Source organism: Ostrea edulis, chromosome 6 (genome assembly GCF_947568905.1).
Source record: "Ostrea edulis chromosome 6, xbOstEdul1.1, whole genome shotgun sequence".
NCBI lineage: Eukaryota > Metazoa > Mollusca > Bivalvia > Ostreida > Ostreidae > Ostrea > Ostrea edulis.
Genome location: NC_079169.1, coordinates 72,683,559 through 72,793,491, shown reverse-complemented (window position 1 = coordinate 72,793,491; position 109,933 = coordinate 72,683,559). Strand labels below are relative to the sequence as shown.

General features: G+C 35.4%; 4 protein-coding genes and 1 long non-coding RNA gene across 51 annotated transcripts in view; 1 reads left to right on the top strand and 4 right to left on the bottom strand.

Annotated features, from left to right (window-relative positions):
- Nucleotides 1–3,042: 3,042 nt before the first annotated feature.
- Nucleotides 3,043–3,834, bottom strand: LOC130047319 (dynein heavy chain-like). The gene has a single exon (XM_056141994.1). It carries the CDS (start codon nucleotides 3,832–3,834, stop codon nucleotides 3,043–3,045), a length of 792 nt encoding a protein of 263 aa, XP_055997969.1.
- A 1,838-nt stretch (nucleotides 3,835–5,672) lies between these two features.
- Nucleotides 5,673–9,524, bottom strand: LOC125647861 (uncharacterized). The gene is made up of 2 exons (XR_007360126.2): nucleotides 9,446–9,524; nucleotides 5,673–6,390 (listed from the first exon to the last, which is right to left on the bottom strand). It is a non-coding gene; the product is annotated as an uncharacterized LOC125647861 (long non-coding RNA).
- A 12-nt stretch (nucleotides 9,525–9,536) lies between these two features.
- Nucleotides 9,537–16,931, top strand: LOC125647860 (protein Mpv17-like). Its single transcript, XM_048874681.2, has 7 exons — nucleotides 9,537–9,745; nucleotides 12,829–12,938; nucleotides 13,030–13,119; nucleotides 13,672–13,767; nucleotides 13,850–13,882; nucleotides 13,986–14,038; nucleotides 15,355–16,931. Exons 1-7 carry the CDS (start codon nucleotides 9,673–9,675, stop codon nucleotides 15,515–15,517), a joined length of 618 nt encoding a protein of 205 aa, XP_048730638.1. The 5' UTR covers nucleotides 9,537–9,672; the 3' UTR covers nucleotides 15,518–16,931.
- Nucleotides 16,932–20,412: 3,481 nt separating this feature from the next.
- On the bottom strand, nucleotides 20,413–78,385 carry LOC125683081 (protein scribble homolog). Of its 44 annotated transcripts, none has more exons than XM_048923816.2 (43): nucleotides 78,044–78,366; nucleotides 77,833–77,950; nucleotides 65,889–65,967; nucleotides 61,307–61,396; nucleotides 60,397–60,517; nucleotides 59,666–59,740; nucleotides 59,183–59,327; nucleotides 58,945–59,017; nucleotides 56,014–56,059; nucleotides 55,297–55,380; nucleotides 54,082–54,197; nucleotides 53,682–53,854; nucleotides 53,261–53,326; nucleotides 52,508–52,573; nucleotides 51,180–51,289; nucleotides 50,861–50,884; nucleotides 48,978–49,094; nucleotides 48,675–48,831; nucleotides 48,033–48,271; nucleotides 47,574–47,819; nucleotides 45,082–45,258; nucleotides 44,803–44,880; nucleotides 44,414–44,524; nucleotides 43,356–43,454; nucleotides 42,830–42,922; nucleotides 42,184–42,204; nucleotides 40,202–40,282; nucleotides 38,940–39,959; nucleotides 36,439–36,555; nucleotides 35,232–35,294; nucleotides 34,560–34,781; nucleotides 34,086–34,142; nucleotides 31,499–31,567; nucleotides 31,298–31,351; nucleotides 29,827–30,078; nucleotides 29,307–29,403; nucleotides 28,187–28,214; nucleotides 27,308–27,460; nucleotides 26,447–26,556; nucleotides 26,104–26,147; nucleotides 25,705–25,893; nucleotides 23,752–23,820; nucleotides 20,413–22,770 (listed from the first exon to the last, which is right to left on the bottom strand). In XM_048923816.2, exons 1-42 carry the CDS (start codon nucleotides 78,203–78,205, stop codon nucleotides 23,752–23,754), a joined length of 5,511 nt encoding a protein of 1,836 aa, XP_048779773.2. In that variant the 5' UTR covers nucleotides 78,206–78,366; the 3' UTR covers nucleotides 20,413–22,770. The 44 variants fall into 44 exon arrangements, with proteins under 44 accessions (XP_048779773.2, XP_048779774.2, XP_048779780.2 ...); XM_048923817.2 differs by having other exon boundaries at nucleotides 20,413–22,767; XM_048923823.2 differs by lacking the exon at nucleotides 23,752–23,820.
- A 16,842-nt stretch (nucleotides 78,386–95,227) lies between these two features.
- LOC125648499 (nucleoporin NUP42-like) overlaps nucleotides 95,228–109,933 on the bottom strand; it is a 15,820-nt gene continuing 1,114 nt past the window's right edge. For 2 of the 4 annotated variants that reach the window (XM_048875628.2, XM_048875627.2), the window contains exons 3-9: nucleotides 103,783–103,877; nucleotides 103,582–103,658; nucleotides 102,705–102,791; nucleotides 96,554–96,591; nucleotides 96,340–96,356; nucleotides 95,997–96,104; nucleotides 95,228–95,912 (exon numbers count right to left, since the gene is read on the bottom strand). In XM_048875628.2, the coding sequence (XP_048731585.2) occupies nucleotides 95,314–95,912; nucleotides 95,997–96,104; nucleotides 96,340–96,356; nucleotides 96,554–96,591; nucleotides 102,705–102,791; nucleotides 103,582–103,658; nucleotides 103,783–103,877 (1,021 nt within the window). In that variant the 3' untranslated portion in view covers nucleotides 95,228–95,313. Of the gene's footprint in view, nucleotides 96,105–96,339; nucleotides 96,357–96,539; nucleotides 96,592–102,704; nucleotides 102,792–103,581; nucleotides 103,659–103,782; nucleotides 103,878–109,933 lie in introns of all 4 variants that reach the window. The other 2 variants (XM_056140681.1, XM_056140680.1) reach the window with 2 other exon arrangements.

The window sequence follows — 109,933 nt, the reverse complement described above, 5'->3', positions numbered from 1 at the left end:
AACTCCTTTAGGGAATACAAAATAGAGAATTGTGCTAACACGGACCCCTGGACAGACCAGAGGTGGGATTAGGTACCTAGGAGGAGTAAGCACTCCTATAAGTAATGGAGAAATGGCTTTCAGACAAAGCTAGGTAACTCTAAATCATTTTGTAAAGGTCAACGTCACTCAACAAACCTTGTATATGAAAAAGAAACCATAATTTTAACAATAGGTCAACAGTAATTGACCATTGGGCGAATCGTTCGTCATATGAAGTAGTTCAGTTTAAACAGAGAGCGACCGACCGTAGATCTCCGACAATGATTGGTTAGATGCATTTTGGGAAGCATCCATCAGTTTTACTGATATTCTTGTTTTCGTTACGGACACAGATATTGTCCAGAAATTTAGCCACAAGCTTCCTCTCGGAGGAATACAATTTCAGTTTGCATTTCAACAAGATTGGTCTGTCCGCCCGAGCTCATGTTTTCCGGACTTTTTTTCTGTAACAGATGCATGCACGGCGTTGAAATTTGTTCACAATTTCTCCTTCAAGAAGTGTTAAAGTGAGTTTGCATTTCAGCTGGATTGGTGCACCGTGAATAGATATGTTCACCAGTTGGAAACGACTACAAGTGACAATATTTCAACTGGTAAAGCAGGCCACACATCTGGGATTATGACGGTGAACAGCCCGATAGCAGATCTAACACCGAAATGTCACATCCGAGTTGGGTGCTGGAATGTCGGAAGACTAGCACAATCAGTAATTGAAATGAAACGATACAATTTATCCCTCCTGGCCATGAGTGAAGTCATGTAGAGATAAACAGGAAAACAGATACTATACTCAGCGGAAGACGAAGTGATCAAAACGAGGGAGTAGCTCTTCTCGTCAGCCAAAGGTTTACCGTCCTTCAGTGGAAGCCTATCAACAAACGTTTACTCCGTGTCCGACTCAATTCCAGATGCACGAAGGTCGCTATTGTGATTGCTTATGCACCAAATGAGAAGAAGCTGCAAAAGACAACTTCTATGGCTCTCTACAGGCAGTACTTGATGACATTCCAAGGCATGATGTCAAATTACTGATGGGCGATTCAGTGCTAGAGTTGGGCAGAGTAACCACAACAGGAGAAGAGTGATCGGCGACCCCAAAGATAATGGCGAAAGGCTCAACATGTGTGAGGAAAATGACTTTGTCATAGGTGAAACTCTTTGCTCCTACATCACCAGCCGCAAGAGCTTGTTCTGCGTATGGTCAGTTTTTAAATCGAGGCAACCTACTGACAAACAAGTTGGTGGTACAGGGGGTTCAACAGTCTCGTTTAAAGTCAACATTTCGCAAATTCTATGGTCGTTATAACGATCTAGCTTGCCAATACAACCTATCATTGGGTCAAATGCTGTCTGACGTGTTTCATACCGATTGTTAGACCGTTCGTGGCACACTGATTTTGACTACGGATAAGTCCGTTTACCTGATCAAGATATAGGGCTCACGGCGGGTGTCACCGGTCGACAGGGGATGCTTACTGTTCCTAGGCACCTGATCCCACCTCTGATGTTTGCCCAACTATATATTTTGTATTGCTTATGGGATTTATGAGATTGGTCACTGTTCGTTATCTTCACCTTTCATGGAAATACCAATAGCCTGATAGATCACATTATGATTAATAGTAAGTGGAGGCACTCTCTACAGGACGTGGAAGCAATAAGTCATGCCGATGTCAGTTGTGATCACAACCTATTAGTAAAGATTAGTCTTAAGCTGAGAAAGGCCAAGATCGGAACTAGTAAGACCAAGTTTAAGGACCCAAATTAATGTCGGAGAAGAATTCAAGATCACGCTGATAGGAACCGATACAGCACACAGGACAGGACAGTCATAACTATTGACCAATTCAAGCGGGCCATGAATGATGCTGTTGCAGAAACCCTAGTCTACAAGAGATGAGCCAGAATGGTTATCTAAAGACACCTGGTGCATCATAGAAGAGAGGAAACAACTAAAGCATAACCTATATGTCAAGTTACTAAGACTGAAAGAGAAGGCAGCCACCTTATACAGAAAGTGAAGAAATTAGCGAGGACAGATCAAGGCTGCTACACAGTGCAACTTGCTGAAGAAGCACAGACAGCCGCTCAACGCCATCTAATTAAAATTAGATCCTATATGATCCGCTCATCTACTATCACTTCACATGTGTAGCGATAGATGAGCGGATCATAGGATCTAATTTTAATTAGATTGCCGCTGAACGGAAAGATATGAAAATTGCTTACCAGATCACGAAGAAACTCACAGGTGACCGCGGTCCCAACGAAAACATCCCTGTGAAAAGAGAAGGCGGTTCAGCAATTACAGAGGAAATGGCAAAGCAGGAGAGGTGGAGAGATTTTTCTATAGAAAATCCAAAACCGACCCGATCCATCTTTAACAGATTCAGATTCAGATTCTTTATTTCCGTGAGCCCCATGCTCTTTGGATATCATATACATAAATACAATTATACAAACAAACAAACATGGCATTGTGGAGAACGAGTAGACAACAATGTTACAACGATGTGCAATTTAGATTAAACAAATGATATCACACCATATGAGTTTCGTAGCTTAGCATACTGTAAAAAATTTCCAACTTTATTCAGTTCTTTAGTATTTTTAACACTGAGTAGTTTAATCAGTTTGTAAACACTGGGTTTTGTATAATAGAATTTCTTAACATATTTTTTTCTCAAATCATCATATAGAGGGCATTTTAAAATAAAGTGGAACTCATCCTCTACATCATTTAGCTCACAAACAGTACATAACCGTCGTTGTCAGACTATATTATGTCTTCCAACTTCAACATTCAGTTTATAAGATGAAGTTCTAAATCGAATAATAAAAGATTTGTGCACAGAGTCAATGGGTTTCGTCAATTAAAACTGTAAACAAAAGTTATCAATCAAATGCTGATATAAAAAAAAAACCTTTGGTGAATTTGTAATGTTTTCTAAAATGGTTTGTTTGTAAACATCAATCAAACGTTAAAACTTGTAAGTATTATTATTTACATTTGAGACATTCCAAAGATAAGATTAACCTAGATCCATCTTTAACAGCAATGTCCCAGTATTCTCCTGTATGGACCAGAGTGCATTCTCCTGTATGGACCAGAGTGCATTCTCCTGTATGGAGCAGAGTGTATTCTCCTGTATGGACCAGAATGTATTCTCCTATATGGACCTGAGTGTATTCTCCTGTATGGACCAGAGTGCATTCTCCTGTATGGACCAGAGTGCATTCTCCTGTATGGACCAGAGTGTATTCTCCTGTATGGACCAGAGTGTATTCTCCTGTATGGACCAGAGTATATTCTCCTGTATGGACCTGAGTGTATTCTCCTGTATGGACCAGAGTGTATTCTCCTGTATGGACCAGAGTGCATTCTCCTGTATGGACCAGAGTGCATTCTCCTGTATGGACCAGAGTGTATTCTCCTGTATGGACCAGAGTGTATTCTCCTGTATGGACCAGAGTGTATTCTCCTTTATGGACCAGAGTGCATTCTCCTGTATGGACCAGAGTGCATTCTCCTGTATGGACCAGAGTGTATTCTCCTTTATGGACCAGAGTGTATTCTCCTGTATGGACCTGAGTGTATTCTCCTGTATGGACCAGAGTGTATTCTCCTGTATGGACCAGAGTGTATTCTCCTGTATGGACCAGAGTGCATTCTCCTGTATGGACCAGAGTGTATTCTCCTGTATGGACCAGAGTGTATTCTCCTGTATGGACCAGGGTGCTGGGAGACCTCTTTGACCATTGAAGGAAAACTCGAAGTCTTCCAAACCACATCCTTTTAGGTGCATTCTTAAGACCTCCTGGCCTAATACCATCTCTAACGAAGAGCTAGTGAGTAGAACCGGGATGCCAACAATACCACAGATCATCCAAACAAAAAGCTGGCGATGGCTTGGTCACGTTCTACGCATGCCCCATAACTCGCTACGGCCAGGGTTGTTATTTGATGGAGGGGGGAAAACACAGAAGTCGGCCAAAGGAGACGTAGATGCGAACCGTCCTTAAATACCTAAAGGTTGGGGGTTTGACCACGGAGACAGCGGCTTGAGTATAGCTACCATGCGCGGATCTAAGGGGGGGGGGGGGGGGTCGGGGGTCCGGACCCCCCCCCCCCCCTGGAATTTGCCAAGATAAAAAAATTACAATATAACGATTTATAACAAAAATGAGTTGACTGTTATTATATTATAAATATTTCTGAATTAACTTTCTTAGTATGGTAATGTCATTATGAGGTTAGAATCGAATCACAAATGTTATTCGAGTTTTTAAACGAATCTAAACAGGAACGATTTATTTAATATCCTATTACGAGTGATTGACGTCATAATCTTGTCATTGTGCTACTGCATCGTCATAAAGTCATCGGCTTTGGTATACCTCTGCTTCAGACTCAATGTGACAGACTAGTATTCGTTTATCATTCTAAGTAAATATTAATAGAATTCTCTCACAGTAATCCGATTATCATTTCCTTCCAATTTTAACACTTGCTTAGTAATAGATGCAAAAGATATCATGGGTGAAAGGGATTTTGATCTTATACATGCCTCTTTACTGAAAGCAGCAGCAAAAGGCTGGCAAGCCTTGCAGCTCAATGTATCTTTAAGATACGCAAGTTGCAAGAAAGACTACACCCATGATCTGATTGTAATGAGGTACGATATATTGCCCAGAGATGGTAATCTGGACAAAATTGCCGAGGCGCTTTATATATTTAATTGCTGTTATAAATTTAGAAATTCATTTCAAAATTAAGGATTATCTCCCTCATGCATAGCTCTTATCCTTGGACGAATTTGGCTCCACTTGTTTGGCACGCTGTTTTTGGCTTTATTTAGATCCAAAACTTCATAGTTATTTCGGATTTCAAACATTTCGGTTGAGCATCACTGAAGAGACATTATTTGTCGAAATGCGCATCTGGTGCATCAAAATTGGTACCGTATAAGTTTTACATCCATAAGATGGCCCAGTAGATATTTGTCCTGTGAAAGTGTACGGGGATGGCAATTGCTTCTATAGGGCCTTCTCTAAAGCCATTTTTTGTCATGAAGAGAGACATGTCGAACCTCGTGTCATGACCGTATTAGAACTTGTAAAAAATTCGAGAAAGTATGCGTCACAGGCAACTTACGACAAGATGTGTTCTCATCCCACAAGTGTACAATATGTTGTGGAGACGTCAGTATCAGACAGATCACTTGTACCGGGGAATTTTCTCAAGTCGATTCAGAATGAAACTCTAAATTCGATCAAACCAGGGGAATATTGTTCTTCGATTCATTTTTTCGCAGCGGCAAATGCCCTGAATCATCCAATATATAGCATTTATCCAACAATACAAAATGTTGCTGTAAACAGACATTTTCTTCATCAAGAAATAAAGCCATTTTCAGATGAAAAGGTACGTCAGGGTTCCCCATCTACATCATGTGGTCACACACTGAAAATAGCAACCCAAACAATTGGTCACCAAATCATTTTGTGGTTTATTTCCCAGTTTTACCTACTGAATCCAATGAAATGAAGGAGCCTGCCCATAAAAAGTCAAAACTTGTATTGATTCAGATGATACCCCGGAAATCACCACAAAAATGAAAAGACGGATATTAAATCTGATGACAATGAATTTATTAAGACAACAGAACATCATAATGATAAAACATCTTTTGACGATTCGGATTTTTCTGATCTTGGTAAAATTGTAACAGGTGCAATAAAGTTGAACACAATGTCCTCAGCTGAAAAGATAAGTTATATTCAGAATCAACCCTTGCCAGACGATGTCGCCAAGTTAAAAACAGGTAGAGCTCAAACAACGAATGCGGGTGAACTCAAAAAGACTTTATCATTTCAATCTTCTTGGATGAATCAGTTTTCATGGTTGACCTTCAGCAAACTGTTAAATGGCGGTCTGTGTATTAAGTTTTGTGTCATGTTCCCTCAGTCAGATGTCCAACATCAAAGTACATTTGTTACGCAACCTTTTACTGCGTATAAGAAAGCCCTTGGAAAAACATCTCCCCTTTTAAAGCACCAAATTCAGAACACCACAAGAGTGCCAAATCTGTTTATCACACAACCAAGATGACATCCGAAGTGCCATCTTCGTCTCTTCCGTATAAACTCAATCAGCAAATTTAGGCACAGTATCAGCACAACATAAAGTTGCTTGAGAAAATAGTAGATGCGATATTTCTTTGTGGGAAACAAAATAGTCCTCTCCGAGGACACAGAGATGATACCACAAGTGATTCCTCAAATAAAGGTAATTTCCTGGCAATATTACAGCTGTTGGCAAAGCATGATGAGCAGCTCTGGTCTCATCTACAAAAAACAAAAAAGAGTGCCTTATATACCAGAAAAACCATTCAGAATGAAGTTATCCAACTCATTGGAAATCACATCACAGGTAAAATTTTGAAGGGTTTACAAGGGAGGGTTTTTTATTCCATCATAGCCGATGAGGTAACTGACAAGTACGCTAACAAAGAAGTTTTAGTCTTGTGTCTCAGATTTCTAGATACTAGAGAACACCCTGTCATCATTAAGGAGGAATTTCTTGACTTTGCAAATATAGGCAGAACTACTGGGGAAGCAATTGCTGATAAACTTATTGAAATCCTCCGCTTGCTTGCAATTCCGATTGAGAACATGCGAGGGCAAGCATACGATGGTGCAGCAGCAATGGCATCGGAAAAACGGGGGTGTCAGGGACGAATCAAGTAGTCTCTAAACTAATTAGCTTTGTACACACACTGTCGGAGTCATGTATTGAATCTGAGCATCGCTTCAGACTGCAAATTACCCCTTGTGAGGAATGTGATATATGTCCTTAATTCAGTGTTTATTTTCTTTGACAGTTCCTCTAAACGACAAGGGTTTCTTGAGACTATTATAGAAAATGATGGGTCTGTAGATTTTTCCAGAAAGAAACTAGTTGGACTCTGTAAGACTAGGTGGGTTGAGCGTCATATCTGCTTTGATGTGTTCTACACTATGTACAAGTTCTCAATCAAAACCTTGATGAAAGTACCAGTGAAGACTGGTCTTGGGATAGACAAACTAAAGTGACCGCACAGGAGCTTTTAGCTTCGATGACGTCCTTCTCTGTGTTGATAACATTTGTGTTTGTAAGGTATGTCCTAGATACAATAAAGCCTTTGACTCTCAAACTTCAGAAAAGAGATATTGAATTTTCACTGCAAGTAAGTTAGTTAATTGAGGAATACGTGGATAGGATCAAAGAAATTAGTAGAGCGGTAGATACCGAATTGGAGTCTTGCTTTGAAGATGCAAAACAAATTGCAGACGACCTTGATATAATGATTAAAACCCCAAGGGTTTGCTCCAAGCAGCAACACAGAGAAAATGTCTCCACAAGTAATTCAAGAGATTATTATAGATCTGTCGTGGCCATTCCATTTCTGGACTTTTTCCTCAGTGAATTAAATACGAGGTTTCAGAAAGAAGATCTGGCGGCATATTCGATATGCTCTTTGTTGCCTGTCAATGTGACAAATATTTCACACGAGGAATTGTCCAAACTTGCCTCAGAACTAATAATTTGGGGGAGCGACCTGCCTTGTCTTTCTGTAAAGGACTTGGAGAAAGAACTGAGATTGGAGACGTTATTGTGTTAACATGAGCAAAGAAACTTCAGACAAGTTCTGTAATCTGCTCAATCTTTTCAACTTTGTAGATGGGGACGTTTTCCCGAACGTGAAAATTCTTCTTCACATTGGATGTGTTTTACCTATCACAACATGTGAGGCCGAAAGATCCTTTTCTGGATTAAGACGCATCAAGAGTTACATGCGCAGTACTATGCAAGAGGACAGATTGACTGGGCTTGCACTAATACATCTTCACCATTCATTAGAAATTGACCAAAAGGAAATTGTACAATCAATTATCAGGCAAGGAAAACGAAGATTATTTCAGTCAAGTCTCTTTAGCTAAATAACACTTCCTATCAGAAAACATCAATACACGACAAAAAGGTCGCCCGCGTGGTGCAGTGGTTATATAGAGCGTTTCCTTCGAGAGTTGGAAAATAAAGGATTGAACATTATATCACGGGTTCGATTTTGTGAAAAGGTTCGACCCCCCCCCCCCCCCTGGAAAAAATTTCTGGATCCGCGCCTGGCTACAAACAGAACGAGAGGCGGAGATCCCCTGCAGTCGCCTTAAGTTGACTGTCAAAAGTAGCATGGATTTGTACATTTATGTACTGTACGTAGATACTAGTATATTATTGTCTTCCCGTACAAAAATTGTTTTGTATATAATGCTATACATGTATTTTCAATAGAACCGAAATCTTTATTTTGATAAAATCTTAAACTTCGTTTTAATTTATTTTGACTCTGGTTAAACGACATGTATCACAATAGCACATGTTCACAACAAAATTATCAGATTTAGAGCTGATATTACTTTAACAAGTCCAGTCATTATTGTTGTCAAACCTATACGACTCCAATTTCATCTTAAGAATATCGACATTCTCGGATAAACTTTGATATTGCACCAGTATCTTCGATACGAGGACATAAACAGAATTAAAAGACACATGAACAAAAACATGCAGTAGGTTAATTGTAACTGTGTAAACGTGGCGATTTCCGGCTCGCGTCCGTTACAAGTGAGAAAGTTTCACAGTTTACTTTTGGAAGGTTCATTGTATATCTGGGTTCTCTCTTCCGCCAATAAAAACTGGGCACCACCAGATTACCGCGTGTCCCACAAGTGGTGTCCTTGGATAAGGCGTCTGTTGCTTGTCGCAGCAGATCAGAAGTCTTCCCTGTGCTCTTATCTTTCTTTATTTCCTCCAGATTCATTACAAGTACAGTGGTAGTGCATTAATCAAGACATGTGCAAATAAGGAGTACAAGAAGAATACAAAAATACCTAAACAACAGGTTACAAGCATACAAGATTTAGTTACAGTGTAACTCGAAGTTTGTTGTAATACATTGCTGCTGCATCTCTTATAGAACGAAAGTTAACATACTTTTAGATTTTTTTTTTTTAAATTAAAAAATCGGAATAGGAACCAAGTTAAAAAGAAATGAAACAAAAATATAAACTAAAATTACAAACAGAGATAAAAATGTGGAAATTAAAATGCTATAACAGAAATACAAAAGTTATAAAATAAAATTGTTAAAACAACAACATAGATGTAAGATTGTAATCAGAATCAAAATCTAAATATTAATAACAAAAATATAGAATGTCAATGAACATAAGAATATGAAACAAACATTGTAAAAACGAATCGATTCAAAAATCTTAAAATAAAATTGTTAAAACAAAACTTTATGCTAAAATACAACCCATAGTACATTTGAATATTATATGAGTATGGCCTACTTACTAACTCTGGTTGATCGAGGGTTAGCCAAATGTAATGGTTGCCGGAATTTTTTTATCCACTTATATTTCAAGATTTAGTACGACTACATGCATATCCAGTCAAAATAAGTGTGGCCTTGCGCGTGAGGCTGAGGAATGTTTCGTAACGGTAACTGAGTTTTGTTATACAATAATCTTTCACCGTTTAAGACGGTCAGTAACATGGCGACTCTCCAGTCCTAACTTACCATGAGTTCCATAATCCGGGTACATTTAGTGTTGATGAAAAGGCATCCATGGAAAACTGTCGCGTTGTCAACTGGTGAGTGCACAGCCAGCCCGACCATCTGTACACTCTGGTGTCTGGTGGCATTGGACAGTTCTCTCTCTCTCTCTCTCTCTCTCTCTCTCTCTCTCTCTCTCTCCCCGCAACGTGTGTGTAGGGGGTATACATCAAAGTTGGGTTATGACAGACTAATGAAAAACCGTACTAACATGTTTTCACAAACATTGCAACATTCAGGGGGGAAAATGCATAGCCCATGCACAGGGGCTCGTCACGAATTGACCCTCTCTATTCTATATTTAAATGAATGTAGGATAGAGGATGTCAAATTTTAATAAGACAAAAATTTCGTGACAAGCCCCTGTGGCCAATGTTAGCAGATTATGCTAATTTTTCTGCAGTGTTTGCGACCTTTATATCCTGTTTAATGAACCAAAGAATTTTAGAGAGCATTTTATTATTTAGATAACATAGGTAAATTGGTCAGCTCAACAGTAGTATATGGACAAATAGTTCCTTTATCAAATTTTTTTTTATAAATTATTGTGCAAATATCTTTTTTTTTTAATTGCTGGTTGGTTCAATGAGGGAAAGGTTGACAGGTCGACAGTTGACACTTTTCATGGTATCACTTGAGGAGGGTAAGGTTAGGTTGACAGGTCAACAGTTGACACTTTTCATGGTATCACTTGAGGGTAAGGTTGACAGTTGACACTTTTCATTTTATCACTTGAGGAGGGTCAGGTTGACAGTTGACACTTTTCATGATATACTTGAGGAGGGTAAGGTTGACAGGTCGGCAGTTGATACTTTTCATTATATCACACGAGTAGGAAAAGGTTAAACTGTCGACCTGTCAACTGCTGATAAATGTTTGAACTGTTGACAAATATTTGAACTGTCAACTGTCGATAAATATTTGAACTGTCTGCTGTCAACCATAATAATGTGGGACAAATTACTGCTTAATACTACACTAGAATGAACTATTTGTCTGTATACTGGAGTTGATCCAATTTTGGTATGCTGGTACCCCCTGAGGAATAGATGAACACCACTGGTTTTCAAGTCACAAGTTCATGACTCAAATAATGGTTTATTTGGAAATGTCTGCTCAGTCTCTTTAGAACTCTAATTATTGTTTTGAATCTCACACTCTGGATAATATGTTGACGGTGCTACCGTTTGAGCGAGCTCAGCTACATGTATTTTGTAATGTTCATGCTTTGATCGGGTTCAATTTAAACAGTATCTATTTGCCAAATACTCAATACATGAATGAAATTAGGCAGCAGAAACAGCCCATTTTAATTTTCTCCCAGGGTTTTATATTTTAAAATCATTAAAACATGATGAATGTGATTGAAATATTTTTATACTATATACATTTTTTCTGCTGCCTTCACTGTGACGCGACTTATTTAAAACTGTATGCTCTCGACTGCATGCCTCTATTTTACTTATTTCTACCCTCAATCTTTCCAAGTCACTAATTTTGTGATAAAAAAGTTTGTAAAATTGTGTGAGCAGCACTGCCTTTGAACGTAAAATGCATTTCAATATAATGATAATTTTAAATAAATCGATAAATTTAACAATATTGCACATACATGCGCAAATCCCGCCCCACCTCATGCATACCTATCTAATTAAAAAAAAATTCATATAACAATACCCTTGTAGCAATGCCATGTTTCAGAAGAGAAAATTAGTTTAAACAATATTTATTCGTAAATAATTCGATAATGTTTACAAACAATGTCTTATACATGAAATAGATTGAGAAACAAGCCAAAAGGCTTATATTAATCTCGCTCTAAGAGAAAATTAGAACAATATTTATAATATTGTACATAATCTTAGTTGTAACACCGGTACCATGATGAAATATCTCAGCATTCGCATATTATTGAATAAGTTGCAACATATTTGAGCCCCTCTCCACTGTTGCTGTAAGGATACATTAAGATTTATTCACAAACTAGAATTATATAATGATTTTTCAGTCGTTTGGGGGGGGGGGGGGGGGGGGGGGTCCATCATGGTTTGTATTACCGAACGTGCCAAGGAAATAGATTTAAGCAGTTCTTATTTTTAGATGCTGAAAAAACTAAGATTTAAAAAATATATTTTAACAATTTAACAAGTTAGTCTTTTTTTTTTCTAGTTAGAATAATCAATTCCTTTTGAGACTATAGTATTTTAATCAGATTTGTAGTTTGCAGTCACAGGCACTTGTTTCTGTAAGTAACTTGGGACCTCTGTATATTAATAATAACACGTGTCATAGGTTATTTACAGAAACAAGTGCTTGTGTTTGCAGTCGATTAAACACAATTGGTATTCGATGCCATATTACGTATGCCTAATGTTTATGTATACATGTTTTGTCCCGGTAGCATGACTTTTACATATCGAAATAACAAGTATTTAGATCTGCCACTGTCAGTCTTATTATGACGTATGTCAAAACGTAGACATGACACCACACATCATCTTACCCTGCCTTTCATAAACAATGCACTTCGTTAAACATTACGCCTAATGGTGCACTGAATTTTCGAGCTGGGAGACCACAAGATTAGGATGATAATCCACGTAAGTTCACAATCATAGTCCAAGACGGGACTTTGCGAGATTTCAGCCATTTTTGACAAGGGACTTCTGTGATTGGCGTCAAAAATTTTTTCTTGTTAAAGGTTTAGATTTAGTTCGGATTATTTCCCACGCTGTAGTCATTAGAGATCGCAGTACGAGCCAGTGCTTTGCGCTGGCTCACTATAAAAATAAATGCTGCTTATTGTCTCAATAAAAATAAATGTTGCTTATTTGTCTCTGAATGTAAAAATAAATGTTGCTTATTGTCTATGGATATTAAAATAAATACTGCTTATTGTCTCTGGATATAAAAATGAATACTGTTTTTACTAGTTATCACAACAGATATTTTAAATATAAAGTTGACTCTTTTCAATATTGCTATTGGTGGGAGAAGGGGGTGTGTTATACCGGTATATGTTTCTAAAACAGTTCTTGCTATATTTGTGATTTCAGGTTTCGGGGGTGTGTTATACCGGTATATGTTTCTAAAACAGTTCTTGCTATATTTGTTATTTCAGGTTTCGTTATGTCCTCAGGAGATGCTATTTCCCAGAAGTTTGTGGAGAGAAAAGATAAACTAGATTATAAAAGATACCTTCGATACTGGGCTTTTGGATTTGCTATTGCTGTAAGTGAGCATCACATTGTGTTAACTGTCATGTTATTGAAATGAAAAAAGGCAAAAGAACCATTTTGAAATAAATGATTTTCAATTCTAGGGACCATTATTTCATGGATGGTACTTAAGGTTGCAAACAATATTTGGCAAGTCAAGATTTGCCCCATTTAAAATGGTGATCACAGATCAGGTAGGACAACTTTGATTTACAGTGTATGTACATTGTATATTTATTCCAAGGACGTCAGACCTAACTTGTTTCTGCTGAAGATAGTTTATTCTAATTTTGTTGTAAGGTAAAATATTTGCAAATGAGTTAAAATTAATGAAAAAAACATATGGTCATCAACTTCCTATTTTCCTCAAGGGGGGGGGGGGGGGGGGGGGGTACAAAAGTAGGCTATGAAAAATGGAAATAATGAGTTTTCCTGGTACAATATAAAAGTTAAAATTTAAATATATATATATATAATATGTATTTTTTTATCCAAATTAAAGTATGACATTATCGTAAGACTAGAGAGTGTAGACTTTCTGGAGTTTTTTTTAATTTATTTACATACATATGACAATTTGATTCGTGGCAAATGTTCAGCTTTATATGTAAAAGCATGAATTTTTGAATTGGGTCTGTCATCCTGAAATTCAGATTCGCTGTTGATTCACCATCTGCATATTTTATGTTTAGTGAAATTTTTGCATGTTCAGATAATACATTTGTATGTACTTGTGTTTATTACAGATGCTCTTTGCACCTGCCTTTCCTCCATTTTTCTTGGGTGTCATGGGAATAATGAAGGGAGACCCTTTATCAGAAATACAACAGAAAATAAAAAATGTGAGCGAGATGTGACAGAGAATTTTATTTCCAATATGCTCAATAACAGAAACATTTAAAATACATTATCACTTTGTTTCAGGATTATTTGGACATTCTCACTAGCTGTTGGTCAGTAAGTAGTTCTTTATCTGGATACAAGTGAAATTGTAAAAGTTGAAATCTGTCAAAAAGAACTTGGTTATGCCACAATGTATTAATATGCATCTTCATTTCAGCTTTGGACAGGGGTGCAGCTTTTGAACTTCCTCTATGTCCCTGTAAGTCACAGGTATGTTTGAAAACATGTCAGATAAATTTTCTTGAGATCATTTCTCGTGAAATATAAAAACAAGAAGGCAATGGACATCGGCACTTACCAGAACCTCCTACTTCCTACTTTGAACACTAGGCTAAGAATGGAATGAAGTAGGAAAAACACATGGTTATAATGGCTGACTTCCTTTCAAAACACATGAAAAATCGCTAACACGCATCAAAGATGCGTATGGCCGAGTTGCAGTTTGGAAAATTATGCACGCTTGCATTCACGAAGTAAAAACATGCATGTATTTAATATAGTTTTTAAGTATGAAACTTTGAATGGCCGCTATAGGTATTTAGTGTGATAATGACCTTGACCTTTGGATTTCAAAAGCAACGAGAATCTTGAATGTCATCAGGATTTGAAGTCTGATAAACATGCACCATCAAGTACATGTATAAAAGTTAGAGGCAAGCTCAATTCTACAGTATATAGTGAAAAAGAGACCTTGACCTTTGCCTTTTGACCTAAAAATAAATAGGAACCTTCCTCTTTTGGATGTGATCATGTTATGTAAGTTTCACAAAGATTCCCCTAGTAGTATGAAAGTTAGAGACTGGACAAGCTCAAATCTATGGCATTTAGTGACAAAGTGACCTTGACCTTTGACCTCAAAATAAATAGGAACCTTCCTCTTTTGGATTTGATCATGTTATGTAAGTCTCACAAAGATGCACCAAAAAGTATGCAAGTTAGAGACCGGACAAGCTAATTTGTGGACGCCGGACGCCCACCCGACTGGATGCCCATCCTTTTAGACTCACCACTCAGTGAAGATGTTTGTATAATTACTTGGCTAGTCATGACCTCTTAGCACTTAAAATATATTTTCTGATTTTTCTTAGACAAGAATGAATTTAAATCAAACACTACATATTGACAATATCATTTTGATTGATTTCGGCCTCATTATTGAGAATTTTTTTATATATATATATTTGTATGCATTTAAAATGTTTGACAGTCTAATAGTGTGCATGATTTAAACAGTTTTAAACTACATTGCATGTAACTTTGACAATGATAGTTTGAAGGAGTTATGGTTATTTAGTACTGGCATCTTCCTATGCAAGGTCTTTGAACTACCTTGGTCTAGGCCTTGATCTATGAATGAATGCTTGCAAAATTTGGTTATAGGTAGACAAATCTGTAAAAAGTTCCATCATCTGTGAAGGTCCTTCGAGCTAATAGCACAAGCAGGTCAAAAACAGAAATTGTCATGCTTCATTATGCTTGTATTTTGATAAACAAATGTGTTAAATGCAAAATCATTTTCCATACAGGGTTTTGTTCAACAATGTGGTAGCCCTTGGATGGGACACCTACTTGGCCTGGAAAGCTGATTCTAGCCATCAGAGAGCGCAGACGACAGCACCAGCCCTGTTACAGACGGTGACAGATAACCCTGTGAATCAGACGTCCATGCCAGTCATAGTATCCACATGATCTGACGTTCAGGTTATACTGCAGTTCTGTGGATCCTCAGCTTCAACCGAGCTCCATAATGATCAACCCCATGCAACACCGAGCTCCATAATGATCAACCCCATGCAACACCCAGTCTAGTCTGAATGCTTAGATATATGTCTGCCAAATTGTGATGCTTTAAAAGTGCAGATTTATCAAATAGGTTTGCCACTGCCAGGGATTAAACTTGACCTAAAAATCATAGTAGCCAGCTGGGCCCCTAAAAGTCAGATTGTGGTTGCCCAGTTTAAAAATTGGTTGCCCAGATGAAAATTGATGTAACAGAAAGTAAACAATGTCAAATGTTTATTCATATGTCAATAAAAGAATGTGATTACATACAATTTAAACATTCTCTATTTCTCTCTATATATTCAGAAGCCTTTCAAAAACACTCATAATTGAACTCAAAGTGGAAAAATGTATTTAAATCAAACCAGCAATAAACAGAAAATATGGATCGCCAACCTGGGCAACTGAAATACGAATTCTGCTTGCCCAGTCGAAGTTTCGGTCGCCATTGGCAACTTGGCATTTTAATCCCTGCACTGCCCAGTAAACTTGCAGTGTGTTGACAATGTCTGGCATTGCCGAAACGTCATGTGCATTCTGTGATTTATCATTTAATGTGTTAAAGCATTCCTCGCATTTTGTTACCTACAAGGACTAGTGGTGTGCAAGTTGAAACTGTGATTGTCAAACTTCCGTCTCTGTTTGAAATAGACTATGTACAGGATTCTTATTTATTTTAATGTCTTATTTTACATGATTGATGCCACAATTTTTTAGTATATATGCATCGAGGTATATGTAACTTAATTTTAGTTGTAACATGCATTTTGATTGGCTGACCACATCCATGAAAATAGTTTACATGTATCTCATATGAATTGTTTTACCATTAAGCTGCACCATAATAATGATTTGCTACACTTCACATTTTCATACTCAATATTAATGATGAATAATACAAAACAGTTTAAAATCATAAGGAATGAAGTTGTTGTACAATATAACCTGGTTTGGAACAGTTTCTGCCTTGTGTTTTATAAGGGTAACACTCCAGCAAATAAAGATGATATATGACTTGATCAAAAATTAATTCCTCACAGAATTAAATGCTCAATGCTTTTGCATATCAACTTATTCAAATTCATTCATGTGTAGTATATAAATATGTCTCGAAAATTAATGTTGCTCCTGCATGTAAGTGATTTTTATTTGCAATATTTGTTATACTTGTTCAAACCCCAGCATGTTCTTTGCATTTTTAAAACGGGTACAGGATTAACTACCAGTTATCATGTTTTTACTGCGCTTGAAAGCAGTTTTATAATTGATTGTGGAAAATACCTACTGTATGAAAAATGTGAAATAAATTAATATTTTTATATTATGGTGTTTTTTTTTATAACAATGAATTGTCACAAGAAAAGTTCCTGCTGACTACAAATGTTCTAAATCGCAAAAGTGGGACTAGATCTAGTCAAACTGAAAACAATTTACTAGTAAATTATTTGAAAATCCCTAGTCTTAAGCATGGAATGGTGGGGAGCATTCTGACTGGCATGAAAGATAATGTGTAGTTTTAGCAAGTCAAAGATGGTCAAAAACTTTGATCATGGAGAAGGAATAAATGGCATTGCTTTTAGGATAAACATCAAGAAAAGGAAGATTTAAAAGTAGGTCAAAGATCAGCAAGGTTTTAATTCTCGACACTTTTCAAGACAAGAGATAAATATTAGAATATCAACATTTTCTACACCCCCCCCCCCCCCCCCCCCCCCCCCCCCCCCCCCCCCCCCAGTCAGCTAATTTTTAATCAAGAAGTACAGGTAAGACCTGTACATTGAATCATGATTTTATATATTTTGAGGTTCCCAAAACTGTTGCAAGCTACTTTAAGCTCCTCTAGTATTTAGTGCCAATGGATCGTGGGTATCGACCTGGGTAGCTCAGTGGTTGGAGGACCTGGCATCCTGGATTCGATTTCTGGTCCAGCCCAAAATTTTCTCCTTCCCATTTGACACATAATGATTTATAATTGCACACAATATTGCTCAGTAAACAAGAGTACCGCAAACGGTACAACATGCACCCTTTGGACCTGTAAGCACATAAATTGAGTTGATAAAATCTGAACAAGGTTTTTCTACCAAGTGATACTACTGGGTACGACCTTTGACCTTCAAAATCCTCATCATGGTGATCTGTACCAAGTTGAAAGATCCCGGAGTGTGTGGTTCAATTTGCCTACAAGGCCAGGACAGACGGATGATTCTCTTCCATAATACATATACGCTCCTTCTTTGACGGGCGTATAAAAATGTACAAGAGGCCAAATTGGTTAGCAGAAGTCTAAATGCCTAGTAATTTTCCCATCCTGAATATCTTGGCTAAATTCTAATGTACAGCAACAGTATAAAACAAGATGTGTTCTTAACACACAAATGCCTCCATACTGATGGAAGACTTTACGTAATATGTTGCATTTTATTTTAAAACACTAACTAGTGTGTATATAATGCCATTTCAACTTAAATAGATTATCATCCAGGGTCACCTAAAAGTATGGGGCGGGTGGGAGGATTTTATTTTTTTAATTTTTATTTTCTGAGAAAAATATTAATGACAAACGAGTTTTTGTCAACAGACGTGCATCATTTAATGCTAGATGGATATTATGCTTATTTCACAGACGAATTCCAGATTTATAAGCTTCAATTTCAAACACAGAAAGATACCAAATTTCTTCAAGATTTACGCCCGTAATAACGCGAGAAATTAAGAAAACAGTTTCATAAAATAAAAAAATTTGGGGTGGGCAGGGATGATAATCTATCAATTAAGTTGAATTGGTCAATCGTTTTTAACCTGGCCCAGACTCAGAACCCAGGGGTTGCTTAATTCAAAATTTTGGTAACCCCCCCCCCCCCCTGCTTTTCCTTATTAAATACATATATGCATTTAGATTTTATACAATATTGGCAAAATTAAAGACAGTCTTTTACAATCACTATAATTTTGGCTCCACCCCTGGAGCCGAAACACCTACCCCTAGGATCATGAAAGGGCTCCTTCTAAATACCTATTCAGTTTCAATTTAATATCAATAGCAAAAGTTATTTAATGTTTTACATATAAACACTCTATGTTAAGTTCAGCCCCTCCCTGGAGTCAGAACCTCTACCCCTGGGATCAAGATATTTGCAATTTTGGTAGAGGCCTTCCTATTCATATCACCATGCATTTAACATACACATGTATAATCACTGACCATATTGGCTCCAACCCCTGATATGAAAACCCCTACCCCTGGGGTCATGAAATTTACAAGGCTACCTGCTCCTTCTAAATATCCATTTAATTTAATAGCTATTTAAATGTTTTTCACAAGTTTGGTCCTGCCTTTGCAGTCAGAAATTCTACTCTGGGGATCATAATTTACAATATTGGTATAGGTTGTCTTGCTCTACATTTGTCTTTTCTTACAGATATGTGGTTTTGAAGATTTTTGAAAATTGGTCAATTTTTGATAGTTTATGCCAAGGCCCTAGGGGTGTAAGAATCCCAAAATTTACAAATTTATGTCCCCCTTGTCCCAAAGATGCCTTATTCTAAATTTGAAAAAATTTCGAATGTTAGTCATCAAGAAGTTAAAAATTAACAATTGTGAACGCATGACAAATGAAGACCAATAGCAATAGGCCACCCGAGTGACTCAGGTGACCTAAAAATACATTGCAGCTTATCAATGAAGTACTTATAGTATATATGCATTCCCCAGAAGCAGTGTTGATGGCATTTGGTAACAAATTATAATCTCGAGCTGATGAAACTTCCCCCCACTTTTTAGGTCACCCAAGTCACTCGTCATCTGAATCCATCCATCCTTAACATCATCTCAAACTGAATGGACAGTTTTTTACCAAAATTGTTATGCATCAATTTTTGGCGGGAACAAGTTGTTATACCGAGCATGAAAGCCTCTACAAAAACTTTGGGATTCATGCTCTAGGGTAGGGCTATGAGGATTACATGACAGGGATGCAGTAAATCATTCCTTCTCGACATCAAACACAACTGGGCGTGTAGCAAAAATGATCAGAGACATCTGCTAAAATTGTGAAACTATTGGACTTGGGGAAGATTGTTACATATTTTCCCTAAATATGGATACCCAGCACACAAACTGGGTACATAGTTATGATGAGCAGTCATAACCCCTTAGTTAGTGGTTCTGGCCACATAGTGGGGGCACTTACAGCTCCTAAACAAAATACCTGCACTCTACTCCTTAACAAAATACCTGCAATCTACTCCTAAACAAAATACCTGCACTCTACTCCTCAACAAAATACCTCATACTTTGCACAAGGTTGCTCAAAACCATATAAAGTATCTCGACCCTGAACCAAGGTCATTTGATCTAGGTCACAATTCATGCAATTAAAGTCGTTTCAACTTGTTTCCAATCCTTTTCAAAATATATGATTTATTGTCTTTTGATATCAAGTTTAGACATAAAATGATTGTGGTTAATGGAAAAGAATTTTTTTTTTGTTCTGATCACAGCTTCGTAATTGAGCAACATTAGCAGTTCATACTAGGCACAAAGGTTGCTTCTCGCCGCAATTGAAAGAATAAAACATCCTTTCTGACCAAAAGGATATAACTCTGAACACATTCGATTCATATTCTGTGCAATACACAGACCATTGAGGCTAATGGACCTCTTGTTACATGTATCTGCAGTAACATCATGTTGACAAGTTGCCATGTCTGTAATTTATCATTTACATATCCAACCACAGAAGCCTGCAGCGCTGTTTCAATTTCCGAGAATAACAAAAAAAAAAAGCAAAACAAAAAAACCCAGCTTCAGCAATTTTAATACAAAGTTATAACCATGAATATTTATAAGTATCGTACATGGACATGTTAACATTAATCACTACTGGAACTGTACAGATTTCTTGTCAGTAATTTATCTTATCATTGTAGTGAAATCACTTTTCATTATCTCTAACATGATCAAACAATGCCCAACTATTGTTTTTAAAAAATTTGTTCATAAAAATCAGTACAAAAATTAATTAAAACTGGTCAGTAAAATCAGCACAAATGAAAGTAAAATTCCATCATCTTGACTTTTTTTAAAAACAAAAATCCCTTGAAAGTTATTAAATTTTACAGTATTTAAAACAAACCAGGGTCAAATATAAATTAAATAAAATTTAGATAATATAAAATTAAATCGTACATATACAACTGTACACAAATCGGCATTTTACAGAAATGTACAATACAGACAGATTGTACAATATACATAAATTGTGTCTGTAAAACATTAGTATAATACATAGGGAGACACATTCAAATACTGATAAAATCAGGAATTCTGATATAAACATGGGTCAACTAAAGTTTGTTTGCATTTGTTCGACAATTACTGTGAAACATACACAGTCCTATTGCAATTTCCTTTTCCTTGGGTACTACCACCTCTGTTAGTAAGCAGCTTAAATATTGTATAAGACAAGAATAAAATCACCAAAAGCATATCCAAGTCTCGACACACCTAACCTTGGTATCCTTGTAATATTGTTAAAGTTGTATTCTTGTCCATGCATTCTGATAAATTCTTTCTATATATTTAAATACACGTAAATAAATCCCCATTCCCCTATGTTCAGACTATATGGCTACTCATTGCACCTGTGTCCATTAACAAGGCCATGTAAAACACATGTATGCATACACAAGAATGAATTTCTCCACCATCTATGTAAACAGGTTAGATTATTACATATTCATGTGTATAATATGCACCATTCTATGCAAACCTATGACAGATCATCTACCTTAACTGAAATAGCCACACCTGATTACCTTGGGTATGAGAATGTTGACATGGATTTCCTTGTGATTCTATTAACTTTGTTTAAAGGAAGACTAGAAGTAGAAGTTGAATGAGAGAACAATATGCATAGACCAAAGAGGAAATATGAAACTTCAGAGAATGTTTAGCCTGTTCTGTAACTTGTAACATTTAATACAGTGGCAGTATTAGGTCAAGCTTTTCGACTACAGTCCATCTGAAGAAAACAAACTTACATTAGAACATCCATAAACCAACAGGATTCTCCACATTTCAATGAAAATGGAATCAAAGCAACAAAACTATTGATTCTCTAGTTCAAGAGGAGAAGCAAAATTGATGGTTCTAAAAATTTGACATTTTTTGTGTTAGAAATAAAATATACCAATGATTTGGAAATGAAACTTGCATGAGTCTTTCCAAAAGAGAAACATTTAATATAAAAACATTTTTAAAAGTCATTAAAAATCATCCGCATTCATCAATTTGCAACTGAAAATTACTTCTGAACCTTAAAATCTGACATACACTGGCAGGTATAAACACCTTATATATTTACAGGCACTTTCAATGTTTAAAATGAGGTATAGCAAGATAAAGTATATTTCTCTTTACTAAAAAAAAACTTGTCCAATAGCATGTACTGGACATACTTTTACATCACATTCTTTATCATGTAAACATTTTCATTCTTGAAAATTAAAACCTTGCTGATCATAACTGAATCAAAATTCTTTAATCTGTAATTGTGTGCAAATTTTTATCATAATCTAAGGTTATGCCACAATGTGCAAAGAATGGGGAAAAATCCACAAAGCAATAAAATGCATTGCTTGTACAACATAACAATACACTTCAAATCCAACACAAAATCAAATATCTACCTATGGGGCCATAGGGTTTTTGTCCTTAAGTCTGGGGATAATGAACTTGGTTCCACATGGGTTGGCATCAGAACTAAATGTTAGCATACAATTATATCCATTACAAGGAGAAATAAATAGAATATCATTAGTTGTTAAGAGGATGATTAGGTAAACACTTGTTTGCTGTAAATATCCAGGGAACTAAACACATTTAGTGCAGCATATCAGACACGTGTTCCACAAAAATAGTTTTTGACAGGATTTTGGGTCCTGCCAGTGTAGGGAGTACAAGGTGGAATGTCCTGTGCTAGCTTATCTCCCTCCATCAGGTAAGTTGACTAGTCCGGGTGTTTATTTCCCTCTTTGGTGTACTTGGACCTGATGGGGGTGGTAAGAGTGGCGTATTCTGTATTTGGCATCTCGTGCACCTTGTGTCTGAGCAACATGAAGGTATTGAATTCGGTCCTACTTTTCATTCATCACTGCTAAAACAGAAAACGAAATAATATCATACCACAAATACAAAGTCATGTTGTACACATGTATTGGTGTCATTGACAAAACTGTCACTACCAACCCCTCTTCTCTAGTACACATATATCAGTTGGTATCATTGACAAAAACTGTCACTACCAACCCCTCTTCTCTAGTACACATATCATGAGTCATTGACAAAAACTGTCACTACCAACCTCTCATCTCTAGTACACATGTATCGGTGTCATTGACAAAAACTGTCACTATGGAATGAAAGTACTTTTTACTCCTATCAGACAATATAAAGTAAGTAGGGGCAGTTTACGCATTATAAACTGTGAAGTGGTTCATAAAATAGCATTAACTTACTGAATATCGTATAAAATGAGTAAAAAGTACTTTCATTCCTTATACACGTAATTTAATTTAGTAAACCATGTTTGATAAATAATTTTACAGAAAATATGAATTTTATATGATGCAGACCAATAATGCTGTAGCAATAAAATGGAAACAGAGCAGCTAGATGTATAGTGATGTCATTCCTAGGACGTTATATAGTGGGACTAAGCGGCAACTTTGTTTACACAATATAAAGAATGTTGATAAAGTCAAATGAATCAATCAAATTGCATGTAACAAGTAAAATTAGATTATTCGAATATAGTTTCTACATAAAATCAAAACTTTCTATAAGCCAATAAATAACACTAATTTTAACATCTTATACAATAAGATACTAATATTACATGTAATACTGACAACAACACAGAATTGACAGACAATCTGAGAATGACCGATCTTAAAATTCTGTTTCATTCACAGTTTGATACTGTTACTAGTAAATGACAAAAGAATAGAAAAGACAATAATGTTTTGAAGAAAGGCATCATCAAATACAACAATTAATTCCTTCAATCCCAAAACCAAAACAACTGTCACTCATCTCTTCAGCATGAATGTACATCGAGTCCTAGAAACAAACTCACCTAGCCCGTCCCTTGATTAGACTCATCCTCTAACTCGAGTTCTATGATGTTTTCCTTAGTGACCTCCACCTATAAGTGTACCACAACCACCACATCAACAGTTAGACATGTTAACATCAGATTACACACCCTTATAATCACTCCACAGTAATATCTCCATGTTAATATTCAGTGTTAGCAAGTGAACCCAAAATGGTTTGTCTCACACTTTACATACATGTTCATCAAATATTGCAAAAGGTGAAGCACACCAGCCCTAATATCAACCCACAACATGCTAAAATTGAAGCCTTAGGAGAACCAGATGTACACAGTACATTCATGCAAAGAGACAGAAGCTAAGGTCAAACAAATAATTTAGACAACAGAAAGATTAGTGACAGGAATTGAACACAAATACTATACACAACAGAAAGATTAGTGACAGGAATTGAACAGAAATCCTTCACCAAATACAAGTCCACATTGTCCATCAATTGGGTTTTAAATTAAATCTGTGAAGCAATAACTGGTAACCCAAAGGCCAACACTTAAACAACAAGGAACTAATCCGTCATTTGACTTATAAAACACTGCATAGTGGGCAATTTTTACGAGTAGGAATTTCAATGAATTTAGGTGCAAAAGGATGTTTCGATTTTAAATCTTCATGATTTGGCATTTTGTAACAATTAAATCGGTGTAAATTTTAATACCACTAACAAGTTCATCATTATCAAGACAGACTTCCTGTTTATTGTACTATATAGAATAGCGTATATGGAGCGTCCAAAACACATGGAATGGTCTGTAGAAACATCCTTTTACAAGAAATCATAATCTCACAAATGTCCTCAGATCCCAATCAAAACGGTAATATTTTACAAAATCTTTAGTGAAATTGTTGCATTACAAAAAGAACTTGCTTTCAGATATCATGTGTGTAACAAAGCTAGGTTAAATGTTAAAGGTGTCCAACACACAATCTGTATAAAAAAAAAACAACAAACAGGGACGAAAGGTGTTCAAAGATGTTGGAAAACAACAATTAAGGTAACTCCATACTCGCATTATTATCTGATAAAAGTATAGAAAGTCTATTTATTTCCATTTATTAGAGTTAAAACTAATAAATTATCAAAGAAAATATATAGGTCATTGCAGTTTTTAAGATGCGAGACATACATAAACAGAATCTTATATCAACGTCAGAAAATTGCAATTTTTTTCTTTCTTAAATAGCACTATCAAAATTTTACAGAAATTGGTTATAACAATATAATAGTATTTATATACAATGTCATGGTTATAACAATATAATAGTATTTATATACAATTTCATGGAACTGTTTCTTTACAAAAATATGTAAAATGTCTGTGAAATGGACTTGAAAAAGAAATCCATGGAAACAGATTAATTGCCCTTGGATTCAATATTTTCAAACATACCATAGATTATTCATATATATAACTTAAACTTTTAAAATATTTCATGTGTAACAAGATTATTTACAATAACTATCGGAAAAGACTCCGACAATATTTATGTTCCTATTATGCATAAATCTAAATAAATCATTGATTTTGCAAAATCTTCTGATGTCACACAAGGGCGGAATTACCTTAAAAGGAAATTCAATACTCTTAAAACACTTTCACGAATTGGGTGAATTACATTCTAGGCTGAATATTTGGGATTCAACATCTGAGAGAAAGAACTGAGAGATTTGTTGATTTATTTTACTGCTGTGAATTTTTACACCTTTATTCATTTTTATCAATAGACAAATTTATGAAGAACATTAAAGTTACTTCAAATTTATAGTAGCATGTAAAATTACCCATTATACAGTAATTCTATGAAGTCTGAAACCTGACAACAAATAGGGATTCAGTTAAACCTGTGAAGCAAAGAAAACAAAAACAAACAACAGAAGTAGGGGGAAGCAGGTGAACACCATAAAGTACGTGTACCTCATGTTCTATAGTTTTTTCAATCACTTGAATTGTTCTCAGAGATATTTTTCCTGTATTTTCGTCCACAAACTCGACAGTTTTATGGTGACATTTCTCATCCAGAACCCGAGACTGTTCCTGTACCCTAGTGTCCCCCGCTTTAGTTTGCACAGTTAGTTTTTTGCTCTGATAAGGACTGTGTGGAGACTGGTTAATGTTACAGAGACAAAAACAGTGATATGGTTAGATAGCCTTCATATACACAAGGTCATTCAATTAAACAAGCAGAGTGATTAACTCTCCTCTCTTTTTGTATGCAGTGATAAATTAATTACTCCAAGAAATTCTTGTGTTAGTAATAATGTGCACACAATATGTCTTCTTCTTTTTTTTTTTTGGTTTTGTTTTGATTTTTACCTCTTGTTCTCCATTTGCGCTATGTTTCACTGAATTTTCTTCATCTACAATGTACATGTAATAAAAATAGTTTGTAATACCAGGGAAAGTACCAATATAAAGACTGAATCAATTTCATTAAAAGCTAAAAATATGAATTAGTAGTGTAGCAAGTTACATGTTTCATGGTGCTTCCTGAAAATATCTACAGAGGAAAAATCAATCATGGCTTTGACAGTGTGTGGTTTACCCTCTGCATTGCTTTTCCACAGCCTCCGATAGGCAGTGCCTCTTTATATCTTGTCTTGCCATTACTGAAAACAGACCAAGGTCTGATCGGTAATGTGACTTCCCTTAAGCTTACCTGTAGTTCCTGCGTCAGGAACTGTGGGTAATTTCGACTTTTCCTGCATTTCCTTAGCCAATCCTATCACAGCCTGAGCTTTCATTGCATCCACTTCTAACGACTTCATTCTGAAATTGTTGCATTAAGAGGTACTCTTAAAAACACAATCAGTTTATGTCATTAAACTTTTAAGCTTTTTTTAAAACTTTGTAATAAATATTCCACAATGGTTCATTTCCCCTCAACTCTGTATAAGAACTATATATATATCTATATTCTTAGTACATTTAGCAACTAAAAGACTGTAATGTAATATATATTGAACTACATGTACCTCTATTACCCAAGTGCAGTAATATTAATGATAACAAGACATGTTAATGAAGAACAAAGAAAGCTTAGAAATCCAGAACCAAACTATAAATAAAAATAATGCCAAACCTTCATTTCTCACACATTCCATTGTTAAATGTTTAAAATTACTTCCATACAGTTATTAACCTACAAATCCCTTCTAATAAATCAGAACGATCATATTAAATTTAGTTAATTTAAAAAGTATTAGTTCATGTACAGTATGATAATGATCATAAAAATTAAATCAATGAACATGATGATGTGTTAAATTGACTTTAAAATTAAAAGAATTCTGTCCTAACTAATATTGCATAAATGCCGAAAAAAAATCCCAAATTGAAATATCTTGGAGGGAAAAAACCAAACAAAAACAGAATATACTTATATACAGTAAATAAAGACTGTACATGCTATAATGGTAACATTCTTTCCAATTTCAAAACATGCCAATTTTATTCTGTCTGGCCTCAGTCAATTTAACAATGCCAAACGCCTGAATGATAATGATTGTGGATGACAGACCTCGCTTGTCGCCAGGCGGCCCGTTTATTGGCCTCCATTTCCCTTTGTTCGGCAGGGCTTAATGGTTTCTCCAGCAGCCCCTCTTTAACCAGTCTTTCCTGGAGCCGTTTTTCGGCTTTGGCAGTTCTTACAATGCAAGAACTCTGATAGCGGCTATATCAAGAGAGATACAAATAACAGCCCCGCGAAACACAGCACAGACAAAAATAAACATCATTTAGCATCACATAAACTCACAGAGAAAAACTCAAACACTGACAGAGAATAAATATATAGAGGTAGATTATTAATACAAGTAATACAAGAAAAGCTCTAACAGATTACATGCTACTAGTATTAACATCAATATGTTACTGGGACATGCCAGATTTCAAAATCAGGGTGAAAATAATTTTAGACTCGTTTTAGAAATGAAGTGGTAGCAACATTGGTTGTTGTTTTAGTTTTGTTTGTTTTCTGAAATGCATCTTGGAACACACAATGTTTTCATGCAAATTCTGTGCCACTGACATGGCATTCCTATTCTTCATATAACGACACACAATTCCTGGTTATATTCTCTCTCTATATATATATACACACTTCCCCAAACAGTTCACACTACCACAAATTCCCATTGATCTTCCTACCTTGTCCCTTTCCATTTTAAGTGTCTAAAATTTGTAAATCTGTAACTGATTTTTTGTTGTTGGTAAAACGGGGTGTTTGGGGGGAAAATACTGGTAACCTTTGAATAATGTTTAGACATATTTCTATATATTACAGAGAAATAGTGCAGTATACTGTGTACGGATATCACCAACATTATTACTTGATAATGATGCTCAATAACAGAAAAGATAACTGAATACGATACCAACTACAGTAATGTATTTTTACCTTTGTCCTGAATGGTCTGCTGGGTCCACTGAAAAATTAAGTTTTTATGATTCACTCTGGTTGGATGAACTAGGATCATCCGACAACTAGGCACTGTATACAGTTAATCACTTTTATTTGCAATAACTTTATCTAAAGATGCAAACTATTCTTTTCTTTTTATAAATCAATACAACATAAATTTGGGGCAGTTTAACCTTTTTAAACAATTCATTCCTTATATCAATTCCATCCTTTTAAAAAAAAAAACTACTATTGCAATTCATGTATGAAAATACAAATTCAGAGTGAAGCAGAGCAATACCACTCCAACAACATACTAAAAATGTCTTGTGATGTTGTCTGCTGCTACTGAACAGCAACAATAAGTAGCAAACCAATCAGTAGGACATGTATGGGTTTGTTGAATGTTGATCAACCAATCAAATTGTATGTTACAATTGACACTAAAATTATTTTAGCTAAAGGACTACATACAAGTCTTTTTGGGACTTGTAAAATTCAAAATAAAAAACAAAACTCTTAGTATATTATTCCACGAAAGAGATCATGTCTGACACAGTTTCACATAATATTGGAGTACCTGATATCATAAGTTTATTACATCTTTCACATTTCAAGCATTCTTTGGGTAAAATGTATCATCTAAAAGTTAAAATTTGTGAGTATGCAAAATATAAGATGCTTTATATTACAAAATTAACATTTCACTGATTTGTTTGTATACATTAAAAGACTCGAGTCTTTGTTTACATAACACAGATTAAGGCTAAATTACTGCTTTTATTCTTGCGTTCAGAAGGTAAAAATTTTGGCTGTCAACATTAAATCAGTAATATTTTTAATGTTAAACTTCAAAAAATGAAAAATATTCGTGAACCAGTCCCTTTAACAAACATGTATACATCTCTTACCAAGAATAAGGTTCTCGTGAACAATTTTGTAAAAAGATTGTGCTCAGCAAAGTGAACATTCAAGAAAATAATGTCTTGCAGCTAAATCTGACTGTGGAAATAAAATCTCATGTAATTAAAAAAAAAATGATTTAAAAAAGACATGTACATTGAAAGAATTGAATGACAAATGCTAACATGCTGGAGTAAGCTAAATAATTCCTCACCGGTGTGTTCCTGGATCTCTTTTTCAAAGAAGTGCTTCTTGTCAATGAAAGACAACGCAGTTTCATTCTTAGGAGTGGCATTGGCTATATGTGATGTCTAAAATGACGAAAATACTTATAAACGTGCAATAAAGCTGTACTCAACATTCCATCTCATTACAATGGATTTCGTTGCTCGTCTTCTTTTCCCATCTGTAACAGTTACATGTAGGTTAATCTGTTCTCAAGGTATTATATTGTTTTAATGTATTTTTTCTTTCTTTCAAAAGTAAAACCAATCATCGTTCATGCATAATTTTTTTTTTTAGAGAAGAGTCATAACAAAATCACAGAAATGAAAATCATGCAAAAAGAAAGGCATTCATAGTCAGATATACTTCACTATACATGTAAACTGATCACTAACACAGACTTGGTGCCTGCTCATTCACTGGCAACCCCTCTTGTCACAATAGATTGGACACAATGACAGCCAATCAACACACAGGAACAAAATTGACATCCTGCCATCAAAAGTTACCTTAGGAGGAACAGCAGGTTTGGCCACAGGAATTCTAGACAGCTTTGGGGAGTCAATCTTCTTACCACCGGAAGGCATTCTTGATTGCTTAATAGGGTCCACTGGACTTAAGGGAGTGACCACCTCAGGTTTGGCTGGAAGTGGGGGTTTTGGGGGAGGACCTAAGTTCTCAAGACTCTCTGGCCGAGCAATGTAAGATGGTTTGGGTGGAACAGGCGGCCGCTTTGGTGGAATAGCTGGCTTAACAGGTGGCTATGTGAAGAAAGTCTCAAAACATCATGCATAGAAAACTTTAGATCATGCAAATACCTCTAGTTAGTATCATTCATGTGTATGCTTTAATATTTCCCAAACATTACAATCATGGTCATATAAAATGGGGAGACATTCCCATGCTATTCCTATGTTTACAATGGAAAGCAAAATTTAGTTCCTTTGGCACACATGTAAAATAACATGCACGTCAACAGTGTGGTCACAATTAGACCATAGTTAGTTTCAAATCTGAAAAAAATATACTGAGTATAATTAAAGACAAAGTACTATCAAGATAATGTCATGCATGCTTCTAGATTCATGCTATTTGTGCCCAATGTAAATTACAGTGTTTCAGAAATAAAAAACATAGCGTGGGAAAAGCCCACATACCATAGCTCACCCTGATGAAGGCTATTGATAACACTATAATCAGTTTTGACCTTGACTTCAAAGTTCAAGGTCACATATAGGTCATGAAGGTACTCGACACATCGTCTCATGGTGATACACTCATGTGTCAAATATGTTATGCCTATGTCAAAGAACAAAGAAGTCATGGCCCTGACACGAATCCATTGTAAAAAACTTTTAATTTTGACCTTGAGGTCAAGGTCATATGGAGGTCATGAAGGTACATGACACATCGTCTCATGGTGATACACTCATGTGTCAAATATGGTATGCCTATGTCAAAGAACAAAGAAGTTATGGCCCGGACACAAATCCATTGTAAAAAACCTTTAATTTTGATCTTGAGGTCAAGGTCATATAGAGGTCATGAAGGTACTCGACACATTGTCTCATGGTGATCCACCTGTGTGCCAAATGTGGTATGCCTAAGTCAAAGAACAAAGAAGTTATGGCCCGGGCACAGACAGACGGACGGACGGACAGACAGACTGATTCCTATATACTAGATGTGTCAGCATGATACGAATGCCCCCACCTGCAGTAAAGTCAAATGTAGGAAATCCATCGAAGTATAGCATTGAATGTGGTATTCAGTAACTAGAATAGTTGTCAGAGAGCTTCCCTAAATACAAATTTAGTCTACGTAAGGCCAATAGCAGCTTGGAAATTTGACTGAGGCATAACGATTTTAACCAGGACGATGACAATGTATCACAAGCTCTAACCAACTTTGTCAAGGTGAGCTAAAAATATCTATTACTGGGCTCAATACACAAACTGAGGCCTCTGAATATCAGCTTACCACTGGTGCGACTTTCACACTTTTTTCTGGAGGCACTTGATTTTCTATGGAATTCTATAAAACAATAATTATTGAATGAATCAGTATCTCCGTATCCTTCATTATGAATATACACCATTTGTTCTCAACTTCTTTGCATGAATTTTGATAAATGTAGTAAATAAATACATTATAATGTGATCTGGGCTTTAAATCACAAACCTCTTTGACAGTATTATCAATATGCTCATTTTCCATAGTTTCTGGAATCTTCTCATGCAATTGCTGCCTCTGTAAAGAATGAGTGAGTTTAACACAGGTCAAATATTAATATAATATCAATCTTTTAAACACCGGCAATCACGAAAATGTTGTGTTTTGCAATAGTTAATGCTGTTTTTCTCAATAACGGAACAAATGTTATTCTGTGAAAATCATCAAAGGGCAATGTGATATCACAAAACAAGTATCATACATGTAGAAATCTGACAAGTCAGAAAGGACCTCGTGATGAATATATCTAACAGTGCTCATATATGCCTACTATCTCTATAATAGGCAGGATTCTCCTGATTTTAACCATTGGCAAAAGCCATTCCCGCTTTCCTGATCAGAAAAACCAAATTTTGTAAAAATATCCCCCAATATACAACAAACCACAATTTCGAACCTGAATTTAAAGACCCTGCACTACTTCTTTAAGGTTAGTCATTCAGAAATCTGGACAAGCACCCATTGCTGATTACCTGTGTCAGGTGTCGGTATGCAGGGGTAAATTACCTGTGTCAGGTGTCGGTATGTATGGGTATATTACCTGTGTCAGGTGTCGGTATGCAGGGGTAAATTACCTGTGTCAGGTGTCGGTATGTATGGGTATATTACCTGTGTCAGGTGTCGGGATGCAGGGGTAAATTACCTGTGTCAAGTGTCGGTATGTATGAGTATATTACCTGTGTCAGGTGTCGGAATGTAGGGGTAAATTGCCTGTGTTGTATCAGTATGTGGGGGGTAAATTACCTGTGTCATGTGTTGGTATGTGGGGGTAAATTACCTGTGTCATGTGTTGGTATGTGGGGGGTAAATTACCTGTGTCATGTGTCGGTATGTGGGGGGTAAATTACCTGTGTCAGGTGTTGGTATGTGGGGGTAAATTACCTGTGTCATGTGTTGATATGTGGGGGGTAAATTACCTGTGTCATGTGTCGGTATGTGGAGGGTAAATTACCTGTGTCATGTGTCGGTATGTGGGGGGTAAATTACCTGTGTCATGTGTCGGTATGTTGGGGTAAATTACCTGTGTCATGTGTCGGTATGTGGGGGGTATATTACCTGTGTCAGGTGTCGGTATGTGGGGGGTAAATTACCTGTGTCATGTGTTGGTATGTGGGGGGGGGGGGTAAATTACCTGTGTCAGGTGTCAATATATTGGGGGTAAATTACCTGTGTCAGTATGTGGGGGCAAATTACCTGTCTCAGGTGTTAGTGTGTGGGAGCAAATTACCTGTGTCAGGTGTCAGTGTGGGGGGGGGGGGGGGGGGGGGGGGGTAAATTACCTGTGTCATGTGTCGGTATGTGGGGAGTAAATTACCTGTGTCAGGTGTCAATATGTAGGGGGTAAATTACCTGTGTCAGTATGTGGGGGTAAATTACCTGCATCATGTGTCGGTATGTAGGGGTAAAATACATGTGTCATATGTCGGTATGTAGGGGGTAAATTACCTGTGTCAGGGGTCAATATATTGGGGGTAAATTACCTGTGTCAGTGTGTGGGAGCAAATTACCTGTGTCAGGTGTTGGTATGTGTGGGGGTAAATTACCTGTGTCATGTGTTGGTATGTGGGGAGTAAATTACCTGTGTCAGGTGTCGATATGTGGGGAGTAAATTACCTGTGTCAGGTGTCGATATGTAGGGGGTAAATTACCTGCATCATGTGTCGGTATGTAGGGGTAAAATACATGTGTCATATGTCGGTATGTAGGGGGTAAATTACCTGTGTCAGGTGTTGGTATGTGGGGGTAAATTACCTGTGTCATGTGTCAGTATGTAGGGGGTAAATTACCTGTGTCATGTGTCGGTATGTAGGGGTAAATTACCTGTGTCAGGTGTCGGTATGTGGGGAGTAAATTACCTGTGTCAGGTGTTGGTATGTAGGGGGTAAATTACCTGTGTCAGTATGTAGGGGTAAATTACCTGTGTCATGTGTCAGTATGTAGGGGGTAAATTACCTGTGTCATGTGTCGGTATGTAGGGGAAAATTACCTGTGTCAGGTGTCGGTATGTAGGGGGTAAATTACCTGGTCTACCTGTGTCGGAGTTTATTGGAAAAGTGAAAAACAAAATTTGGGGGAAATCATTAATCAGTCTCTTTAATCCATGCATTACCTTTAAATTCTATAAAAATCTTAGAACAGTAATCTCAAGTTATTGCACACCGAAGAAAGTGCTAGTATTCTACTAATATCTAAATATTTGAAGTCTCAAAAGTGACTCTCTATTGAAAAAGCCAATAAATCTGAAAATTGAAAGGGATTTTTCCTCTGCTTTATTCAAGTACGATGTATAAAATTTATGAAATCTTCCCAAGGACACTTGCCATAGAAAGAGCTGACAGACGGATGGACGGACAGACAATGTTATTACTATAGGGCACCCTCACATGACAGGGCCATAATGAACATCACACTTAAACACTGTGGGAATCAAATTCAAGTGGTAAATTGACAATGTCATGGAGTGCATTACAAAAGAATTCTGAAGTTTATGTAAATCAGTTGAGTCAATCATCTTGTAAAGTGGGTATGTACCAACCCTAAGCTTTGCCTCTTCCTCCTCCCACTGTTTGGTTTCTTCATTAGCTTCCTGTTCCTAGCAACACACAACAACAAAGACATGCAGGTCAACATACTAAAGTTACCTTCACTTGCAGTGCTGACTGTCTACCATTGTAATGCGTAATACATTATCCCATTAACACACTTGTTTCTACATTTCTAATAATTTATAATTTAGTCACCACTGCAAGATGTGAACAACTACTGTTTTGTGCTGAAGAGTGCAACTACGAACAACATCCATTTTGAACAACAATAAAAAAAAAAATACATGTACAATGTACATGATGCACACAATAACATAGGAAGGGGAGAATATTCTGCAACCTAGTGTCCATTTATTGACAATGTGCATTTTATATATGACAAAGAAAATCAGTACATATATCGGAAAACAACAGGGAGAATCGAACAACAGCAAAGCTTGATGCAGGAAAAGGATCTGACCTACCTTTTGAATAATTACGAGATCATCTCCATCCCTGTCGATACTTGAGATGGAATCACCCCTCCCCCTGGTGGGTGGCATGGGGGCATTTGGGGAGTCTGGTGATTGGAGGTCAAGGGCAGGGTCATAGCCCTCACATACCATGATGACCATCTGATCACTAACACTTCTGAGGGCACGCACCGCTTCCTGGTGTGTGGCCCCTATGAGGCTGGTACCATTTACCTACAAAATCACTTATTTTCTGAAAATGGTGTCCTGAATATATCATTAATTGAACACTCCATGTCAACCCATGACGGTCCAGGTGTCAGGTACACCTGTACCTTATACATATGTTTGCCCTGTAACCATGACAACAGTGACAACACAACTAGTGATGTTGCCACTTTGGCATAAAATGGAAACCTCGTGACGCCTCAGCTAAGTTGTACCAAATGAAGAGAAGTAATGTTAACTGGTACCATTGTTTAAGAAGTAATGTTAACTGGTACCATTGTTTAAGGAATATAACCACACATACCGCAGACATTTCATCAATTAAATGAGATTATTTAATATAATAATAAAATAATCTGTCTTAAATTTCTCCTCAACTGAATAAAACATACTGCAATGTTCACTCTCTGATCTACCAACAATTTCAGTTTGTATAGGAAACAGAATTTAACTTACTTCCAAGATTCTTTGTCCAATCCGCAGCCTGCCATCTCTTGCAACTGCACCATCATTATTGATCTATAATTTTAAAATACAATTATCAGATTCAATTCAAAATTCTAAACATACACCATCAAATGTATGAATGTATATCATAAGCCAATATCCAATTCTTGTGTAAAGAAAGTTAACCAATTTCATGAGAAAAAACCCCCAAAAACATCATACATTACAACATTTAGAAATTTGTATAGACTTTCTAGAATCAATATGTTTGCCCCAATGGTCTTCATACTACTTAAATTTTACTACTCGTACAATGCACGATCATCCTATCAGCTGTAACTCACGTGAGAGATGAATTAAATTCTACTACTCGTACATCCTATCAGCTGTAACTCACGGGAGAGATGAATTAAATTTTACTACTCGTACAATGCACGATCATCCTATCAGCTGTAACTCACGGGAGAGATGAATTAAATTCTACTACTCGTACAATGCACAATCACCCTATCAGCTGTAACTCACGCGAGAGATGAATTAAATTCTACTACTCGTACAATGCACGATCATCCTATCAGCTGTAACTCACGGGAGAGATGAATTAAATTCTACTACTCGTACAATGCACAATCACCCTATCAGCTGTAACTCACGCGAGAGATGAATTAAATTCTACTACTCGTACATCCTATCAGCTGTAACTCACGCGAGAGATGAATTAAATTCTACTACTCGTACAATGCACGATCATCCTATCAGCTGTAACTCACGCAAGAGATGAATTAAATTCTACTACTCGTACAATGCACGATCATCCTATCAGCTGTAACTCACGCGAGAGATGAATTAAATTTTACTACTCGTACAATGCACGATCATCCTATCAGCTGTAACTCACGCGAGAGATGAATTAAATTTTACTACTCGTACATCCTACCTGCTGTAACTCACGCAAGAGATGAATTAAATTTTACTACTCGTACATCCTATCTGCTGTAACTCATGCGAGTGATGAATTAAATTTTACTACTCGTACATCCTATCAGCTGTAACTCACGCGAGAGATGAATTAAATTTTACTACTTGTACATCCTATCTGCTGTAACTCACGCGAGAGATGAATTAAATTTTACTACTTGTACATCCTATCTGCTGTAACTCACGCGAGAGATGAATTAAATTTTACTACTCGTACATCCTATCTGCTGTAACTCACGCGAGAGATGAATATGCCTTCATCTGTCTTATCCTTAGGATTGGCAGCGTAGCTTTTCACTCCACCTTTTATGCTCATTCCCAACTTTTCTCCTGGACCCTTTTCAACAATCAGTTCCTGGGAAATAAAAAAGTAAACACAGGAATATAAAAAGAAACTCCCATCGTTTTTCTCTGCAAAAATTCATGGATGTCAGTATCTAATGTTTATTCTGCTGATTAATCAATAATATAGCGTATAAGTTCAAATACAAAGTGGTAGAGAATACTATATCCAATGTACATGTATAAAATTTTCAAAGGGACTGAGACAGGTTGTTTGAAATTTTTTTTTTTAATTTCTTCTATGTTATACTTTAAAAACATATCTCATTTGACTTCCAAAATTTCAACCCTCTTAATGCAAGGATGAGGGCAATATTTTAGTCTTAAAGACCCAAAAAAAACACCGTACGGTTGCTCCACGGATGACTGAATGTGGGCGGAGCTTATCCATGGTCAATGTTATTTACCTGGAATTTACCTGGCCAAGAGATCAGTTGTTGTGTATATTTTTATGATATACACAGGAAATTTCTCAGGTTATTACAAATTATGCTTAGTGTCTTCATTTGTGCAAAAAAAAAAAAAAATTAAAATTTCTACCTACATGCATACCGCATTTCTATTTCCCGTAAACCTTCAAACTTGGTCATATTTATGTATTGCAAATGACAGGTTTAGCCCATTTCTAAACCTTTGCTTTTTAAAACTTCTAATTAAATTGTTATATATCGTATATAAATAATTTCCTAAATATAATATTACCCGGCGTGTCCTGGGAGTTCGCGGTGTCGTGGGTATAGTAGGTAAAATATCCATGTTTCGAGAGAATGAATAAATCCAAGTAGATCTGTGTACATGTACAACCAAATGAAGAATGGTCAAGATACCCCTCAATATGGGCTGTCTGTAGGGTTTCTGTAGCTGTAGTGTTTGCGTAATGGTGGTATCCCAAACAGAAGCTGACACGAAGTCCCCCCCTCCTCTCTCTCTCTCTCTCTAGGGTTTCTGTGGACGTAGTGTTTGTGTAACGATGGCATCCCAAACAGAAGCTGACACGAAGTATACCCCCCTCCTCTCTCTCTCTTTAGGGTTTCTGTGGACGTAGTGTTTGTGTAACGATGGTATCCCAAACAAAAGCTGACACATAGCTAGTCTACCCCCTTTCTCTCTCTCTCTCCCTTACTCTCAATCATTGACTAAATGAGTAATTATTGTCATACGTATGCAACACTATTGCCATGCCATATTATTTCACCTATATTATTGCTACAGTTTTACACATCTCTCTCTCTCTCTCTCTTTATAAACATAAAACCCTGATAAATTATAAATAGCTCAACAACTCTCACTCTCTCTCTCTCTCTATAAATATAAAGCCGTGATAAATTATAAATAGAAATATCTCAGTAACTCTCTCTCTCTCTCTCTCAATATAAAGCCGTGATAAATTATAAATAGAAATATCTCAATAACTTATTTATGCTTTTTTACTGTTGTTTGATTTCTGATTGTGTAATTTATAATCCATGTGGTATCTCAAACAGAAGCATTTTTTAAACTACTGTAACAGTTTTACGCATGGGCAATATAACCATTATACATGTTGATGTGCTGCGCCAATAAAGAATTGTTCATGTTTTTATAAATATAAAGCCACAATAAATCATTAATAAAAAATATTCCAATAACTTATGTTTGTTTGGTTTTTTTTTTTTAATTATTATTGTTTGATTTCTGATTGTTTAATCTATAATACATGTATAAAGATGGAGAGAGAAAATACAATGATAAATTGCATTGTATAGGGGACGTTAGAAATTAAAATATTCTAGGTGCGAGTCAATGCTATCAAAACTCAGGTATACTGGGGCTTTCTTCGAGATCTGAAGACTGCCGGTCATCTTTAGCCATGATTGTTATCAAAACATCTTTCTCAGGTAGCTGTAGACCACAGTCTCTGCAAACGTCAATCAATCTAAGCTCTATTGTTAAAAGTTTGATTGACCAGCGTCTTATCATTGATCGCAACACAGGTAAAATTTGGGGGCGTTAACTTAAAGTTGGGTCTTTAACTCTGTATTATGTAAACAAGACTCCAACCTTGAGTGTGTTTACATTCTAGTGAAATGTTAATTTTGTAATTTAAAGCATCCTAATTTTGCACAGACAAAAATTTAACTTTTAAATGGCACATTTTACCTAAAAAATACTTGAAAACTTAGATTCATAACCAAACATTTTCAAAATTTTGTATACAATAACATACCTCAATCTTTGTTTGCACAACAAATAATAAACTCTCCATAATGAGCTTCTGTCATGATGAATAACCTTAACTTTTGAAACATTTTAAACACTGATATTCAATTTTAATCTTTAGTGAAAAACAAAATTTTGGGGAAAATTGCATCTAAGTCCCTTTAAGAATGTTGCAGTACGTAAGAAACACTTTCCTACCTCTAGGCCAGTGGGTGGTGGATCATGCCGCACCTTCAGATTTATTTCATAGGTTGGCGCTATCAGCATCATCACAGTTTCTTGATGTGTGGCAATCGTGACATCCCGATTATTGACAGACAAAATACGATCTCCAATTTTCAGACTTGTTTTGGATGCTGCTCCATCAGGAACAATTTTGGACACAAATACACCTGGTTCCTCCATCCCAAATGGATGACTCGAGTGATCATTGCCCCCCACTATGCTCAGTCCCAATGGACCACCTGCCTTGACAATTGTCACCTCCTGTATGGGGTAAACAGAATCTACACTACTATCTTCATCACCTATATGATTTACAACAGAACTATCTTTAGCTATTGAATTGGCTGTATTAGTGTCTTTTGAAGAAGAATCCATCACAGATTGGCTGTTCTGAGTAGTCTCTGTGCTTATATTACTAGGTTTTGTTATGAGAGATGTAGGGAGTTTCATTTGTGAAAATGCAGATTGGGACGTTTCCTTTTTGATATCGGAGGAAGTTCTTTGTGCACTTGAGGATACATTAGGTGTAGAGGTCCTATTAAATCCTGGATACACAAACGTTGGGGGTCTCACAGAAGTTGTTGTGGGTGCATTCCAATCTGACGATATTCTCGGACTTGTCTGTGGGGAGGCCGGGCTTGGAGAATGCTGGGAAGAGAAAGATGAAGCTAACGACGATGGAGTGGGATATGTGTAGGATGAGGGAACAGCAGTCATGAACGGACTTGGACTAACTGAAGGGCTCTTCTCCACTGAATTACCAGCCGGTGATGTTTCCACAACGGCTGGTTTGGCAGTGGGGAGTTTTTCATTCCAGGTAATCAATGGCTGAGTCAGGCTATCCAGTTTCTGTCCACTAGGGGGCTCCTTTTCAGCTTCCTCCTGGGAAAGCACTTTTTCACGGTACACAACAAGTTTAATATCCTTATCAATTCCTGTCAACAGAGCCACTGCCTGGTCATGCCGGGCGTCTTGCAGATCTACATTATTGATCTGAAATACAGTGTATCTCCATCATAAGCAACTTAAAGGAACTGTCAATATTTTAGCCAATTACAATTCAACTGTTGCAACCTATTGAGAGTATTAGTATTTTATAATATCTTGTTCACTGTGAATGTGTATCTTTTTTAATACCTAAATTTCTGTAAGAATTCTAGTGTCACAAGAATTCTCTAAACTTCTTAAATCTTTAATTTCATTAGGTATCTTTAGCAGGCCCTATAAGAACTTACAGAAATGATACGGTCTCCTACTTTCAGCTGTCCGTCAATCTGGGCTGCTCCTCCTTCGACAACGCGAGAGATGTAAATGGCCTAAAGTGAAAGTATAACTAATATATCAACAGATGATAGAATATATTTTCTTTACTTTTGACACACTGGATGAAAATGGAAGACAGCACAAGATGACATTAAAATAAATGGTACACACGTCGCTGAACTAGGACCCAGACATGAGTGGTATGTACATATGTTGCTGAACTACAACCCAGACACGTGTTGTATGTACACATGTTGCTGAACTAGAACCCAGACACGTGTTGTATGTACACATGTTGCTGCACTAGAACCCAGACATGTGTTGTATGTACACATGTTGCTGCACTAGAACCCAGACACGTGTTGTATGTACACATGTTGCTGCACTAGAACCCGGACACATGTTGTATGTACACATGTTGCTGCACTAGAACCCAGACATGTGTTGTATGTACACATGTTGCTGAATTAGAACCCAGACATGTGTTGTATGTACACATGTTGCTGCACTAGAACCCAGACATGTGTTGTATGTACACATGTTGCTGAACTAGAACCCAGACATGTGTTGTATGTACACATGTTGCTGAACTAGAACCCAGACACGTGTTGTATGTACACATGTTGCTGAACTAGAACCCAGACACGTGTTGTATGTACACATGTTGCTGAACTAGAACCCAGACATATGTTGTATATACACATGTTGCTGAACTAGAACCCAGACATGTGTTGTATGTACACATGTTGCTGCACTAGAACCCAGACACGTGTTGTATGTACACATGTTGCTGAACTAGAACCCAGACATGAGTTGTATGTACACGTTGCTGCACTAGAACCCAGACATGTGTTGTGTGTACACATGTTGCTGCACTAGAACCCAGACATGAGTTGTATGTACACATGTTGCTGCACTAGAACCCAGACATGAGTGGTATGTACATGTACTTGACTTGCATTTGTAAAATCAAAATCTGCAATCTGCTTCTGAACTCATTTATCTATTTAATAACAATTTGTAATTTCTTGTATTTTCCTGAAAAACCATGCAGTATATGTAATAAAAAAAAAAAACTTGGTGATAAATCATGCTGTCTAATACAGGTCAAAAGGTGAATATAACTTCAATACTATTAATGCAGTAATGGCCAAACTATACTCTGTTAATTGGGGAATTAAAATGACAAAATGCAATACTATAAAGAGTCCCCCTGTTCTGGGGCACTCCACATTCAGGTGGTACTGTATTTAACCTATTCTATACAAGTGCAAAGTGGCCATTAAAATCACTATATACCACTCAATCTGCTGTGGTACTATAATGCAATCCACAAGAAAAAGAAACATTTTAAAAGATATATGGAACTGTCTCAAACAGTTGTTCTTGCTAATTACATTCCTCGTTTGCATAATAATTTTCTAAAATAATCTTCCAAACAGCTATAAAAATCAATGAATTATGAAAGATTTCACCAATACTACACAAAGAGATTAGATGATTCTAGACAGTTCTGACTGAGAATGCTAGCTAACTAAGTACTGAAGTAGAACTAACATTGACTGCTGCTGATTTCACAGTAACTTATAGTATATGTACATACATGTACAACAAGCAACTAAAATCAATGAAATCATAAAAGTACATCTCATATCAAACAACTTGACTTGTGATCAATTTTATATTATATATGACAATTATTCACCGAAATGCTACCAAGCTTATATATATATATATATATATATATAATCACAGCATATTTTAATTCTTTTTCTGCCAAAGTTGACACTTTATTTCTACAAAATTTCAAACTGATGAAGTCAAAGTAAACTCAAACGTCACATTTTAAAACTAAAAAAAGATCATATGACGATAATGACTCAAATCATGCCGGCTTCGGGTGAACAAAAGATGATTTGGGTATCACGCCTAACACATGCCAAACAATACCAACCTCTAAGAACTCATAGATATGCTGCAAAATTATCAAAATCAGCAAATTATAAAGTTTTTCTGTATTATGATTTTGTGTACATCAACTGACAATCAGACAATTAATCCATTGTAACAAAAATGGCAGCATGCAGGCTTACTGTCAAAGTCCCCTCCCAATGTTTTTTCTCATAACATTGATTAACTTTACACAAAATTCACTGTTGAAGCAACTACAAAGCTAATACCCAATGGACCGAACTCTGTACAGAATCTTTCCTCTGTATTTTACTTATCTTTAGCATGAAATAACACAAATAAATAAATCCGTGCAGACTTTAAACTAAAAGCAAACAAATAACAGAAAAATAGAACTTAATTCACATTGACAAAACAATAAATATTATGTTACTGTTTGTGTCCGTAAGATATGCTTAGAATATACCAATGAAAGGTGAAGATGTATAGTCACTAATCCAAAACAACAAAATGTAACATGATGTATTGTCAGTAATCCAAAACGACAAAATGTAACATGATGTATTGTCAGTAATCCAAAACGACAAAATGTAACATAAGGATGAACTCATCTCAACATGACTACAAGTTGACCAATGTGATTAAATAAATCTAAAAAGAGTTTCTCTGACGAAATGACTGCATCTAACCTGATCATTTCCTTTGAAAGGAACGGAACCCCTTCCTCCTGCAATACTGAAGCCAAGGCCAGTCTGGTCTCTCTTCAAAGTAGTGGTGATCGTCTAAAGCAAGATTATAACTTACATGTAGTAGATCTTTCTCAGAACCTATTAACATTTGTAAAGGTCCTTCTGACTGTCATTCATGTTTCATTATTACACGAGAACTTTATTTTCAAGTAAATTAAAATATTCATTTATTAAAATATTTCATATTTGTGATATCGTCTTATTTATTAAGATTCCCTTAAAATCATTTTTCTTAACCATATCTATAAATTCATAACATTGAGTTGGATAATCATGAATATCATGTCTAGTTGATAAATCTTTCAAGGTACACAATTCTTCTAAATGGAGAATTGACATGAACTTCCTTTAAATTATGCAAAGTTTTGAAATTCTCTTCTGGAAGATTCATCTAAGATGTTGACACCAGTGTTGACTAGAACTACATGGTTAAATCATAGATGACTAAATTACGGGTGGCACATACCTCTCCATAAATCTCCATGCCTGGTTCTGATTCAAAAGTTACAGTAGCAAAACCAGTGTTGTTGGTCTCCTCCTTCTCCGGTTCCTCCTCTTCTTCGTCCTGAAATATTATACTTTGTCATTCTACATTTACATATACATGTATATGCAGGTAAGTCAAATGCAGACAGATAAGTCAAATGCAGACAGGTAAGTCAAATGTAGACAGGTAAGTCAAACACAGACAGGTAAGTCAAATGCAGACAAGTAAGTCAAATGAAGTCAAATGCAGACAGGTAAGTCAAATGAAGTCAAATGCAGACAGGTAAGTCAAATGAAGTCAAATGCAGACAGGTAAGTCAAATGCAGACTGACAAATCAAATGCAGACAGGTAAGTCAAATGCAGACAGGTAGGTCAAATGCAGACAGGTAAGTCAAATGCAGACAGGTAAGTCAAATGTAGACAGGTAAGTCAAACGCAGACAGGTAAGTCAAATGCAGACAAGTAAGTCAAATGCAGACAGGTAAGTCAAATGAAGTCAAATGCAGACAGGTAAGTCAAATGCAGACTGACAAATCAAATGCAGACAGGTAAGTCAAATACAGACAAGTAAGTCAAATGCAGACAGGTAAGTCAAATGAAGTCAAATGCAGACAGGTAAGTCAAATGCAGACTGACAAATCAAATGCAGACAGGTAAGTCAAATACAGACAGGTAAGTCAAAAATGCAGACAGGTAAGTCAAACACAGACAGGTAAGTCAAATGCAGACTGACAAATCAAATGCAGACAGGTAAGTCAAACACAGACAGACAAATCAAATGCAGACAGGTAAGTCAAATACAGACAGGTAAGTCAAAAATGCAGACAGGTAAGTCAAACACAGACAGGTAAGTCAAACACGGACAGGTAAGTCAAATGCAGAGAGGTAAGTCAAACACAGACAGGTAAGTCAATGCTGCATTCCTACAATTCTTTCTAGCTCTCTAGGATTTAAGATTATTACATTTCACTAATTTTCAAAATTCATTTATCTACCATCAAATGAACATTTGTACAGGATAAAATCAAATTCTCACGTCTTTGGGGATTTTCTCTCTTCCTAGCACCATGACAATGTTATTTCCTGCTGTTTTTAGTACATCAACAGCATCATAGTGATCAGCTCCTAATAAATTATCTCCATTCACCTAATGCAAAAACATTACATGAAATAGTGTGCTGGTTCAATGAAGATAATTATAGAAAACAATGTATGTCATTTTCACATATTTATTTCCAAAAGGAACACATGTTGTCCATTATGATTTTAATCTACTGAGATGGATCTCCATCACATCTCATAATGTCGCGTATACATGAAACATGACCAAAAACTAATCATACATCAGACAAAGCACCCTGTGTCCATGACGCAAATGGCATGAAATGAAATAATGTACTACATGTATATTAGATACTACAGTACCGAAATAAGCTTATCTCCAACAAGGACGCCTGCTTTTCCTGCTGGACCGTCTTCTGAAACTCGTGATATGAATACACCCTGTTTAAAAATTACAAGAATGATAATACTGCACAAGCACTGCCAACATAAATGTACAATACTGCATCTCCAATAATCATAGATGTAAATTGTGAATGTGAACAAAATATAAACAACTTTTTATTACATGTACAAGACATCTGTAATGGATTGCATTCATTAACAAGGCATACTTGATTGGGCTGTTACTTGTAAATGTACCTCATCATTCCCTTTGAACGGAGTAGAGCCTTTCCCTCCTGCTATGCTGATACCTAGCCCCTGTCCTGGCTGACGAGATATGTTAATGGTGATTTCCTCCTCTTCATAGTCTGGCTGGGAGTCCATGGTCAGTTCAAGCTGGCCAACACGTGTTCCTTCATAGGACTCCTCCTCTGGCTGTCAATCAAAGTCAAATTAATCCATTAAATGAACCAATAATTCCATGATGAACAGAACATGTAGTTACTTATTATACAACCACAACAAAAACCGAGGACCAAGCTTACTCTAGTCAATAAATAATTCCAGAGAAAAATAAAATTCTAAGCTTCATTCCCAAATGGTAACAAGACATGAACTCTGCATTGGAATGTCAATGTAATATGCTTCTCATAGAACAATCTAAAGAAACTTTCACAGTCAAGTTTTCCCCGATAGGATTTTGAGTACATTCAATGGAGAACTGAAGGAAATACTGTTGTTGTTTAAGCCTCGTTTAACATGGATTCCCAATTTGTCTACGGTATCAAGGTATCATACATGTGTAAAATTGAAAATCATGACCAAAATATCATTTAGTGTAAAAAGAAAAGATTGAATAGGACATTGCCATGTAAAACAATTATAAGGCAATGCAATACTCTTGAAATACATGTAATTCAGTGTTTTCATTTGTAAATGAAATGAAAAAATGTTTACAAATAAAGTATCTGTATGTACAGTGTACTGGGTGATAATAAGGGTTTGTGTACACATATAGCAAATTATTAGAATTAAGCACTTAAACCTCAACTTTTTGTTAATTGGAACAAATTATTACCTTAAAAATACATTACTATCTGAAATAGTAAATAATGACCATTTCTATTGGAAAGGATTCCCAAAAATAAACACAAATGGCCATAGTCTTGGGGTTTTTTTTTATCCTTAAGTCACTGAATTATAAAATCCCCAATAGGAAAAAAGTTCTACCTCACCAAACAATTGTACTTTTCTGCCCATTTTGAACTTCAATTCAACCAAATAAAATCTATGCCATAATTTTACCGATTTCATAAGAATTGTTTAATGATATTTCATATTTGCATACATTACAAATTTTAACTTTCTTCCCATAATCAGGTCCCATATCCTTACCCATGGGGAAACAAATTGAATTCAGAACTCAAAATGCAATACACACTGGAAATAAAGAAGAGTTTTTAGCAGTTTGAGTAATCTGCCCCTCACTCACATTTAAAGTCCCTATTGGGTAGTCAAGAGGTACATGCACTAACAACCACAAATGGGTGATGACAGATAATCTTAGCCTGTAAAAGTGGGTTTGAATCTCATTTGAGACCTTTGCACTTCTTTTATCTTCTAGTTTGCAAAATCTACATTTTGAAAAATTCTTTTTTTTTCAAAAGAAAAACCAGCATTGATACCCTGTCTTTAGTTTGGTTGTATCACGGCATTATTACTTCAGTGACAGGCACAAGTTTATTGCTAAGAAGACCCCAACATTTTCAGTTAGTGTGTCGGACCTCCTTAAACTGAATCTAAATGAGGATGCTTTCGTTGTTATTTGACATGCTGTAGTCTTGCTGTTTAAGAGAAGATTTTAAAATGCATTCTCTACATATTTCTATGAAAAAGCTGCCCTTTGAGGCCTCAAGCTAAGTTCATGGTCTATTATTTGAACAAACTTGGATTTACACCATATGATAATGCTTTTGCCAAAGTTTTATAATTCTTGATCCAGTATTTAAAAAAAAGCCCACATCATTTCAATATTTCCTAATTATCCTTTCAGAACGAACATGACCCTTTATTTGAACAAGCTTAAAAAAATCCTTCATTTAATTAAGTATGCTCTGTGTCAAGTTTGGTTGAAACTGGTCCCATGATTCTTGAAAACAAGATTTTTAATTTGCAACACCCAATTTTTAAAGATTCTAATTACCTTCTTTTTGAAGAGGTTGTAGCCCTTCCTTAAAACACTTCAATTCCCTTCATTCAAAGATACCTTGTGCCAAGTTCAGTTGAAGTTGGCCCAATGGTTTTTGAGAATATCATAAAAATCTAATACCCCATTTTTCATAATTATCTCCCCTTTGAAGATGGTGTTGACTTTCATTTGAACAATTTTGAATCTCCTTCATCCAGATACTTTGTACCACATTTGGTTGAAACTGGCTCAGCTGTTTCTGAGAAGAGGTCAATTACATGTATTTGAAAAGTGAATGACAATAGACAACAAACAAATTTTGACTAGAAAATCCCACTTGAGAGCCTTTGGCTCAGGTGAGGTAAACAGCATGTAAAAATTTATATGACATCTACACTATAAGTTATGGTGACTTTTCAGGACCTGTATAAATCACTTCATAATCACAGCAATTCGTTAAATCTATATAAAATTCCATTATGTCAATTACAACTTCCTAGCAACTTCAGTTATTTTCTATCAATGCAGTGCAGTCTCTTGGTCATTACCACAGATCACCTACCACTTCTAACTCCTCATCCTCATCATCATCATCATCATCCTCATCCTCAGAAGCAGGATTTTCCTCTTCCTGCTTCTTCTTGGCTGCTAGAATTCTCATCACCTCCTCCTTTGCCTCTTCACTCTTATCCCTGTCAATTCGTTTGTCCCTCTTGTAGAAAGGTGTGTCCCTCCTACGAAGTCTGGGGGTATGCTTCTCATCACTGTCAGCTGTCCCATCGAAACCAACACGTCTTCTTTCCTCTTCCTACAATAGAACCAATCATTTCCATGTACAAAAGAAAGAAAAGGGTACAAATAGATATCAATTCTGATAGTTTGTAATGTAAATTCTTGATTACATTTTTCGTTCAAAGCTTCAAAACTTGTCCTTGGACTCTGTAAATACACTGTTATAATGTACAGCTGTAGCTCTGTAAATCTTTACTGTATTTCATACAACAAAATAATTATATCTAACCTCATCAGAATCTGGCATCTCTGTGTGGACAATAATCTCCTCTACCGGAGGTCGTTCTGAGTCCGAGGCGTCCGACTCCTCGTGCCCATTGACGCGTGGTGAAGAGGGTGTATACGTGACAATGGTAGGGTCAATGGACACCTCCTTGAACAGTGGTTGTGTTTCTGACGGGGATTCCTCCTCCGAGCTGACTTCCTGTTGCTGGTTCTCCTGTCTTGGAGGACCCTCAAGTTCTGGAGCTGTAAAGATTTTATCTTTACCATAAAGCAATCGTAACAATCCTTCAGGAACAGTCACAGGTTTCATTACAACCATAATTCATTATATCCATACAGAATATCATCGCTTTTCTTGCATTTCATTCATTACATTCACATAACAAAAACTTTGTTGTAACTGCTATTCACTATATACTGTTCATTGAAAATCCCTTTCTTCAGTAAATTCACATTATTTCCACAAAATAAATAAAATATTGACAAAGTATTCATATTACCAATATCCAACAAAAAATAAAGTACAGTAAATGTACACATGTACAGTGTGCATATATACCAATCTTCTCTGAAGGACATCTGTGATAGATAAGACAGCTTCAATATCTGATTGATAAGAGAATTTTGGCAGTAATTCAGTTCTTACTTCTGATTGTGGCAGGTTCCTCCATAAGAGAGACTGTTTTCTTTTCCGGGACAGTTCTTGAGGCAGGATGTTGAGGCATGGCCTCCTTTTCAGGGGGAGGAATCTCAATCTCTTGATTCCACTGGGGGTCTCTTCTTGGGACAAAACTACCATCTTCCTATTAAACACAGAAATCAAAATTTTGGTATATTCAGTGTGACAAGTTTCTTTCCAAGAAATTTATCTTTTTAGGTTTTATGAGACTTGCTTATCTTCTTTTCAGGTTTATGAGACTTGCTTATCTTTCAATCTAATCAGAATTACCTGTTTCTTCTCCTGATGAGGTATTATATGACCATCGATACCAGCCTTGACCTTTACGTACTTAGGATGTCGTCGCTTGAGGTCAGCAGGATGGGGAGTGTTCTGACGCAGAAATTTCTGAGAATGAAACAGTGATGAAGGCCGTGTTAATGGTTAATGATAGGAAAGAAATCATTCAAAGCCAATTCACAGATACATGCAGACTTCAAATCTATCACATTTCATACACATACTGTACAGTTTTTGTAGCTATAATTGTATAGTTCTGCCACAAGAAATCATGATTACAATGAAAGTGACACAGGATCCAATCTATAGCACCAATCAGGACAATATTAGTCTGTTTGCAGAGCTTAAAATTCTATGTAGCACACAAAACAACATGAATATAGAACTCTATACAGAAAGTTAATGTGATGAATGAAGCAATGAATTATATGTATCTGAAATCATTCTCAATCCATAATTGTAAGTACAATATGAAATAATCAAAAACCCATAACTAACAATCAAGCTTGGATTTCTAAAAAAAATAATCTCAAACTTATGTTGGAGTTTTCTTTTATTTGAGTGTTCAAAATCTCTGACTTGAGTCCAAGTTTCGACTTAAGTTTATTTTTGAGAAATCCAGGCCTTAACATATTTTGTTTGTGAAAACATGAATGTCCCAAAACATGGTCAATCCCTACAATGGCAAGGTTGACAAGACCCAACAAAGTGTGAACTCTTGACTTTTCACTTGACTAGGTATGAGGTCAATACAATTGCACTTCATTGTGTCAAACTTGGTAGCCTGGAATACTCGAGATTTCATTATGTTAAAATTGGAAATCAGTCTCTGCCCATTTTCTATTCTATACATATTTACAGTATCTCTGATAAATCGAACTCACTTGTATCAAAATACTCGGTTAATTTTGATGTGAAAATTTGGCCTGGCAATGTACTTTATAAAATAAACATACATGGATGAGTTGAAGTTGAGATCAATGTTCAATGTTTTAAAAAAAATTCTGGAAGTTGAAATATATTGCGAGGAAAAAATTCTTTATTATTATTATTTTTATCATCGTGTGTATTAAAACAAGATATTTCTAAAAATAACAATAAAAATGATCACTCATTAAATCCAAACGGCCCGAAGAGAGAATGATGTGCAACAACCCATCACTTATTCACTGAAGGTCATCATATCATGTAAACGAATATTGCCTGTGACATGAAACAATGGTCCCCGCTCCATTTCAACATCTATAGCTTGGGTGTATTCAAGTGTCACATATTTTGGACAAATTGAAAAAAAAAATGTGGGTTTTTTTTTTAAGTATTTATAGTGTTTACAAAGTCAATTGTTATTTTTTATTTACAAAAATGTATATGTAAGTTAACAACACATTTGTTTTTATAGAATGTTTATTAAATGTCACTTTCGCCCAACTGATTAATTTTTATTTATCAGCAAAAAATTTTATTTATCAATAACTTAAACATAAACATGTTTCAAAGAAGGTAATTATGAATAGGAAAATTCCCTCGAGTAGATTTATAATTATATCACCTGGTTCACCAGTAGATAATGACATCATTAATTCAGTTAAATCGAACCTCAGATGTGTCAAAGTTTTCGGCCAGTCCTGTGAACTTCGACACAATGGGGTTCGACTGTATCTTGCCTAGTCATTCCATTTCACCAAACAAGAGTGGCTAAATAGTTATAAGTATGGTTACTAAGATTGTGGACAGCTATCAAAACAACAGACAGGTCAAAAACAATATGCTCCCTGATCTTTTGACCTTAAAAGGGAATAAAGATATTTAGCTGAAGATATCAGAAAATTAATTAAAGAAAACTTTCATGAAAAAAAGCTCAACAAAATTGTTACCTTTGGAATACAGAAAAAACAGTGCTATATAAGATTGAAACAAATATAATTCATAATTACTATAGGTGACTGAACAGCATACATGCAATGACCCCTACAAAGTTTAATGACCTATCCACTTCTATATATATATATAACAAATTTACCACAAAAACACAGAACATACAAAGAATAAATTCATAAAACTGTTAAAATGATGAAATGTAGAATGTTTTTTGTGAAGATACAAGAGGTCAGACAAAATCTAGACAACTGGTGAATGTGTAGACATGTTAATGCTGACACACACAAAGCATGGTGAAGCATACTGAGAACTCACCCCATCTCCCTCTCCATCACTGTCCGACTCAGCTGGCACATTCCACGTGATGACACTGTCTCTTTGTTTTATGGGTTCATCCGAATCCGCAATGCTGTAGTCTGGTACATCTGAAGTATCAAAAAATCACAATCACAGAAGACGTCAGTAATGTACTGCCTGAATATTGTAAAACTCAATTATCTACTCTGGTACATCTGAAGTATCATAGAAGACGTCAGTAATGTACTGCCTGAATATTGTAAAACTCAATTATCTACTCTGGTACATCTGAAGTATCACAGAAGACGTCAGTAATGTACTGCCTGAATATTGTAAAACTCAATTATTTACTGTGGTTTTCTGTCTATAAGCAGTACTTTCCATAAACATTGAAATTTCTTGTCAAAGTTCTCCAAAAGAATCCAGAGGAAAATGCAATGAAATACTGTAAATTCTTAAATATATGCGAGGAATTTATTATCACGTAATTTCGTGTGAAGCATCACTCGTGAATTAAAATTACTCGCTTTTACTTTAATATCACTAAAATACATGTAAAACTCTTGATCAACAGAGTAATAGTGAATCTATGTTCTTGTGATCTGATGTAAATGAGTCATTTAGCGATATTAAGTACTCGCGTAAAATCAGGAATCTACAGTATCAGAAGTAACAAAAATGACCAAGGCAATTATTTATGGTTCATTACAATGCATTACTATAGCTACTTTTTCCAAAGCACATAAAATGACAAAGCACGAAATGCACAGTGACAGAATTTCACAAATAACAAAATAAATATTATATATATACAGTGTCATGTAGATTAACTTTGTGCTAAGCCAAGTGTACAGGTCATTATACATTTTAATGCCTTTATACCAGAACAAAATATCAGGTAATATTGAGTGTTAGTGACTACTATCCTATTTGTTATGCATACTAAGTTGCTGAAAATGATTAGTTGTAACATGTTCATGTACAGTGTATATACCTTATACCATGAAAGAGATGTTAAAGAAAATTGGCATGTGTAATGACTGTCATCAACTTATTACATATACACATGAACCCCAGATGAAAAAATGGCCTGCAACTTTTCCAAACAATTTTCTTGTCATAAGGAGCAATTTCATGCCAAGATGCACGTAAAACATTTTTTTTTTTTTAACTCTTTCCTTGTAATTCCCTCTTCCAGCGTCTGAATTAAGCATATACTGTACAGTTTTGTGAGCTAGGTTCCCTTTTAAACAGCGATTATCCATGACAGTGGAGTCCTTTCCTAGTTTTTGTCCTTTAACTAGACTTCAAATGGAGTTTATCATTTCCCATGTAGTTTTACTAACCTCTGTCTAACTTACAGTTCAGGTGGCTGTCCTGATCAGTGGTTGTACTGCCATTTAACACATTCTCTGTAAAACAGGTCAAGCATGAAGCAAATCAAACCGCATCCCAAATTTACAAGCCACGTGCACATGTTAAAAAGTATTTCATGTATTAAGAGAGGCAGATCAGTAAGTTTGAAGTCTTTGAAGCTGTGAGATTGTGCACGTTTCAAAGAAATGGTACCATTATAAGCTAGAGAGAATGTTACATTCAAATAACACTGTATTTAGACATTTGCTGTTTTAGAATTATCATGCATGTTAGATAACACAAATTGAGGAACTACATGAATTTAGACAAAACAACAGTGAACTATGCAGCAAATGACACACAAGCATATGACAATTAATGGCTGTGAAGAAGAAAATTGAAATAACAGTTTGGTCAGAAATTAAGAATAAAGTGATACCACATTATTCATCAGTTGCTGTACTTTCTATTATCATGGGGACACTGAGATAACTAAACAAAACACAAAATGTTTTTTCTCCTTTTTTTTTTTTTTTATTTTTTTTTTTATTAAAACAAAATCCTCTCTGATCCAAAACCATTCCCTACTAGATGATATACACTAACAAAAGAAATGCATTGTCAATTTTCTCAATCTGATAATTTTTTTCTACACTGAAAAGAGTAAGCTGAGGAGAGTAAAAGCCATGGCAGATGATGACAAAGATAGCAAGCCATCAGCGAGAGGAGCCAAGCACACAGACCTCTATCAACATTGTAGCTCAGGCGGCTGTCTCGGTCTGTAGCTATGCTGCCCTTCAGAAGGTTTTCTACAACAAAAATCCCACATCAATAGGTGGGTGGTACATGCATATCCTTAATTTCTTGAGTCCTACTACTTAAAATTCACATCTCTAAAAAAAATTTCCATCAAAATTTTTCACTCAGGAAATTCACTTTCCAGTGACTGGGTGCTTTGTTTTAAAAACAAAAACAAAAGAAAAAGGTGGCAAAAGTTCAGACTAGAAAATTGCTACCATGCAATCAGGAGAAAATTTATGCCATAAAGGTTGACAAAACTCTTTCCAGGAGAGGTTTCTTTGAACTGTTTTCACTAAACATATATTCAAGGCACTACACCAAACTGAATGGAAAATCTGCATATAATTCCACAAGAAAACTTACCCATACTTTCTGTATGGAAGCCTTGCTGAGGCAACAGAAAACAAGTCAGAACGTGTTGCCCGGTCCTCTCATCGAAATCTGTCTGAAACTTTAACATAGGTTTAGCCTGATTCTCAGAAAGCCACAACGCTTTCAAATGCAGATTGGTGATTGTAATTGGAAGGTACTCAAGCCTAAGAACGACAAGAATTTTTTTTATACAAAATACATTGCATGTGTAATATCCTACAAACTGATGCTAGAAAGTTGATAAATAACTGAAATCCTTATAAATTTGACCTGTAAATTTTTTAAGTCACTGTCGGTGCTACACTAGAAAATGCTTTTCCATTTTCAGTCAAACTCATTTAGCTGTAAGTTCTATCTGTACAACAGACGACACATGCTGAACCTTTCTTACTTATTGCCTGACACATCCAGTACATGGAGTTCCTTCAGGTTCCCTAGCTCCTGTGGAAGCCTAAGTAGTCTGTTATCTCGCAGCGACAGCACATTCAGTCGGCAACAATGTCCAATCTGAGCACATCAACAATTTTTAATTTTAATTCAAAGACATATCTATAGGACAAAAAATAATTTTGTGGAATTTTCTGATTTTGACAATATCTAAATCTACACACAGATGATATAATAAAGCTCATTTTCAAATGTATCCAAAATAGTTATTGCTACATAATTCCAATGTTATTTATTACAATTGTTTTGATTGGACAAAAATAAAGCTGAACAAGAGTTTATACATCAATAAATCCAAAAACGCGATGTATTCATACACGCCTGAAAACAAATAACATAGTGCGGGGAAACTATTCAAATTTTTGCAATTGTTAATAGAGTGAATGAATTGGAATTATAAGAATCAAACATTCTTTTTGAAGAATTTATCGATGTGTAAACTCCGGACATTTTACTCACAAACTTAACATAAAAGTGCTTCGCACTTTTATTCAGTTTGTGAGTAAAATGTCCGGAGTTTACACATCGATAAATACTTCAAAAAGAATGTTTAATCCTATAATGTACATGCATGTGAAACACATGAAACTTGACAAGTCGGTAAGATTATAAGAATCCTTCATTAGTATGATTGTAGGATTGGGAAATTCCACCAAAAGAACAAGATATGCAGTCTTTGCAACATCCTAGACTGCGAATCTAGTTCCAGATGTGTAAATTCCATATCCTACACTAATAAATAATGAAGGATTATTTTTCTCACATTTTACCCAGTCTAGTGCATTAATGTAGCAGCTTTGAAAAAAATCAAAATTATTCAAGTCCTCATTTGAACTTGAATTAGACAGACGGAAAGAGCATATTCGAAAATGATTAATACTATTAAAGTGTAAACTTAAAAACTCAAGACTGTCCCCCAGAAAGTTATATCAAATTGAAATTTAAAGATCATAGAAAATATATGAAGTCATAATCAATTATGTTGCAGCAGTGTAAGATAGAGAACACTTACACGGAAACATGCTGTCTTACACTGGTAATTATGCGAGAAATTCTGTTACATGGTAGAGATGGCGATTTTTGAAAAACATTACATTCGCTTTAAATACTGTCTGAATGTATATACACTGACTGTTTTTCAAACGTTTGAATGACCTACCTCTACAGGAATCTCCTTCAACTGATTCCTGTCTACGTTCAGGTTGGATAAAATTCTCAATCTTCCTATTGTTGATGGCAAATCCTATAAAATAAGTCAATCACATAATGATGGCATTCACTGGAGACTGCCATGTATCAGCACAGTTAAGGGCAAGGAGAGAATTTTTTACCATAGAAATGAAGATCTTGCATAAAAAAGTGGATTAAAAATATTTCTAACACATGATGCACTTAATATTTACACAAAACCTGACCCCTCCCAAATCAATTTTTTTTTAATATCTAGAATGAGACGAATGCGTGTGCATTTCATAGGATGATTGTCAACAGCCAAGAAACCCTGTGCATAGGTATTTCTAAACAGTATGCCAAAACATTCAACATACATAACTGATAAATCAATTTAGGGTTCATGTACAAAGAAAAATAACTGAAAATTTTCATTGTAAATCTTCTTCACCAAAGCTATGAAGTTTGGCATCATGTTGATAGCTGAGTCACCTAACATGTAAACATACACAGGGCTCATGCATTGTGTTGAAAGTCAAAAGTTCAGATGTCTCAAGTACAGCTTTGCTATGTTTTACACACATCAGACTTGTACTTCATGCTGTCAATTAACTTTTGTTAACTATAATTGTGTCAATGCCTTTTTACAATAAAATGAGAATTAGCCCTCTCCCCCAAGATTTTTGGAGTTCACCAAATAACTTACTTCTAAATAATTTTCTGTAAGTATCAATTCTGTTAAGCTCTCACAGCTGAAATAAAAAAAAAGTAGCATATTTAGTTCCAATAGTACACAACCAGGGTTCGAAATTAACTTTTTCAAGCACTAGTCTGTACGGACTAGTAACTGTTGATGTTCACTAGTCAGCAAAACATTTCACTAGTCCGTCCAGTATATAATAAAATGATCTTCATTTTATTCAATAGTATTTAATCAAATCAAACACATCACAGTTGCAAACAATTCAATTTCTGACACCTACAGAAGAAAAAAAGACCACCATATTTTATTTCGCATTCAAGATCTTCAGAAGCATACAATATTAACCTCCGAGTTAATCCTTTTATAAATGTCCATAAGTGCGTTCGAGATCAACGTTCCTGTTGTTTTGGTGCTCAGATCTTAGAGTCACAGGAGTTCGAAATTTTATCAATAAAGTAAAAAAAATTCACTCGATTGACCAAGTCATAAGCTATAGTGTTATGAACTACTGTGTTAAGAGTCACGAATGTCGAGAAACAAACGTGCATGTTCTCAGACCACACTACTTGCAATTCTTGCACCTAGAACACGTTCTCGTGATGTGTACTCGGCATCTGGAATCGGCAGGAATTTGACAATTTGTGCACGTTCGAAGAACGGCGGTCTCGAACACACTCCATGTGTTAGGAAGATCAGGCTGTCATTGTCATGCAAACACTTGACCATGCAGGTAATCAACCATAAGTTCAAACATCTAAGAGACTCAGACAAATCTTGCTAAAAATCTTTACCAATTCAAGATTGATTTCTGGATTTTCACTAGTCCGTACGGACTAGTGCTATAGAGAGTTCACTAGTCCGACACGTTTTTTACTAGTCTCGGACTTACGGACATGAGTTAATTTCGAACCCTGCACAACCAATCATTAAAGTGTTAGAAAATGATAGCCTCATTCAAAAACAAGTATTGCAAAAGCAATACATATTCCCTACTGTCACCCCCATTAATTGATAAATGTATACTCGAGAAACGTACATTTAAAGCTGTTTGACCTTGAACTGTGACCTAAAACATTAGTAAAAATCGCTAAAATGCATCAAAGATGCATATGCCCAAGTTGCAGTTTGGAAAATTATGCATGCTTACATTCACGAAGTAAAACAATGCACGTATTTAATATAGTTTATAAGTATGAAGCTTTGAATGGCCGCAATAAGTATTTAGTGTGATAATGACCTTGACCTTTGGATTTCAAAAGCAACATGAATCTTGAATGTCATCAGGATTTGAAGTCTGATAAACATGCATCAGCAAGTACATGTATAAAAGTTAGAGGCAAGCTCAAATCTACAGTATATAGTGGAAAAGAGACCTTGACCTTTAACTTTTTGACCTCAAAATATTTAGGAACCTTCCTCTTTTGGATGTGATCAAAATATGCAAGTCCAACAACAAAGACACACCAAGTAGTATGAAAGTTAGAGACCAGACAAGCTCAAATCTATGGCATTTAGGGACAAAGTGACCTTGACTTTTGACCTTTTGACCTCAAAATAAATAGGAACCTTCCTCTTTTGGATGTGATCATCTTATGTGAAGGTTCCTACTCTTTTGGATGTGATCATCTTATGTAAGTTTCACAAAGATGCCCCTGGTAGTATGAAAGTTAGAGACCGGAAAAGCTCAAATCTATGGCATTTAGTGACAAAGTGACCTTGACCTTTGGACCTCAAAATAAATAGGAACCTTCCTCTTTTGGATGTGATCATGTTATGTAAGTCTCACAAAGATGCACCAAAAAGTATGAAAGTTAGAGACCGGACAGCTAATTGTGGACGCCACCCACCCGCCCGACTGGACGTCCATTCTTCCCCAATTTAAAAGACGAGAATTGCTACGCAACTCGGTTAACAAGTCACCATGTTTACCAGTATCAAATATTAGTTTGGTTTTGTTTTTCATGCAATTGACACATTCGTTTTTATCAGGGATGAAATAGTCTTTCTTATTCAGAACTCTGATAATTCAATTCATAAATATGTAGCATATATCCTAAACGTCATAGTAAATCTGGTTTTGATATCCATAATTATGAAAACAACCAAGAAAATTTGGTACTCCTTCATCGTGCAACATACCATTTGCTTAGGTTTGATGCACTTCAAAAAGCACCATATCTGGGTCACTGTTTTTGCAAATATATGTGGGGGAAATAATCGTGCATATGGAACACAATTTAACAACACACCGATATAACATGCATATCTGCATATTAATTACTTATAAAGGACTACTGAACCCTGTTTGTAATACTACTTCCTATCACTTATTCGAAGGCGAATTTTGAATACCTGCGATTTCAGTCAGACTGCAGTAACTCGAGTACTGCGGACTGATTAGACTTCGGTCATCTACTACACAAAAATATACACGCGTGATTAACAGATTTGATATAAGTTTATTCCAATTTGGGCCCAGGGATATAAATTTTCAGTGATTTTTTTCCTTTTGTGATTAATGACCTTGAAATGTTAATGAAGTGATTATCTACACAATCAGTGACTGAGTTTCGTCAACTACCAATACCCAGATATTTTTACAACCTTTCCATCGAAACATGATCCCAATCCCAATGAATATAAAAACGTAACAGTTTAAAAATCAATTTCTTCCACACCTGCCCATCTAATGTTCGAACTTGATCTGTAATTTACCACTCTGAACTACATTGCAAGTTTCAAATGTATCTTCACAAACATAACAGAAAAAAGTCTGGAAAAGCAATGGCACAGACTACCGACAGAAAGAGGGGCAGACAAATAGAGACGAAACCTATAGTACCCTTTGCTTTTACAAAGTGGTAGGGGACTAATGAGAGATTCATTCCCCATGAAATCCAAGTAAGTTTCCAAAATGAAAGTAAATATACTTACTTTCCTATCTCTGGTGTCAGGATACCCAGCTTGTTCTGGTCAAGCTTTAATATGGAGAGTTTCTGCAGAGACCCTGAAGTTAAGAAAATATGGTTAGTTGATAAACAGCAAAGCAGACACAAAAAAGAAATATAATTCATGACACAAGAAGTATTACAGAGAATGATGAGAAAATTTGGATTATGCCAATGACAGACATGGCCTACATAAATATTATCCTGCTATTATCACAACTCACCTATTCCTTCAGGGAGGTCTTCTAGGTCATTTTGTGAGAGACACAGATCTGTTAGGTTCTGGAGTCCACAGATTTCTTCTGGGATGAAGGTAAGTTGGTTCTCAGAAACATCTATTTGTGTCAGCTTCTTTAAATTGCCTATTTCCTGATTCCAATGGAAAGGCAAGTAAGTGCATGCTATCTTAAAATGTTATTTTACGTTAAAATTCTTTAACAAAAGAGGGTTCATCTAAATTGGGATTCTGCAGGCTTGCAAATGAAATACACCAAGTTTAGCATTTCTCCATTATTTTTTCATACAATTTTATCACTTTTCAATAGGGCTTTCAACAAAATTTATTGACCAGTTAACCTTAAATATCACCTTGTGAATTGAGTAACAGAGAATAATACTTGAAAAAGCTCCAATACAGATAAATAGCATAATAATAGCAAAAATTTTTACTTTATCATTATTAACTTAATGGAAATAAAATTACTTACAGGGGGTAAGTCTTGCAATTCGTTACAGTCTAACCAAAGTTCTTGCAGGCTAGGGAGACTTCCTATTATTTCGGGCTAAAAGTAAACAGAAAAGATATAATATTCTACATTGTGAAAGAAACTTTCAAATTGTAATTACCTAAACAATGAATAGGACACTTGTTTTCCTTCAAATCTGGCAAGGTTTTTAAAGATTTTTTAGTGTGTGTTTATGCCATAAATAATCAGTAATTATCCTTAGACAAATAGCTGTGCTGGCTCCAGTGATGGGCATGTCAACTGTCACTTAATTGCTGTCCCCATAAGAACCCATGATTACGCCTAGTAATCGCTCCACTGTTAAAAGTTGTCTCCTCATTTTGTTTTGTTGAATCAATATCTGATAACAAAACTGCTTTGATAGGTTCATCTTGATACTTTTCATTTTGCTGAATTGTATGACTGAGTGGAAATTTCACCATATTGAAAGGGCTTGTCTTCCTGGTCCTTTGATTAATATTAACCAATTATAACTTTCATATCACCAAACCTACGTCAATTAACTTCAATAAACAAAATCTATCAATATTTTCTGCTCAAAGAGCTGACATTTCTGCTGAATGGAAAGAACCTTCCTTTTTAAAACCTATGGTCCTGGATAGAAACAATAATTTCAAATCTCTAAATAAATTTTACTGTATGCTTTAATGAATCAATATGTTCTACAGTAAAACTAGGACTGTGTCACCCACCAATTCCTTAATATTGTTACTGCCTAGGTCCAGTATCTCCAGTTTCACCAGGAAGGACATGGACTGTGGTAAGAACTGAATCATGTTCTCGCGTAACTCCAACGACACCAGATTCGTCAGGCTGTGGGACAAATAGATACTGCATTAGTCTATGTAGTTTTGCATATTTGTGATTCAAAACGCTAATATCACATTTCTTTGATATCAAATACATGTATGGCAAAAATTAGCTCCAAGATCTTATATATATATATAATCTGATTGTAAACTCAAAATGAAATACTCATATCATGATCACATTCAAACATTCTGTACTTGCAAAGAATGCATAAAAGAAGAGCTTGCTTTAAAAACTATATTACATGTATTTAAGAAAAACACCATAAACTTCCTTAATTAACAATAATTATTTCTTTGAATTTTCATTGCTGCTTTGAAAGGAAAAGAATCAAGAGACAAAAATCAAACAAATCTTTTAAATGCAAAATAATGACTTGTGACTTCAAGTTTATTGGTCATGGAAGGAATGAACTCTGAAGAGCTGAAAATTGCCAAGTCTGAAGACTATGGCTTTTTTCAAACCCATGAAATCAAATAAACCCCAACGAAGACCACCAAACATATATACACGTATAACAAATGACATTTACTTTGTATGCCAATGCATCATGGTAGTCCAATAATTTTACAGTTTAACCAAAACAAATTCATCATAATGAGACTTGGGGGATTCTCACCAGATAGTCGTAAGATTGGACTCAAGTTGACATGAAATTGCTATTATATTTCCTGATTCGAGTTCTCTTTGAACCATTATAAACTCTGTTATACCACATACCTATTTTCCCCTTCTCACACAAACCCTGTAATATTTCATATAAGACTGATTATCTTTCAAAGATTTCTATACCTTCCAATATCTGGTGGAAGCCGCATGAGTGAGATATCATTGAGTCCCAAATGTGTGAGATTTCTCAGCTGAGTGAACCCTTCTGGCAGTCTGCATTGAAAAAATATCATATTAAGGATAGGTCACATTTATTTGAAAGGAAATATGACACAAATACATAAAAAAATATCAGACAATATTCCTGGTTCATAAAATATTGTTGCCTAGTTTGTTAAATGAGTGGCCTTATGATCGTGAGTTTAAATCCCAGAATTTGGGGTCTTTTTTAGGATGTGTTTATTTGTTAACTTTCACAAAATTTGCTATTTTATTTCTAGAATTAGAAAATTCCAAATACCAACATGTCATTAAACATGCATGTATTTCATAAATATTTCTTAACAAACCAGAGTAATTAATATTCACAATAATTCTTAAGACACCTCATGGAATCAAAATTCCTCCTTTATTCAAGTATCACTAATTTATATAGAGCATAGCACTTCCCATTTTATGTTCTTATTAGTGATGCCAAATGGTGATTTCACCAAAAATTAATACCCAGATGATATGGGAATCTAAAGAGTTACAATTTTCTTAGGTGTTTTATATCTTCATAAAACTGGTTAATTTCATCATTTTAACAATTCAACAAGAGCTCAGCAAAGTGTGGCATCCCCTTCGCAATAAGCTTCTATGAAGTCCCAGAGTGACCTTGACCTTTGAATCCCAGAATCAATATGGTTCTTCCTCTCTTGATAACAAAGCTACATGTAAAGTATCAAATCAATTAAGCAAAAATGTGGCTGGTAGTGTCTACAAGCTCTGTCTTACACACACTCTCACATATGGACAGTCCTGTTACTCCTTCCCCTTTCACAATGAATAACAAGGGATAACTATAGATGGCTAGTACATGAATTACAGAAAACAGTAAACTTTATATCTAATACTTCATAGCATTTACGGCTGTTACTACACTTATAGTGGGAAATTTATCCATTGGGAAATTTATCTGAATTTTTTTGTTCGGATTGGAATTTTTCAATCCACATAAAATCAAGTTTTTGTTCAGTTAAAGAGGTTTTTCTTATTTTTTAAAAGGTAAATATCAAGATCAATTCTCACTCAGTCTCATTCACCCAGTAACCCCTATCCCCATCAAAATACATGAAATCATGTTGTCTAGAATACTCTGCATTTTTTATATTTTGACAATAGTTGATCATTTGAGAAATGCATCTTACTTGCTGTCTCAGAATTGGGAATTTCTAGATTATCAAATGGAAAACTTTTGCTTATTTTCTAATATGCACTGTTCAAGATAAGAGCTCTTCTGTGTATGAGGTACATTTAGTAGTGGGACAGAATGGACCTATAGGAATGAGAGTACCAAGCCCCCGCATGCGTAACTCAGATGCAGTTTACCCAAGATTGAGTGGAGGTATACATGTCTAGGTGTTGCATGATTGGCTAATATCAAGAGTGAAATTATTTGGAAATGAAAGAAATATTATAGAGGTTCAAATTAATTGTCAGGACGAAAAATCATCACACAAAATCAAGAAATGACTAAGGAAATTACCATGGTAGGGGTGTGCTTAAAATGAAGTGTGTTATTTACTGCAGATTGTTATGTGTTGTAAAAAAGTACAAATATGACCAATAAAAGGCATGGGACCTTATATATTTTTTGTTGTTTTTTATCAACACTTGGAATGAACTTTGAAATGTTTGTGGTCATTTGTTTAAAATTAATATAGTTAATCAGTGAGAGGGCCAAAGGTTTTTGTTTTTTTTTGTTTGTTTTTTTGAGAGGGCCAAAGGTTAGTATTGAGGTCTATGGGAAATGATTTGGTACTCTTTTCCTATAGTCAGTGAGGAAGATGATGGAATTAAAAGCATCTTCTGTTTAAATAAGTAAATGTAAGAAATACAAAATACTATTGAAAGAAATGTTTTATTAAAGTGGAAACATAAAAACTATTTGCAAGTAATATCCTGAATATGATACATATGAGTAACGAGATAACGTTGATATAATAAGAATGCCATGTATTTCTTTACTCTGAATACCTATCATTTACTTAATTTGTGTATAAATGGAATTTGGGTGATGAAAATGCATATGAAAAACTTACTGAGCATATTCACTTATGCAGTGATGGGTATTTGTCCCACTCCCGAACGTAAACAAATTATTCCACACCTTACTGTATATCAGAGTTCTCTAAAGGGAAATAACTTGGATGTATCTCGAAACTTGCATACGGGGAAGGATCTTTCATCAAACCCAATTATGGAGATTGATGGCCCTAGCATATATGCATCTTTTGAGGGAAAAAAAAGTCCAAAAATGATTACAAGACTAAATCAGAAAACACAATGGCTTCATAGCATGCCATTTTTCTGATAATAGCTTGTACAAAAATAACATTAAAAATTTAATAATAAAATTCTCATTAAGATCACAGGCATATTTCGGTGTGTGGCTTAGGCAGAGATAAAAAGAAAGATTTTATTTGATTTAGAGGTAAAAACATCCACAAATTTGTTGTCATGTTTTCTCATCAAGAGCCACTGAGAATATTCCATAGGTGTGTTTTTACAAATAACATCCTCTTGTTAATTGATTTATGCGATGTACATTTCGTGTCAACTAAATGAAACACTGCACTCCATTTTGGGACATACCATCTAAAGATGTTCACAACAAACACATATTAAGCAAGAAACAATAGTTTTTATCATTTATTTTAATAAATGAAAGAGTATTAATTTCCTATAGTTTCATTGCAACACATTTGCTTACATCACTAGCATGATTTTTGGCCCTCTCAAAGTATTTGCACCACATACTACTTTGATGATTGTCCCCTACTTACATCATTAGCAGCCAATAAAAACTATTGTAGTTCTAGATTAACATAATTTTTAACCTAAATTGCATGTTCTTTTAGTTACCCAACTTAAATTCCACAGCATCACTTTTCAGAATCCTTACTAGTAAAGGCTAAAAATACTTGTCACACTTGTGCCTGTTTTTAAAATGTTCCAATAAATATTTGGGGAGGGGGGTGTTTTGAGATGAATTAAGAGTATCTTTTATGTATTCTTGTAAACTACCCTTAAATTGACCAAAATTTCACTGTATTACATCCTTCAGGAGGTCATCATGATTTGGATTTGTTATAAATTTTGTTATCATTCAATGTGTACACTCTATTATTTCAGGGTTTGAAATTAACGTTTTTATGCACTAGTCAATCTGGACTTTGCCACATCCACATATACTGTATTATATTCCCTGTTTTACAATAGTCAAACTATTTCCATCCCAGAATTTTGGAATTCTCTTTTTCTTGCTTTGTTGTAATTTCTTGGGGGGGGGGGGGGGGCATTGGATTCTTCTCAGTTGTTTTTTTTTTAAATTATTAGTTTGGCAGGGTTTTCAACTTCCTTTATAAACCACTAACTACATGTGATCTCCAATTACTCATTATTAACAGAATGCTTGAACATTATTGTCTAAATTAATTCTTTTTATCAAAAATCAATATATGCACCCAGGGGTGCATAAGCCGAGTTGCATGGGATACATTGTAAAGTCAGGAATGATGTGGCATATTTATAATTGTGAAGAACTAATTTCAGTTTTAAACTTTTCGAGTTACTGTCCGGAAACCATATTTGTCTGAAGTTTTCAATCTATTTTAGGTCACTATGACCTTGACCTTTGACCTTTTTTCTCCAAAATCAATGGGGGCCTTGTTTTGCTGGTATCCAACAATATATCCAAGTTTCATTTGATTCAAATTAAAATTTTTTCGAGTTATCCTCAGGAAACCAACATTTTTTGGAATTTTAAATCTATTTTCGGTCATTGTGACCTTGACCTTTGACCTATTTTCTCCAAAATCAATAGGGGTCTTCCTTACCTGGTACATAACAATATCTTTAAGTATCCTTTGATTCGGATTTAAATTTTCTGAGTTATCATCCAGAAACCAAGTATTTCTGAAATTTTCATTCTATATTCGGTCATTGTGACCTTGACCTTTGACCTTTTTTCTCCAAAATCAATAGGGGTCTTCCTTACCTGGTACCCAACAATATATCAAAGTTTCATTTGATTCAGATTTAACTTCATTGCAACTCGGCTAATAAACATACTCATGATTTCAATTGTAATCAGTTAGACCCTTAGAGTATTGATTTCCAGATTTTTGCTAACCCACATTGACTGGCTACATGATCTGAAATCTTACAAGTCCATAACAAATTTCACTATTTTCCAACTAATAGATATTTCAAACCCTGCATTTAATAAATCATGGTTTTGCCCAAACTCAAGTTTTGTCCTTTTCATCAGTACTAAACAAAGTAGGGAACTAATTATAATAGATATTTTAAATGCATGTAACTTGCATATGTTCATTTACTATCAGAAATTTAACAATATCACATACTCTACCTACATTACTGAGAACTCTGAAATGCATGCAGTAACTTAACAGCCTCTATATCGAATACTTCTTGTTATGTAGCTCGGATTAATAACTCTGCTGCTAACAAGCTGTTCAAACTGTTCCAGAAAACTTACTTTGTCAGGGGGTTGCTGCTGACGTCAAAAACTTGAAGATTTTTCAAGAATTTAATGTTTTCTGGAATATCCCCAATATCTACAAAATGAAAATACATGTAAACACATTAATTGAATTGATATATATTAAAAAGATATTTAATCAATAATGTTTTAGATACTTAGAATTTTTCACTCCATCTCATATTTATGAAAATATACATGATTTATATATTTTGGTAGGCCATAATGAATTCTGTTACTCTTAATACAAATAGAATCAGAAGTACTGTTATGGCCTTGACTCATATTTAACATAGAGAAATAATTATGCAAAACATTTCATTTTCTCTCTCCTGAAAATCAAAAAATTTTGATAAGAAGGTTAGCAATCCATTCAGATGTGGTATACTAAACGAAAAACTAGACTAAGGCTTTTTTTTTTAAATTATGACATTTTTATGTATACATGTTTGAGAAACAGTTGCAACCAATTGGCAATGCCAACCATGGTACATTTCTCTTATGGCAAATTTGACCTGTACACTTTAAAGGGACTGATTCACGATTTTACCCAAAATTTTGTTTTTCACTTTTAATGATCAAAATCTACTGTCTAATGTGTTTCAAAGATTGCAAATGAAAATTAAGGTTATACATCATCACAGAAGCTCATTTTAGAGAGTTTATTATCTGTTTTGTAAACAAAGATTGCAGTATGTTATTGTTTACGAAATTTCAAAAGAAAAGGATATCGATCTAAGTTTATTATATCTTTCACATTTCAAGCATTTGGGGGGTAGAATGTGTCATCTAAAAGTTAAAATTTGTGACTATGCAAAATTAAGATGCTTTATATTACAAAATCAATATTTCACTTGTTTACATAAAAAGACTCGAGTCTTTGTTTACATAACACAGATTTAAGCGTGGATTATAGCTTTTATTCTTGCATTCAGAAGGTCAAAATTTTGGCTGTCAACATTAAATGAGTTATATTTTTAATGTTTAACATCAAAAATGAAAAATATTTTTATCAAAAATTGTGAACCAGTCCCTTTAATGTATGACCTTGACCTATTTCAATTACATAACATTGATTCTGACGTTTCACTTCACCAAGTACACTGTACATAAAAGTGAAACCAACAGTTAGATAAACCATTAGAACAATGGTTTTTAATTATGAATGTTTAGGGATCTTATGGCGCAAAATATGCTTTATTCTAAATTTTTCGAATATCTTGTAACATAATTAGTTCAGACTTGAAAACTACATGTAAAATTGGCATTTATATAAATGAAATTTGGACAATACAGTATTCATGTCCTCTTTTAAACACATTTTTTATCCTCCACATTCTACAAGTGACACTTGGATATTGATTTTAGTGCTTTCTCATTGCTGAGCAATAAATCTAAGCCTCTGCTATAGACAGAATCACTTCATTTGTCTCCAAATGAACTCTTATGCCCAAGCTAACATTATTGAAATACATAACATTTTTTCTCCCTTTCAAAATCAAAGGCAGACAAGGTAAAAATTACTGGCACACCAATTTATCAGGGCAGCCCGGTTCAAATTTAGTTAAAATTTAGGAGACTGGTGCAGAAAATTGTAATATGTTCTTTATCATTCTTTTAGTTAGACAATATGTAATGTCATCAGAGAGGGGTAATAGGACAGTTTTAGTTTTGACCAATTAAAATTCTAATAGTCTGCCCATGTGCAGTATGTTCACTTTATGGGGGTTGAGGCTGTAAACGTACAACCAACCAGTTAATTGAGAGATATTTAAGTCACTTCCTCTATGAAGCTTGCATGGTATGATTTAGTGACTAAAGGGAAGTCACTAACCCTTTCATATTCCTACTCTGTTAAAGGAATGACAAACAGCATCCACATAAAAACTCTATTACATCACTCTTCTTTGTGTTCATTAATGGCATGAAATAGGAGACTGCCCATCCCTGTACCAAGCGTGTTAAGACTGTATAAAAACCACCAATTCTGTCACTTTCCAAGGTCACCAGGTGCTTATCAGAATCCACAGTATCAGGTAACAAGTCACTCTACTAACCAAACACTTTCAAATGAATTACATACTTAAGCCATGATATCACAAGTTTCTAATTCTAACAATCAAAACAGTTGTCATTAACACACCACTCCAGAAACAAACTGCAGACTACCCAGAAGTTCACCTATAAAAACACGGCACTTTAATTAAAGCAAACATAAGCTGCAAAATTTCATCACATTGATTTTCATTTCATCATGTTCATATACAAGAGAATAATTCAATTTTGTCATCAAGTCTCTATTTCAAAAATCAAGACACTGCCATTAACGTGTATAATCTGGGACCGTGGAGAAATCTTTTCTTCTGAAAGCACACCAGAGCCCAGCTAGACAATAATAGGATGATGAGTGAACATTGATTTTACATGTATATACAAAGAACACATAAACTCTATCAGAAACAGCACTAAAAGAGCCGAGACACAACATCATATATACAACATGTAGGATCATAACCTGGGATCCCTAATGTATACTCTACAGGTCATCAACACATTTGCCATTGTTGGGTATTTTAATCAGCATGCAGCTGCCCAAACCTAATTACACGCAATACTAGAAACATTGTGTCGTATTTTTCTTCTTGGAAGTATTCCATTTTTAGTTCCTTCCTACATGAAGAGTAAATAAAATTCATATAATTTGGGATTTTCCAATGTTTGAAATTAGAAAATCTTAACAACATGGATTTCAAGTTAACATTTCTGGAAATTTCTTTTTACATGCAACATGCAAAGTCTTGATACTGCACATTTAATTATATCTAATTTCAATATTGATTTATGGTAAGGACAATTGAAAAGGTCATGTCGATAATGGCATTTGAAATAATACAGACAGCTAGTGCATACATTTTGGAATTGTGATTAGCCATTTGCCAATGTAAGCAAAATTTTATATGTGCAATCAAATACTAAAAATGCTGGTCAATCACATCGTCATTGGTGAGTTTTCCTGGAATATTCCCATGTTTTGCACTTCACTAACCAAGATCATGGAGGGGGGGGGGGGGGGGGGGGGGGAGAGATCAAAGGGGTTTCAAATCCCAGCAATGAGATGCTTGCAGAAAAAGTTATGACAATGACTTGTCACAATGAGCACAAATTACCAAGAAGAGTGCGACTGCATGAGAATAAATGAAAATGAAATTAGGAGAATGATCTAATAAATAATAAAAATTTCACATTTTGTACATTTTTAAGCACCATATTGTGGGCCCATAAACTTGAAAAAGTTGGGCCATGCATGTACAACAAAGTTCCAACTGTTAACCACCAGTCTGCACTTCATATACAGTACATCAATTGGTGCAATTTGTAAGATTGAAGTTTGTTTCATGTGAACAGAACTAATGAAATATAGATGAGGTTATATGGAACACTTCTTTGATGCTAGTCATCTGCTTATACAGAGACCTGAAAGTGTGATAGTTCAAACACAAGAATAATGAACCAAATTAAAGTGTACATCTTGTTGTGTAGGGTGTACAGAAGTATAATGAACCAAATTAAAGTGTACATCTTGTTGTGTAGTGTACAGAAGTATAATGAACCAAATTAAAGTGTACCTCTTGTTGTGTAGGGTGTACAGAAGTATAATGAACCAAATTAAAGTGTACCTCTTGTTGTGTAGGGTGTACAGAAGTATAATGAACCAAATTAAAGTGTACATCTTGTTGACGTGTAGGGTGTACAGAAGTATAATGAACCAAATTAAAGTGTACATCTTGTTGTGTAGTGTACAGAAGTATAATGAACCAAATTAAAGTGTACCTCTTGTTGTGTACAAAATTGGAAGACACTACCACTGGATGATATATTTCTTTTGCTTTTTAAAAAATATATTGCAATACAAAAAAATTCAATACTTTATCGTTTTCCAGTGTGTTTTAAGGTAAATGCTCTTGGCAGAAAATGAATGCACACAACAGTATGACACTTGCAATTTTCATCTTTCTTCCATTTAAGTGTGTCACATCTGCACTAACACACTCAGCAATAGGATTCACTTTTTTGGCAACTCTAAAGACCTGGCTGAATGAGGCATTGATTTTTTTAACCAAAAAAATCTGCAAAGGAAACTTGGTCAATTAAGTGAACAATAACAATTGCACCATTATAAAAATCCCCCATCACTTCCAGATGAAAGCTGTGTGTGTCTTTGATACAATTTCTGGCTTATAAATATACCTATAAAAACTGAAACCAATGCAGTGTTTTCAATAAGAGTGGTAACTGGCAATATAAACTGCCAGAAGCAGAAATTTTGTCAGCTATAGGATTTCCAGCTTTTAAGATTTCCATTGGGATTGGAAGTTGTACGCATAATTGAAATGGTGTTTGAATATACATTGCATCAAATGTCTTAAAGTACTCATCCAAACACTGACACATGATTATCTGGTTCCCGTTGGTTGGTCATGGATGTTCAGCTTACAAATAAAACATGGCAAAGAGAAAAATAAACAATTTTTTTTTCAGCCAGTCTCCAAGCAAAGTAAAGATGAACAGCAGATATATGTACTAACATAACAATATTATAATTTTCTTAGATAATTACTTCCAGAAATCAAAATCTTCAAGCAATGTGAGGATGCTACCACTATTTTCTCAAACTTATATTGGTATATTTATCTTTTATTCGATATTTTTATTTCCAAAAATCTATATATTTTTTTCTTAATAATTCAAAATTTTGACTTTAAAAATCAATTTTGTGTCAAAAAAATAATAAAGTTTGTGTTAATCTTTTGTTTTTTAATTTTGTAGGCTATAATGCTGAAAAACTTGTATTTCATATATTATGCTGTTTAGGCCCGAGTGTCGTGGACGACTCTATGATACAATTAATGATACAAACATGGGATTTGACGTGTATCACAATACAGCTTTCGTGACTTTAATAAAATGAAAATTGCTGGAATAATAAAGAGTTAGAAATACCCTTTTAAACTTATATAGCACACTCAGAAATGACAGAAATAACGTGCAGATATAACTGCATCATGATAACATACTCATGATACAATTTATGTATCATACATACTTGCAATCAATATGATTGATATATTGCTGTTTTGTTACACCTAGAGCTACTATTTTCTGACGTTGACATAGATATTTCTGTTTATGTATGTCTGACATGTTTAAAAAGGTTGTAATATATTCTCTTTGGTCATTGATTACAATGATTTTTTTTTTTCCTTTTTAAAACTCTTTTTAATTTTTCCTCAAATTGGGAAAAAATCATTTATAGTAAAATTTCATTTAAAAAATAAGTTATGATTTTCCTCAACAACTTCTTTATTTCTATTCTTTCCCATGACTCATATCAGAAATTTTCAATTGCTTGCAGACATTCATATATGTCTTCTAAAGTATACCTCTCTCTTGTGATTTTTACCGTCATTGTTCTGGTGGGATGGAAAAACCAGAGAAGGATGACACACCAATCATTTCAAAATATTTGCAAAGAAACCCATCTCTTAGTGTGAAAAGTACAGCCATGAATACTGACTTTCATATTTCTGTGCACAAAAGTTTTGTTGGTCAAACTTTGCCAAAGGTGTTTTATGTATTGCAGAAATGGTACTAAAATGTCAGTTACTTGTTGTGTCAATAAAATAGTACCTTGTGTCGCTCCTGCTGGAGTAAGTTACTGTGAAAAGAAAATGATCATACTTGGTGTCAATCCTGCCTTGTTCAAGTTGCTGTGTTGATCACAGACACCTATATACTTGGGGGCCTTAGCAATATAAGAGCAAAGGTGAAATCCTTTTGGTAAATGATGTCACACCTATTTGTTTTGAATTGCTGTGGAAGAAATCATACTATATGTACTAGATGTGCTGATACTTGGCACATTGTCTTCAGACTGTCCCTCAGATAATTGAGAAATCTTTAAAGAAACTTGCATGGCAATTAAGTCAAATTTGTGCCAAGCACTACTTTCGATTTCATGGTCATAGCTAGACTGACAAGGTTTTTCTTGGGGAAAAACCCGAGTTGAGAAAGCTATGGTAGAAAAAGTTAATTTCGACCCCGGTACATGCATGAGGTACCAAAAGAAGAATAGAAAGTTAAACTCGAACTCATTGTAAACTACTTCCGGTTAAGCATTGTTATCGTGGGAATATATTCATTATTGCACAAGTGGTTTTTTTTTGGTCTCCATTTTAAAAATGTCCCATAATGCCAAGTATTACGTTTAGAAGATTGAAAAGATACAGTTGCTAATTTCAGCCTGTGGGTAAAAAATCCACAGGCTAAGATGAAAACCTACAAGCTAAAATAAAAATGATGAAGCAGTGCTCTTTTTCATGTTTTTTTTTAAATCAATGATTTTTCCCATCATTACTGAGCCTAGTGGGTCAACAGGCATCGTTTGGACAAGACATTAAGTTACGTAAGTCATATGGCGCAATGTTCTTGACCATCGCACCTCTAATCTACAACCTGTTTACCGCAGACCTGTCTAGACCCAAAGTCTTCCAATTTCACGCCACATCAGGTGTGTCACTAGTGATTTTTCAAAGCAAATCCAGGAGTCCTGGTTTATAAGCAGCACGATTACACGAGTCCAATGAACTTTTTTGATAATTGTCTGCACGATAAACAGTGCACTCGTGTCATCACTACAACCCGACCTCAATATGAGAATAAATTAATGTAGATAGGACATTCAGATAAAATTGACTACCATAAGACTTGGTAAAACATAGACTTCGATTTCTTGTTAGATAAATAAATAACAAAAACCTCATACTTGGAATTCAATTTAATCACCCCTATAAGTAAACAGGCCTCATGGCACATGTCTATATTTTTCATCATAATGCGACGAGACCAATGCGATGTCTGACCTCTAAAGTATTAGTTTGACGCTGAGTTTCTTAAACAAATCGTAAAAGAAAAATCCGGATAGAAACGGTTGTTGAAATCGATCGTTCGTGTAAGCATTTGTATGATTCTAAGTACAAGTTAAAGAAAAGCGAATAGCGCATCACCGTATAAAACGGATACGATACGATCATGGTTTGTAAATCAACACTCGCTAAGATTTTCGAGTGCCCACTATTTTTACTATTTTTCAAATGCACTCGCAATTTGCGAGTATTTCTAGCTAATTTCGAACCCTGATGTAATTTTCTTGATATCAAATTGGGGAAAAAATGCTAATTTTTGCAAGGGGAAATTACCATTTATCACGAGCTACGTTAGTTTGGTGAAACAACTAATCTGTCCCTACTCCAAGAACAAATCAGTGTTCAGTAATATTAAATACTTCTCTAAAAATGGCACTATCCAGGTCAAATTAGACAGTCGCTATGGTAAACAGGCCAGTCAACCTCAAAGTTGAGACAGAATATCACCAAAATTGGACCCATTCCCAATGACAAATATTGTCCCATTTTATGAACGAAATTTCCCAAATGCATTGAAAAAATATATTGCAATGTAAACTGGCAGGAAAAAAAAATCGATAAACAGCCAAGAGTGAAGAACTGAATATATATTATATAAATATTAACATGGTTGTTTTATTATTATGTTTTAAACTTTAATTGGATAAACTCAATTTTCTTTAACAACAACAACAAAAAACCACGCACACACGTATACCAATAATTTTCCCAATTTAAGGTCCCTGTAACACAAATTGCTGTGATGGCCCTGGTAAACATTTGAAACAAAATGATACTTTTGCTAACCTGCTATTTTTGTTTTTGGCCAGGGAAGGCCCCTCACCAAGACATGCCCTGAACCCGCTGAAAGCCTAATAGGCCTCTCTCTCCCAGATCCCTCCTCAATTGGGTTTCATGTTATTTCAAATTTTTTTTTCAATTTATTTAAAACACTGACATGGATTCCTTTCATGCTTTTGCTGGTATTAACTATTCAACACTTGCACTTCCATTTACAACTTAACCTGCAAGTCTGAGAAAATTCAAGCTTCACATGAGTTTTTAATATATATATATACAAGTATATATATAGAACAGGATGCTGAAACACATACAACTGTTCTGCACCGAGTTGTCTTAATACTATGCAATATGTTACTTTCAATGAATGTCTAGAAGAGACTCTTCATTCAAGAAGAAATACTTCAAGCAATTAAATATACAACAAAAAAAACAACTCTGAAGTTGTGAAAAAACAAACACCCTATTCAAACATCACTTAAAGGTGAGCAATAACAATAATTTGTAATGAAGACTGATATGGTATATCATAATACATTACACAGATTAAAGTTTATCCAACTTTAAGGTCTTGTACAGAGGGTGGAGCACATGTATAACTGCAGATCTCAGATTGTACAACTGATAGATAACAACATTAGGAGTGAACAGGGCCCCCCAGCAGAAAGATCAGACTGCCGTCATCATCTGGCAAACACTCACGTGAGGACATACATGGTTTTATAGAACCAGTTAATAATCTTAATTTGCAAATTAACAAATTATCAAGCCTATGCATCTATCTAGGTCTGGCAATGTATCTGAGTCAGGGAGGAGATATAATGAGGATACTAAGCTATTCTGCGCTCCTCATTCACCATAGGGAGTTTCTCAACACCTCATGTAGAAAACTTCTAAATAAATTATTGTTTGCCTGTAAAATGCTTAACATTCAATCTAGACACAACATTATTATGCTACCTATGTAATTGATCAATTTCCTAGTATTTTTATTCAATTTGTCCATCCAAAAAGAGGATGAAAAACATTGGATGCACTTGATTGCAAGCACATAAAAAATCTGTATCTATAGCATGCCCAGCGTGCAGTTTTATGTTTACACATTGCATGTATTTACAGCATGTCTGTCAATCTTGTTTGTAAACACTTTATTTTAAGTGACAATTTCCTTTAACATTTTTAAAATTTCCTTTAAAGACAGGAAGAGGAACAGTTCTTATTGGAACAGATGCCTCTAAGGGTGGACTTTGTGTTAACATGAATATATGGATGTATACATTCCCCATTAACAGCATACTTTGTCTAGTACTCTGGTTGGACTTGTCTAGTAAGATTAGTCACCATCTCAAAGCTTGATAATGAATATAGCAATGCTACTAAAAATATACTCATAATTAGAAAAAAATCTGAGAGATATGTAAAGTTACAAACACGATGTGTTCTACTTTTATTCACTTTTAATATTTCTAAGGTGAAAATTTTATAAAGACATTAACTCCAATAAAGTCTTGAATGCCAATTATTACCAAAATGACAAAAAAAACCTGTAAGCATATTTACATAAAAATCACCAGTGTCATACAAAAATTTACACACTCTGCAATCTTTTGTTGTAATCTTGTCCTAACATTTCTCTTCTAGATATATAGAAAAAGTGGTTAAAACGTTTATGTGAAGATTATGGAAGTAAATAATCCACTGCAGAGAAATTTACAGTTTTTACCAAATTTTCTAAACATGCTCAAAGATCACTTGTTTTTTTTTATTTTTGAGATTTAAATTATCAAATCTATTTCTGTGGTTGGTATCAGACATTTCAAGATTTTTATCAGTCTCAATAATGAAACGCTTTTTTAGTCTGGGGAAATTTTAACTTGTCAAATCCTTTGGGCTGGTAAATTTCAAGAATGCTAGTTACATATACTCCAACAACTAAATTATGGTTCAGAATCATATCAAAATTTTTCAGAGTTGACAACAATTCTGTAACTTCTCAGGCTCAAATAATTATGACTGAAAAATAACTGGATCTGCTGCATCAATATTAACTTCACCATCAAATTCAAGTTTAGTTACCATAATTAGAATGTGAAGGAAATATTACATGCATTTCACCCTAAATAATTACATTGTCAGTCTGTTGTGTATGCATGCATGTTCAATGTCCTGTGCAACAATTTGATCACACTGAAGAATCCATAATTAATGTGAATCATGACTGATTCATGGTTTAAAAATACAACCATATGCCATAGTGTAAACAGTGCATATCATATATACACAACAAAGTATATGTAGGTAAATAGAAAGAATAATTACTTATACTTTGTACTTCCTACAGGAAAAAGAGAAGAATCAAGTTATGGAGCCGGAGAATTGAAAAGTTGATACTTTCTGAATCCTCTTTCTCGGAGTGCCATTTTACAAGGATATATCAATTATATAGGTCATATTTAATTAAGCTTAAGTAGCAACCTTTTTGTTCAATACGTACATTTATGCCACTAGGCTATCAGATTAAGGCCACACATAAGAAATTCTTTGCTTAGCACATGACTTGTTCAGTAAGTACATTCATGCCAGTTACGAAAGTTAGGCTATCAGATTAAGAAATTGTTTGCTTAGCATTTGCAAACCTTCCAAAATAAGTGAAAAGTCAGAAAGTAAGAAGATTTTCCTATATTGTTAATTTTTCTTGGTCTTACATAAAAGTGCTATATAACTCTAGTTATTTTCCATATATGTTTAGACTTGGGTGAGGAATGGCAGGTGGTGGGTGAGTGATTTTTTTTTTTTTTTTTTTACATGTCACTCACTCATGACTTAACTGCAGAACTGTCACTCTCTAGAAAAAATGTACAAATAGACAGAGGGCTACACTATAAAAGCCTTCAATTCACAAACTTTTCTGTACATAATTTAGGTATTTCATGTATCCTCACCTCATTAAAGAGAGAATTTCTAACAAAATTTCCCACTACACTGGTGTCAACTCTGTCAAGACGCAACTTAAACATCTTATTTTGTCTCAAAATTTATAGATCTATTAAATAAGGCCTCATTCAAACTGAAACCTCACAGCTTCAGTAAAGTTTTCCTCAAATTTTACATAGCCATGTTAGGTTGCCCATCAATTCACGTATATATACATAGAGTTAGTCAGCAAATACCAAAATTATATTTCATTATGGACTCATGCAAGGCTTTGAACATGATGAATATAAGTTGCTTTTAAGGAGGTATGCTACACCAGAGAAATTTAATATGGATGAAAAATGGAGGATGTGTACAATATTTTGAAATTGAAGTTTCAAATTTACTTTATTTCGTCAAAAAATGCAGTTTTAGTAGTTCAGCAATCTGAAGAAAAAAATTTAAAACCCCTGCTGGACTCGAACCCGCGATCTACAGTTCAGCAATTGACATGCTAACCTACTGAGCTACTCAGCTGGGCAATGAATTTTGAAATGAATAGACAAATATTGCCGATATTCATATTTTCATCCATGTTTAAAAGGAAGTCAGCCAGTATGATGATGTAGAGTACTCTTTAGCCACTTGCCCCACCACCCTACACTTCATATCATTTGTAATGTACATTTCTATAATTTAAAGAAAGTCACTTTTGACAACTCAGATTGCTATAAAATAACTTTTCCATCTGCATATGAAGAATTCAATGTGACCTTTTTAAAAAAAAAAAAAAAAAAAAGGTCAAGACATATTTTTTTGTGTGAATATTAAGTACTCCATTGGCAATGAATTTGCAAAATTTACAGTTTATTTCTACATTCAAGTTATCTTAATTTGACATTTGAATGTAGTATATGGGTCAGTGGCAACTGATGAGGCAAGGTGGGAAAAATTCCTAACATTCCACTTTCTGTTTATCAAGGCTGTAAGAGTTATCCCCCTTTACACACCATATCTTCACCAAAACACTAGTATTTCAATACTTATTTAATAACAACTAAATATAACCTACATTAAGAATCATCCATGTACGAATGAGAGTATTAGATAGAAAAAACACATCATCGTTCATAGAAATGCCGTTTAATATTCAAAACTTATTACACACCCTCTATAACTAAACCAGTAGCATCCAAAATGGCGGATCTCGTATAAACTTCCGATTGTATAAACTTGAAATTTTGGGGAGAAAACTGTGGACATACCGTTTCTGCTAACGTCCATTTCCATAAGGTTAACGAGGTTCGCGACCTCTGACGGCAATCTGGCGATCTCATTGTCGCTTAGACTCAATTTTCTTAGCTGAACAAGACGAAAGAACCCCTGAAACGAAGAAGTGTTTTCAATAGGCCTATCACGACAAATCCATACTACATATCGTATCTCATTTAAATCGAAAACATTAAATATGCATACCTTTGGTAAATCCTTTAACTGATTGGCGTCCAATAGTAATTCCTCTAAACTTCGCGTGTACCTCAACACATCATCTGGGACATCGGTCAAACTGCAGTGCCTTCTGTCAATGTACTCCACTTGCCGGTTGCAAGCTTTGAATAGGGGTATACACTTAAACATTGTCCGATTTTCAACTACTTAAAACGAAAGAGAACATCTAAAATATGTTCTATGATCATCAAACTAAAAAGAAGAGGAGGAAATAAAAATTCAGACAGATTTCACATCGTAAACATTCAGTCACTCCGGATTCGAATGTGCTTCATTTATCTTCGTGACGTCACACATTTCCCATAATGCAATGCCTACAGGTACGCGATATCTTCCGTCTTCAGGTGTGCATGAATGTATGTTTATGGACAGCGAAGAAAGGAAATTTATTTCGCCGAATTCATCCCGCGTTTTCATAATATCAAGGAAATGAAACAGACCGCTAACAAAATTTCCCATATGAAACGAGATGATATAAAAAAAAAAGTTACAAGTGTAAATTTTACGTAGATCTATATATTTTTGATAATACAGAATATTGCATTGTTACAAATCACCAATTTAAATTACAAATTATTTCATTATTGCTTCCTTTATTTATTTTTATGTTATTATATATATATATATATATATATATATATATATATATATATATATATATATTTGGTTTGTTTGTTGGGTTTTTTTTTTGGTTTTTTTTTGTTTTGTTTTGTTGTTTGTTTTTTTTGGGGGGGGGGGGGTTGTTTGTTTGTTTTGTTTTTTTTTGGGGGGGGGTCGTTGTTTTGTTTGTGTGTTAGTTTTTGGTTTTTAGCTCACCTGAACCGAAGGTTCAAGTGAGCTTTACTGATCGCTTTTTGTCCGTCGTCTGTCTGTCTGTCTGTCTGTCTGTCTGTCCGTCCGTCTGTCCGTCCGTCTGTCTGTTAAACTTTTCACATTTTCGACTTCTTCTCCAGAACCACTGGACCAATTTCAACCAAACATGGCCAAAAGCATCCTTGGGTGAAGGGCTTTCAAGTTTGTTCAAATGAAGGGCCATGTCCCTTTCAAAGGGGAGATAATCACAAAAATGCAAAAATAGGTGGGGTCATTTAAAAAATCTTCTTCTCAAGAACCACTGGGCCAGAAGAGCTGAAATTTACCTGAAAGCTTCCTGACATATTGCAGATTCAAGTTTGTTCAAATCATGGCCCCCGGTGGTAGGATGGGGCCACAAGGGGGGATCAAAGTTTTACACACAAATATATAGGGAAAAACTTTAAAAATCTTCTTCTCAAGAACCACTAAGCCAGAAAAGCTGAGATTTACATGAAAGCTTCCTGACATAGTGCAGATTCAAGTTTGTTCAACTCATGGGCCCCGGGGGTTGGATGGGGCCACAATAGGGGATCAAAATTTTACATACAAATATATAGGAAAAATCTTTAAAAATCTTCTTCTCAAGAACCACTGAGTCAGAAAAGCTGATTTTTACATGAAAACTTTCTGACATAGTGCAGATTCAAGTTTGTTCAAATCATGGCCCCCGGGGATAGGATGGGGCCCCAAGGGGGGATCAAAGTTTTACACACAAATATATAGGGAAAAACTTTAAGAATCTTCTTCTCAAGAACCACTAAGCCAGAAAAGCTGAGATTTACGTGAAAGCTTCCTGACATAATGCAGATTCAAGTTTATTCAAATCATGGCCCCCGGGGGTAGGATGGGGCCACAAGGGGGGATCAACGTTTTACATACAAATATATAGGGGGAAACTTTATAAATCTTCTCAAGAACCACTAAGACAGAAAAGCTGAGATTTACATGAAAGCTTCCTGACATAATGCAGATTCAAGTTTGTTCAAATCATGGGCTCCGGGGGTTGGATGCCCGGGGCCACAAGGGGGATCAAAGTTTTACATACAAATATATAGGGAAAAACCTTCTTCTCAAGAACTACTGAGCCAGAAAAGCTGATTTTTACATGAAAACTTTCTGACATAGTGCAGATTCAAGTTTGTTCAAATCATGGCCCCGGGGGTAAGATGGGGCCACAAGGGGGGGTCAAATTTTTACATACAAATATATAATTAAAATCTTTTTCTCAATAACCACTAAGTCAGAAAAGCTGATTTTTACATGAAAACTTTCTGACATAGTGCAGATTCAAGTTTGTTCAAATCATGGCCCCCGGGGGTAGGATGGGGCCTCAAGGGGGATCAAAGTTTTACATACAAATATATAGGGAAAAACTTTAAAAATCTTCTTCTCAAGAACCATTGGGCCAAAGAAGTTGACATTTACATGAAAGCTTTCTGACATAGTGTAGATTCAAGTTTGCAAAGGGTAGTTTGGGCCATAATAGGGACTAAGGTTTTACATGCAAATATATATGGAAAGTCTTCAGATATGGGCCAAGGTGACTCAGGTGAGCGATGTGGCCCATGGGCCTCTTGTTTTGTGGGGGTTTTTTTAGCGTTGATGTGGGGAATTTTGTTGTTGTGTCCTTGCTGTTTTACATTATGTATATTATATATTTTTTTCTTTTGAACTGTTTTAACTTTATTATTATCATTTATTTTGCTTTTCAAAAAAGTTAAATGTTACTACCCTTTTTCATGGGAAGATACTTCAAAGAGAAGTTTGTTTCTAATCACATAGTGCAATATGAAGCTTGTATAAACTATCTCTGCATGTATGGGACGCCAAATTATAAACGCAAGATATTCTTTTTGTTTTATGCCAGTCGCTCCTCTCGAAGCATAGGCCATCGACAACAGTCCGCCAAAGTCCTGGGTTCTCTAGCTGTTTCCAGGTGTGCCCCATCTTTTTGCTGTCTGTCTCAAGGTCGTGTCGCCAGGTGTTTCTTGGTCGTCCGCACAGTTTCCGTTTTCCCTGGGATTCCATGAGAGCACCTGTCTGGTGATGTTATTGGCTGGTTTCCTTGGAGTTTGTCCAATCCATCCCGATCTTCTGCATCGGACCTCGTCTCGAAGATATCATTAATTCAATGAAATATAAATCATGCAATCATTCCTTTCATTATTGAATATGATACGCGCATCAATATGTTAAAATAATCGCTCGGTATTTGATGATCTCCTTAATTCAATTAAAGATATATATTTAATTGATTACAGCGATTTTGTACAAGTTAATACGCGCATCAATTCTTTTAATTAAAGAGAGCAACAATTCGATTAAAGAGATCAATGATTCAATTGAGGATTCAAATTGAAGAATTAAATTGCTCGCATCAATTGAATTAATTATATCATTAAATCAATTGAAGACGACAATACTTCTATTGAATTGATGCGTACAATCATTCAATTGAAAGAGAACGATCATTCAATTATTGCGCGCATTATTTGAATATTGACGCGCGCACTAATTGAATTATAGTTCTCTGCAATTCAATCATAGCGCAAATCAATTCAATGGTTGATATCAATTCATTTGATGAGAACAACAATTCAATAATATCGCGCATCAATTCAGCAGGGTAACTAATGCTACCAGCAATGCATGATGCACGCAATAATTTACATTTGAAGATATGTACAATGTACATCATTAATTATTTGAAGATATGTACAATGTACATCATTAATTATTTGAAGAGATGTACAATGTACATCATTAATTATTTGACGATATGTACAATGTACATCATTAATTATTTGAAGAGATGTACAATGTACATCATTAATTATTTGAAGATATGTACAATGTACATCATTAATTATTTGAAGATATGTACAATGTACATCATTAATTATTTGACGATATGTACAATGTACATCATTAATTATTTGAAGAGATGTACAATGTACATCATTAATTATTTGAAGATATGTACAATGTACATCATTAATTATTTGAAGATATGTACAATGTACATCATTAATTATTTGACGATATGTACAATGTACATCATTAATTATTTGAAGATATGTACAATGTACATCATTAATTATTTGAAGATATATACAATGTACATCATTAATTATTTGAAGATATGTACAATGTACATCATTAATTATTTGAAGAGATGTACAATGTACATCATTAATTATTTGAAGATATGTACAATGTACATCATTAATTATTTGAAGATATCTTTAATTGAATTGTTGTGCACAGTGATGCTATCTTCAAATGATTAAAGGTACAGTGTATCTATAATAATCTGAGACTTTTGAGTTGGCGCCCTGTATGCATGTATGTCTGGATTGGGCTGGACTATAGTAAAAATGTTGCTGACTATGAGATAATCTTGAATGCTTCATTTTCGCAGTTTGTTTACGAACTAAGGTTCATGCAGAATGGTTCTATTATTTTGCATGTACAGTGTATAGTAAAACTATCTTGAGAACAATATATTGTCACATACACATGTGATACACTAAGAACCCACCCACACCCCTACACCCCATCGGATGATTCCGGCCTGCCTTTACTGTATTGTGTTGTTTATTACCAAGAACCATACGCTCCACAGTTTTACGTATTTACATAGAGTAAATAAACATAAATATACAATAAAGTAAATAGGTAAATGGACACAATTCATTCAATGTGTAGATAGTTGATGTCTATGAGATAGTATTATAGTTTGTAATCTAGTGAATATGAAATATGATATGGTAAAATTAATATAGGATGACCTCAGTATTATGTATCTCGTATGTATCTATAAAGCGACAAATACATTGGATGCGAATAAATCTTAAACAGGATGGTCATTTGATTTCATCAAACCATGGCATCCAGGTCTAGGATGAGTCTCCTATGGGCTTTGAGACTCATGGGTGTTTTTCCGTTTCTGACATAGTTATTGTTAGATATATATATATATATATATATATATATAGTGATAGCGTTTGTTGTGTGAGGGTTCTTTTTTTTATGCCCCCCTTCAAAGAAGCTTTGCACCTGTCGGTCGGTCGGTAGACCACATGTTGTCCGCTCAATATCTTGAGAACCATTCACTCGATCGTAATGATATTCATATGTGGGTTGGTTATGAGTAGAAGAGGACCCCTATTGTTTTTCAGGTCAAGGGTCAATCTACTCTGGACATAGGAATATACTGTCCGCTCAATATCTTGAGAACCCTTTGTTTTACAGACATCAAACTTGGTACACTGGTATATCTTCAGGAGGAGATGACCCCAATTGATTTTTAGGTCACATGGTCAATCCACTCTTGAGATAGGAAGATATTTTCTGCTCAATATTTTGAATTGATGATACTACTATCGATTAAATTATGTGTGTGTATAAGTATAACCCTTTTCAATTTTGCATCCGGGGGGGGGGGGGGGGGGGGGGGCATATTTGTTTTACAAACATCTCGGGTTTTTTAATGTTTGGGGTTTTTTCGTTTTTCTTTTGTTTTTTGTGGTTTGTTTTTTTGGTTTTGTTTTGTTGGGTGGGTTTTTTTTGGGGGGGGGGGGGGGATCTTTTTCTTTTTCTTGATCATGTTGAATCAAGATGATGAAAACTAAAACTCGAAATATTTAAAACATAAACATCAAAATAACATCTGTTTCTTTGACCAGAGGGCTTCCGTAAGACTTTGTTGTTGTTGATATAACACGTCTTGTCTATTCTCTACAGCACAAAGTTGATAATGATTATATGAAATGTATTGTTTTGAAATATACTTGCATAACCGAGATATGTCAACCTTTTCGTTTTCTTTCAAAAATATTTGTCTCCGTCTAAATAAATGTTCATTTTGGAATCAACCAAAAATTGTGAATATCATTAAAGAAATGTACAATGGATTCGGGTGTGCAGTACGGCATGATGGTGAACTCACAGGTTGGTTTTTGATAACATATGGAGTCAGGAAAAAATTAGGTTTGAATTTAGGTGCTAAATTCAGACCTAAATTTAGCACTGAGTTTAGGTCAACTTTGATGGTTAATTTCAGCAAATATACAGGTAGTAAATTTTATATTAAAATTGTAAATTTGAAAAATTCTACCATATACATGTGTTTACAAAAAACCAACAAAACAATGGAAGTTGATAAATCAATGAAACTTTTTTTTTCCGGAAAGTTGCTCTCCGTCCCTGTCTCGTGTTTGGACATTAGATTCTCCGCCCCTGTCTCGTGTTCGGACTGTGGACTCTCCGTCCCTGTCTCGTGTTCGGACTGTGGATTCTCCGCCCCTGTCTCGTGTTTGGACTGTGGATTCTCCGCCCCTGTCTCGTGTTTGGACTGTGGATTCTCCGCCCCTGTCTCGTGTTTGGACTGTGGATTCTCCGCCCCTTCTCGTGTTTGGACTGTGGATTCTCCGCCCCTTCTCGTGTTCGGACTGTGGATTCTCCGCCCCTGTCTCGTGTTTGGACTGTGTATTATCCGCCCCTTCTCGTGTTCGGACTGTGGATTCTCCGCCCCTGTCTCGTGTTTGGACTGTGGATTCTCCGCCCCTGTCTCGTGTTTGGACTGTGGATTCTCCGCCCCTGTCTCGTGTTTGGACTGTGGATTCTCCGCCCCTGTCTCGTGTTTGGACTGTGGATTCTCCGCCCCTGTCTCGTGTTTGGACTGTGGATCCCCTCCCCCTTCACGTGTTTGGACTGTGGATTCTCCGCCCCTGTCTTGTGTTTGGACTGTGGATTCTCCGCCCCTGTCTCGTGTTTGGACTGTGGATTCTCCATCCCTATCTTGTGTTTGGAGCGTGTATTCCTCGCTCCTGTCTCCTAGTGTGGATTGAGAATTCATCTTTCCTGTCTCATGACGCGGACTGTAAATGCCACAGGGGCTAAGCCCGTTTTGGGCCCGAACTCTGTGATACTTTATGGTATCACAGAGTTCGGGCCCAAAACGGGCTTAGCCCCTGTGGTAAATGCCTCCTTGTTCGGGATGTGAATTCCTCGCTTGAACAATAAATTCATCTTTCCTGCCTCCTTGTCCTGACCCTTACCGTCCTTTTTAAAAATGTGCAGTCCGAACTCCTGCCTCCTTGTTTGGGATGTGAATTCCTCGCTTGCACTTTCGTGTCTGGACAATAACTCATGTTTGCTGCCTCCTTTTTCCTCACCCCTACTTTTTTTTTAAATGTGCATTCCGCACGCCTGCCTCCTTGATTGGACGGTGAATTCCTCACCTTTGAATCTGGTGTTATTTGTTTCATTTAATTAATGGAAGAATATTTGATGTATCACATTTAATGTGGTTTGAGTGAATAAAATTATATTGAACTTGAGTTGATATCGTTGTTTCGGTTGTAACTTCTTGACTTCTACCCTCTTGTTTCGACTGCGAATTTCCCGCCTCTGCTTTCCGGAATTAAACGAACACATGCGACGTAGGAAAACCTCGCCTACCCATACGCCGTGGATACAGGGAGTAGGCACGGAGCAAGGTGAAACATTGCATGCCTTCATGAAACTCTCCTGCGACCAGGTAGCGTGCAGTAAACTGCTGTCAGATGGGTTGTATGTGGGGCACCTTTGAGACTGGCGTAATGTTACAGAAGAATATATGCCATGTGTCCAATTAACAGCAGCTTCTTCTGCCATTATGTGTCCATCCGCTACTTTAATGACGTGAGATGGTTCATTTGTTGTAGGTTGTTTAGTTTACTTCTGCCTAGTTTTATATATATATATATATATATATATATATATATAAAGCACTAAATAATCACAACTAGGTACTGAAAATTTTCGCCCCAGCCCGGGGTCGAACCAGCGACCTACGGCACCCACCGCCTAGCAAGATTGTCAAACCAGTGCGTAAGTCCACTCGGCCACAACGACTTCCCTAATATATATATATATATATAAAATACATATCTCTGCTTTACTGATTTTCTGACTGAATATTTCAAATGCATATGACTACTGTCGTTAGTCGTCATTGGCAACATTACTAGAGCCAAGGGCCCCTAAATAGACCAGTGGTTTAGAATGCACATGTAACTGTAATGCCAAATTAGTATGTAGAGATTTCTAGTTATTTGAAGATATTTTTAATTAAATTCTGAAACTTTTACACTCGAAATGTGCGTACAAGATTTTATCAGCAAAGTTAAAGCCTCGTGTACCATTCCACATCGTCGCAAACCACGGGTTATTGTTACATTCTATTTGACAAATAGTGAAATAGAATGAAACAATAACCCGTGGTTTGCGACGATGACCATTCCATGGCTTGATGAAACAAACTGTACCGAACTGGTACCAACGGGCAGTGCCTGGACTTCCTACAGGTAGAGACAATTCCCCAAGGCATCCAAGAAAAAGAAGAAAGAAATTGATCTAACGTTGCTCCCTCTATTTTCTATGAACGTATCGCAAACATCACCATCATTAAATAACAGTAGGGATTAAACTTCGACTGATCAAAATGAAATGCGAAATCAGGAACGGAATAGTTGATGCAATTAACAAATAAAAATGGAACTGATCTATTGTTAAACGAGTATTTTATTAGGTTTATCAAGTTTCAAAATTACATTTTGCCAATCATTCACAATTTGTTTAAAAAGATATTTAAAACTGTTTTCCCTCACGTATGGTCAGAATCTATTGTTGTTCCAGTACATAAGAAAGACGGTATATCAGACTCAAATTATTATTGAGGTGCCAGTTTAGTGAATTGAGGTACCAGATCAGTGAGTTGTTTCTGTAAGTTACTCACATCAATTTCAAATCAAAGACTTTTATTGTTAACATAACTACAAAAACAATATCGATTTCAGTCTCAAAGGGGCAGGGCTGGGGCTGCTTTTGACTATATTGTCAATTATTAATATGATTTTGTCTAACAGAGAGATTTATCGATTTTAAGAAAGCTTTTAAAACGATTGATCGAGTTGATTGTAGAAAAATCTCAGCACCTTTGGTAAATTCTTTTGTATTATTCGTGCTATGTATGAAAGAATGAAACCTAGTCTTAATTTGCGGGTATGTTATTGGAATATTTTAGAAGTAATGTAGGACTTTTACAAGGAGAAGTGTTATCTCTCAGACCTTTTTCGTTACATGTGAATGATTTTGAAGTAGATTTAAAAAAGAAGAAGAGATACTTGCCAGTACATTTACGAGAACTGAATTTGTTTGTATTGATGTGTGCCGATATATGGTCATTTTTGCTGAGAATATACATGAGCTTCAACAACTGTTAGATCTATCTATGAATTATATGATTTATACAATGTTCATGAGACATTTTGTTTTGCTTTCAGAAATGGAGGTTAAATCAAAACTGCCGGAAAATGGTAGAATATAATAGGAGTACAGTTCGGTAAGATATATTTCTATGACTGAAAGCACTCGCACCTCAGCAGTTAGAGATAAAATGACTGAAAGCACTCGCACCTCAGCAGTTAGAGATAAAATAACACGTTGTACGTGCTCTTCCTTCTTTATACTTACCTGAGAGACCACATCAAAGGGGAGGTGAATATTTATTTATACTGGCAACTTTCACAGGGGCCCGATGCTCGCTCATATTACCGTTTTTAGAATGATCATTAAAGGGTTCGGTTATGCATTCTGTTTCATTTAGTCCTGTTTCGTAAGATTTCGTTTCGTTTCGATTTGATTTATTTTCGTTCTACATGTATTTCGTTTTGTAAGGTTTCATTTTTGTTTTTGTTTCGTTTCGCATTTTACAGATGCCCTATGACAACTGTGATAAAATGAGAGTGGGTCTATTGTATTAACGTACAATATTGAATGGTATTGGGTTAGGGTATATTTAGCTTGAATAAGATAGTGCTAATTGTAAAAAGGTAAATATAAAACAGAGCATTGTTTTAGAGGCCAATCGTGCAATAATCATGTGTTGATCAATATTATACAAGATAAATGTTGACTTAGTTTGAATTTCCGGTGTTCATGCCCCTTTAAGGTTGATCGATCCTCATGTGATGTCATAGGTTTTTACGTATTACGCCAGTTTCGAGATACGAACTCTTCTGTGTAGGAGGTGCATTTAGTGAAACTTTGAATGACGAAGTGGGACAGAGTGGACCTACAGTCAGCGAGGAAGATGACGAAATGTATTAAAAGCGGCTTCTCTTTTAATATGTAAATGTGGGAAATACAATATACTATCGAAAGAAATGTTTTACTAAAGTGGAAACATAAAAACAATATCATATTTGCAAGTAATGTCTTAGATATGGTACTTATGACCAATGAAATAACGTGATATGATAAGAATTCTATGTATTTAATTACTCCCTAATTTATACTTATAACTTAGTTTGTGTATCAGTCGAATTCGGGTGATCTAAGAGTGTATGAGAAACTTACTGAGTACATTCACTTACGCAGTGATGAATATTAGTCCCACCCCCGCGTGTAAACAAATTGTTTAGCGCCTCACTATATACGAGAGTTCTCCAAAGGGAAATAACTCGGGCGTATCTCGAAACCGGCGTTTCTTCCATACTGGGGATCATCTCAAAATTAAGTGAAAAGAAGACGTATGAGATAAATAGAACATCTATAATTGCGTATTTTGATATTTGGTTTATCCAACTCGTTGATATGATGTATTTCCTCTATTAACCTTGTAGTGTTCCACATTGGGCGGTATATCAGACCTCTGGGCGGTAATTCACATATCTGGGCGGTATGTCACATCTATGGGCGGTATGTCAGACCTCTGGGCGGTAATTCACATATCTGGGCGGTATGTCAGATCTATGGGCGGTATGTCAGACCTCTGGGCGGTAATTCACATATCTGGGCGGTATGTCACATCTATGGGCGGTATGTCAGACCTCTGGGCGGTAATTCACATATCTGGGCGGTATGTCAGGTCTCTAGGATACTCTTACTATTCAACTATTTACTCGCTGAATTATGATCATGATGTTCCATGCATGCGTACTTAGTTTTATTTACAATTTCATTCATTCTAATATTTGTGTGCAAATATTCACTGCGACAAATCTTTGCCCCAAACTGATCGTTGTTTTATATAATTTTGATAAATGCTACTAGTCGATAAGCCTACTTTTTTCAAACTAGACGCAGCTGAAGTACATATGCTGACATTTTAATACCAGTGGCGGATCCAGCGTCGGACGTGCAACAAATATAGAAACCTGTCCAAAAACACTGAAATACATGCGTCTTATTTTGTCAGAACTCGGTAGCTTCGTCCTTGACATATTGGGGCTTCAACACAGCCCCCAGCCTTCTACTGCGTCCCCATTCAGAAATCTCTAGATCCGCCACCGAATATGTCTCCGTATTGCAGGAATTATACTACTGTGTCTGCGAAAATCACTACCAGAAATTAGTTCTCGAAAAATATAATCGAGAAAGAAGCAACATGTAATTAATCTATAAAATTAATCTTTCCTGTCAGCATGCAGTGTCGATTTCTAGAACGTTGCGTGTATAACCGGGGTCGTCACTTTACGCATGCAGGTTAATTCCACACAATTTTTAGCTTTCAATCTAATTTCCCATTTTATCCGATTTTCCAGTTTTAGCCCTTACGTACTGCTTCTGACCTTATCAAACCTGACGCCGATCGAATTTTGCGAATTATAAAGCCGGCAACACTCGCACGAAAAGAAAAGAAAAATGAATTGATTTAATTTAGTAGCCATATACACTGCTACATACATTGGCATTTTGAATTGCTTAAATTTCTAACATCATAAATGATTCGTGTATCTGATTTTGATATATTATAAAGTTGGAGCTATTGTGCGCTGGTGTTGTAGCATAGACCCCCCCCCCCCCCCCCCCTCCCCTCCCTACGGCTCGGCTGACTATTCGGACTGACGCCTTTACCGAATCCCGGAGCTGTCCTTCATAACCCGTGTCTGGCTTTCAGCTTAATTCCGTATACAATATTATTGAACATAATTAAAGATATCTTCAGCTACGTATAATTTTGTGTGTTTGAAAATCGTTGAGTAGTTTGATTAGTATTACTAATCAGTATTATAAATGAGGGTTAAATTAAGAAATTATTTAGATATCAATATTTTCAACTGGTGAATGATTAAAGAAATATAAAATTGCGAAAACATTTAACAATTTCATGTCTCTATGGTCATACATATTGATTCACTCGGAGTACCCCTGTTATATAGTAGTCGTATACACGTACATGTAACTATCGTATAGTTACTCCACTTCAGGGTAAATTTCCGTCCAAATAAACTCATATCATATGCTGTTTACAATTAACACGAAGAATGCAACAGACACAAATTTATGCGCTCCATTTTAAAATTTCCAGCCAGTATTTTGTTTCCTTTCTCAAAACCGACATCACCTTGAGGCGCCGGGATCGCTACACCGGGTACTCCATGATATAACATATCTTTAGTAACTACACAGTCATTTGAGACAATATTATCAATGGGATATTGCTGTACAAATGAGTCAATTTTTATCTATCGTATTCATATTTAACAGAATAATTACGGCACGAGTCCAAACCCTTCGTACCAAGTTCAAGTTCTTTATTATCCTTGAGCCAAGCGGCTCATCAGAAACAGAATAATATAAATATGGTATAAACAGACATACATCACACAGGAGAGTAAGCATAAATAGAACAAAAGCTAAATTAAGCATCTCTTTTTAAACATGCTAAATACAAGTATTTACCTAAATTAATCAATTCTTTGACATTTTGAACACTTAGTAATTAGTACCAAAGGTATTCTCTTTTTGAAAATACATGAGGGTATGAAAAGCCCCTTTTTTAAGACCCACGAGGGTATATAAACCGCGACGCTTCGCGCCGGCATATCTCATGAAGCGCGTAACAATGTTGTTGAAGATGTCAAAGGAAGAACAGTGGAAATGCAAATAGTTTGAAGCTTGCCATTAGCTCTTACATTAAGTACAACATATACATAATCTAATGTAAACAGTACTTCATTCATGGATGTTCGCGGAGGGGATTAGGAATACGATTAGGCGGCAGAGGCGCCTACGTCTACTTCAGCCATTAAAACTATTACTGTAACTTACGACGTAACTAATACCCTACACCTCCAAGAGGATCTTGAAATTCACATACTATTTTCATTAGTATCACTGATATATTTTTTCCTTTAGAAGTACCAAAACTATTCGCTGAAAACAGGATTATTTGCATTTGCAAAACAGTTTTCATTGGTATATATCTCGTGGGTCGTAAACACAAATCCACGCGCAGTGTTACATAAATATACAATTTGTTAAATCAAGATTGGAGTTTTATCAATTTAGAATTTCAAACCTTCGTGATCAGTTTATCACGACAGGAGGTTGGACAAAGGAAAAAATAGGATCTAAGAATGAAAAGGACAGAAATAAGTCATCATCATTGTTGTGTGGTGAAGTTTGTTCAAACTATGAACCACGAGACAGAATGGGTCCACGCTAGGAGTTTGAAGCAGAAATACTCAGAAAACATGGTCCTCTTGAAAACCACAGGGTACACATGTCAATTTCAAATATCCATGAGCATATGGGTATAGGTAGAATCACATCAGTTTTACATAATATTTATGAAAGTTTTATTTGAACCATAACATATTTAAATAATCGAATAATTAAGATAAATGTCATTTTATCATATATAGTAGTGATCAAACTTTATTGTAGAGATACATAATCAGTACGCGGTCACTATGGGGTGTATATATAGAGAGATACATAATCAGTACGCGGTCACTATGGGGTGTGTGTGTGTATATATATATATATATATATATATTCAATTCAATTCAATTCAATTCTTTATTGGCACTAAAGCACATTATATAAGAATGTGTTGTTAGCCATACATAGATACACATATATATTGATACATTACAAAATATCAAACTGTTGAAAACTTATTTCTAACATTAAAACAGTCTCTGATGTATAGACAGGTTTGTTTTGTAGATACAAGGTTATGTGGATTTAGTAAACAAAATAAGGTATTAATATCTAGTAGTTTTGAATGCATTTTTCTAATATGTTCATACACAGGACAATCAAGTAAAAAATGTTTTTCATCTTCAACAATAGTTTGACAATGAAAACAAAATCTATTTTCTCTAGGAATGACCGGATTACAATATCGACCTGTTTCTACATACAACTTATGTGCACTTATTCTTAATTAATTTGGTAAGATAAGAAACTAAATTCTTAGGAAGTGGAAGACATAAATATGGTTGGATTTCTAGTTTCATAACATCATGGTTGAATAATGTACTATAAAATGAGAGCTTACCACTTTGAGTGTTGTTAATATGTTGAAGTTCAGAAAAGAATTTATTTTCAAAGAATTTTTTAAGTTTAGGAATAAACATTTTATATATACACACACACACACATATATATTTATAAATATAAAGTAGAAATTAATTTCAATTTTGAAAATACATGATGGTATCAACTGCTACACTTCACTCTGGCATACTACAGGGAGCATCGTTGATCTTTATAAATGAATGCAGTTCTGAGCAATGTGTGAATATAATGGGTCTGTTTTAATGCTTCCAGGCTGTCATGTCCAGCACTCGTTGACAAAAAATTCGGGCTAATTTTAGGGATAAAATTCTGAAATTTTAGGGCTAAAATTCGGAATTTTATAACTAAATTCGGGTTGTTTTAGACATTTAAATGGACTTAAAACTTACAAGAGGCCCACAGGCCATAATTCTTTCAAAATATATCCACAATTCCTATTCATTGACAGAAGGAAAAATGGAAGTTTGAATCGTATTTTTAAATCATTTTGACACCCCCCCAACCCATGAATTTGACAATTTAAAAACGAGGACATTACGGATATTATAACCATGCATGTAATTTATTTCCCATGACTGTGAAAGTAGAGAAGAAAAAATAAATTTCATATACATTTTTATTATGTGGCCATATTTACCGTGCCCAAGGGCCTGAACCCCTGACCCATGAATTTCACAATTTACGTAGAGAGATTCATTGAGATCATAATCAAGCATTTAACTTCTCAAATATTATGGCAGTAAAGAAGATTTTCTAAGATTTAATATATTTTCACCATATGGTCATACTCGCCCCGCCCAAGGGCCTGAACCATGAACCCAGGAGCCATGAATTTCACAATTTAGGTAGAGGGCTTCATGGACATCATAACCATGCATTTAGTTTTTCTCAGATATATAAGGGAGTAGAGAGGAAGATTTAATACATGTTCACTATATGGTCACATTGGTCCTGCCGTAGTGCCTGAGCCCCTGACCCTGGGGCCATGAATTTCACAATTTCAGTAGGGGGGCTTCATTAATATTATATCCATGCATTTTCTCCCATATGTGTGGGAGTGGAGAAGATTTTTTAAAATATGACATTTTTAAAGCATATTTGGCCCCGCCCATGAGGCCCCAACGGTGAAATGGTAATAAATTCTAAAATTCATATTCCTCTTATCCTAGAGAAAATTGTAACAATTTGCCATGTGGTTTTCAAGAAGTTAAAAATGTAAAATTATTTACGGACAATGCACAGCGATGAATGTAGCAGTATGAAAATTTTGTAAATAACTTTTAAGTTTTATGATTAAAAAGAATTGAATTTGCAATTGATAAGATTGTATAATAAAGTTATACACACATGTACTAGAAACTTATGCCAAAACAATGGCAAGCAGCTTTGATTTTATTTAATATCCAATTTGATGTAATTAGTTTTTCCCGCCAAAAGTTTGGTGCCTCTTATAGTCATGTGACTTTAGACCAGGGTTGGATTTTTTCATATTGTCCAGTGGGTTTGAAGTGTTCAGACGATTGAGTTAAATACATGTAGTTATAGTTGGAGCTATTTCGCCATCATTGTATGTTTGGTTTTTCTTTGTTTTTATGGAAGCAATATCATCGAAGTTGGCGCTCTTAATTATATTGGTAATATCTAACAAAGTGCATGTTTAACTTTTATTGCAGTTGCACCAAAGAAGCTTTGATATATAGATTACAGCTTTGCATTTGATAAATATGGCACGCCAAATTCACAAAAATGAGCTAAACATAGTTTCACAGTTGATAAACTAGGTTTATCGACTGTAAACTATAGTTTACGAACTGTAAACTATAGTTAACGATTCGTTAACTATAGTTTTCATCCGTAAAACTATATTTAACGGTTGTAAAATATAGTTTACAAATGCTAATCCAAGTTTATCTGTCTTTAAATAAACGTTAACAATAGATTTTGCTGATAAATACAGATTCACATTTGTAAACTATAATTTACATTCGTTAACTATAGTTCACAATTGTTAATCCTAGTTTCACACATTGTGATACTATATTTATCAGATAAACTATGACTTGTAACATAGGCGTAGCTTGGGTTCGAATATTACCGAGGCAGGGGGTCTGCGCCCCCCAGAAGCTATCGACATTTTAACAACGTAAAAGGTGTTTTTTTTTTACCGAGGCAGCTCCTCGGTTGCCTCAATGGAAGCTATGCCACTGCTTGTAAACCGTAGTTTACAATCGTGAAACCGTATTTATCAGATAAACTATGTTTTGCAATCGCTAATGATTGTTTTGATTGTTAATTATAGTTTACGCTTGTGAAACATAGATTATCTGTTAACTATGGTTTACAGATGCTAGATGTGAAATATAGATTAATGTCGTTAACTATAGTTTACAGTCCGTAATGTCACAGCCTACTACACAATGTGATGCAATCGAGTGCGCTATGATGTCATAACTAGTCAATCAAAGACAGTCACTATTATGCCAGGGAGTCTGTGACAGGACATATTTCAATCAGTTGATATCAGTATCCTCCCTGTCATTAAATCACATATACATGATCAACAAAATTACTCTCTGTTCTTACTATTATATAAGTGACCGGTCGACAGGGGATGATTACTCCTTCTAGGCACCTGATCCCACTGCTGGTGTGTCCAGGGGTCCGTGTTTGCCCAACTATTTATTTTGTATTAATTTTAGGAGTTGTGAGATTGATCACTTTTCGTTATCTTCACCTTTCATATGGCATGTTATAAGTTTATTTCCTTCAGCTGGATCATTCTCACACAATTGATAATCATGATATGCTAGTTACCTGAAAAAATATTCAGATCAGACAACATCTAGAATACTGAGTATTTTTCATTATAGAAGATAAAGCTTGGTGTCATATTATGTACTGGTCTATATTCTGGCCAGAACCAGGATGATGCCATAATGAGGGTTTAAAGTTTTATTAGGAATACATTGTTAATAAATCACATATAAAAGTTCACCGTATTGAATTTTAACAAAGGATAAAAATCAAAAGCACAATTCTTTTGGGGGTGGATTTGTAGGAATTTTTCCAAGAGTAAAATGTGTAGCTTGAAATTCTGCTAACTCTTCAGCAGTCAGTCTGTTCATGGGAGTGTAGGTACTCGACTCCTCCACAGCCTGTCTAGGAGTTTGGAAAGTAGCACTTGGGGCACCTGTAGAGTCTACTGTCTGGCTCGATGATTTTCCAAATGGATTTGTTCCTTGGAACCCACTGGAAGTTGTACTGGAAAATGAATTTGTTCCCAAACCTGCAGGTGTTGTTGCACTGTTACCAAATACACTTGGAGCTATCCCAGTGTCTCCAAAAGATGATGTGCCAAATCCACCACTACTTGTACCTGAACCAAATCCCCCAGATGACCCTAAGCTTGCTCCAAAGTCTCCACTTGCTCCAAAGACTCCAGATGACTTTGAATTTGTTCCAAAAGCATTACCTGATCCAAATGCTCCAGATGACCCAGAATTTGCACCAAAACTTCCACTTGAACCAAAGCCTCCAGCTGACCCAGACTTAGATCCAAAACTTCCTGTCATTCCAGAAGTCCCAGATCCTTGAGATGTAGATGAACCAAATCCCATGGCCCCTATATAATGATTTTTAATAGCATGCATTAAAAATTGATATACTGCGTGTACAATGACTATACTTTTACTAACAAGATGCATACCAAATGAGTTTTGAGTTGTATCATTTCCAAATGATGTTCCAAAGCCAGATGATTGAAAAGAACTTTCACTTGTGGTGGGACTGCTAAATAGGGACATTGTATTATGTGCTACAAAACAAAATGCATTTACTTGTAAGGCTTCTAACTTAGGTATAAAAATTAGAGTGGAACATTGAAATACTTCACATTTTTGTAATTGCTTCATGAATACAATCAATAGTTTTTTTTTCTGTACATATTTATGTGCATATTTAAAGCTATAAGTTCAATCCTTTAAAGTCTTTATTAATTATTTCCCTGGCATTATAAAATATATTTTGATGATTACAAATATCAAACTTACATGCATTGCTTCCTGATCTGAAGAGAAAATCAAAATAATAAAATACACTGTACTAGTATATGTATACAACAACTTTTGTACAGTAGGTAGAGTACTTCGATGCCAGTACACTTATTTTGGAATTATTTTATAGTTCACACACATATTCAGCACACTGACAATCTCTATGTGTATATTATCTATTCAGTGTATATATCAACAAACATTTACACACCTGTTTTTTCTTAATCGATAGTCCTCAATCACTGTCAGCTAAAAGATACAAGAATACAACAAATTAAACAAGAGGTACTGTGAGCAATGCTCACTAAGAATACCCCCCACTTACCCCAATCTCCCAAAGGGTGTTGGTAATAGGTATAAACTACCTCTTTTCTGAGTGTAAAAAACAAATGGCATGACAAACCGAACCATATTGCTACTTCGATGTCCAGTGTGCGTGACTTTGACCTTTTGACCCAAAAATCGATAGGGAACATTTTCATTCCATGGGTAGTCCATATGTATGATATGGTGACTGTAGGTGGAAAGGATAACGCTTTAGAGCCCGGAAACCATATTGCTAATTCGATGTCCAGTGCGCGTGACCTTTGACCTTTTGACCCCAAAATTGATAGGGAACATCTTCATCCCATGGGTAGTCCATATGTACGATATGGTGACTGTAGGTGGAAAGGATAACGCTTTAGAGCCCGGAAACCATATTGCTACTTCGATGTACAGTGCGCTTGACCTTTGACCTTTTGACCCCAAAATCGATAGGGAACATCTTCATCCCATGGGTAGTCCATATGTATGATATGGTGACTGTAGGTGGAAAGGATAACGCTTTAGAGCCCGGAAACCATTGTGTTTACAGACGGACGGACAGACAGACGGACAACCAGATTCCAGTATACCCCCCCACAACTTGTTGCGGGGGGTATAATAAGGGTTTCCCCCTAAATTACAATCATTATAATTACAACAAATTCACCCAGGGTTCTACAAAGCACGCATCTTGTTGATATATGCACATATATCTAAAACATTCTGTATTGTCCTTTATGAATCATAAAAACATGGGGCTTGGCAGGTGACAGATTCCCTATAAGTTCTTTTGAAGTCAAATGCAAAATACACTCAAAATCTTATGCAAATGACATTTCAGGATCCACCCTCCAGCAGCTTTGAGCTTTTACATTAAAACCTCAAGGACCAATAGAAATCAAGAAGTTTTTTTAATAATAGGACAGTAAAGGATAAAACTAAAACTTTACTGCATTTGTGAGCAGCTATTTAATGTAAAGCCTCAATCATTTTATGAGGTGTGGATCTGCAGCTCTCTCATCTATTCCAATTTTTTCTTAGAGAGCTACAGTTCTGCAGCTACAATAAATTGAGAAATGTTTTGAAATAAATGTTTATATTTGCATCATGTGTTGGTCTAGTGAAGCTCGTTAGTGATTTTTTACATCATGTATTGGTCTTGTGAAGCTTGTTAGTGATTTTGTACATCATGTGTTGGTCTTGTGAAGCTTGTTAGTGATTTTGTACATCATGTGTTGGGTGAAGCTTGTTAGTGATTTTGTACATCATGTGTTGGTCTTGTGAAGCTTGTTAGTGATTTTGTACATCATGTGTTGGTCTTGTGAAGCTTGTTAGTGATTTTCTACATCATGTGCTGGTCTTGTGAAGCTTGTTAGTGATTTTGTACATCATGTGTTGGTCTTGTGAAGCTTGTTAGTGATTTTCTACATCATGTGTTGGGTGAAGCTTGTTAGTGATTTTGTACATCATGTGTTGGTCTTGTGAAGCTTGTTAGTGATTTTGTACATCATGTGTTGGGTGAAGCTTGTTAGTGATTTTCTACATCATGTGTTGGGTGAAGCTTGTAAGTGATTTTGTACATCATGTGTTGGTCTTGTGAAGCTTGTTAGTGATTTTGTACATCATGTGTTGGGTGAAGCTTGTTAGTGATTTTGTACATCATGTGTTGGTCTTGTGAAGCTTGTAAGTGATTTTGTACATCATGTGTTGGGTGAAGCTTGTTAGTGATTTTCTACATCATGTGTTGGGTGAAGTTTGTTAGTGATTTTCTACATCATGTGTTATTCTTGTGAAGCTTGTTAGTGATTTTCTACATCATGTGTTGGGTGAAGCTCGTAAGTGATTTTGTACATCATGTGTTGGGTGAAGCTTTTTAGTGATTTTCTACATCATGTGTTGGTGTTGTGAAGCTTGTTAGTGATTTTCTACATCATGTTTTGGGTGAAGCTTGTTAGTGATTTTCTACATCATGTGTTGGGTGAAGCTTGTTAGTGATTTTGTACATCATGTGTTGGTCTTGTGAAGCTTGTTAGTGATTTTCTACACCATGTGTTGGGTGAAGTTTGTTAGTGATTTTCTACATCATGTGTTGGTCTTATGAAGCTTGTTAGTGATTTTCCAAATCATGTGTTGGGTGAAGCTTGTTAATGATTTTCTACATCATGTGTTGGGTGAAGCTTTTTATTGATTTTCTACATGTGTTGGTTTTGTGAAGCTTTTTTATTGATTTTCTACATTATGTGTTAGTCTTATAAAGCTTGTTAGTGTTTTTCTACATCATGTGTTGGGTGAAGCTTGTTAGTGATTTTCTACATCATGTGTTGGGTGAAGCTTGTTAGTGATTTTCTACATCATGTGTTGGTCTTGTGAAGCTTGTAAGTGATTTTCTACATCATGTGTTGGTGTTGTGAAGCTTGTTAGTGATTTTCTACATCATGTGTTGGTCTTGTGAAGCTTGTTAGTGATTTTCTACATCATATGTTGGGTGAAGCTCGTAAGTGATTTTCTACATCATGTGTTGGTTTTGTGAAGCTTTTTATTGATTTTCTACATTATGTGTTAGTCTTATAAAGCTTGTTAGTGTTTTTCTACATCATGTGTTGGGTGAAGCTTTTTATTGATTTTCTACATTATGTGTTAGTCTTATAAAGCTTGTTAGTGTTTTTCTACATCATGTGTTGGGTGAAGCTTGTTAGTGATTTTCTACATCATGTGTTGGTCTTATGAAGTTTGTTAGTGATTTTCTACATCATGTGTTGGTCTTGTGAAGGTTGTTAGTGATTTTCTACATCATGTGTTGGTCTTGTAAAGCTTGTTAGTGATTTTGTACATCATGTGTTGGTCTTGTGAAGCTTGTTAGTGATTTTGTACATCATGTGTTGGGTGAAGCTTGTTAGTGATTTTCTACATCATGTGTTGGTCTTGTGAAGCTTGTTAGTGATTTTCTACATCATGTGTTGGTCTTGTGAAGGTTGTTAGTGATTTTGTACATCATGTGTTGGTCTTGTGAAGCTTGTTAGTGATTTTGTACATCATGTGTTGGTCTTGTGAAGCTTGTTAGTGATTTTCTACATCATGTGTTGGTCTTGTGAAGCTTGTTAGTGATTTTGTACATCATGTGTTGGGTGAAGCTTGTTAGTGATTTTCTACATCATGTGTTGAGTGAAGCTTGTAAGTGATTTTCTACATCATGTGTTGGTCTTGTGAAGCTTGTTAGTGATTTTCTACATCATGTGTTGGGTGAAGCTTGTTAGTGATTTTCTACATCATGTGTTGGTCTTGTGAAGCTTGTTAGTGATTTTCTACATCATGTGTTGGGTGAAGTTTGTTAGTGATTTTCTACATCATGTGTTGGTCTTATGAAGCTTGTTAGTGATTTTTAGCCGAGTTGCAACAAAGTTGAACTCGGCTATTAGTTTGGTGATGCGTGCGGGCGGGTGGGTGGTTGGGCATCAACAATTGGTTTCCGGATGATAACTCGTAAAGTTTACAATCTAATCAAATGAAACTTTGTATATTGTTGGGTACCAAGTAAGGAAGACCTCTATTAATTTTGGAGAAAAATGGTCAAAGGTCAAGGTCACAGTGACCGAAAATAGAATGAAAATTTCAGAAAAATTTGGTTTCCGGATGATAACTCAGAAAGTTTAAATCCGAATCAAATGATACTTAAAGATATTGTTATATACCAGGTAAGGAAGACCCCTATTGATTTGGGAGAAAATGTCAAAGGTCATGGTCATAGTGACCGAAAATAGATATAAAATTCCAAAACATTTTGGTTTCAGGAGGATAACTCGTAAAAATTTAATTTGAATCAAATGAAACTTGGATATATGGTTGGATACCAGCAAAGCAAGGCCCCTATTGATTTTGGAGAAAAAAGGTCAAAGGTCAAGGTCTGTTGAAAAGTGAGGGAAAAAAAACAAGATGTGGGTTTTTTTGGTGTTTTTTTTAAATGACCCCGCTCATGGCCAAGTTTCTTTTGTACTTTTGTTAATGGTTGGTGAACTCATTAACAAAAGTACAAAAGAAACTTGGCCATGAGCGGGGTCATTTTAAAAAACCACAAAAAAACCCCACATCTTGTTTTTTTCCCCTCACTTTTCAACAGATTCTTTTAATTACAAGCATTATGTAAGTAATTGCATAGCAATACATCTTTGTGAATGGTCCCAAGACAAGTCATATGTGTAATATTCTGTGTGTCGTGAATAATCTGCATAATATAATAAAAGCAAGAAATATTTGTGAAACATGTATACCCCCCCATGGTGCAGAATTGAAAAGGGTTATACACATGCATCATTTAATTGATAGCTGTGCCAAACCATTTCAAAATATTGAGCAGACAATATCTTCCTATTGTCCAAAGTGAATTGACCATGTGACCTAAAAATTAATAGGGGTCATCTACTCCTTATACTGTACCAATGTACTAAGTGTGGTGTTAATCAAGCAACTGTTTCTTAAAATATAGGAGACAATATACTACTATGTCCAGTTTAACCCTTGACCTTTGACCAGGTGACTTCAAAATCAATAGGGGTCATCTACTCCTTAAGATGTACCAGTGTACCAAGATTGATGTCTGTCAAGCACAGGGTTCTCAAGATATTGAACGGACAGTATATTCCTATGTCCAGTTTGACCATGTGACCTCAAAATCATCAGGAGTCATCTAATATTTAGGATGTACCAGTGTACCAAGTTTGATGTCTGTCAAGTTTGAGGGTTCTCAAGATATTGAGCGGACAGTGTCTTCCTATGTCCAGAGTGGATTGACCCTTGACCTTTTGACCTGAAAATCAATAGGGGTCCGTTTCTACTCATAGCAAACCCACATATGAAATATTATGATCAAGTGAATGGTTCTCAAGATATTGAGCAGTCAACATGTGGTCTACTGACCGACAGACATACCAACAGGTGCCAGGGATGGGGTCAATTACATTGAAAATGTAATTAAATACTTTCAATTACATTATGATTTTGTCAATTACTTGCAATTACAATGTCTTGGAAGACTTGGCCACGAAGCCTCCTTTGATTCATATTCAAGTTTTCTTAAGAATTCTGCTAAAACTTTAACTTTGAAATTTCCAGATGTATTTTCTGGGACATGAAATTCATTCAGTACATTTAAGCCATGTTTAGTTCTGAATGTAATATCTAATGAAGTGAACTCTTACTGGGGTATTTTTTCTATCTGTGCATATTTAGGGGTTCACACTTAAACAAAATTAGCGTGTCACCTATAGCCCTGAGTACTGTGGCCATGCTGCAGCAAGCATATAGACATAATGAGACATCTAATTATTGCGTAAACAACAGTGAAACCCTCTAACACCATTATTATCCTTCCTTCATTTTCAAACTTTTAAGTTTGAATACTGTAATTGAAAAGTAATTGAAATGTAATTGAAAATACTTGACTTTTTTGGAATGTATTTAAATACATTCAGTTACCTGTAATTGAAATCAAAGTCAATTACAAATACATCCAATTACTTTATAAAAATGTATTTAAGTACAGCTAATTACAATTACATTTTTCAATTACCCCATCCCTGACAGGTGCAAAGCAATATGTCCCTCTTCTTTGAAAGGTGGCATAATAATGAATAAATAATTAAAAGAAGATAGGAAAATAGAAAATAGAATTTGATAAGTCTATACATGAACTGGTAGTTGAAATTAGCTGTGTAGTTTCTGAAAGGAAATTAAAAATTCAAGGTCTTTGTGAAACACAAGTCTTCCTCAGCATAACACAGTTTACTGTGGCAAATTCAGCATCCAACTTTTTTTCCCCATCTTCACCCTGTCATTGAATATAGCTCTGATTTTGGCATTTCTGTTCACCAAATATTGTATAGTTTGAATGATAGACAAACAGATGAGCCCCCCCCCCCCCCCCCCAAAAAAAAAAACAGAAAAGAAAAGAGAATAAGCTCAGTGGCATAAACACAGCAGACAAGTGAGCTGCAGATTAACTGACTAATCGAGGTGTCCTAAAGTTATGACTGTATTTAGAATGAAAATATGAAAAAACATACCAATTTTTGCTTTGTGCGCATGGTTGGATTTGAAAGCATCTGTCGCTTTTTGTTGAAATCTGTCAGTAAATTCTTGACATAGTCTACCTACAATAAAATTCCAACAACTAAGTTTTTCATACTTCATTCCCCTTATTCAAATTAGCATGGATGTCATCAAGAAAATAGGGTTGATATGAATAATTCAGTTTATGTACAAAATGTAATATCTCGGCTGAGATTTGGCTTGGCTGAATATTTGGACAGTCCAAATATTTAGCCAGCCGAATCTCAGCCGAGATTAGTACAAAATGATGCACCATACAAATGTTCATCATATCAAGTTTTGCAAGATATAAGTCATTTACAGTACCTTTATAAGTTGAAAAGCATATGAAACCAAAGGATAGTGAAATTATTTAAGATATATAGGTAATTTCTACTTATAATCTAATTAAGCAAAACACACTTGATGTAATTCAATTAATAGTCCTAAAGAAAATATGAATTTTATATGATGTGGAGCAATATTGCTATTGCAAAAAAATGGATACAGGAACAAACCACATTATGACATCATTCCTAGGACATTATATGGTGTAACTTATTGACAACTGGGAAAATACGACATAAAAAATACCGAAAGAGTCGAAGGAACCAACCAAATTGCATTTTACAAGTGAATCAAATAATTATCAGTTGAAAACATTTAGAACTCTGCAAGAATTGGATGTATGTTTACATGTAATTTCATTTTGATATCTTAAGACATTTTGGTAAAAAAAGCCATGGAACAAAGAGAAGGGGGGGGGGTTTCTAAGCATGCAAAATATATACAATGAAATGCCCAACACTTATTTCTCATTTATCGATAAACTGTGCATGTATAATTAATTACATATCCTTGGAAACTATTGGATTTTTGAGCTTCATATGCAAGATGCCTCAATTCCTCCGGTGATGTGTCCTCTAAATCTGAAAAATAAAAGATTACAATCAATGCTAAAGCTTCAAAAAATATATATCCTCATAAGTGTTTGAGAGATTAACACTCCTATTTCAACAAATCCAGTCACTACTAAAAGATAAGAACTGATACCGGGAACACAAGGACTGTCTTTTTCAAATCCAATGCATGAAAGTGGCCACATTTTGTTCCTCTCCCACTCCTTAACTTCTGATACTAATGAATTTCTACAGAAAACAAGAAATGTTTGTAAAACATATATGCCCCCCATGGTGCAAAATTCAAAAGTGTCTTACACAAACACACACACACACACACACTATCATTTAATTGATAGCAGTGTCAAAACAATTCAAGATATTAAGTGGACAATATCTTCTTATGTCCAGAGTAGATGGACCATTGACCTTTGACTTCAAAATCAATAGGTGTCATTTACTCCTTAGAATGTACCAGTGTATCATTTAAGTCTGATGTCAGTCAAGCAAAGGGTTCTCAAGATATTGAGCTGACAGTATCTTCCTGTGTTCAGAGTGGATTGACCCTTGACCATGTGACTTCAAAATCAATAGGGATCATTTACTCCTTAGGATGTACCAGGGCATCAAGTTTCAATGTTTGTCAAGCAAAGGGTTCTTAAGATATTGAGTGGACAGTATCTTTCTGAGTCTAGTTAGACCCTTGACCTTTGACCATGTGACCTCAAAATCAAAGAGGTCATCTACTCCTTAGGATGTACAAAGTCTGATGTCTGTCAAGCAAAGGGTTTGCAAGATATTGAGCAGAGAATATATTCCTAGTTTGACCCTTGACCATGTGACCTCAAAATCAATAGGGGTCATCTTCTTCTTAGGATATACCAGTGTACAAAGTTTGATGTCTGTCAAACAAAGGTTTCTCAAGATATTGAGTGGACAGCATATTCATATGTCCAGTTTGACCCTTGATCATGTGACCTCAAAATCAATAGGGGCCATTACTCCTTAGGAGTTAAAAATTAGAAAAGCTTTCACTTAAATCTCTACTCTTATGGCCTGATGGTTCTTGAGAAGAAGGGTTTTAAAGATTTTCTCTATGTATTTGCATGTAAAATTTGATCCCCTATTGTGGCCCCATCCTACCCCAAGAGGCCATGATTTTAACAAACCTGAATCTCCACTATGTCATGAAACTTTCATGTAAATTTCAGCTTTTCTGGCCCATTGGTAAATGACTCCACTCTATTTTTGCATTTTTGTGATTAATCACCTCTTTGAAGGGGGCATGGCCCTTCATTTGAACAAACTTGAATGCCCCTAACCTAAGGATACTTTGTGCCAAGTTTGATTGAAATTGGCCTAGTGGTTCTGGAGAAGAAGATGAAAATGTGAAAAGTTTACGCTGATGACAAACAACAGACAAATTTTGATCAGAAATACTCACTTGAGTCTTCGGCTCAGGTGAGCTAAAATGACCAATTTATTGGAATTTATAGGAATATTATAGAGAAAATACCATTTTCAGGCAAAAATATAAGGATTATACAGGGTTGTGAAATATATAGCCGGGATTTCATAGGAAATATAGGACGGCTTGAAGGCCTGTATTCTTTCATACACAATCTCAACTCTACATATTCACAAAGTACATAATCTTATCTAATCAAAATTGGATCTATTGATACACTCGCCTATGACTGCTTTAAAAAAGTAGCATATATTGTACATATATTATTACTAAACTAACTCGATCTGAAGAGTCAAATCCTGTTGAGTTGACAGACACCAAATCAAAGGTCTCGGATCAAATGAGACGATTGGAGTTTGATCTTAGGATCCACGCCTGTCAATGAGACATGATCCAACTCTTCAAATCAAGTTACTGTATAAATGATGATCAGTTTTGGAACTTGGGTACATGAGATTCAAAATGGAAAATACATCACAGTCCTTGCACTTGCATTCCAATCTACGCCATTTTCATGTTCAATAGCTATGGTTTCATTAGTTATACCCCCCGCAACAAGTTGTGGGGGGTATACTGGAATCGGGTTGTCCGTCTGTCTGTCCATCCGTCCGTCTGTAGACGCAATGGTTTCCAGGCTCTAAAGCATTATCCTTTCCACCTACTGTCACCATATCATATATATGGACTACCCATGGGATGAAGATGTTCCCTATCGATTTTGGGGTCAAAAGGTCAAAGGTCAAGTGCACTGGACATCGAAGTAGCAATATGGTTTCCGGGCTCTAAAGCGTTATCCTTTCCACCTACAGTCACCATATCATACATATGGACTACCCATGGGATGAAGATGTTCCCTATTGATTTTTTGGGGTCAAAAGGTCAAAGGTCAAGTGCACTGGACATTGAAGTAGCAATATGGTTTCTGGGCTCTAAAGCGTTATCCTTTCCACCTACAGTCACCATATCATACATATGGACTACCCATGGGATGAAGATGTTCCCTATCGATTTTGGGGTCAAAAGGTCAAAGGTCACGTGCACTGGACATCGAAGTAGCAATATGGTTCGGTTTGTCATGTCATTTGTTTTTTACACTCAGAAAAGAGGTAGTTTATACCTATTACCAACACCCTTTGGGAGATTGGGGTAAGCGGGGGGTATTCTTAGTGAGCATTGCTCACAGTACCTCTTGTTTTTTTTACTTTCCTTTTAAATACAGGTGACTCTCGATGGCTCGAATTTCGATCTCTCAAAGTTCTCAATCCCATTTTTCTCTCTATAAAACTAAGCAAATTTACTATCGATCTCTCGAACGTTAGTTCTCAATCTCTTGAAGTGAAGTTGGGTTCCGTAAAACACATTTCATTGTTTTTCACTCTCTATCTCTCGAAGTGGTGCGTAGCGTATACTGACCTTTATCAAAGCGTATAGGTGACTCTCAATAACTTGAAATTCAAGGGACCTTGATAAAACTTTGAGAAATTGAGAGTTCGAAATTTTAGAAATTGAAGCTCCGCCGGTATAGTTCAGATTTTACAGTAACTGGAAATGTTTACCAACAAGATCATAAGATATCGTTTTGACATGTTTTCCTTCATATTCGTCAGGTAGTTTGATATCAAAATAAAAATCCTTATTTTACATTAATAAAAACTTTTCAAAGTTTATGTATTTAATATGTTCTTTAATTATGCTTAGATAGGCATACAAAACCAAGTTCCGATGAAGCTTTACTATCGCAAACTAAACAGAGCACAATGTTATGTCACTTTACCCAAAGCAAAAATTCTAACGAATAAGTAAAACGACGTTTTAGAGTAACTTTACACAAAGAACAAACTCGAGAAATTTAATAGTCTGTAGATCTCTAAATTATGTATAAAACTTACTCTCTCATTGTCACGTCAAAACAAATTATAGATTTTATTCATAGTTGGATTATATATAATTTTAATCATCACGACACAAAACCCCAGTGCAAGGTGTAAACTGACCAATTAGCAAATTATATCCTCAAGTGTGTCACCTCCACAAAGAAGCAAGGGCGATGTGTCAACTATGTAAACACCTAATTACCCCTTCCGCATTCAACAAAATCCAGGTAAGGCCCAAGCGGAAATTATTACATGCTTGGGTAACGGTGGGTATACGCTACCACCACTTCAAGAGATCGAGAGTGAAAAACAATGAAATGTGTTTTACGGGACCCAACTTCACTTCGAGAGATCGAGAACTTTGAGAGATTGATAGTAAATTTGCTTTGTTATATAGAGAAAAAAATCGGGACCATGATTTCACTTCGAGAGACCGAGAACTTTGAGAAATTGAAGTTCGAGCCATCGAGAGTCACCTGTATAATTATTTCCGCTTGGACCAACCTGGATTTTGTTGAATGCCAGAGGCTAGTGTGGTCGTGGTAATTAAGTGTTTACATAGGTGATGCATCACATGTGCTTCTTGGAGGAGGTGGGCACTTGAGTATATAATTGGTTAATTGGTCAGGTTTAACTCTACACTGGGGCATTGTTATGATTAAAATCTGTATAGAATCCAACAATTAATAAAATCTTTAATTAAATTAATCGGCTTTGATTTGACAAGGAGAGAGTAAGTTTGAGACATTAATCAACAAACAATAATTTAGAGATCTACAGACTGTTAAATTTCTTGAGTTTGTACTTTGTGTAAAGTTACTCTAAAACATCGTTTTACTCATTTGTTTGAATTTTTGCTTTGTGTAAAGCGACATAAAATGTGCTCTGTTTACCTAGGAGCAGTAAAGCTTAGTGATGGGCAATCAGGAAAAAATAATTAATCGATGATTGGATTAATTGGATGCACCTTTTCGACTGATTAATCGAAAAATAATAGAATTTTATTCATTTCAAATTTATGGCATAAATATATTAAATTTACTTTATTTTTTTACCCTAAATATTAAGTTAATTAGAATAAAATCATAAGATTGATTGATTGTATCTTGTTTAACGTCTCTCTTGGAAAATTTTCACTCATGTGGAGACGTCTAAAATCATTAGAAATTTGAAGTTAATAATCCCATACCTTCGATTTTGTTTTCCCGGGATAGGGATAGATCTCTCGACTTTTGTTGTTGTTCTTATGGGAATTGGTATAGAATAGGGGTGAATCAATATATTGATATATCGAAATGTACCGGTACACGCCTGTCCAGCGATATACGATACAGTGTTTCGACAATACGATATAATGTTGGGGTTAAAAATAGCCCTTTTGATAGTCGGGATCGAAGTGCATAACTTAAAAATGGCTTCTAACAGGAACACGATTCCTCAAACTTTAATCCTCGCTTTTTCATTGTGACATTGGAGATTCCTCAGACTTCAATCCCCGCTTTTTCATTGTGACATTGGAGTTTCCTCAAACTTTAATCCCCATTTTTACATTGTGACACAACGGAGATTTCTCAGACTTTAATCCCCGCTTTTACATTGTGTCATTGGAGTTTCCGCGGACTTTAATTGTCATTGTTTGTTTTGTTACGAAATAAAAGATATTAAACCACTTCATTTTTTTTAAAATTTTGATATTTTACTTCAGAAAATGCTTAACTACCTTGTATATCCAATATATCGGATATCGCATCAGAAAATATTGTATCGTTTCGTATCGGAAAAGCTCGAGCAATACACACCCCTAGTATAGAATAGAGCCTCAATACCCCTTGCTTGTTGTAAGAGGCAAAATCCAAAGCCCCGGGCCGTGTCACAGCAGGTATGGCTCGATAAAGATCCCTCCCTGCTTAAAGACTGTAAGCGCCGAGCATAGGCCTAATTTTGCAGCCCTTCACTGGCAATGGTGATGTCTCCATATGAGTGAAAGATTCTCAAGAGGGACATTAAAACAATATTCAATTTTATCGGATGATTCAGCTTCGTCACCCATTTTGGATTTTAGTTAAGTTGCGGCAGGAATATTCACATTATCAAAGAAAAATACCGATGTCGGCGATTTTCGATTTTCAAAATGGCAATCGATTATTCACATCGTTTCCGTTATAGCGACCGACAATCGAAAGTCAGCGATAATCGGTACATCACTAGTAAAGCTTTATCAGAAATACATTTTGTACACCTATCTTACTGTGATAAAGGAACAAATAAATGCATAAACTTTGAAATTTGTTTCATTAATGCAAAATTATTTATTTTGAAATCTTGGACTAATCAGCTACCTGATAAATATGAAGGAAAATGTGTCAAAATGATCCGATGATCTTATTGGTAAACATTTCCAGTTACTGTAAAATCTGAACCATATGGTCGGACCTTTTTTTGATCTCTTGAAATCTCGGAAGTTTTATCAAGGTCCCTTGAACTTCGAGTTATCGAGAGTCACCTGTATATACGTGCTACTTATAGGGAGAGCTCTGCTCTCATGGCCCTTATGTAGGGTAGTGAGAGGGTTTCAATGCTCTTTCGCTCTGAAAAATAAAAGTTTATAGAGGGCGAAGCTCTCTCACGGCCTGAAGGGCCGTGAGAGTGGAGCTCTCCCTATAGGTAACACGTATATACATGTTTAAAAGGAAAATATAGGAAAACAATGAAAAATTAAACCATACCTATGGAACTTGAAAATTTTGGTACTAATGGCGTCAATTCGAATACTATCGCGTGGACATGTATTTCTCCATTTTGAATCTCGTCTACCCTAGTTCACGTCGTTCTGAGATGTTACAAAAATTCGTAAAAGCATGTAAATCTTATTTTCTTAATCATATATAATCACTCCACCATTAACGCCATGTTTGTTGTGGTTCAGACGCTATGTTTGTAAATTTGCTAAAATACGACGCTGA

Bases quoted from the DNA above. Each gene is read 5' to 3' on its own strand.
- LOC130047319 (XM_056141994.1), bottom strand. From the start codon at position 3,834: ATGTGGTTTGGAAGACTTCGAGTTTTCCTTCAATGGTCAAAGAGGTCT.
- LOC125647860 (XM_048874681.2), top strand. From the start codon at position 9,673: ATGAGTTCCATAATCCGGGTACATTTAGTGTTGATGAAAAGGCATCCA. The intron at 13,120-13,671 runs GTAGGACAACTT...TGTTTATTACAG, and splicing joins AAATGGTGATCACAGATCAG to ATGCTCTTTGCACCTGCCTT. The intron at 13,768-13,849 runs GTGAGCGAGATG...ACTTTGTTTCAG, and splicing joins TACAACAGAAAATAAAAAAT to GATTATTTGGACATTCTCAC.
- LOC125683081 (XM_056140682.1), bottom strand. From the start codon at position 78,205: ATGTTTAAGTGTATACCCCTATTCAAAGCTTGCAACCGGCAAGTGGAG. The intron at 65,968-77,832 runs GTATGTCCACAG...TTCATTTTGTAG, and splicing joins AATGGACGTTAGCAGAAACG to ATATTGGGGATATTCCAGAA. The intron at 53,855-54,081 runs GTAAGAAAGGTT...TGTCGTTCTTAG, and splicing joins CTGGATGTGTCAGGCAATAA to GCTTGAGTACCTTCCAATTA.